The sequence below is a fragment of the Gobio gobio genome, assembly GCF_949357685.1.
Source record: "Gobio gobio genome assembly, chromosome: 16".
Classification (NCBI taxonomy): Eukaryota; Metazoa; Chordata; class Actinopteri; order Cypriniformes; family Gobionidae; genus Gobio; species Gobio gobio.
Genome location: NC_137109.1, coordinates 14,229,845 through 14,374,023, shown reverse-complemented (window position 1 = coordinate 14,374,023; position 144,179 = coordinate 14,229,845). Strand labels below are relative to the sequence as shown.

The 144,179-nt window shown below is 39.3% G+C and overlaps 1 protein-coding gene and 1 long non-coding RNA gene across 5 annotated transcripts; one reads left to right on the top strand and one right to left on the bottom strand.

The window, feature by feature from the left end:
* Nucleotides 1–42,438: 42,438 nt before the first annotated feature.
* On the bottom strand, nucleotides 42,439–76,312 carry wfs1b (Wolfram syndrome 1b (wolframin)). 4 transcript variants are annotated; one of them, XM_079839768.1, is made up of 8 exons: nucleotides 76,143–76,307; nucleotides 74,242–74,490; nucleotides 62,879–62,955; nucleotides 62,659–62,803; nucleotides 62,359–62,532; nucleotides 48,056–48,133; nucleotides 47,796–47,953; nucleotides 42,439–45,317 (listed from the first exon to the last, which is right to left on the bottom strand). In XM_079839768.1, exons 2-8 carry the CDS (start codon nucleotides 74,474–74,476, stop codon nucleotides 43,485–43,487), a joined length of 2,700 nt encoding a protein of 899 aa, XP_079695894.1. In that variant the 5' UTR covers nucleotides 74,477–74,490; nucleotides 76,143–76,307; the 3' UTR covers nucleotides 42,439–43,484. The 4 variants fall into 4 exon arrangements, with proteins under 4 accessions (XP_079695894.1, XP_079695895.1, XP_079695896.1 ...); XM_079839769.1 differs by having other exon boundaries at nucleotides 74,242–74,436; nucleotides 76,143–76,298; XM_079839770.1 differs by lacking the exon at nucleotides 62,879–62,955 and having other exon boundaries at nucleotides 76,143–76,312.
* Nucleotides 76,313–96,447: 20,135 nt separating this feature from the next.
* LOC307139786 lies at nucleotides 96,448–98,683 on the top strand. The gene is made up of 3 exons (XR_013818166.1): nucleotides 96,448–96,486; nucleotides 96,616–96,711; nucleotides 98,550–98,683. It is a non-coding gene; the product is annotated as an uncharacterized lncRNA (long non-coding RNA).
* Nucleotides 98,684–144,179: the final 45,496 nt, after the last annotated feature.

Genomic DNA, 144,179 nt, shown 5'->3' with positions numbered 1-144,179 from the left:
CCTAGCTTCACAACTCGCTTAGTTAATGCAGCAGTTTTGTAGTATGATTTTTTGCTGTCAGCAGAGGGATAGAAGCAGAAAGATGGATGTTGAAATTTTCCCGTATTTTGGGTGAGAAACCCGGGAAATTTCCTTTATTTCCAATGTTCAATGTTAACTTAAGCTATATATATATATATATATATATATATATATATATTCAGATTGTATACTTTACTGTCGTATATATATAAGTCATTATATGTCATGTATACACATTACTGAGGGGTTGAGGTTAATGTTTGGTTTCCTGCATAGAATGAAACATAATGAAGTGTTGTCCTTATCTGTCATTTTTTTATTGTAAAGTGTTAATTTATTATTGCTGCTGTTTTTTCCAGTTTTAAGACAAATGAACAAATGCGTAATGTATGTTCATTTATGTCTCCTCAGGTCTTGCACTCTCAACGCATCAATGTTCTGCATATCAGTTAAGTGGTTTAACCCACTGGACCACCATCTCCAAACCATCTCTAAATTTAATCTCCCTTATTTAACACACCTTATTCAGATCATCAGCTCATTAGGAAAAAGCTTCATCAACTGAACTAAGTGTGTCCGATAAGAGAAACACAAAATGTGCAGAGTGGTGGGTCTCCAGGACCAGGATTGGAAACCACTGGCCTAGTCAACCTTTTTAAATACATACAATTCTGGGGCGTTTTGTGGAACAGTGGCTGTGAATGCTCAGACACATTTTTGGATATTTCTGGCACTGCAAAAAATTTAAATAAGTTTTCTGTAGTGTCACATTTAACAAATGTGGGATAGAATATCAAAACAAATATGAAATAAACACCTAAAATTGCCTTCCCAGATGAGTCAAAAGTCAGGTCTCCATGGCAAACTTGTTTGAAGTCCTCCAGAGCCTTCTGATTGATTCGTTCATTGTGGTGGTGTAAAGCAGTGGCGGCTCCAGAGATTTTCTGTTGCAGATGCTATGGGGATGCTCAACACTTAAGAGAAGGTGCTTTGAATTTTGTGGCGTCATTATGGCATTATGGAGTCGCATTGGACCACCCTGGTATAAATTAATGCGTACACGCCCGCATTAACTATATTCGTTCCGCAACTATATATATATATATATATATATATATATATATATATAATTATAATAGGCCTAAGTATTCAACGCAAGGGCTATAGATACAACATACATAAGCCTGCCAATGTAAACCTCTGAAAATATTATTTCACACAATTATGTCACAGTCGAGCCCTGAATACAACGGAGCAGCAACAGACACACGCTTCGGCCTAAAATGCTCAGATCACGAAATCACACAGCCAGTTACCAACACACTAGTCTGACCTAGGGTTGCCACCTTTAGTGTGGCCAAATAAGGGACACCCATTCATTTATTTCTAAAGAACTCTTTAGAGCCTATTTGGTGCACTTTAAAGGGATAGTTCACCCAAAATGAAAATTCTGTCATAATTGACTCGCCCTCATGATGTCCAAACCTGTATGAGTTTCTTTGTTCTGCTGAACACAAAAGAAGATATTTAGAAGAAAGTTTGTACCCAGGCTGCTTTGCGGGCACCATTGACTTCCATAGTAATCTTCCTGTGTGTTCAACATAACAAAGAAATGTATACATGTTTGGAACAACTTGAGGGTGAGTAAATGATGACAGAATTTTAATTTTTGGGTGAACTGTCCCTTTAAGCAGCCATTCTGAACCAGTAATCACTTTTTTGAATTTCAAAAATGTTTATTTTTTTATTTATTTACTTAAATTATGACTATATTATCATGTAATTATTTGTCCGATGCGAACCCGGAGCCATGTCGAGATCCAAACTACAGAATCTCACAAAAGTGTGCGGAGAGGACCAACCTGCCGCCACACAAATATCCTCCAAAAGAGCCCCTCTAAAAAGTGCTTGAGAGGAAGCCACACCTCTGGTAGAATGCGCTCTAATATCAAGAGATGAAGGTAAACCACGCACCTCATAAGCTAAGGAAATAGTCACCTCTGTCACCCAATGGGAAACCCTTTGCTTCGAAGCGGCAAGCCCGCGGCGGCCAGCACCGAAGCACACCAACAGCTGGTTAGATTTCCTCCACCCGTCAGAACGGTCAACATAACACTTCAACGCTCGAACTGGGCAGAGCAAATGAAGTTTCTCGTCCTCCTCCGAGCCAAACGGAGGGGGGTGAAAGGAGTGAAGAGTAATAACCTGAGAGCGAAATGACGTGGACAAAACTTTGGGCACATAACCCGGCCTAGGTCTTAAGGTAACCTTGACTAGGCCAGGGGCAAAATCCATACAGGTCCCGTTAACAGAGAGAGCCTGTAGATTGCCCACTCGTTTCAAAGAAGACAGAGCTAACAAAAGAGCAACTTTGAGAGTCAGAATTCGCTCAGGAGCTGACTCCAAAGGCTCAAATGGAGCCAAAGTTAGCCCTTCAAGGACCACGGAGAGGTCCCAAGAGGGAATACCAGGGGAGCGTGCTGGTCTCAGGCGCCTAACCCCTCCCATGAAAGATGAAACCAGTCTATGCTTGCCTAGAGGGATTTCGTCCGACTCCCTACCGGCAGCTATAGCTGCGACATAGACCCGAAGGGTGGTGGCCGCTGCCCCAGCAGCAAACTTCTCCTGCAGGAACTCCAGAACTGAACCAACCGGGCAGTTAACTGGATCTGCTACATGAGTCGAGCACCACGACTCAAAGACCCTCCACTTGGAGGAATAGAGCTTCCTTGTGGAGGGGGCTCTCGCATTAGCAATGATCTCCTGAACGTCCGCAGACAGACCAGCGTTTAGTGTCGTTGGCCCTTGATGGGCCATACCCACAACTTCCAAATCTCCGGGTGAGGGTGCCAAATCCTGCCCTGAAGTTGTGTCAAAAGGTCCTTCCTGACCGGTATCTCCCATGGGGAGGAGTCCAGGAGGAGAACCATCTCCGAGAACCAAGTCTGGGATGGCCAGTGTGGAGCCACCAGCAGGAGGCTGGCCCCACTCTCCCTTACTCTGTACAGAACTGCCGGAATCAGCTTGATGGGCGGGAACGCATAGAATTTCAGATTGGGCCATTGATGCGCGAACGCATCTATCACCAACGGGGCCGGAGAGCTCAGAGAAAACCAGAGCCGACACTGGGACGACTCCTTCGAGGCAAAGAGGTCCACTTCCGCTTTCCCGAACATCTCCCAAATCTGTGACACAGCTTGAGGGTTCAGCATCCATTCCCCCAACCGGAGCTTCTGTCTCGACAGATAATCTGCAGCGAGGTTTAAGACTCCGGGTACATGGACTGCTCTCAGGGACAAAAACTTGTCCTGAGACCACAGGAGGAGTCGGCGCGCATGCCTGTCCAGGGTGCGCGACCGTGATCCTCCCTGGCGATTTACGTGAGACACCACTGCCATGTTGTCGGTCCTGACAATGACATGATGCCCCCTGAGTGAGGGGAGAAAATGCTGAAGGACCAGGGATACCGCTCTCAACTCCAGGCAATTTATGTGCCAGGAGAGAACTTCCCCCTCCCAGATCCCCATAGCTGGTCTGCCCTCGAATACCGCACCCCAGCCGGTAAGAGAGGCGTCCGTCGTAACCATTTGGCGACGGAAAACAGCCCCCATCTTGACCCCTTTCTGAAGAAAAAGAGGGTCTCGCCACATTGATAGGGCACGAAAGCAGCCGCGTGACACCTTCAATAGGCGAAGGGCCGATCCTGTTGACCGAGCCCCTGAGCGTTTCATCCACCAGAGGAAGGGCCTCATATGGAGCAGTCCCAGGGGAAGCACCGGGGAAGCTGCGGCCATGAGACCCAGGAGCCTGCGACACGTACCCACAGAAACATGATGGCCTAGCCTGAAGCGGACCAAGCATGTTGTGATACTGGAAATACGAGCAGGGGCCAAACGGGCCTGCATCGGAACGGAATCCAGACGAACACCTAAGAAGGTGGTCTGCTGAGCCGGAGTAAGAACGCTCTTGTCGGTGTTCACTCTCAAGCCAAGAGATTGAACGTGTCGAAGAACGACATCTCTGTGATGACAGGCTAACTCCCTGGAGTGGGCCAGAATGAGCCAGTTGTCCAGGTAATTGAGAATACGGATGCCCTGGAGCCTCAGCGGGGCCAGAGCAGCATCCATACACTTTGTGAACGTCCTTGGTGCCAGGGCAAGGCCGAAGGGAAGGACTTTGTATTGATAAGCCTTCCCTTTGAAGGCGAACCTGAGAAAATTCCTGTGTCGTCTGACAACCTGAATATGGAAGTAAGCATCTCTCAGGTCTATAGTGACAAACCAGTCCTCCGCACGTATCTGAGACAAGATAGTCTTTAGCTTTAGCATCTTGAACTTCCCTTTGTAGAGGGTGAAGTTCAGGCGGCGGAGGTCCAGGATGGGACGCAGACCGCCGTCTTTCTTCGGAACAAGGAAATAAGAAGCCTGAAGAAGCCACATTTCTCCTCTGTCTTTAGTAAAAGAAGACGGGGAATTATGTGTCGTGACGTGCTTTTTAAGTGCCAAATGGTTACAGTATACTGTTACAGCAGCTTTTTGATGTGTCTTTGACACGTTTTGACAAGAGTTAACGTTACCTAGCTAACGTTAGCTGGTGCATGTTATGTAAATTTTCAGACAATGAAGAGAAAGTCCACAGACATCTCTTCTTATTTTAAGAAGAAAAGTACAGAAGGAGGAGTGAAAGAGATGGCAGGGGAGCAAGAGAGGCTTAGTAATAGTGAGGATGAGGAGGAGGAGGTGGATGGAGGAGAGGAACAGACAGAGCAGCATGACAAGGATACACAGCCAGCATTAGTGACAGAACATAATGACGAGGAAAAACAGACAGCAGCAGCCCAGGGACAGTCAGCACCATTGGTCACAGAAGCGTGGCAGGACACGGCAAAAGCAGGTGTTAGACGTGTTCCTGGACCAACAGGTGAAGTAACGATCACGTGGCCCTAATAATGAAATTGATGGCTAGCCTAGATAGTAACATCATCTGGAGAAATGTATGTTTTGTTTAGTGTGTTTCCATTAAAATACAAATCATGACATAATCACTTAAAGCGTTTTGATTCATGTTTATTAGTAGTTGAGTTTTATTAGTCTGAATAGAAATGCCTATAGGTCATTATTACAGCTATGATTGATAATTACGAGAGGGGCTTATTATTAGGGCCCAAGCCCAAAGGGCGCAGAGCCCTATTGTTCTTCCTCAGATTATTAGGGCCCAAGCCCTGAAAGGGCGCAGAGCCCTATTGTTCTTCCTCAGATTATTAGGGCCCAAGCCCAAAGGGCGCAGAGCCCTATTGTTCTTCCTCAGATTATTAGGGCCCAAGCCCTGAAAGGGCGCAGAGCCCTATTGTTCTTCCTCAGATTATTCTTTGTTTTTTTTATTTTTTTTTTCGACTTCTCGGGTACTTTTGGGGCACTTAACATGCTCGAAAACTCTTGAAACTTCGCACGGGCGTCGGAATGCGCGGCCATCAGAGCCGGGCTGAAGCTGGTACCCGGGCGTGGCAGGGGGGCTCGACAGCGCCCCCTAAAGTGGGGTCTGAAAACTTGGTCCATATATCAAACACACTTGCACGTACATGTATGAAACTCGGTACACATATAGATCTCATCAGGCCGAACAACTTTCGTGCTCTAAGTTATGCGTCAGCCCTACAGGAAGTGAGCTATTATGGGTTGTTCGGAAAACGCATGCTCTGGAATTTAATATACTCCTCCGAGGCCATTGTTTCGATCATTGCCAAACTCGGTCAGCATGAAGAGAACATATCCAGGATGCTAAATTGCGAGCGGATTTTTGATATCTCAAATGGTTTGGCCGTGGCGAAGCAACGAATTTATGGCGAGAAAAGGGAAACAGGAAGTGTGTTATAACTTGTGCAAACATTGACTGGTTTGGATGACTGACTGATTGACTGGTTTAATAATGTCTTTGGCTGTTTTTGAGACTCTTAGCATGCTTGAAATTGCATGAAACTTAACACACACATCAGAGATGTTAGTCAGTACACATGGGCAAAGCCTCAGAAACGGGTGGGGATGAGGGGCTCTATAGCGCCACCTTTTGACAAAAGTGAAGGGCGTCGTTTCATCTACAATCACCAAACTCAGTATATATATTGACCTCATCGAGCCGGACAACTTTCTAATTTACAGTCATTAGCTTCGACCAACAGGAAGTCAGATATTTTGGTTTGAACGTGAATATTGGTATAATTCAGGCTCTGAGTTTTTACGTTCTCCTCGTAGGCGATTTATTCAATCTCCACCAAACTCGGTCAACATGAAACAAAGATACGGAAGATGTTAAAATGCGAACGGATTTTGGATATCTCAAACGGTGTTGCCATGGCGAGGGATTAAATAAGGACAAAAAAGGGGAATGTGTGCTGCCCTTCCCTCAATGAACACACGATGGCAGCATTGTCTTAGTTTTGAAGCAGGATAAAAAAAAACCTTGTTTCTCTCTCTCTCTCTCTCTCTCTCTCTCTGTGTGTGTGTGTGTGTGTGTGTGTGTGTGTGTGTGTGTGTGCTTGTTTATGTGATTTATTAGGGACGAAAATTTGTATAATGACATGGGTATTACACTGTTATTACAACGTAGTGGTTAATGAGGACATTTCATGTGTCCACATAATAAAAATATCTTTAAAAACATACTAAATAATGTATTATTAAAATGTAACCAAGTAGCTTTAAAAATATACTACAAATTACAATGAAAACATGGTTTATGAGAATATTTCCTGTGTCCCATAAATGAAATAGCTTTAAGGGGTTTGTGTGTCTGTGTGTCTGTGTGTGTGTGTGTGTGTGTGTGTGTGTGTGTGTGTGTGTGTGTGTGTGTGTGTGTGTGTGTGTGTGTGTGTGTGTGTGTGTGTGTGTGTGTGTGTGTGTGTGTGTGTGTGTGTGTGTGTGTGTGTGTGTGTGTGTGTGGGCATGTTTTTGTGAAATATCAGGACACAAATGTGTATAATGACATGGGTATGACATAGGTATTACAAAAAGAGGGTGAAATATGAGGACGTTCCCCATGTCCTCACTTTTCAAAATGCTTATAAATCACACAGAACAAGTTTTTTTCACAGAAAGTGAACTGCACAGTCTCCTGTGAGGGCTAGGTTTAGGGGCAGGGGCAGTGTAAGGGGATAGAAAATACGGTTTGTACGGTATAAAAACCATTACGCCTATGGAATGTCCTCACATTTCACAAAAACAAACGTGTGTGTGTGTGTGTGTGTGTGTGTGTGTGTGTGTGTGTGTGGGGGCATGTTTTTGTTAAATATCAGGACACAAATGTGTATAATGACATGGGTATGACATGGGTATTACAAAAAGAGGGTGAAATATGAGGACGTTCCCCATGTCCTCACTTTTCAAAATGCTTATAAATCACAGAATGAGTTTTTTTTTCACAGAAAGTGAACTGCACAGTCTCCTGTGATGGGCTAGGTTTAGGGACAGGGGCAGTGTAAGGGGATAGAAAATACGGTTTGTATGGTATAAAAACCATTACGCCTATGGAATGTCCTCACATTTCACAAAAACAAACGTGTGTGTGTGTGTGTGTGTGTGTGTCCACCAACTGGCAGCAGGAAGTGTGTCACTTTCAAAAATGCTAAATCACTGTCTTGTTTTCACCCGATTTACTTCAAACTTCATCAGTATAATGACAAAACATGGCAGATGTAGACATACGAATGGATTCCTGATATTTTACATACTGTTGCTATGGCAGTGTGTCAAAGTTTAATCATCTTTTGGCTGTTTTTGAGGCTCTTAGCATGCTTGAAATTGCTTGAAACTCAACACACACATCAGAGATGTCAGTCAGTGGAAATGGGCAAAGCCTCAGAAATGGGTGTGTTGGAGGGGTGTTTATTACAACATAATCATGGTTTATGAAGACATTTCATGTGTCCCCGTAAATCAAAATAGCTTTAAAAGCATACTAAACAATGTTTTAATAAAAATGTAAAAATGCAGAATGTTTTCTGTGATGGTAGGTTTAGGGGTAGTGTGTGTGTGTGTGTGTGTGTGTGTGCGATATGTAGGCTTAGGGGTAGTGTAGGGGGATAGAATTTACAGTTTGTACAGTATAAAAACCATTAAGTCTATGGAATGCCCTCCGCCTGTCTTTCCCCTTCCCCCTCTCTATCACTCTCTCTGTGTGTGTGTGTGTGTGTGTGTGTGTGTGTGGAGGGGGGGGGGGGGCTCTCTCTCTCACCCTGTATGTGTGTGTGCCTTTCTCTCAGTCCTTCCCCTCCCCCTCACTCTCACTCTATCATTGTGTGTGTGTGTGTGTGTGTGTGTGTGTGTGTGTGTGTGTGTGTGTGTGTGTGTGTGTGTGTGTGTGTGTGTGTGTGTGTGTGTGTGTGTGTGTGTGTGTGTGTGTGTGTGTGTGTGTGTGTGTGTGTGTGTGTGTGTGTGACTTTCTCTATTTATTTTTTATATTGGACCACACATATTGATTTCAAATATATTCAACATATTTTTTTCAGAGAGTGAAATAAAAAAAACTTTCTCCCACCATTTAGATTTTATTTCTTTTTGTTGTTAAAATCTTGTGAACCTGGTTCAATGTGCAGATTGCCTCTCTCTCAGTCCTTCCCCTCCCCCCTCACTCTCAGGCTCACCCTGGGTGTGTGTGTGTTTGATTGTGTGCGCTTACGTGTGTGTGTGTGGTGTGTGTGTGTGTGTGGGGGGGGGGGGGGGTGTCTCTCTCACCCTGTGAGTTTGTGTGTGTGCCTTTCTCTCTCGGAATGATAATTTACCCCTTTCGTATCATAGACTATCACAAAAAACTATCACTTTAGTGTGAATAAGTAAAAAAGAACTACAAACACCTTGAATTAAATACTGGCCTTCTGGACTTACAAAATTTTGAGCAGGAAAATATAACTTTTATTTATTTTATCCTATGACATTAAAATTTATCTAGATTTAAATTACATCATGGGTGTGGCTTGTGGTGATAGTGGCACCAGCTGCTGCAGTAAATGTGGCATATTCGAGCGATTTAAAAAAATTATCCTGTTTAAATGCATATTGCCTGCCGTGCACAGTTAAACTGATGCCACCGGCGTGGCGGTGCCACCGGCTTGGGCCCGTCATCGCTGCTCGCAGCTTTAATTAGGGCCCAAGCCCTGAAAGGGCGCAGAGCCCTATTGTTCTTCCTCAGATTATTAGGGCCCAAGCCCTGAAAGGGCGCAGAGCCCTATTGTTCTTCCTCAGATTATTCTTTGTTTTTTTTTTTTTTTTTTTTTTTTTTTTTTTTTTCGACTTCTCGGGTACTTTTGGGGCACTTAACATGCTCGAAAACTCTTGAAACTTCGCACAGGCGTCGGAATGCGCGGCCATCAGAGCCGGGCTGAAGCTGGTACCCGGGCGTGGCAGGGGGGCTCGACAGCGCCCCCTTAAGTGGGGTCTGAAAACTTGGTCCATATATCAAACACACTTGCACGTACATGTATGAAACTCGGTACACATATAGACCTCATCGGGCCAAACAACTTTCGTGCTCATAGTTATGCGTCAGCCCAACAGGAAGTGAGCTATAATCGGTTGTTCGGAAAACCCATGCTCTGGAATTTAATATACTCCTCCGAGGCCATTGTTTCGATCATCGCCAAACTCGGTCAGCATGAAGAGAACATATCCAGGATGCTAAATTGCGAGCGGATTTTTGATATCTCAAATGGTGTGGCCGTGGCGAAGCAACGAATTTATGGCGAGAAAAGGGAAACAGGAAGTGTGTTATAACTTGTGCAAACATTGACTGATTTGGATGAAACTTCAGCTGTGTGTTTGTTGTAAGAGGCCGATCACATGGATATGACTTTTGTGAGTCAAAGTTATAGCGCCACCAACTGGCAGCAGGAAGTGTGTCACTTTCAAAAATGCTTTGAATCACCATCTTATTTTCACCCCATTTACTTCAAACTTCATCAGTATAATGTGAAAACATGAGAGATAGAGACGTATGAAATGGATTCCTGAAATTTCAAATACTGTTGCCATGGCAACGTGTCAAAGTTTAATAATCTTTTGGCTGTTCTGAGGCTCTTAGCATGCTTGAAATTGCTTGAAACTGCTTGAAACTCAACACACACATCAGAGATGTCAGTCAGTACACATGGACAAAGCCTCAGAAACGGGCGGGGATGAGGGGCTCTCTAGCGCCACCTTTTGACAAAAGTGAAGGGCTTCGTTTCATCTACAATCACCAAACTCAGTATATATATTGACCTCATCGAGCCGGACAACTTTCTAATTTACAGTCATTAGCTCCGACCAACAGGAAGTCAGATATTTTGGTTTGAAGGTAAATTTTTGGTTAAATCGGGGTCTGAGTTTTTACGTTCTCCTCGTAGGCGTTTTATTCAATCTCCACCAAACTCGGTCAACATGAAACAAAGATACTGAAGATGCTAAAATGTGAACGGATATTGGATATCTCAAACGGTGTTTCCATGGCGAGGGATTAAATAAGGACAAAAAAGGGGAACAGAAATTCTCTGTCTGCTGCTCTCCCCTCAATGAACACAAGATGGCAGCATTGTATTAGTTTTGAAGCAGGATAAAAAAAAAACTTGTTTCTCTCTCTCTCTCTCTCTCTCTCTCTCTCTCTCTTGTTTGTGATTTATGAGGACACAAATTTGTATAATGACATGGGTATTACACTGGTATTACAACGTGTATGTGTGTGTGTTTAAAAACATACTAAAACAATGTTTTATTAAAATGTAACCAAATAGCTTTAAAATAATCATACTATTTTTCAGATCAATATATTTATTTTATTTAATATATTTCTTCTGAATATTTATTCTCTGTCTGCCCTCCCCTCACTAAAGGGTGGCAGTGTTGTGTTATTTTTTAAACTCTCTTTCTGTGTGTGTGTGTGTGTGTGTGTGTGTGTGTGTGTGTGTGTGTGTGTGTGTGTGTGTGTGTGTGTGTGTGTGTGTGTGTGTGTGTGTGTGTGTGTGTGTGTGTGTGTGTGTGTGTGTGTGTGTGTGTGTGTGTGTGTGTGTGTGTGTAGGCCCGTCGCGACAAGGCAGGCAAACCAAGCAATTGCTTGGGGCCTCGAGCTGGCCTGGGGCCCCAAGACAGCGACAGGTTAAGAATAAAATGAAACGACAAACTGTGTGAGCGCCCCATTGATAGTCAATGCAGTAAAGTGCAATGACACTGCTATCGGGATCCCCCTTAAGGGGCCCCTCTCAGAAGTCGCTGACAGCAGCCAGCCAACCACGCGATCTCTGCTGCGGCAAAATACAAAATCTTCGGATTTTAAGCGGAATTTTATGCTTCAGGAAGCCAGAAAAGAAAATAGAGAAAGGAAGAGGAGGATAAGAAAAAACAAGATAGTGGTATGTGATAAATTACACTGGATAAAATAGCTCTACTTGTCTTGTACAAAAAAAGTGTAAGTTTGCAGCAGGTAGGCTAGCAAAAATATGTTTATGTTAGCTATCGTTACCTGCCTGACGGCAAATGCTGCTTGTAACGAACAGTTAGTGCAACTTTTTTTTCGAAAAGACGGAATGACATGAGATTGCTATAGCTTTGTAATAGGTTTTGATGAAAGTGGCATAGCATGCTCTACTAACTATTATTTATGCTATGCATAAATAACCTGGAATAGTTAATATAGCATGCTATATTAACAATTATTATAAACATTATTTAACCAGAAAGAGGCAGAGGAACATGATTTTTTTCATAGCTTATCTTAATGTGCTAGTGTCGGGATATATACGGTAGTAGACAGTTTATGCAAATATGACATTATTTTTATGAGTTACCAATAGATCTTGAACAATTACTTTATTCTGTGGCAATTTTTACACTGTTACATTTTGAAGTACAGTATCAGGACAACCCACATGTTTGACTGGTACTGTTTACATGTTTTACTGGTACTGCCCACGTTTTACTGGTACTGTTTATTAACTATTTAACAAGGTATTATAGTCATCGGTTGCAACTTTATAATAACCATCCAGATAATGTTTATAGACAGTTTACAAAACAACTAGTAACCCTTAAGTATTCCCAAAGTGTTAGGAATATCTGGTCCGTCTATCTATGTAAAAGTAATGTTTATAGATGTTTAAAAAATGGTTACTTAAAGGTTTAAAAAAAAATTAATGATACAGTGGTGTTTTTTGCAAATGTTTTCAAATTTTATGCACAGTATATGCAACAACAGTATTTGCACTGTAAACCTTTTTATTAATATAAAGTGTAGGTGAACTTAAACTGTATGGCTATGCTGGTATGCTGGTATGCTGTGTGTGTGTGTGTGTGTGTGTGTGTGTGTGTGTGTGTGTGTGTGTGTGTGTGTGTGTGTGTGTGTGTGTGTGTGTCAGTGTCCTATCTGTGTGGATGCGTCTCATGTCAGCTAATCAAGGGACACTGACACACACACACACACACACACACACACACACACACACACACACACACACACACTCGACGCATAGATAGACTCGCGTCAGTTTCCTGCTCACATCGAGTTCTCTTTTGCTCTTGAACAAACAATAACACAGAGGATTGTGAGTATTCTCATATTCGAGTCTTAAATTAGTTAAATAACGTCTTAAATGAACTTAAAGAGTTGTGAGGAAATGAGATGCGCGGGACAGCGCGTGAGATCCACGGCTGTTCTTAAAGTGACAGGAGCACTGATGATGCCTGTCATTAATGTTCATCAAAGAACAACGGGAACAGAGAAAATTGTAGCTTTAATGATGATTCATCTATATTTAATTTATTATTTATGCAGTTAAGGAAGGTTTGATAACTATTACATTTCTGTATAACAGGGAAGGCCATGGGTAAATATAACATTTATTATTTTGGTGATTTAGGTAAAATGGTTTAAAAAAAACACAGCAGAACCACAGCGCATCTGATATGACTGGCATAACGCTGGCGAAGTTAGGGACCGTCTGCAAAGTTACATACAACATTGAAACGTGTATAACGTTACCAAACTTCACTAGCATTTAAAGAGAATGACAGTCATAAAACTGACTGTAAAGTGTTCATCTAGGTGTCAGGTATGATGCACACATTTTGATATTTAATAAAATAAACTGTCAAATCATATGGAAATATGGATATGCATTATTTCACTTGGATACTGTTTGGGCTCTAACACAAAATATGCTTGATTTAAATGCATCGTAGCTGAACACTGATGAGAATATTTATTGAGAATATATTTACAGAGATAATATTAGGTATTATATTTACGACAAATTATTATTATTTATGCGTTATGCGTTGCTATTGACGACGGCCATTAAGTAAAGAAATCCCACAGAATCTAGCTTAAAAAAGTGCTTAGAGCTGCTTTAGTTATTTGTTGTTTGTTTAATTTCAAATATAAAACTTGTTGAAATGTTTTAAGTGTGTGCATCTGTTCTTTTTGAACACTTTCATCTTGTTTGAACAAAACCGTGATAATATTGATAACCGTGATAATTTGGGTCACTATAATCGTGATGTTAAATTTCCATACCGTTTCATCCCTACTTTAGTGTGAATAAGTAAAAAAGAACTACAAACACCTTGAATTAAATACTGGCCTTCTGGACTTACAAAATTTTGAGCAGGAAAATATAACTTTTATTTATTTTATCCTATGATATTAAAATTAATCTAGATTTAAATTACATCATGGGTGTGGCTTGTGGTGATAGTGGCACCAGTTGCTGCGGTAAATGTGGCATATTCGAGCGATTCTAAAATATTCTCCTGTTTAAATGCATATTGCCTGCCGTGCACAGTTAAGCTGATGCCACCGGCGTGGCGGTGCCACCGGCTTGGGCCCGTCATCGCTGCTCGCAGCTTTAATTCTTTGTTGGTTTTTTTTTTTTTTTTTTTTTTTTTTTTTTTGACTTCTCGGGTACTTTTGGGGCACTTAACATGCTCGAAAACTCTTGAAACTTCGCACAGGCATCGGAATGCGCGGCCATCAGAGCCGGGCTGAAGCTGGTACCCGGGCGTGGCAGGGGGGCTCGACAGCGCCCCCTTAAGTGGGGTCTGAAAACTTGGTCCATATATCAAACACACTTGCACGTACATGTATGAAACTCGGTACACATATAGACCTCATCGGGCCAAACAACTTTCGTGCTCATAGTTATGCGTCAGCCCAACAGGAAGTGAGCTATAATGGGTTGTTCGGAAAACCCATGCTCTGGAATTTAATATACTCCTCCAAGGCCATTGTTTCGATCATCGCCAAACTCGGTCAGCATGAAGAGAACATATCCAGGATGCTAAATTGCGAGCGGATTTTTGATATCTCAAACGGTTTGGCCGTGGCGAAGCAACGAATTTATGGCGAGAAAAGGGAAACAGGAAGTGTGTTATAACGTCAGCAAACATTGACTGATTTGGATGAAACTTCAGCTGTGTGTTTGTTGTAAGAAGCCGATCACATGGATATGACTTTTGTGAGTCAAAGTTATAGCGCCACCAACTGGCAGCAGGAAGTGTGTCACTTTCAAAAATGCTTTGAATCACCATCTTATTTTCACCCCATTTACTTCAAACTTCATCAGTATAATGTGAAAACATGACAGATAGAGACGTATGAAATGGATTCCTGAAATTTCAAATACTGTTGCCATGGCAACGTGTCAAAGTTTAATAACCTTTTGGCTGTTTTGAGGCTCTTAGCATGCTTGAAATTGCTTGAAACTGCTTGAAACTCAACACACACATCAGAGATGTCAGTCAGTACACATTGGCAAAGCATCAGAAATGGGCGGGGATGAGGGCCTCTCTAGCGCCACCTTTTGACAAAAGTGGGGGGGTTAGTTTTATCTTCAGTCACCAAACTCGGTACATATATTGTTCTCTTCGAGCCGGACAACTTTCTAATTTACAGTCATTAGCTCCGACCAACAGGAAGTCAGATATTTTGGTTTTAAGGTGAATTTTTGGTTAAATCGGGGTCTGAGTTTTTACGTTCTCCTCGTAGGCGATTTATTCAATCTCCACCAAACTCGGTCAACATGAAACAAAGATAAGGAAGATGCTAAAATGTGAACGGATTTTGGATATCTCAAACGGTGTTGCCATGCCGAGGGATTAAATAAGGACAAAAAAGAGGAACAGAAATTGTCTCATATCTTGTAAAATCATATTTTGATTTCAATTAAATTAAGATTGTATGTTTGGCAATTGAACTTAGATTAATTTTAAATGACTATACTATTTTTCAGATGAATATATATATATATTTTATAAATATTTATTTGTATAATGTATTGTGCCTGTGTGTGCCCTCCCCTCAATGAACACAAGATGGCAGCATTGTGTTAGTTTTGAAACAGGATAAAAAAAAAACATTCCATCTCTTCAGGGATTTGTCTGTGTGTGTGTGTGTGTGTGTGTGTGTGTGTGTGTGTGTGTGTGTGTGTGTGTGTGTGTGTGTGTGTGTGTGTGTGTGTGTGTGTGTGTGTGTGTGTGTGTGTGTGTGTGTGTGTGTGTGTGTGTGTGTGTGTGTGTGTGGACTGGTAATCCCTGATGTTGGGTGCTGCCCCTTTAAGGACGTTGTTCCGGTGAGCGCAAGTGATGTGATCGTGCAGGAAGAAGTGCAGGGAAAAACAAACTGAACTTAGAGAACTGAGTGAGAAAGCCATGTTGATCTCAAATGAAGATTTGAACATTTAATAATTCCAGCTAAAACTATTATCTTACATTATATTCCCAGCGTGGTGAGTAGTGTTATGTTGTTTAAGTGTTGTGATGGTTTGTGTATCACTATGAAGATCGCTATTTGCGATTAGCGCCTAAACTCCTATATGTTATATATTTGTTTTGTTTTAGACATTTACAGTTTGTATTGCCTGTAAAATATGTTGCATTTAGTTAAACAAAGTTTAATGCTTAGTACACAAAGCTGATGTTACAATGTTTTAGAAACGTATTTGGTGATGTGAACATTACTAGATAATAATTGTGAATTGTTTTGTGTTTGCAGTTTGACCACACACGCACACACATAAATGTGCACAAATACTCAACTAAAGTACCACCAAACTCGGTCAACATGAAACGGAATGACTATACTATACTTTTTTAAGACCTTCTCAAAATATTTAAAGACCTCATCGGCGATGAGAACTACTGTTGAGCAATAAAATAAAAATATATAATCATAAGCTATAACAAAAATATATATTAAATTAGGTGAGTGGATAGTTAAAAAAATTTGCAATTACAAAAAGTAATTCTTGAAAAAACATCTCTGGACTAATTTTATAAAATCTAAAAATGTTAATGAAAAGGTACAAATTACTTTGTGTTCTTATTAAATACATTTATAAAAAAAAACAATTTATATTTAATTTATATATGAATGTAAATAATTATATGGGCCTACACAAATAATATAACATTTCAAGATTTATAGTTTATTGTAAACGTAATGTGCAGCTCTGTAAAGGGGCAACAAATATATGATAGATACGTGAGAACAAGATTTTTTTTAATCATCTTTAAGTGCACAAAACTATGAAAATATATGAAAGCGTGGCACAATGCGCTTATGCGCATCCCGGGTGCAGAATGATGCGCTTAAAGCAACATGGAGTCAGAGGGCGCAGTGCACCGCGAGTGCACATTAAAAAGTTCACGGCATAAAGAAACGATGAGCGTTGAGCGCACAAATCCTAGTCTACTATGTATATCGGTCGGTTTCTTCACAGTTTTAAATTCCGGTTATTGTGCGTGTGATGCCTTGTGTTGTCACCCGGGTAGGGAGCACAATATCGTTCAGAAACCGCTAGATAAACTCCAGGAAGATAAATTATTTTATCTGCATATCAAGTATTATAACGGGAATATATCATCTTGGAGTGAGCTTTACCGAGCAGCTGACTGACTGTAACCAAACACGACGCGCAGTTTGAATGCTGAACGGAGAATGATGGACAGCTACAGCGGAGGAAAGATTAGATTAGATTAGATTAGATTCAACTTTATTGTCATTACACAAGTACAAGTACAAGGCAACGAAATGCAGTTTAGGTCTAACCAGAAGTGCAATAGCAGCAAGTGCAGGATATACAATGGATGCGTAAGTGCAGGACATGGATATGTACTGAATATATATAAATATGTATAAATAGAGAGACGTTATTACTATAAACAGAACTGAATTTACAGGTGAATATGTACAGTGAATAAATATACAGATGGCTATTACTATAAACAGAATTTACAGGTGAATATGTACTATGAATACAATATACAGATGGCTATTACTATAAACAGAATTTTACAGATAGAGGTATACAATAATATATTAGGCTAATATGAGGAATAGCAGTGGATTAGGGTAGTGCAATAAATTATGGACAGAGCTATCCGGAAAAAAAAGTGTAAAGTGCAGTCAGAAGACATTCAGCTATGGAATGGCTTTAGATGACTTTGTACTAGCAAATCATAAAATACTAATAAAGATTGCTGAAAGATCATGTGACAATATATATTTCTGATGATTATTTAATTACCACGACATGCCTAATCTGAGCAAGTGACTGCCTGTCTTGAGTTTTGTCGACAGACGGAGGTGGCACGAAATGTGACGGAGGCGGCCGCTATGCAGGAAAAACCATAGAAAAACCCTGCGGTCATTGTTTAAACTCATCCTACTCCAACCAGGAGTCCGCAAATTTACATTTCCCCATTTCGGAGTCTGTTTCGCAACGTGTGGAGGGCGACACATCACCTAACTGCGCATTTCGAAAAATACGTGACATCACCCATAGACGGTGTGCGCGCCCGAGCTGATCTCACTGACATATCACTATTCAGACAGGACTAGTTTTCTAAATTATATTTGAGTTACAATTCTCATCACCCAACATCTGTGATTTCAAATATATTCAAAATAATGTTTTCAGAGATTGAAGTAAAAAAACTTTCTCCCACCATTTAGATTTTAGATTTTATTTCTTTTTGTTGTTAAAATCTTGTGAATCTTGTTCAATGTGCAGATTGCCTCTCTCTCAGTCCTTCCCCTCCCCCCTCACTCTCAGGCTCACCCTGGGTGTGTGTGTGTGTGTGTGGGGTCTCTCTCTCACCCTGTGAGTTTGTGTGTGTGCCTTTCTCTCTTGATGATGATAATTTACCCCTTTCATATCATAGACTATCACAAATAACTATCACTTGTGAATAAGTAAAAAAAGAACTATACAAATACCTTGAATTAAATACTGGCCTTCTGGACTTATAACATTTTGAGCAGGAAAAGATAACTTTTCACATATTTGAAAGAGATCTATTTCATCCCATGACATTAAAAATCATCTACATTTAAATGACATCATGGGTGTGGCTTGTGGTGATAGTGGCACCAGCTGCTGCGGTAAATGTGACATATTCGAGCGATTTAAAAAAATTATCCTGTTTAAATGCATATTGCCTGCCGTGCACAGTTATGCTGATGCCACCGGCGTGGCGGTGCCACCGGCTTGGGCCCGTCATCGCTGCTCGCAGCTTTAATTCTTTTTTTTTTTTTTTTTTTTTTTTTCGACTTCTCGGGTACTTTTGGGGCACTTAACATGCTCGAAAACTCTTGAAACTTCGCACAGGCGTCGGAATGCGCGGCCATCAGAGCCGGGCTGAAGCTGGTACCCGGGCGTGGCAGGGGGGCTCGACAGCGCCCCCTTAAGTGGGGTCTGAAAACTTGGTCCATATATCAAACACACTTGCACGTACATGTATGAAACTTGGTACACATTTAGATCTCATCGGGCCGAACAACTTTCGTGCTCATAGTTATGTGTCAGCTCTACAGGAAGTGAGCTATTATGGGTTGTTCGTAAAACGCATGCTCTGGAATTTAATATACTCCTCCGAGGCCATTGTTTCGATCATTGCCAAACTCGGTCAGCATGAAGAGAACATTTCCAGGATGCTAAATTGCGAGCGGATTTTTGATATCTCAAATGGTTTGGCCGTGGCGAAGCAACGAATTTATGGCGAGAAAAGGGAAACAGGAAGTGTGTTATAACTTGTGCAAACATTGACTGGTTTGGATGAAACTTCAGCTGTGTGTTTGTTGTAAGAAGCCGATCACATGGATATGACTTTTGTGAGTCAAAGTTATAGCGCCACCAACTGGCAGCAGGAAGTGTGTCACTTTCAAAAATGCTTTGAATCACCATCTTATTTTGACCCGATTTATTTCAAACTTCATCAGTATAATGTGAAAACATGACAGATAGAGATGTATGAAATGGATTCCTGAAATTTCAAATACTGTTGCCATGGCAACGTGTCAAAGTTTAATAATCTTTTGGCTGTTCTGAGGCTCTTAGCATGCTTGAAATTGCTTGAAACTGCTTGAAACTCAACACACACATCAGAGATGTCAGTCAGTACACATGGACAAAGCCTCAGAAACGGGCGGGGATGAGGGGCTCTCTAGCGCCACCTTTTGACAAAAGTGGGGGGGTTAGTTTTATCTTCAGTCACCAAACTCGGTACATATATTGTTCTCTTCGAGCAGGACAACTTTCTAATTTACAGTCATTAGCTCCGACCAACAGGAAGTCAGATATTTTGGTTTGAAGGTGAATATTTATGTAATTCAGGGTCTGAGTTTTTACGTTCTCCTCGTAGGCGATTTATTCAATCTCCACCAAACTCGGTCAACATGAAACAAAGATACGGAAGATGCTAAAATGCGAACGAATATTGGATATCTCAAACGGTGTTGCCATGGCGAGGGATTAAATAAGGACAAAAAAAGGGGAACAGAAATTGTCTCATATCTTGTAAAATAATATTTTGATTTAAATTAAATTAAGATTGTATGTTTGGTAATTGAACTTAGATTAATTTAAAATGACTGTACTATTTTTCAGATGAATATATATATATATTTTATGAATATTTATTTGTATAATGTATTGTGCCCGTGTGTGCTGCCCTTCCCTCAATGAACACAAGATGGCAGCATTGTGTTAGTTTTGAAGCAGGATTAAAAAAAAACTTGTTTCTCTCTCTCTCTCTCTCTCTCTCTCTCTCTGTGTGTGTGTGTGTGTGTGTGTGTGTGTGTGTGTGTGTGTGTGTGTGTGTGTGTGTGTGTGTGTGTGTGTGTGTGTGTGTGTGTGTGTGTGTGTGTGTGTGTGTGTGTGTGTGTGTGTCAGTGTCCTGTCTGTGTGGATGCGTCTCATGTCAGCTAATCAAGGGACACTGACACACACACACACACACACACACACACACACACACACACACACACTCGACGCATAGATAGACACGCGTTAGTTTCCTGCTCACATCGAGTTCTCTTTTGCTCTTGAACAACCAATAACACAGAGGATTTTGAGTATTCTCATATTAGAGTCTTAAATTAGTTAAATAACGTCTTAAATGAACTTAAAGAGTTGTGAGGAAATGAGATGCGCGGGACAGCGCGTGAGACCCGCGGCTGTTCTTAAAGTGACAGTAGCACTGATGATGCCTGTCATTAATGTTCATCAAAGAACAACGGGAACAGAGAAAATTGTAGCTTTAATGATGATTCATCTATATTTGATTTATTATTTATGCAGTTAAGGAAGGTTTGATAACTATTACATTTCTGTATAACAGGTAAGGCCATGGGTAAATATAACATTTATTATTTTGGGTTTATGTAAAGATTGTTTTAAGTTCACTTAAATTAAAAGTTGTTTTTTAAAGCCTAATAAATGTTGAAATTGGGAGCTTTCAGTTATACTGTAATGTAACGTCATTAATGTTTCATAGAGACTTTAGTATCAGTGATACTGGCCTTCATTCATAAAAAATGACAACACAACACATATTTACAATATGCTGTCTTTAAATTGTTTCTAAATTAATTTGGAGAGTAACTGAAATTATTACAATATCAAAATATTAAAAACTTAAAATATTAAAAACTTGCGATTAATCGCGATTAATTACAGAAAAAATGTGATTAATTAGTTAATTTTTTTGTTAACGATGCCCAGCACTAATATATATATTATAAATATTTCTTTGAATAATCTATTGTGCCTGTGTGTGCTGCCCTTCTCTCAATGAACAAAAGATGGCAGCATTGTGTTAGTTTTGAAACAGGATATAAAAAACATTCCATGTCTTTCTTTCTGCCACTCTCTCTTAGGCTTTCACAAATAACTATCACTTGAAATAAAAAGGTCATGTGCTGTGTTTGCCAAGATCACATATGATGCAGATGTCTTTTAATGAATAATTTACTGATATAATTTAAATGTATTAAAAGTAAATTTCACATGGTTTTCTAAAAGTGGCTGTTTATAATAAACTTCCATAAAATGTAGACACGTATCTTACTCTTACCTGACACTGATATTAAAATCATCTTTGCATTTTACTGTGATTTGGCTCAATTTATAAATTTTTTTATAAAAAAAAATTTATTGGACCACCCATATTGAAATGAAAGCACGCTTTATGGTGCATAAGATTGGTGCACAAACGGTAGCTAAGGTAGGTCAAAAACACATGAAGAGAAATGTTAGGATAATACAACATCAGCATTTGAATGGTATTGTGAACTCATTCCAATTTGACCTTTGACATCATCTGACATGAAATTAATTTAAATTTAATTGATCTCACAGATGTGGCTGTTGTGGTTCGTTGTCATAGCAGCACCAACTGCTGCAGTTAATGTGGTGAATTCAGATGACTTTGACATAGTCCTTTTAGTTTTTCCAATTTTAAATGCCTATTGCCTGCTGTGCACAGTTAAGCTGATGCCACCGGCGTGGCGGTGCCACCGGCTTGGGCCCGTCATCGCTGCTCGCAGCTTTAATTATTATTATTAGGGCCCAAGCCCTGAAAGGGCGCAGAGCCCTATTGTTCTTCCTCTGTTTCTTATTATTAGGGCCCAAGCCCTGAAAGGGCGCAGAGCCCTATTGTTCTTCCTCAGATTATTCTTTGTTTTTTTTTTTTTATTTTTTTTTTTTTTTTTTTTCGACTTCTCGGGTACTTTTGGGGCACTTAACATGCTCGAAAACTCTTGAAACTTCGCACAGGCGTCGGAATGCGCGGCCATCAGAGCCGGGCTGAAGCTGGTACCCGGGCGTGGCAGGGGGGCTCGACAGCGCCCCCTTAAGTGGGGTCTGAAAACTTGGTCCATATATCAAACACACTTGCACGTACATGTATGAAACTCGGTACACATATAGACCTCATCGGGCCAAACAACTTTCGTGCTCATAGTTATGCGTCAGCCCAACAGGAAGTGAGCTATAATCGGTTGTTCGGAAAACCCATGCTCTGGAATTTAATATACTCCTCCGAGGCCATTGTTTCGATCATCGCCAAACTCGGTCAGCATGAAGAGAACATATCCAGGATGCTAAATTGCGAGCGGATTTTTGATATCTCAAACGGTTTGGCCGTGGCGAAGCAACGAATTTATGGCGAGAAAAGGGAAACAGGAAGTGTGTTATAACGTCAGCAAACATTGACTGATTTGGATGAAACTTCAGCTGTGTGTTCGTTGTAAGAGGCCGATCACATGGATATGACTTTTGTGAGTCAAAGTTATAGCGCCACCAACTGGCAGCAGGAAGTGTGTCACTTTCAAAAATGCTTTGAATCACCATCTTATTTTCACCCCATTTACTTCAAACTTCATCAGTATAATGTGAAAACATGACAGATAGAGACGTATGAAATGGATTCCTGAAATTTCAAATACTGTTGCCATGGCAACGTGTCAAAGTTTAATAATCTTTTGGCTGTTTTGAGGCTCTTAGCATGCTTGAAATTGCTTGGAACTGCTTGAAACTCAACACACACATCAGAGATGTCAGTCAGTTCACATTGGCAAAGCATCAGAAATGGGCGGGGATGAGGGCCTCTCTAGCGCCACCTTTTGACAAAAGTGGGGGGGTTAGTTTTATCTTCAGTCACCAAACTCGGTACATATATTGTTCTCTTCGAGCCGGACAACTTTCTAATTTACAGTCATTAGCTCCGACCAACAGGAAGTCAGATATTTTGGTTTTAAGGTGAATTTTTGGTTAAATCGGGGTCTGAGTTTTTACGTTCTCCTCGTAGGCGATTTATTCAATCTCCACCAAACTCGGTCAACATGAAACAAAGATACGGAAGATGCTAAAATGTGAACGGATTTTGGATATCTCAAACGGTGTTGCCATGGCGAGGGATTAAATAAGGACAAAAAAGAGGAACAGAAATTGTCTCATATCTTGTAAAATCATATTTTGATTTCAATTAAATTAAGATTGTATGTTTGGCAATTGAACTTAGATTAATTTTAAATGACTATACTATTTTTCAGATGAATATATATATATATTTTATAAATATTTATTTGTATAATGTATTGTGCCTGTGTGTGCCCTCCCCTCAATGAACACAAGATGGCAGCATTGTGTTAGTTTTGAAACAGGATAAAAAAAAAACATTCCATCTCTTCAGGGATGTGTGTGTGTGTGTGTGTGTGTGTGTGTGTGTGTGTGTGTGTGTGTGTGTGTGTGTGTGTGTGTGTGTGTGTGTGTGTGTGTGTGTGTGTGTGTGTGTGTGTGTGTGTGTGTGTGTGTGTGTGTGTGTGTGTGTGTGTGTGTGTGTGTGGGGGGGGGGACTGGTAATCCCTGATGTTGGGTGCTGCCCCTTTAAGGACGTTGTTCTGGTGAGCGCAAGTGATGTGATCGTGCAGGAAGAAGTGCAGGGAAAAACAAACTGAACTTAGAGAACTGAGTGGATGTGGATATGACTTTTGTGAGTCAAAGTTATAGCGCCACCAACTGGCAGCAGGAAGTGTGTCACTTTCAAAAATGCTTTGAATCACCATCTTATTTTCACACGATTGACTTCAAACTTCATCAGTATAATGTGAAAACATGACAGATAGAGACATATGAATGAATTCCTGATATTTCAAATAATGCTGCCATGGCAACATGTCAAAGTTTAATAATGTTTTTGGCTGTTTGTGTGCCCTCCCCTCTATCACCAAAAGGGGGCAGTGTTGTATTATTTTTGAAACTCCCTTTCTCTCTCTCTGTCTCTCTGTGCTTGCTTATGTGATTTATGAGGACACAAATGTGTATGATGACATGGGTATTGGTATTACAACGTAGTGGTTAATGTGGACATGAACTATGACACTATATCACTACAGGACTCATTTTCTAAATCACATTTGAGTTACAATTCTTATCATCTGACAGCCGTGATTTCATGTACTCATTCAGACAGAACTCTTTTTTTAAAACAGAGTGTGAGTGTGTTTTCTATACATGTGCTTTACAGAAGGTCATGTGCTGTGTTTGCAAAGATCACTTTTGACACATTTGTCTTTAAATTCATTATTTACTGACATAGTTCAAATTTATTTTTTAAAAAAATTCACATTATTTTCTACAAGTGTCTGTTTATACGTGTCTTTTTTTCACAGAAAGTTTTTGTTTGAACGTGAATATTTGTATAATTCAGGGTCTGAGTTTTTACGTTCTCCTCGTAGGTGATTTATTCAATCTCCACCAAACTCGGTCAACGTGAAACGGAAGCTTAACGCATTAAAAATATGTAACGCAAATAACACAGCGTCCGTTTTTATATCCATTTTTGCTTAGCGTTACATGATCACGCTCCTATTCATGTACATGCTTCCAAGCGCGACAAGACACAAGAGAGCGCGCTGTATGCCAGTGTCCTGTCTGTGTGTGTGTTAGTGTCCTGTCTGTGTGTGTGTGTGTGTGTGTGTGTGTGTGTGTGTGTGTGTGTGTGTGTGTGTGTGTGTGTGTCCTGTCTGTGTGTGTGTGTATGTGTATGTGTGTGTGTCAGTGTCCTGTCTGTGTGGATGCGTCTCATGTCAGCTATTCAAGGGACACTGACACACACACACACACACACACACACACACACACACACACACACACACACACACACTCGATGCATAGATAGACTCGCGTCAGTTTCCTGCTCACATCGAGTTCTCTTTTGCCTAGGGTTGCCAACTCTCACGCATTTGGCGTGACACTCACGCTTTCAGGCTCTGTCTCACGCTCTCACGCTGCCCAACTTAATCTCACGCCAAATTGCCAAACCTGCTTTTGATATTAAACAATGTCTAAGCTTTTACATTTTTTAAAGTTTTAATGCGAAATTCAAACAATAAATAGCGTTTTGGCGCTAATATGGCATAACAGTTAAAGCCAGAGTGTTGAAAAACCATACGGAGTTGCGACATGCTCTATCATCTCCCGGCGGCGCGCGCAGTCGTGCTTCACAGAAATCTCAATACTTCTAGCGCTGTGTCAATACATTTGAATGGCTTGATACACAACAGCTCCACTTTACAGGGGTTTGCAGCAAGTTTTGGTAAACAGTACAGCATAGTGTGCATTGATTATTACATCAACCATACAGGATCGTTTTATAATGGAGAGTAATGCAACAATGTTAACATTAATGTTAATGTTTTTTATTGTACTTAGCCTTCAGGTATTCCATACTAATTGGTCATACTCATACTAATTGATGGTCAAATGTGACCATACACCTTAACTATTTTTCAATTAAATAAATGTTCTATATTTTAGTTCAATAATATTTATTGAATATTTTGAGGAGATCTTTTGGTACTAAATACTAGTTGTGCAATATTTATTGTCAATAATGACCACTTAAAATATTTTTCTTCTAATATTTGTATTATTTATATTACAATTAGTATAGTAATAAGGTTAAATTAGAGAATTATTTTTCAAAGAGGCAAATTAGAGTCATTTTGTGGAGTCAGCCTGTCATTAATGTTCATCAAAGAACAACGGGAACAGAGAAAATTGTAGCTTTAATGATGATTCATCTATATTTCATTTATTATTTATACAGTTAAGGAAGGTTTGATAACTATTACATTTCTGTATAACAGGGAAGGCCATGGGTAAATATAACATTTATTATTTTCATTTATTATTTATTTATTCCATTTATTATCATTTATTATTACTATACTCTCCTTGAAGTTTACTTCCCGCTACTTTTTCCCTCTTCCTCCCAACCGCGGCTGCAACTGTCTTCTTCTTCTTCGATAGTAGCCTAAGCCAGTGTTTCCCAACCTTTTTTCAGTCATTTTATCATACGTTACGCTAGGGGTGTAACGGTACAGATTGCTCACGGTTTGGTTTGTATCACGGTTTAAGGTTCACCGTTTCGGTACGGTTCAGTATTTGCTATGTTCAGGGAAAAAAGGACTACTGTCAAATAAAACAAAAGAAAATAATAAGAACAAATCATTTAAAAACAAGCAGCAGCACAAATAAATACTATTGAGCAAAGATACTAATAAAATACACTATGCTTTTCAGGTTTTTCAGGTACGTCTAACATTAGTTTTCAGGTACAGAAATTGATCAAATGTAAAATAACATTGCATATATGACTGTATAAATTAAAGATTAATCCTATTAAACTTACAAACGTTATTCAATCAAGAGCAGTGAGTGATGCCCTTGTCTTTTGTTTGACATTAAACAGACAGCAGTAAAGGCTACTGCCCCTTTAAGACCTCGGATATGCGTCGTCTTTTCTGGACTGTATAAAGCTTACTTAAGCCATATACAGACTATGTCTGCTAGAATACTCATCAATATGTTGACATACTTTTTGCGTGAGTTTGTCCATTCAAGAGCAAGACTTGAAAGAGAACTCAATATTTGCGCGCTGAGAGACGTGTGCGCGCTCTCGGATGAGTGCACGGAAAATTTTCTCACAGTGCGCGCGACTTCTCATTCGCGTCTTCTGGCACTAAACCAGATAGTTGCGTGTTCTGAGTTAACACAATCAGAACGTAAAAATACGGGATATTTTACGGGAAAATACTAAAACGGGAAGACAGCGGGAAAAGAGCTAAAATACGTGAGAAACCCGGAAAAAACGGGAGGGTTGACAGCTATGGTGTGTGTGTGTGTGTGTGTGTGTGTGCGATATGTAGGCTTAGGGGTAGTGTAGGGGGATAGAATGTACAGTTTGTACAGTATACAAACCATTAAGTCTATGGAATGCCATCTGCCTGTCTTTCCCCTTCCCCCTCTCTATCTGTGTGTGTGTGTGTGTGGGGGGGGTCTCTCTCACCCTGTGAGTTTGTGTGTGTGCCTTTCTCTCAGTCCTTCCCCTCCCCCTCACTCTCACTCTATCATTGTGTGTGTGTGTGTGTGTGTGTGTGTGTGTGTGTGTGTGTGTGTGTGTGTGTGTGTGTGTGTGTGTGTGTGTGTGTGTGTGTGACTTTCTCTCTTGATCATAATTTAACCCTTTCATATAGGCTATCACAAATAACTATCACTTGAAATAAAAACGTCATGTGATGTGTTTGCCAAGATCACGTATGATGCACATGTCTTTAAATTAATTATTTACTGATATAATATAAATGTATTAAAACATAAATTTCACATGATTTTATAAAAGTGGCTATTTATAATAAACTTCCATAAAATGTAGACACGCATCTTACTCTTACCTGACACTGATATTAAAATCATCTTTGCAGTTTCTGTGATTTGGCTCCATTTATAAATTTTTTATTTAAAAAAATTTATTGGACCACCCATATTGAAATTAAAGCATGTTTTATGGTGCATAAGATTGGTGCACAAATGGTAGCTAAGGTAGCTCAAAAACACATGAAGAGAAGTGTTAGAATAAAACAACATCAGCATTCGAATGGTATTCTGAACTCATTCCAATTTGACCTTTGACATAATCTGACATGAAATTCATATAAATTTAATTGATCTCATAGATGTGGCTGTTGTGGTTTGTGGTCATAGCAGCACCAACTGCTGCAGTTAATGTGGTGAATTCAGATGACTTTGACATAGTCCTTTTATGTTTTCCCATTTTAAATGCCTATTGCCTGCCGTGCACAGTTAAGCTGATGCCACCGGGGTGGCGGTGCCACCGGCTTGGGCCCGTCATCGCTGCTCGCAGCTTTAATTATTATTATTATTTTATCGACTTCTCTGGCACTTTTGGGGCCCTTACCATGCTCAAAAACTCTTGAAACTTTGCACACACATCGGAATGCGCGGCCATCAGAGCCGGGCTGAAGCTGGTACCCGGGCGTGGCAGGGGGGCTCGACAGCGCCCCCTAAAGTGGTGTCTGAAAACTTGGTCTATATATCAAACACACTTGCACGTACATGTATGAAACTCGGTACACATATAGACCTCATCGGGCCAAACAACTTTCGTGCTCTAAGTTACGTGTCAGCCCAACAGGAAGTGAGCTAATATGGGTTGTTCTGAAAACACATGCTCTGGAATTTAATATACTCCTCCGAGGCCATTGTTTCAATCAGTGCCAAACTCGGTCAGCATGAAGTCAAGACACAGAGGATGCTAAATTGCGAACGGATTTTTGATATCTTATACGGTTTGGCCGTGGCGAAGCAACGAATTTATGGCGAGAAAAGGTAAACAGGAAGTGTGTAATAACTTGTGCAAACATTGACTGATTTGGATGAAACTTCAGCTGTGTGTTCGTTGTAAGAGGCCGATCACATGGATATGACTTTTGTGAGTCAAAGTTATAGCGCCACCAACTGGCAGCAGGAAGTGTGTCACTTTCAAAAATGCTTTGAATCACCATCTTATTTTCACCAGATTGACTTCAAACTTCATCAGTATAATGTGAAAACATGACAGATAGAGACATATGAATGAATTCCTGATATTTCAAATAATGCTGCCATGGCAACATGTCAAAGTTTAATAATGTTTTTGGCTGTTTGTGTGCCCTCCCCTCTATCACCAAAAGGTGGCAGTGTTGTATTATTTTTGAAACTCCCTTTCTCTCTCTCTCTCTCTGTGCTTGCTTATGTGATTTATGAGGACACAAATGTGTATGATGACATGGGTATTGTATTACAACGTAGTGGTTAATGTGGACATGAACTATGACACTATATCAGTACAGGACTCATTTTCTAAATGACATTTGAGTTACAATTCTTTTCACCTGACAGCCGTGATTTCATGTACTCATTCAGACAGAACTCTTTTTTTAAAACAGAGGAGTGTGAGTGTGTTTTCTATACATGTGCTTTACAGAAGGTCATGTGCTGTGTTTGCAAAGATCACTTTTGACACATTTGTCTTTAAATTCATACTGACATAGTTCAAATTTATTTTTAAAAAAAATTCACATTATTTTCTACAAGTGTCTGTTTATAAGTGTCTTTTTTCACAGAAAGTTTTTGTTTAAACGTGAATATTTGTATAATTCAGGGTCTGAGTTTTTACGTTCTCCTCGTAGGTGATTTATTCAATCTCCACCAAACTCGGTCAACGTGAAACGGAAGCTTAACGCATTAAAAATATTTAACGCAAATAACACAGCGTCCGTTTTTATATCCATTTTTGCTTAGCGTTACATGATCACGCTCCTATTCATGTAAATGCTTCCAAGCGCGACAAGACACAAGAGAGCGCGCTGTATGCCAGTGTCCTGTCTGTGTGTGTGTGTGTGTGTGTGTGTCAGTGTCCTGTCTGTGTGTGTGTGTGTGTGTGTGTGTGTGTGTGTGTGTGTCCTGTCTGTGTGGGCATGTTTTCGTGAAATATCAGGACACAAATGTGTATAATGACATGGGTATGACACAGGTATTACAAAAAGAGGGTGAAATATGAGGACGTTCCCCATGTCCTCACTTTTCAAAATGCTTATAAATCATACAGAACAAGGTTTTTTTCACAGAAAGTAAACTGCACAGTCTCCTGTGAGGGCTAGGTTTAGGGGCAGGGGCAGTGTAAGGGGATAGAAAATACGGTTTGTACGGTATAAAAACCATTACGCCTATGGAATGTCCTCACATTTCACAAAAACAAACATGTGTGTGTGTGTGTGTGTCAGTGTCCTGTCTGTGTGGATGCGTCTCATGTCAGCTAATCAAGGGACACTGACACACACACACACACACACACACAAACACACACACACTCGACGCATAGATAGACTCGCGTCAGTTTCCTGCTCACATCGAGTTCTCTTTTGCTGTTGAACAAACAATAACACAGAGGATTTTGAGTATTCTCATATTAGAGTCTTAAATTAGTTAAATAACGTCTTAAATGAACTTTAAAGAGTTGTGAGGAAATGAGATGCGCGGGACCGCGCGTGAGATCCGCGGTTGTTCTTAAAGTGACAGGAGCACTGATGATGCCTGTCATTAATGTTCATCAAAGAACAACGGGAACAGAGAAAATTGTAGCTTTAATGATGATTCATCTATATTTCATTTATTATTTATGCAGTTAAGGAAGGTTTGATAACTATTACATTTCTGTATAACAGGGAAGGCCATGGGTAAATATAACATTTATTATTTTGGGTTTATGTAAAGATTTTTTTAAGTTCACTTAAATTAAAAGTTGTTTTTTAAAGACTAATAAATGTTGAAATTGGGAGCTTTCAGTTATACTGTAATGTAACGTCATTAATGTTTCATAGAGAATTTAGTATCAGTGATACTGGCCTTCATTCATAAAAAATGACAATACAACACATATTTACAATATGCTGTCTTTAAATTGTTTCTAAATTAATTTGGAGAGTAACTGAAATTATTACAATATCAAAATATTACAAACTTAAAATATTAAAAACTTGCGATTAATCGTGATTAATTACAGAAAAAAATGTGATTAATTAGTTAATTTTTTACTTTACAGTCATTAGCTCTGACCAACAGGAAGTCAGATATTTTGGTTTGAACGTGAATATTTGTATAATTCCTCTTAGCATGCTTGAAATTGCTTGAAACTCAACACACACATCAGAGATGTCAGTCAGTGGAAATGGGCAAAGCCTCAGAAATGCGTGTGTTGGAGGGGTGTTTATTACAACATAATCATGGTTTATGAAGACATTTCATGTGTCCCCGTAAATAAAAATAGCTTTAACAGCATACTAAACTATTTTTTAATAAAAAATGTAAAAATGCAGAATGTTTTCTGTGATGGTAGGTTTAGGGGTAGTGTGTGTGTGTGTGTGTGTGTGTGTGTGTGTGTGTGTGTGTGTGTGTGTGTGTGCGCGATATGTAGGCTTAGGGGTAGTGAAGGGGGATAGAATGTACAGTTTTTACAGTATACAAACCATTAAGTCTATGGAATGCCATCTGCCTGTCTTTCCCCTTCCCCCTCTCTATCTGTGTGTGTGTGTGTGTGGGGGGTCTCTCTCTCACCCTGTGAGTTTGTGTGTGTGCCTTTCTCTCAGTCCTTCCCCTCCCCCTCACTCTCACTCTATCATTGTGTGTGTGTGTGTGTGTGTGTGCCTTTCTCTTTTGATCATAATTTAACCCTTTCATATAGGCTATCACAAATAACTATCACTTAAAATAAAAACGTCATGTGATGTGTTTGCCAAGATCACGTATGATGCACATGTCTTTAAATTAATTATTTACTGATATAATATAAATGTATTAAAACATAAATTTCACATGATTTTATAAAAGTGGCTATTTATAATAAACTTCCATAAAATGTAGACACGCATCTTACTCTTACCTGACACTGATATTAAAATCATCTTTGCAGTTTCTGTGATTTGGCTCCATTTATACATTTTTTATTAAAAAAAATTTATTGGACCACCCATATTGAAATGAAAGCATGTTTTATGGTGCATAAGATTGGTGCACAAACGGTAGCTAAGGTAGCTCAAAAACACATGAAGAGAAGTGTTAGAATAAAACAACATCAGCATTCGAATGGTATTCTGAACTCATTCCAATTTGACCTTTGACATAATCTGACATGAAATTCATATAAATTTAATTGATCTCATAGATGTGGCTGTTGTGGTTTGTGGTCATAGCAGCACCAACTGCTGCAGTTAATGTGGTGAATTCAGATGACTTTGACATAGTCCTTTTATGTTTTCCCATTTTAAATGCCTATTGCCTGCCGTGCACAGTTAAACTGATGCCACCGGGGTGGCGGTGCCACCGGCTTGGGCCCGTCATCGCTGCTCGCAGCTTTAATTATTATTATTCTCCCAAATGAATCGCTTTTTTGGGGGCCTAAACACGCTCGAAAACTCACAAAACTTTCAAAACTCGTCCAAATTTGCGAAAATTTACGTCTGTTATGGTATTCAGAATTAGGCGTGGCAAAATGGCTCGACAGCGCCACCTAACGTAGTGCCCCACCCGCTACGTTTCACGTAGAGCTATGAAATTCGGTATACACATGTAACAGCCCAATACCTACAAAAAAGTCTCTACGTGCAAAATCTGAAAACCAACAGGAAGTCAGATATTTTTAATTTTTTGTTGCAAAATGTGCCATTTCCAGACGTTGTACTTTAACGAACTCCTCCTAGAGATTTAATCAGATCAACATCAAATTTGGTCAGTCTAATTTAAAGGCCTTTGCGACGTTAAATTGCGAAGATCTTGAGTTTTCCCTGAAGGGCGTGTCCGTGGCGGTCTCGCCAAATCTGATGTTTCGCCATGAAAAAGGAAGTTGTTGTAACTCGGACATACAATGTCTGATCTGCCACAAACTTCACATGTTTTATTAGAGTCCTTGCCTGAAAACATCAACATGGCAATATTCAGTGACAGTCATAGCGCCACCTGTGGGCAACAGGAAATGGCATGTTTTACGCTGTGATTAACTCCTCATTGAGATGTAACCAGATCAACATCATATTTGGTCAGTCTAATCTAAAGGCCTTGGTGATGTTATATTGTGAAGATCTTGAGTTTTCCCTGAAGGGCGTGTCCGTGGTGGCCTGACAAAGTCTGATGTTTCGCCATGACACAGGAAGCTGTTGTAAGTCAGGCATACAATGTCCGATCTGCCCCAAACTTCACATGTTTGATAAGAGTCCTGGCCTGAAGACATCTACATATGAGTTTCAGAATTAGGCGTGGCAAAATGGCTCCATAGCGCCACCTACAACATTTCAACTAAGTGCCCCTCCCGCTACGTTTCACGTACAGGTATGAAATTCGATAGACACATGTAACAGCCCAATACCTACAAAAAAACTCTTGGTACGAAATCTGAAAACCAACAGGAAGTGAGATATTTTGATTTTTCTTAACTAAATTGTTGCAAATTTTCCCATTTCCAGATGTTGTACTTTAATCAACTCCGCATAGAGATTTGATCAGATCAACATCATATTTGGTCAGTCTAATCTTAAGGCCTTTGCAATGTTAAATTGCGAAGATCTTGAGTTTTCACTGAAGGGCGTGTCCGTGGCGGCCTCAGAAATTTAGTTGTTTCGCCATGAAACAGGACATTGTTGTAACTCGGACATACAATGTCTGATCTGCCCCACACTTCACATGTTTTATTAGAGTCCTTGCCTAAGACATCAACATGCCAATATTCAGTGACAGTCATAGTGCCACCTGTGGGCAACAGGAAATGGCATGTTTTACGCTGTGATTAACTCCTCATTGAGATTTAATCAGATCAACATCATATTTGGTCAGTCTAATCTAAAGGCCTTGGTGATGTTATATTGTGAAGATCTTGAGTTTTCCCTGAAGGGCGTGTCCGAGGCGGCCTGACAAAGTCTGATGTTTCGCCATGACACAGGAAGCTGTTGTAAGTCAGGCATACAATGTCCGATCTGCCCCAAACTTCACATGTTTGATAAGAGTCCTGACCTAAACACATCTACATGCCAATATTCAGTTAGTCATAGTGCCTCCTGCTGGCAACAGGAAATGGCATGCTTTATACTATCATTCATTCCCAGAAACACTTTTAAATATGCCATGAAATCCCAAACATGCTAGTAACACAATAAATCTTGCAACACGTGGATACGTGCTACTGTATGTGATTTACGCCATTAAACAGGAAGTTGTTGTAAATCAGGTATACAATGTCCGATCTGCCTCAAACTTCACGTTTGATAATAGTCCTGACCTGAAAACTCTACATGGCAATATTCAGTTATAGTCGAAGCGCGACCTGCAGGCAGAAAGAAGTGTGGCACATTGAAGTGAGTTTGCCATATTTCTCCTATATTGACCCGCTTAAATGCATGTCGCCCACTATTCACTGTTTTCCTGAGGCCACCGGGTGGCGGTGCATGTGCGAGGGCCCTTTCATCGCTGCTAGCAGCTTTAATTATCATTATTATTTTAATATCAGAATAACTGATTTTGCCTCTTGTTTCATTATAGATATCTCCCAGTCAAGAGCAGAGCAGCCCAAGCAGCCACATCTGAAAATTTTCCCTCGTACCTATCAAGGAGACAGAAGACGATGCTTCTCTAAAGACTGGTACAACACACATAAATGGCTGGAATACTCTCAGAGTAAAGACTCTGCCTACTGTTATGCCTGCCGGCACTTCAGTCTCCCCTCCTCAGGTGATTCAGTATTTACATCTGAAGAGGGGTTCAAACATTGGAAAAAGGCAACCTTCAAAGATGGGGGACTTTTAGGTCATGCCAAATCTGAAGCACATACTAATGCAATGTTAGCATGGGCAGAGTATGAAAAATCCACAGCAAGCACATCCTCTCTCTCAGCCTCCTTAAATGCGGAATACAATAAATTAGTGAAGGAAAATAGGGAGTACATTAAAGTTGTTGGAGAAACCCTGCTTCTCACAGCTACACAGAACATAGCACAGAGCGCACATAAAGAATCAGAAGGTGAGAATAAAGGAAACTTTCTCGCTATTATGGAACTGCTAGCCAAACACAATCCCACAGTCAAAAGAAAAATGACAAGTCAAAGAAATGCAACATATCTTGGGCATGACACACAAAATGAAATAATTGATTGTCTAGCTGAAATGGTCCGCACTTCAGTAACTAGTGAAGTTTCCCAAAGTGAGGCTTTCAGCATTTTGGTTGATGAGACTAAAGACCTAAGCAAAAAGGAACAGATGTCCTTTGTAATAAGATACTATTACAATGGGTCAGTATGTGAGAGCTTCCTTGCCTTTGAGGCCGCACAGCGCCTTGATGCTGCAGCACTTTCACAGAAAATAATTCAAATTTTGCAGAAGCATGGTCTTCACTACAAAAACCACCTTGTAGGGCAAGCATATGACGGAGCCTCAGTCATGAGCGGAAAACACACAGGTGTGCAAGCACGCATAAAATCAGAGGCCCCATTAGCTTTTTATGTGCACTGCAATGCACATTGTTTAAATTTAGTATTAGTTGACAGTGTGAAATGCATCCCTGAAGCTAATTGCTTCTTTTCTCTTTTGCAGAAACTGTATGTTTTTGTGTCAGGGTCATATGTGCACCAAAGATGGCTTGAGGTACAGAGGGAGATGTTTCAGGGGGCCCCAAGAGAGTTACAAAGACTGATAGAGACACGGTGGGCATGTAGGTATAATGCTTGCAAGACGGTGAGAGACAGACTGCCAGCCATCATACGTCTACTAAAAGAAATATCAGAAGAGCAAAATGGTGACAGAGCTGTAGAGGCAAGAGGTTTATTAGCCCAAATAGATCTCAAGTTTGTTAGCCTCCTTGTAACATTCACCAGTGTTCTTGGTGTACAGTCCCCACAACTTGATTTGGGCACAGCTGTCACACTTGTTGACTCTCTTGTTGACACATTGGAGAGTTACAGAGAGGGCTCTCTCTTTAATGACATCTGGGACAATACTTTAACTCTTACTGAGCAATGCAACATCAGTGCCTCACCTTCAGGTCGTCAGGTCAGACCAAGCTCTTTGCTTGAAGGGCATTACTTGTTCACTCCAATAGTTCAAAGACAAGAGAGAACAGAGAAAGAGTCCTTTCGGACAGGTTCATTCATTCCAATTATTGATGTGCTTCTCTCTGAGGTGAAGAGAAGATTTTCTAAAGAAAATTGTGTCATAATGAAAGGGATACAGGCCTTGAATCCGTGCAGTGCCATATTTTGTGAGAAAGATGTAGTGTTTCCATTTGCCTCACAATACAACTGCAGTACTGAGGATCTACAATATGAGATCCCTCAGCTTAAGCGCATTCTTGAGAGGAAGCAAAGTAGTGGTCAGGAAACACCAAAGACATTAATAGAGCTCACTGTCTTTCTGGAGCCATTTAAGGAGGTCTTCCACCAAATGTTTAAACTGTGCAAAATTGCACTTGCACTACCCGTGAGCACTGCATCCTGTGAGCGCAGTTTTTCTAAGCTAAAGTTAATCAAAACTGCCTTGAGAAGTACTATGACTGATGAGCGTTTAAGCAATTTGGGTGTGCTGAGTGTAGAATCAAGAAGGGCTAGGGCCATAAATCTTGATGACTTTGTGGATGTGTTTGCCAAAAAACATAGCAACAGGCGAATAAAGCTATTCTGAAGCCTGGTAATCAGAATCAGAGACTATTGATCCCTGCCTGTTGGGAAGTTCTTTTTTTAACAGTAATAATTATTTTTGGTTTTACATTAAGCAAAGATATAAAGGTTTCTTACACATACTGTATAGCCTGGTAATCAGAATCAGGCTATTGATCCCTGTTGGGAAAGTCCTGTTACATAAAGCAAATATGTGATTGTTTCTGTCCTTGCTTTTATTTGCATCTGCCAGTATCTGCTTTTCCCCAGTAACTGTTTTGTTTGCGGTAAATGTACACCTTATGCCAAATATAATTGCAAAATAAAACAGAATTGTTGTGCAACTCAAAATGTTAACTGTACTGTTATTAGTCTATGCACATTATATAATTAGTAACATTAAATATAACACAATAAACCAAAGTATATTAGTAGGAGTTTCCTTAAGTCTTTCTGATAGTTTTCTACAGGCCGGTTTATTACACCAGTAGAATAAAATTCTGAAATTATGGTTTCTAGTTTTGGTGTGCCAACCCAAGATTTTAAGTGGCCCCATCTGGCCACCCCTATAAAAAATTTCTGGAGGCGCCACTGTGTATTAAAGCAGCACTAGGTAACTTTTGCTCTCGGGCTCCCCCTACAGTTGGGAAACAGTATTGTCCTCTACTACTGTCGTAAACTGTCATCCTGCATCAGGGGATGCATTGCACGTGCATTTGTTGCATGACAGCTATGATAGCCCTGAACACTGCAGGAGGAGTTCACCTGTCTATGGAGTTCACATGCAGGTGTTCTGCTTGCGTCGCGTGTGAAATGTCTTCATCCCAGGTACAGTGGCATATGTTTCAGCATGTCATATGAATATAATTTCATGGGTTTAATTTTTTTTTCAAACGCCAAATGATCGCGATGCTCACGTTTACAAGCCAGCGTCATTATAGTAGTCTAGTCTATTGGATACCGTTTTACAGAATCTATATGATACTTCAATTCAATGTTTGAGTGGTAGGCAATAACCATATATCGTCAATATAATATCAAGCTACCATAGATGAATCTTCAAATTTGAAAAATCGATTTGCATTTTAGCTTGAGGCAAGACAAATAAACAAATATCACAGACATGTTAGGTATTGTAACGAGTAGGAAAATAGTGTGGCCCCTTTAAGAGCGTTCGCCCCGGTTGGAGCACCTGCGTTCTGTCTGTGTGTGTGTGTGTGTGTGTGTGTGTGTGTGTGTGTGTGTGTGTGTGTGTGTGTGTGTGTGTGTGTGTGTGTGTGTGTGTGTGTGTGTGTGTGTGTGTGTGTGTGTGTGTGTGTGTGTGAACACTGCGCCTCGAGCTCCCATGTGTGCGGATTATTTTCTGTCTTCTGTTGCAAACAATCATTTATTTTTGTTTTGTTGGGTAATGCTGTGGACTGAAGTGAAGTTTGTGCCGGACTCTCGTGGGGGTTCCGCGGGGAATAAAGTGCGGGCTATTTGATGTCAATCGCCTCCGTGTTTGCATCGACTCCAGTTGCGTTGAGTGAGCTATCTGTATTTTTCACCCGGACACACGCGTTACAGTATCCTAAAATATGATTTTGTACATCTTATGTATTTACTTGCGAGAATGTAGCCCCTACCAAACTTGTACACGCCGTTTAGACATAGGCTTACATAGGCTAACACTCGCACGTCCGAATTTAAGGAAGTGGGGGTGATGGTGGAAGTGACGTATATGCCGTAAAGCAGTCGAATTTTGTAGTTCTTTTTTTTCTCGGGTTACCCGAAACCCGAAGTTTAAAAGTACGATTAAAAACGATACAGACCCCGTCAGGCTATGGCAGACGTGTCATTCAACCTATTGTAAGTCGATGTATCATCACAAGAGTCTTGAAAATATATTATGAAGGTTGAAAAGTTACCTAGTGCTGCTTTAACCCTGTCCCTTTGAGTGGTTTTGTGACATTGACAACTTCAGTCATTTATATTACCTGGTATATTGTTTTATCAGTGTGATCGTGTTCCTTTGGTGAATTATAGAATGTGATAGTGTGAATTACTTCACATTCTATATTCATCTATATTTTATCTATTTTTTGATTTTCTATTTCTAATTAAATCATTTACATTTTGTTATTCTTACCAGAGTTTTATTCTTTCTATAGCTTTTATAATTACCAGTTTATCTTGGGTGCATATAGAGTTTAATTCTAAGTAACTTTCTAAAAGAACAGTAGCCTATTTCATTGTGACTTCAGAGGGGCCTAACTTCAACATCTGTAGGCATTTGGCTAATGAAGGCCAATTTATACTTCTGCGTATACACATGCAGACGCTAGGAGGCAGTGTCCTCGGACATGTTGGTGTAATCAAGACAAGAGCCGAAGAAGAAGCAGCTTGTTGTGTAGAATGTGTACATTCATGTCGGATTATCAGCAGCAGTGAGAGAGCGGCTTTTCTTGCAGCTTGAGTTGTTGTATCTAATACAAATTAAGCATCTCTAGTTGATTAGTAAAGTTAAATAAGGTGATCTGGCGCTGGAATGCGTTTGTGAAATCAAGCAGAGCTCGTGGCGCTGTTTTCAGTAGCGGTGGCTCGAGCAATCGATTGCTATTGCGGAGACTTCATTCACAGCGGATCTATGTATTTATGAATCGCTGGACTACAAAATATTGTGTTATAGCAGACGTAAGTACGGTGGCCCAGTAGTGCACAACACAACGAAATTTAAAAAGCATACATAAGTTCACAACACAACGAAATAAATCCACAACACAACGAAATCAAGCCACAACACAACGAAATCAAGCCACAACACAAAGAAAAGTCCACAACACAACGGAAATGCTCCCGACCACTGGAATTGGCAGACGCTCCCTTAGCGCCGAGGCAGCGGGTCAAAGCGTTCTCGAGTATAAATATGCAGCTATTATGCACGTAAGTGATTTTTAATTGATATTTCATGTCGATATACAACTGCACACTTAAAACTGATCGTAGTGTTTAAATATTTGTGAGATTGGCGAATCTATATAGAACAAGGCAAGGAAAACTAACTTTACCGCACTCCGAGAGTCCCCTAGTGGTCGGGAGCATTTCTGTTGTGTTGTGGCTATTTCGTTGTGTTGTGGACTTTTCGTTGTGTTGTGGATTTTTCGTTGTGTTGTGGCTTGATTTTGTTGTGTTGTGGATTTTTCTTTGTGTTGTGGCTTGATTTCGTTGTGTTGTGGATTTATTTCGTTGTGTTGTGGACTTTTCGTTGTGTTGTGGATTTTGCTTTGTGTTGTGACTTGATTTCGTTGTGTTGTGACTTGATTTCGTTGTGTTGTGTCTTGATTTCGTTGTGTTATGGTTTCATTCCGTTGTGTTGTGGATTTATTTCGTTGTGTTGTGAACTTATGTATGCTTTTTAAATTTTGTTGTGTTGTGCACTACTGGGCCACCGTACGTAAGGATCATCCCATTTCTTGATACACACACACCAGGGCTCCAGAGTGCGACTAAATGGTCGCATTTTGCGACTAAAATTTGAGAGTGTGCGACTGAATTTTACATCCAGTCGCACATGTGCGACCAGTAAATTTGCCTGCTGTCGGTACTGGAGAAATTAAGAAAATACACTTACTAATTATAATCGATAGACGTTATGTCTGGCAAATTCTATCTTTGCCAGCCGTTTCTATATGAGATTAAACCATTTGTCCGTGATGCATTTTTGCCATTCGCAATCCAGAAGAGAGAGAGAGAGAGAGAGAGAGAGAGAGAGCTAGAGCACGTGGAGCTACAGCGAACACAACACCACAGTCAGCTTAATGAGTGACGATGGCCAAGAGAACTATACAAAAGTTTAGTCTGCTTAAACTTTAGGGATGTGCTGTGATATTAATCTAATTTTATTTTCGATTTTGGCTTCTAAGAATTATAAAAAGATGGTATGAGGTAAAACTATTCCTATAGCCGTGTTTGTCGAGCTCATCCTTCCCTTCGCAGCTGCGCTGTCATTTCTCCTTAAACCTAAACTTAACTCAGAATCAGTGATTGTTGTAAACTGCGGGATGTGTTTGATAATAAAGAGCTATTAAATGCACAAAAATCCGCGCAAGATACGCTGTTTCCAACTTCAAGACGGCTTATATGTGTGTGCTGCGAAATGGACCGATTTGCACTTAATATTTTAGGCTTCGTGTGCGCGTCTAAACCATCAAATAAACAACAAATAGCCGGTGTCAAAATGACCGGATTGGAGAGTAGTTATTTTAACAGTTTATATATTAAATGTGCGTAAATAGTTTGGAGAAATAGGAGAATATGATATTATTAGTTCTACATTCGATCGGTCTTAAAGGGGCAGCGTCTAATAAACCTGCTGACGATTGAGCCATTAATTCGAATCGAACAAAAGGCAAATAGAAAATATTCACATCTCTTGAATTAATAACTTTTATAAGCTTTTATAAGCATTAATCTATCAATTTATACAGTGAAAACTATGCAGTGTTATTTTACATTTCATTACTTTATTAGATTTATTTGTAGGTTTGTTCTTTACTGTAATATTAATGTTAGCAGACCTTCCGAATGACTGCACACTGGTCCATTTACAAATAGATGTTTTATATTTTTGTTCAAACTTTGCGGTTTCTTTTGCTATAGATATTTTACTTTTCAGATTATAAAGCCATGTTAATTATGTTCTTAATTGTGTTTATTTTTTTTATAAAAAAAAAAAAATATTTAAAGTATAATAAAAAGAACCGATAAGAATACTGTTAAAGTACCGGATCGATAAGCAGTATAGGTAAGTAAGAGTAACAATAATAATCTAGTAAGAGTAGTAATACTAGTAGTAGTAGTAATAATAGTAGTAATACCATTAAAACCTTAACGATACCGATCCCTATTAGTAATACAGTGGAAATTAGTAGATTTGGTTAGCATGTTGATTTACGGTGTGCGCCCCTAAAATTTCTGGTTGTGCCCCTAAAATTTTCAGTTGGGGGCCACTGTGCTCCTAGTGAAAAAAGTTAGTCTGGAGCCCTGCACACTCCTATCGCATATTTATTTATTTATTGACCTGAGGCGGGAGAGGTTCTGGCAGACCAATCACAGCGTTTGCGGTCTGCGTAGAATTGACGCGTTGTTACATTTTTGGAGAGGTGCGCGTCAGGTTACGGCGTATCCAACGCGTCTATGCGTATGGTACGCCGTACCTTCTGCGTGCACTCGACGCAGAAGTATAAATTGGCCTTGAATCTGGAGCGCTGTCCTACTTAATTACAGTAAAGACAGGTAGGGGGCGCTTCATGTGTGTGTGTTCATGATATGAATATTTTCAATTTTAAGAAAAAACTTGACATGGTTTTAAACTTTTTAAAATGCTCCAAATGGAGCAGTGACTACAAAGATAAATTTGGTATGCCCACTTCCGGCATGAGACTGTTGGCGTGGCGTTGTTGTCCTCAGACCGTTGTGACGTATGCATGGTTCTGCAGTTAGACTATCTTGTTTGTAGCACAATTAGTTACCGTTTATTGTTACTTTGTTATTCTCGTTATTTTCCTATAGCGACTTATGAATCAGAAATCTCGCACATTCACAAAAAATAGCTTACTTCTACGTTGCAGAATAAGGTGATTAAGGTGGAAAATGAGCTGTGTCCTTTGTCTCATTTCCAAGGCTGCAACCTCCGGAGGTCGCATTTGTAAGCCACGTGTTCAGAAATGTCGGATTTCATAAAAGTAACCATTCCTTGCGAAGCATAAATTGTTCATTATGACTTCAGAATGTAGGCTAATGCCATTTCACTTTACTGATAGCCTCAATGACGTATGCAGCCAACAAATGCAACCTGTGGAAAACGCAGCCTTCCCAACCTTAGAATCGTAAAAGGACAGAAAGGCAAAACCAGGCAGTTTGTGTGTAAATGAAGATAACACAGTGGATATACAGGCATGTGTGGGTGGTTTCTCTTTGGTTGTATAGGAATGATAAGTGATGAGTGCCACTTCATTATTCACTGTTATCTAATGCAGTGGTGGAACATTCACATATAATACCACCAATGAAATTTATAAAAGTGCTGATTATCACACAGGACAAATTCAATCACTATGTACAGCGTTTTAATATTGTGCAATGTAGTGGTCAGACTGTAGGCTTCAATGCAGCCACAAGCCATCAAACATCTGTTCAGCAATGTTTAATGTTTGAAATGTCAACTAATCTCAAACAGATCTTATTAATCGATATATATATGACAATAATAAGTTACCCCAAATTATTTAAAATAAACAGATCTTTCAACCAGTCCAAGAAAAATCTCTATTATACAGATATACAGTATTTTCACAGAAAAGTCACTCATCATTTTCAAAAGTTCAAGTTACCTAAATCTTCAAAAGACAAGTTTGAACCAATCTAAGGCATCAATAATAATAACAACACCAAGACACATATGCACACACCCCAGTAGTAATGCATTATCTTACAAAACATAAACTAAATTAGACATCATATCAAACATTTAAAAGCCCTATAAAATAAATAAAACAGGGGAAAATCAGTGGATGTAACCTCTCACTGCAAAAAAACGAGTTGGTCCAGATGCAAAGACTTTTTAGAAATTTACACATGGCTTTGAATTTCCCCACAAGATTTGTATTCCTTAACATTTGATTCAGTTTTATGAAATAGTTAAGGGCTTGTAGTGGTATGGTATTGTATTGTATTTGATTGCTGTAGCACCAGGTTGTTCAATCCTGCCCCTGTAGAGCCCCTTTCATGCAAAGTTTAGCATCAACCCTGATTAAACACTTGAACCAGCTAATGAAGGTCTTCAGGATTACTTCAATCTTCCAGGCAGGTGTGTTGGAGTTAAACGGAAGGTGGCTCTCCAGGAGCAGGGTTGGACACCACATGCTGTAGCACATACAGCAGTGGTTTTCAATCCTGGTCCTGGGGACCCATAGCACTGCATATGTAGATAGGTCCCCATAACTGAGATTAAAATCACAGATGTACAGAAGGCTCTTCTCGCATCTTTGATCACCTTCATACATAAAACCTTTTAATAGCGCTTTTATCAAAAGCACTTTATCAAATCTCAACAGTTTCATTTTCTAACACTGAAGCGTATGCCAATATCCACTAGCTTCACACAGATACTCCTGTAGTAGCTACAGCAATGTCTACCTCAGCCGAAAGCAGAGGGTGGAAAAGGAAATTGAAGGCGAAAGCAAAGGCATTTCGGGCATTAACCCTCCAGTCCTGCTCGATCTTGACCTGTCGTCGTATTGGTATAAGCGGGGAGGCACATGTCTTGCAGTGCAAGGCTTTGAGTTCAAACACTGGCCATTTGCTGCCCAGTCTACCTTCAAGTACGGTGCTGAACTCCACCACACTGCCTGAACTGAGTGCCAGTAGGACATGTCTGAATTCGCTACTAGCCCGAAGCACAATGTCTTTGGTGGCATCATCGAAATCTTGTGCCCCATTGCGCCCCTTCTGTGGCATCCCCACGGTCACTTCAAACTTGTAGTGGTCAAAACGTTTGACATGGCACTTATGCTTTGCAAGCGCCTTGAGCTGACACAACGGTTCAGCGGGTCCCAGCTGGGTCTCGTCACAGGTAGGGTACTCCTCGCCATATAGACATCTGACCCAGTCTGCTATAAAGACTGGGAGAAGGTTGATGACAGCTTGTGCTCCATTCTCGATCTCAGTGACACGAACGTACTTAAACCGACCCTCCCACGTCACCCGGTGTCCCTCCAAGTGGCTGCAGAGGATCTGGGTGTGTGCCATGTTACGCTCCTTCCAGGCACGAGGGCCACACAGGTCACTGTACTCCTGCCAAGTCAGGGTGGAGTTGTATACCTTCATCCCCTCAGAACGGTACACGTAGAACCAGCTGAAGAGCACCAGAGCTGAAATCCACACAAGGATCAACTTGACCACGCTGCTACGCCGCATAAAGCGCAGCACTGCCCAGGGCGACACGCTAAAACGTGTCCACCAGCGTAGCAAGACAGGAAGCACGCAAACACACATTGTTACAACCATTTTGGTCAGTTCCAGGGCAAGGAACCACTGCACCAGCTGGACCAGCATTACGGCTGCTAGAGCCAGCGAAAGCACCGGCAAAGCGAAGAAGAAAAGGAGGTAGCCCACAGCTGTGCGCATTAGCCCCAATGCGGTAGACTCTTGCAACAGCATGACGGACAGTTCACACCAGATGAAGCACACCAGGTAGGGCAGCAGCACACAGTAGATGCCACGTGCACCACCTGCTGTGGCCATACGAGTACACAGATAAAGAAGGTAGAGATACAGAAAACAAGGCACACCCACATGCAGTACCAACCAGTCGCCTAGGTGCATGTTGAACCAAACGCCACCAACTATACGACCCACCCAGCCTCCCAGCAACAGATTCATGAATGCAGAAATGGCAGAGGCAACCTGGGAGAGCAGAGCAAGTTTGGCATGCTGCTGCGCTGCTGGTCGCAAGCTTAAGTAGCTGCTCACAGTGAAGAAGACTGCAACCATAGCCAGTTCAGAACATGGCAACCAGGACTTGTCTGCCATTGGAGATGAAAGGATGAGGAAAAGTGAAGAAAGGAGGAAGCAGAAGTATGGCTCAAGGTGGTTCCATGTGAAGTTTGACTCTGCCTGCTCAAGGTCTATCCCTGGCTCAAAATGAGACAACATGGCTGTCAACGCTCGAAAGTTCTCCCATGCCTTGCTGTTTTGAAAGACTCTGAGAGTACAGATTACCATTGACACAAAAGAGAGGTAGAATATAATGAGAGGAATGACAAGGACAAAGAAATCCAGGGTTAGGTTGGAGATGATGAAGAAGAAGATGAGGGTATTGACGTGATGAGTAGGTATGAGGGCACTAATCCACTGCATGCCCGCACGGGACGCCCAGTCAATCAACACCTCTTTCACCTCCAACACTGCATGAAGTGGAAACTTCAAAACCTGTAAGTATGAAGAAAATTAATTTAGTCAAAAATAATATGTAGTACAGTATTGGCTGTGTCTCAAAACATGGTGAGCTGCTAGTAGGATGCCAATTTTCAAGAATACTCGTTAAAGGGATAGTTCACCAAAAATGTTAATGCTTTTGTTCATCTTCAAAACACAAACAAAGATATTTTTATTATTCTCTCATAATTTTTGCCTATCCAAAGAAAATCCTTGTTTTCAACCGGCAAGCCCTTTTGAGATTTCGTTGACCATATTTGATGTAAGCACTGATCAACATACAACATACATGATTTAACATACAGAGCATGTGAATAAACCATAAAGCAACGTGTCACTTCAGTAGACCTGGATTAAAACATTCAATTCATATGGTTTACTTTTACAATGTATTTAACCACTTTTTGATGCTTGAAAATTTAGTGCTACATTGACTTAATGATTGACTAAATGATGAGAGAAATAAAATATTAGTGATACTCCAATCAGGATTTTTGCAGCCGATACAAATACCGTTTGAGTCTGGAACAACCATAACGACTTATGGTCTGTGGACTTAAATGCCTGTGGCTGCTGCCTGCACGTGTCCGTTAAGTTCATGAGACCATACCGTGTCCCATTTGCCATTTTAGGTGTCAGAAGGGTGCTTGTAGTGGTTAGTTGAGTTAACTTTAAATCACGTGAAATCGTTAAAAATGCCTTCAGGGTGTAATGGGTTAAAAGTGACAGCCAACAGAGAGCTTACATATCACTTATATAAAGATTGAATGATCTGGATCAGGACCGGTATCAGCCTATCATGATGATGATGATTCCACGCCTTTTAATGATTTCACGTGATTTAAAGTTAACTCAACTAACCACTACAAGCACCCTTCTGACACCTAAAATGGCAAATGGGACACCCTATGGTCTCATGGACTTACCGGACACGTGCAGGGAGCAGCCATTTTAAGTCCACAGACAATAAGTGTGCCATTTGGGACGTTAGAAAACACTGTTCATGATCGGATCTCAGAAGTTCGATAGCTTTAGCCATGCAGCATGTCATGTCACGCTGTGAGGATTTTCTCAAGATCTACACATAATGTTATGTTGTGTGTGGGCTAATTTGAATTGAGACAAACCACTCTAAATAAAGATGTTATTTACTGGTTTACTAATGATTAGCAAAGTTACAAAGCAGAACGTGGTGCAAAAGCCTCATCTGTATCCCGTTTACATTTTTCATTGGCAACTTTTTACGGGTTTACCTCATCAAATTGCGATCGATACGTAAAATCAGCCAAATTTAGTGAATCCCATTCGAGTCATAGAATGTAAAATCAGCCAATCTTGATCTGCAACCAATCGATCAGAGCATCCCTATTAAAAATATCTTAATTTGTGTTTCGAAGATGAACGGAAGCGTTTGAGTTTTGAACAACATGAGGTTGAGTAAATAATGACATAATTTTCATTTTTAGATGAACTATCCCATTAAAACTGACAAACAATTACTCATTACATTAATTCCGCAGAACAGAGAACTCCAAATATCATGTACATGTGGCCTACTTTTAGGTAAGAACATGTACAGAAAATAGAGATAAGACTCTTCATTACAACTTCATATTGTACGTTAACTTATAATCTGTAGTGTACATAACCATTATTTATAGAAAACACTCTTAAATATGCTGAATGTAAGCATAACAGCTAGTGTTTGAAATAGGTACTGCAGTCCAAATTCAAAATATTGTTTGCCCCGCCCCCTCCGATGCTCACGTGGGTTGCCAGTTTGAGGACACGGAACAGGAACGAGCGCAATTTACAATGGAAGGAGAGGAAACTTAAGTTTCCGTAAGTTGACGGAAACTTAATGTTTAACGTAAGTTGATGAGTTGATAATCCGCATTTAATGTGCTTTTTTAGATTTTTAGATGGATGCCGAGGCTTTTTAGGTCGGGTAAAGTCTGTGATCTCTGCCCAAGTTTGTTTGCTGGCTAACATGGCTGCAATATGCTGTGTTTTCCGCCAACTGGCAACCTGTGGTGTTAATATACTATTGGGCAAATTGGCAATGTGCGTTATTGACACGGAACACACATTTCAAAGTAAAATAACTGGCAGTAGCATTGTTTTTCAGAGAAACGAGTATGTGAAATCAGCATGTTTCCTAAATATCTGCAAACATACTATGGTATTTTTATGCTTTAGTACAGTAAAAAAAACTTACATACAGCACTGATGATGTTGAACATGCCAAATGTGTGCATTATCACAGACATTAAATTAAATGTGGTGCAAATTCAAGTGTTTTTGATGATTGTATAAGCAGCTTTTTCTTTCTATTTGAAGGTTTATCATTTTACCCAGTGCATACGTGTTTTATATTGTATGTTCTTATTCACGTATCAGCACATTAGCCAACATCCTGTGTGTAATTGCCCATGAAGAGCATCTCAGAATTATTAGAAATAATAATAACACCTTCTGATGCAAAGGCAGTTCATCTGGGTTCTTTACTGGCCCTTCATGATCATCATCATCATCATCCTCTGCTGCTTCCATGGCAGGTGTTGGTGAAATACCCTCAGCATATTGTTTAGTATTCTCAACAAACTCTTCTACACCTACATAGTCAGCCCCTGCCAAAGCAAAAATACACAGATTCAGGTTATTATATTCATATTACCACATATGTAAGAGTCTAAAACACAATGATAGGAAAGATAACACAATGAATTCACCATCTCTTGTGACCAAACTCTCCAAAACTTTTCTTTGTTTCTGTGCTGGGCTTGAGAGAGGGCTGCTGGGAGCACCATCTAGAGGAGGAGCAGGACACACAACATATGTTCTAAAGATAGTTATAGTCGACCCTGTTGATTTATGGAAAATAACTGCATGAAGATTCTTAATTTGTTAATTTGGAGTGCCACAGAAAAACAATAACAGCATACAGGTTGAGAATAGTGTTGGGCAGTAATGCATTACTTAGTAACGCGTTAATTTGATTTATTTTTTAGTAACAGAGTAATTTAACGTGTTATAATTTTCAAAATAGTAATTAGAGTATAGTTCCAAGCCCCGGGGCCTCATTTATAAACGTTGCGTACGCACAAAAGAAGGCGTACGCCACTCTCTACGCAATAATTGGTATTTATAAAAGCAAACTTGACGGGAAAATGTGCGGTCCTTCACGCAAGCTCTGACCCAGGCGTACGCACAAAAACGGGTGAAATGAGAAATGGCGACACCATCGGCAGATGGAAGAAACACATGAAAGTGTGTGAAACTGTAGACCGTTGAGTAAAAGAAATGGCAATACTGCCTCTCATAAATAACTTGAAGACTTCACAAAGCAAGTATTACAATTAACAGCCTACACGAACACCCGTTTGATCGATCTGCAGTGTAAAACAAACAAAATCAAACGAAAATTACAACAGAAATGCAACAAAAAAAAAAGTGAAATATGTTCTGCAACAATATTGGCATGTTATGCAATTCATCCTCATAAATAATATGGTAAACAGAACGAAATAATGTACAAAACTGATATTCTCGTCAATGTGTCCATCTGGCGGAGCAGATATAGATGCAATTAGATAGACAGATAGATAGATAATTAGGGAGATATATAGATAAATAGATAGATAGATGTATTAATTGTCCACTGGGGAAAGTTGTTTTCATAGTAAATTTCAAATCAGCTACGGAATCATGGTATTCATGCAAATGCCTTATGTTATTTTATCGAAAATAAAACAAACTAATGACGTATATGTCTCAACCATTCAGAAAGCTGCAAGAAATTACATTTGCACTGAACTATTTCCCATTTCCACGTAGATAATAGGGATAGGGATTAATAGGGATTCCCCAATAATTGCCGCCAGTCTCTCATCAAGAGGGGTCCGCTCTGGTGTCCCCTTTCCCCCACCCGTGGCAGACACACTCTGGCGATGGAGCGCTATAGACGCTTTTTTGCCTCCACTTTGATGTCCGACCATTTCTTTTTTTTTTTTCGGCCACGGTCCGAGGTTGTGAGGCTACAGCATTTACGGCGTCTGCAAACTTTTGCACCTCAAGTGCCTTTTTGGCATTAGTAATGCCCACACTGTCCCCTCGAAAAAATATTTTTCTCCTCTTTTCCACCTCGCCAACGATAATTTCTACTTCACATTGAGGGAAGTTACGTTTTTTTGATTTCCTCTCTGTATTTGCCATGATTTCGCAATCGATGAATATTAACTTGTGGGCTTTTCACGGACTATTTATGGGCAACTATGGGCGTGACATGAAGCCGCAAAAGCTGCCCTACATTTAGAATTGATTGTGATTTATTAAGGGAAAACTGCGTAGGATGTGCGTGCGCACGGTTTTATAAATCCGAATATTTCTGTGCGTACGCACGTCCTATGTTTCATCCGTACGCCACTTCTGACGCAAATCCTACGCAAAGTTTTATAAATGAGGCCCCAGGTCACTATATGTTACAGCTGCGTTACATCGTTGTCAACAGAATGCAGTGTTTTATCATCTAGAACAGGGTTCTCCAAACTACGGCCCGCGGGCCGAATACGGCCCGCCCCCACATTTGGACCGGCCCTCTGAACAATGACAGAGACATGTAATTTAAAATATTTTAATCTTATCATATCTGTATTTGATAATAAAGGTTGGCTTTCAAACAAAAAAAAAAATCTTAGTTGTTAACTATTACATATCCTTAACTGTCATAATTATTAATGTAGCTTAATTATTTGTTAGATTAACCCACCAATAGAATGGTACATTCAACATAAATTTCCATCGTGATCGAGCGGGTGCACGCGAGCCAGCAAAAAAACAAAACAAAACAAAACCTCCTCAAAGAGACAACAAGATGGCCAAACGGTTGGGAAAGAGAAAAGTTGATTCAGAATGCAGGGTATTTAACCAAAAGTGGACAAGTGATTATTTTTTTGTTCAATGCAAAGAAATGGCGGTTTGTCTCATCTGTCAAGAAATGTCTGGATCCAGTGTTTGACTTCCTGGTTGTCTGTTCCCCGTGTTCACGGAAGACTGGTTGCCCATCCGTGTCCTTCGCTGCCAAGGGAGTAGCCTACTGCCGAGCACCTTGATTAATCTGCTAATGCTCTTATTGGATTATCGCAATAAATACTGTTATTCTAACTCGCATTTGAATCCTCCTTTATTGAACCTGACAATATCCTTTGAAAAGTCTGTACGGTGCACAACAAAATAATAAACTAATCTAGCATTATGATGGATAATAAATACATTTAAAATCATAAAATCTCCACAATAATAATGGTAGTCACTCCGGCCCATGTAATTTGACCGACACGGCCCCCTATTAAAGAAAGGAAAAATTATGTGGCCCTTACAGAAAAAAGTTTGGGGACCCCTGATCTAGAATGTAAAAGAGACAAAGAGTAAAGTCTCAGGTAGTCACACACGCGACGTCATCTACCTGATCCCTACTTTGTCTGGTAAGCACCTGCGAGGCAGGTACTACCAATGAAAACAAACTCAGCATGGAGAGAGAAGTATGCGTTCTGTTTCTGGAAATACAATCATTATTTTGAGTTTATTTCTGTCAAAGGCAAGACCATTATTGTAAGGCTAAATGTGATTAAAACACATTTAAATACAATGTCATGAAATAGTTACGTGTTGCCTATCAACAAACAACACATACCAGCGGTTATGTTCACAAATCACCTTAATTTGAATAGGCAAGCATATGCGTGATTTGGCATGGCAGGCAGCCAGTGCGAATAATAAATAGCCTTACCTAAATGCAGCAAAACAACACTTTCTTCACATTCTGAATGGATTATCGGCTAGAAAGCATGCATAAACACGCTCCCTTTTATAATTACTAAGCTTTCACTCATCTTAATTCATCACAATCTCACGTTCTGCTAATCGATTAAGCGGACTGTACAATGAATAGCTTATTTAGCCTACTTGTCTACACTTTTGTGTTTCAAGTTAAATTCTAATGAGAGAGTGCAGATCTCAGACAAAAACTTTTTGAGTGATGAGGGGATTCTAACTTAAACACATCTGATTGGGTTCAATTGAGCCCTGATTGGGCGCGCTGTGACTCTGTTGCTTCAAGCGCATCATCCTGTGCATGGGATGCGCATACGCGCCACTCTCTATTGGAGCCGTTAGTATTTTAATACCTTTACGCTATGAAAGATTATTAATAGCCTGCCCCATCTATAATATGTTGCTGCCTCATTTAAAAGCTGTGTTATACATTTAAAATAAATGTATTTTAATTTCTTAGTATAGGCCCTAATATCTATAAATATATTTACTTGTTTTTCATGAATGTACAGTGCCCTCCACAATTATTGGCACCCCTGTTTAAGATGTGGTCGTGGACTTCTAAAAATGCTCCTTTTTTTAAAAAAACAACATAGAACCCAAATGCAAAAAAAGAGAAAAATCCAACCTTTCATTTAAGTACATTACTTTGGTGGTAAAAAAAAAAAAAAAATATTCACACATTTAGAAGAAATAAAAACCTTGAAATCATGTGTCCCACAATTATTGGCACCCCAACAATTCCTCTGAAAAATGTAATTGATTTTTTTAAAAATATATTTTTCTGTAGTTGCTAAAGTTGGTCAGGGTATCTAGGAACTTTTAAGTAGTAATTCATGACTTCCTGTTTCCCTAGGGTATAAATATGACATGACACAGAGGCCTAATTCTCTTACCCATTTGTCAACATGGCAAAGACAAGTGAACACACCATTCAAATAAGGCAGATGTGTGTTGACCTTCATAAGTCAGGCAATGGCTACAAGAAAATAGCCACTCGCCTTAACTTGCCCGTATCTACAGTCAGAGGAATCATTAAGAAGTTTAAAACAACTGGAACAGTGACAAACAAAGCTGGAAGAGGTCCCAAGTTTATCTTGCCACAACGCACAGTGAGGAGGATGGTAAGAGAAGCAAAAAAATTCCTAAGCTCACTGTCACAGAATTGCATCAAAGAGTGGCATCAAAAGTCTCCAAAACAACCATCAGACGCTCTCTTCATGCCAACAAGCTGTTTGGGAGGCATGCAAGGAAAAAGCCTTTTCTCACTAACACTCACAAACGTAAACGTCTGGAGTTTGATAAGCGGTACTGGGACTTCAACTGGGATCGTGTGCTTTGGTCAGATGAGACTAAGATTGAGCTTTTTGGCAACAAACACTCTAAGTGGGTCTGGCGTAAAACAAAAGATGAGTATGCCGAAAAGCACCTCATGCCCACTGTGGTGGAGGATCTGTGATGCTGTGGGCCTGTTTCTCTTCCAAAGGCCCTGGGAACCTTGTTAGGGTGCATGGCATTATGAACGCTTTGAACTACCAGGACATTTTAAATAAAAACCTGATGGCCTCTGCCAGAAAGCTGAAGATGGGTCGTCATTGGGTCTTTCAGCAGGATGATCCAAAATATGTGGCAAAATCTACACAAAAATGGTTCAGCAGTCACAAACTCAAGGTCCTCCCATGGCCATCTCAGTCTCCAGACCTCAACCCAATCGAATACCTGTGGGGTGAGCTAAAGAGGAGAGTGCATAAGAGAGGACCCAGGACACTGGATGATCTAGAAAGATTGTGCAAAGAAGAATGGTCAAAGATCCCTCTCTCGGTGTTCTCCAATCTTGTGAAATGTAGAAGGAAGGAGATTGTGAAGGAGGAGAAGTGCTGTCTTGTTGGCAAAAGGGGGTTGTACAAAGTTTTAACATCAAGGGTGCCAATAATTGTGGGACACATGATTTCAAGGTTTTTTTTCTTCTAAATGTTTGGGGGGTTTTTTTACCACCAAAGTAATGTACTTAAATGAAAGGTTGGATTTTTCTCTTTTTTTGCATTTGGGTTCTATGTTGTTTAAAAAAAAAGGAACATTTTTAGAAGTCCACGACCACATCTTAAACAGGGGAGCCAATAATTGTGTAATAATAATTGTTATTTATTTAAAAAACAATTGTGCTTTCAAATCTAAAATAGAATGTAATCAAACTTCTTTAAATAAATAAAATGTAGCAGTGGAAACAAAAAACAATCAAACATACAATAGTAATCTGACAGTTACCAAACATTTTTTACACTACAGATCATTGTTTTGGTATATAATCATATCAATATTAAAAAGTAGCATTACAAATTAACAAATAGTCTTAATTTTCTGCCATATGCAATTTAATAAAAATGATCAGCTAGCTAATAACAACTTTGTTCTGGTTTCACCTCACTCCTGTCTAAATGATTGTAGGCTAGGCCTATTTATTTTACTACACATTGTCAACAGAAATAAGCTGAAATACTGTCGATAATTAAAAATAATTCTTACTACCCACTCTTGCTTAATTGGGTAAGCACTTGTGTTCTCATTTCAGATGCGTTCTGAGTAAATTAATAAACTGATTCATGAGTTCAGTGTTGGACAGATCAGTTGTTCTAACCAGTCGTTAAAATGATTCTGTTCAAATGAGTCATCAGGTCACGAATCGGACATTAGCAGACACGTTGTGTGTGAATCCCGTCTGTAAGAACATCGCGATAGATGTCAACACAAAGAAAACTCTTCATAACTGAATAAAATTTGTCTCCCGTTTATTGAAAGTATGCTTTATGTCAGCTGGTAAGAGAAGAGGCAATGTTTTTTGAGCGCAATTCACAACCAGCGATATTTCAAGGACAAATTTGTCCGAATGTGTCACGTGCAACATGGTTTCGGTCTTCCGACCTTTTGATTTGGATTAATATGTGAAATATGAGAGAGCTAACGCTGATTATTTTGAAGACCCAGAGAGTGTGCGCGGGGGAGGAATTCTCTGATCGGTCTCTCTGTCACTCAGTCACAAGCGCAGCATCTGTTCTACATCGCTCGTAAATCACAATAACTCATCAAATTAGGCTTTGGCGGCCGTCAAAAAATGTTCAATGCAGGAAAAACCCTGACTTTGCAGTAATACCACCTCCCCTCGAAACATTTAAGTTACTTTGCAGACATTGCGAACTAGTTCGCGTGGCAAGCGTGAAATATCTCCTCCACACAGCCGAGTCTCTTCTAGCATGCGACACACGTGAAGCTGACGAATGACGTCGGTTCTGCTGCGACGGAAAAAAACACCTGGATCGGCTTGTGGATCTGTTCATTTTTCCGATCCCCGATCCAGCTATTTTGTCAGTATCGCGGCCGATATCCGATCCTAATATCGGATCGGTGCACCCCTAGTTGAGATAGATCGTTGTTCAGGTTTTGGATGTAGGCCTATGCAGTGAATTACAGTGTATAAGTACAAGTGTGAGTTGATGAAGATTATAGTTAAATGGCTTATTCAGATGTTAATATGGCTAATCATGGAGCTATAGTATTTCACATTTAGGCTTATTGCAAGTGATATTCCACTGATCGTTTTTTGTTTGTTTATTGGATTGTTAATAATTTGAAAAGTCTGTATTATTTACTTATTGTAATTGTTGTTTATCTTTGTACAGACCACACACATACTCATGCATCTATAAAGGCATAAAACGAAAGAACTGTGGTTGACTGAGTTCCTGGGTTCTGACCGACCCACCAGGGCGAGTGTTGCTTATCCAACAGTCCTTTAAGAGAGAAACTAGAATTCCAATTCCAAATCCTACAAATGGTCCTTCGAGCCGGATAACACTTCCCTGGATTAAGATGTCAGCCAATTCTGCACCAGTAAACCCATTGGTTCGCCCAAAGCGCCGTCCAGCCTATCTACAAGATTATGAGGTGGATTTCCCAAGCCTTCATAAATCAGCTTCACCAGTTAATACGAGGGAACAAGCAGTAGAGTCATCTGATGACGATTACTCTTTATCACACATTGGAGTATCTGCTGAAAACCCTAAAGGAGCACACAGTTTAACTGTCTTTTCTACCCCTTCGAGGTTGACTGTGAGGGATGAGCATCGTGATCTCCCAAATCCTCGACAGCAACTCGTTTCCAAATCTTTTCGCCAGTCCATCACCTCAATGTCCGAATCGACAACTACAGTTTGAATCTAATGCAGAGTTTCTTCCCCTTGGTGATGAATGTGATGGATACCAGAGCGATCGATCAGATGCTAGCTCTATAAAGTTGCAAAGGATCTCAGAAGAGAATTCCAGACTCCGTAAAACACAGCAGGCCATTCAAGCTGATCTTAAACGAATCGAAACAGCCAAAGATGAGTTGATCCAGCTTCTAGACAGAGCTTGTAGTTTGCAAAGGCCTTTATCTACTCCTAACACCCAGTCTAATCATCCATCAGCTAAACTCCACCATGCAGTGCATGTGAGTGATGAAGACTGGCCAGCGCCTCCTCCACCCGTCACATATGATGAGCCAGAAATTATGAATCGGCATAATGATAAGCAAAGGCTTCACAGCAGTACAAGGGCTGCACCAATATTCACCCCCCGACTCACTTCAGTGGAGAAGACTGTGGATTCACGCCATCCAAGTCAGTATGATGATCAGCTACGGTGTGGTCAATACCCTGCCCAAATGACAAGTCAACAGCACGTTTACGACCATCCATGGGAATCATCCCAACGTCCTAATCCTGGACATCACAGAATGACATCCTATAATATGTCTCCTCACATGGCATCTACGGATCTGACTGAGAAATATTACAAAGGACCATGCCCCACCATTCCCTTTTTCCGGAATAAAGATCCAAGTGAGTTTGCCCGTTTAAAAATGGCCTTAGACAACCTCTTGCCACCTGATAGTACTGAAATGTTCAAATATCAGGTCCTGGTTGACCATCTAAAATTGGACGATGCTTGTCTAATAGCAGACTCATTCTTGCACTCTCCTACACCTTACAGAGACACCATGATGGCTCTCAATGAACGGTCAGCCCCACCAGGTAGCATTAAAGAGGATTGCTACTATTCTTGATTCTCCTGATATAAGCCGCAACGACCCATCAGCCTTTGAGAAGTTCTCTCTTCAAGTGCAGTCTCTAGTTGGTCTGCTAAAGACATTAGGCCAGGCGGGTAGCATTGAGTTGCAGTGTGGGTCGCATGTTGCACGCCTCCTCAGTAAGCTGCCACCTGAAAGACGGGCTGATTTTCGCCGCCACATGATACATCGGCCTGGAGTAACATTCTCATTGATAGATCTAGCAGACTGGCTGAAATATGAATCTTGGTGCCAAAGCTACGATGATCAGATCGTAAGAGGAGAAAGCAGGCCCAAACGAGAATCTCAGGTAGCTCCACGATCACGCCGAACCACTGCCACTGTACTGACTGGGTCTGGGAACAGTGCTGAGGTAACAACCACTACATATTCTTCTGCTAAGGTGGATGAGAAAGTTAAGAGTAGGCCCTCAGTATATTGTTCTTACTGTCAGAACTCTGAGCATGCATTCAGCCAATGCCCCAGAATTCCAAACCTCACCAAAGAACAGCTCTCAGAGTGGATACGGGCCAATAGGAGATGCTGGCGTTGTGGCCTTGCTCATCAGGCTGCCCACTGTGGTCTAAAGAAACCATGTCCACTTTGCCAGAGAAAGCATCTACGAATTCTCCATGAGGTAAATGAGAGGCCTGTCATAGAGGCATCCAAAACGGAGGCTTGCCTAGTCAGTTCAGCGACACAGACATTTTACCTGAACAAACCAGCCAGCAGTAATAAGGTCTTACTCAAAGTTGTCAGAGTGCTCCTACATCATGGACATTGCACACTGGACACATGTGCAATCCTTGATGATGGCTCTGAGCGTACGATGCTCCTGCCAGAGGCAGTACAGAAGCTTGGCTTGCGAGGGACTCAAGAAAGCTTAGCTCTGAGAACAATCCGTCATGATGTGCAAACCCTTGATGGAGCTTCAGTCTCATTCTACATTTCTCCATACTCTAGTCCAAAGAAGCGGTATCTCATATCAGGAGCCTTTACTGCCCCACAGCTTGATCTTGTTGATCACTCTTATCCAATTCCCAAGCTGCAGAAGCGATACAAACACTTGGTTGGACTGCCGCTGCAGCACTTTGAAAGGGCCAAACCTCTCATCCTTGTTGGTGCAGATCAAACCCACATAATCTCACCAATCGAGCCAGTTAGACTTGGTCCACCTGGGGGTCCAGCTGCAATAAGAACCAAATTAGGATGGACACTCCAGGGCCCTACCAGCCTGTTGGAGCAGAGACTTCAGCCAAAACAGTGTCTCCACATATCCATTCCCCTCAGCAACACAGAATTGTTCAAAAATGTTGAAAGGCTGTGGCAAGTGGATGTTTTGCCATTTCAGAATGAAAAGGAGTGTACAAGATCCAAGCAGGACCAAAAGGCCATTGAGTTGCTGGAAACCAAGACAGTTCGCGTAGAAGTGGATGGTATATGCCGCTATGCAACACCTTTGCTGCGTAAATGTGACATGCCCTATCTTCATGCCACTATGGAAGCTGTCATGCCACGCCTACGAGGTACTGAGAGAAAACTTGTCAGAGACGAGCAACAAGCTGAAGCTTATTCCTCAGAAATCCAGAAGTTGGTTCAGTCTGGAGCTATCAGAAAGCTCAGTCCAGAAGAAAGGGAAAGAGAGGGTGAATCCTGGTTCATTCCTCACCACATGGTGCACCATAATGAAAAGAATCGTGTGGTGTTTGATTGCTCCTTTCAGTTCAATGGCCTCAGTCTAAATGATTCACTCCTTGCTGGCCCCACCTTGGGTTCATCACTCCTTGGAGTCTTACTCAGATTCCGTGAGCATGCAGTGGCCATCAGTGCTGATATCAGGGGTATGTTTCATCAGGTCCGCCTTCTTCCTGAAGATAGACCACTTCTTAGGTTTATCTGGCGTGACTCAAAGGAGAAGGGTTCCCCTGATGTCTTTGAATGGCAAGTTCTGCCGTTCGGGATGACGCTCTAGTTATGAAACTAGAATTCCAATTCCAAATCCTACACATAGACTGTGATTTATTTTTATAATTTGTGACCAGTCACGGAAAGTAGGGACACAAGTCGGTTCTGGGGCATTTTGAGTTATTCTGAAAGTGTAGTCTCCAAGCTTTCCAACGATGTGTAACAGATGGAAATCTGATAATATTTGGAGAAGTTGTGGCCATTTGAAAGTAGGCACTCAAAAAAGCTTAATAGGGAGAAAACGACCTCTAAACATTGTGCAGTTCTCACCTGCTGGGAGTGACAATAGGGCTCATTTACATCTCATTAAGATAAGCCATACCCCCTGTAAAGCTGCATGGTTGCATAGCAACGACAGACCCTACAGGATGCATTGTGTAGCATTAGGACTTTTTGAACAGGATTCTGTGATAACCGTGATCATTTTGGTCACTATAATCATGAAATTAAATTTTCATGCCATTTCATCTCTAGTTATGATCAACTATGATAAACTAAAATCAACTATAATTATGTGTTTTTATAGTATAATATGCAAAGTACAATTTTCTATAAGAAAAAAATGAATCTCTGATTCTGTTCTTTTCTCTGACATTTAAGGGTAACATAGGCCTACAAAGACTCTTTTAGGTCTAAAACAGTTTGTATAGTTGTTAATACAGCGTTCCCACAGCTTGGTTAACTTCAAATTCAAGAATCTTTCAAGGACTTTCCAGGTCCAGCTTTTTTTTTTTTGCGTTTATTTTTGGTCATATGACAGAGGTCTGATATTCTATTTGTCATATTTCTGTTTTGCATAAAACTGAAGAATATTCGGTACATCCTATACTGTATTCTAAAATGATCTGATATTAACGTTTGCATGGATTTTATTGAAAAGAGCTTAGGCTCATGTCATTTTTTTCTGTGAAACGCTGAGGTACCGTATAGTTTTGTGCGCGCGTGAACATCATGGCAACGTACAACACAAAGTACCTCACCTGGGAAACACTTAACGTAACGTGTAAATGCAAGTAACAAACGTAAATCAAGCATAGTCCACAAGGTTTAGGCGAAATAACACATCGGACCGGAGAGAATAATATGGAATTTCTTCCAGAAAACTTCTTGCACAAAATAAATTCAAGCACTTTCAAGGACCTGTATGTATGTATGATTATTTTCAGTCATGTCGTTGTACACAGCCCTCTCTTTCTGCACAAGGGAGAGATGAGCTTGTTCTTTCTTTACTGCTTCAGACTTTCTATCATCTGGGAGGTTTGCACTTCGTATCAGCTGCTCGTTATTGCTTTAGCACTGCCAGCAGAGATCTGTGCGCGGCCAGCCACCAGGGTTGCCAGGTTTTCACAACAAAACCCACACAATTCCTACTCAAAACTAGCCCAATCGCGTTTCAGGGGGGCTTCTCCGGTAAAAATTTGGGGGGTAAAATATGTGTTTTTTTGGCATGGTTGCCTACTAAAATTCGCATTCCCGGGGCTAAATATCACATAATTGGGGTCGCTTCAACCCGCGGACATGAAAAACAGCCCGCGGCAACAGTGTTGAAGTAGCCCAACTGCGGACTTGGCAACACTGAGCCACGCTTCCCTTGGAGGGCGGGGGCAATAACAAAAGAAACAATCTCCGAAACAATCTGCTATAATCTCCGAAAAACAAGCCGATTTCAACCTCAAAGTGTATTCTTTTAAATATACCAATACTGCTATCTCAAACACGGAGAGGCTTCTTCGTGATCTCAACTAACAGATTCTGCAAAAAAGCGAAAATCACCAATTTTGAAAAAAAAACCCGCTTCTTTCTCATTTTGCTCGAAAGTTGTGCTGCCGACTTGTGTCACTGGTCTCCGTGATGGGTCACATTTGTTGTTTTTCTTTATAATTAAGTTGTCTGCAGGGTTTTTCCTACATTGAAAATTTTTTGGCGGCCGCCAAAACAAATTTTTGTCCCGCCAAAGCTTTATTTGATGAGTTATTGTGATTTATGAATGATGTAGAATAGATGCTGCGCTTGTGACTGAGTGTCAGAGAGAACGATCAGAGCTCCTCCCCCGCTCGCACTCTCTCTGTCTTCAAAATAAGCATTCTTAGCTTTCTAATATTTCACATATTACGTTAATCAAAATAAAAAGGTGGGAAGACTGAATCCATGTTGCACGTGGCGCTATCAGACGATGTTTTCCTTTAATTACCGCTGGGTGTGAAATGCGCTCAAAAAACATTGACTGATTCTCTGACCAGCTGACATAAACCATACTTTCAATAAACGGGAAACAAATGCTATCCGGTTATGAAGTGTTTTCTGTGTGTTGACAAATCTTTCGCGATGTTCTAACAGACGGGATTCGCACACAACGCGTCTGCTAATGTCCGATTCGCCACCTAATGACTCCTTTGAACCGAATCATTTTAACGACTGGTTAGAACAACTGATCTGTCCAGCACTGAACTCATGAATCAGTTTAAAGGGGCTATATGCATTTTTCTGAAATTTAAACTCGCGACTGACACCTGTGGCCAAAAAACAGAACTGCTCTTATTTTCTGCTCGCTCTCGCAGCGGTGGTGACGTCACATCCGCAGACAGCGCGGGAAAAGACGACCCGCCAGAAAATAGGAAAAATAGGATACAGGCTTATAGGTGCACCCACTGTGAGCGGACAAGGTGTCAGTATGCTCATCAGGAGATGTTTGAGTCATAAATGGTAAAATAAAAAGGTTATTGTTACGTTTATTTTGGGAGAAAAGTTGCATATAGCCCCTTTAATCATTTACTCTGAACATCTGAAATGAGAACAAAAGTGTGCTTACACAATTTAGCAAGAGTGGGTGTAAGAGTTAGTTTTAATTATCCACAGTCTTTCAGCTTATTTATGTTCATAATGTGTAGTAAAATAAATAGCCTATAAATCACTTAGTTTAGACTGGAGTGAGGTGAACCCAGAACAAAGTTGTTGTTAGCTAGCTGATAATTTTATGAAATTGTATATGGCAGAAAATTAGGCTATTTGTTCATTTCTTTAAAACTACTTTTTAATATTGATATGATTATATACCAAAACAATTATCAGTAAATAGTGTAAAAATGAGGGACAAAAACAAACATCAAGGTATCCCACATGAAAAAATACTATAGTATATTATAGTAAAATTACTATAGTGTTTTTGAACCATACTATAGTAAATATACTACAGTAAATTGTAGTATATTATAGTATTTACTACACTTTGTTAATTTACTGTAGTATATTTACTATAGTACGGTTCAAAAACACTATAGTATTTACTAGAGTAATTTTACTATAATATACTATAGTATTTTTTCATGTGGGATCAAAATAAGATAAGCAAAAGTTACAAACTTTCTTTGAATTTATTTAAAATGTATTGTCAGTATTGCGCTTGCAGATCACGTGGGTAGGGTACTTTTTTACTGTGCGTGTGTGTGTGTGTGTGTGTGTGTGTGTGTGTGTGTGTATGGATGACCATGTCTGTCAGCCACCACCGAAGACCATTTTTGACCCAGGAAAAACCCTGTGTCTGTATTTAGTAGATTGTGTTTAACTTACAAAAGATTGATTATCAGTTCAACACACAGAGGTATAGAAATTCTACATAGATTTAAACAAAACTGCATTGGTATCGGAATCGGCCGATACTCCGAATTTTAAATATCGGATCAGATCGGTTCTGAAAAAATGGTATCGGTGCATCCCTATCACGCAATGAACAAAACTCTGGTGTTTCAGCAATTACTAATCGTAATGCCTCTGATTGGCCATTAGCATTCATAAACTCAACACAGTCGTGTGTGATTGGTTATAGCTGTAAAACGCATAAAAAGTATGATGCAACATGAGCCGATCTAAATTGAATGCAGCAGGCTAAAGAGGTTATTATATTCCGTTTTTTGAGGTTCACTAATTACTAATTACTTTTTAAATAAAGTAATCAGAACAGTAACACGATTACTTTTAAAAGGAGTAATCAGTAATTTAATTACATTTCCAAAGTAACTTGCACAACACTGGTTGAGAACAATAAGAGTAAATAATGACAGAATTTTCATGTTTGGATAAACTATTCCTTCAGCATTATCCAAATTGGTTGATCACAAAGACATATTCCGGATGTTTCACCTGTTTCAGTGTTGAGCTGGCTGACATTTTCCAGAAGTTCAGAGGCAGTGATGTTTTTCTTCCTCTCTGGATTGAGTTTCCAGTACATGAGCAGAGCTGCTTTCCTTACACTGCGCTGAAAACGAGATTCACATGCCAGTGAAGACACCTCCTCTCGGTTCTCTGCTGTGATGCCTGGCACAAACACACAGACACACACTTATCCATTTTAAAGTCAGTCTAAATGTCTAAATCTTAATAAGTATAGAGAAAGGGATCTCATATCTCATACAATCTAGATATCATAAGTATCTGCTTTACCCCTCCTGTCATGCAGGCAATGCTGTAGCAGCTTCACTGCATCTTTTCGTCCATTTTTCGCCGCCTGGAGTAGCCATGTTACCGCGGTGACAGAATTGACTTCTTCGTCTTCTTGCTCGGCTAATCTCAGGTAATATCTACCAATCTGTCCAAAAACAGTGTAAGTTTTCGAATTACTATAACAATGTATAATGTGAGTGTGTTTTTGTGGCATTCAGACCTCTGTCTGTGCTTTGGCATCCCCATTCTTTGCCCTCTGTTTAAGATCATCAATGCTTAGCTCCTCTGGGATTTCCCCTAGAAAATGAAAATAATCCCACACACAAACAGCCTTATACTCACATTGTGATGTCACAACAAATATGTATAGTAAAGCAAACCAGTCCTGTTTGTACTTAAAGGTCCCATGTCATGACCTTTTTTGTTTATGAGGTTTTTTAACATTAAAATGAGTTCCCCTAGCCTGTCTATGGTCCACCAGTGGCTAGGGAAGGTGGATACGGGGCTTTGCCAGCCCAGAGGATTTGAAGAAAATGGATTCCGTTTATTTTTTACATTTAATTCAGTTGCAATGTAAGTAACAGTGTTCATTAATGCCTGATCTGTGATCAGTGATTTCTGATGTGTAGCTAATTATTTAAGTTCACACAGACTTTCTTTCTAAATCGTTTAATACTGTTTAAGCATCAGTGAATCAAGCCAGTGACTAAACCATCAACTTCACATTGTTTCTCTTAGTAGCATGAAACATATCTGTTATTTAAATTGTGATTAAACAACAGAGAGCCATCTCTTTATAATGTTCAAAGCTGTCAATCACACGTCGCAAGTATATCTGCACACTTGCCCTAACTCCCGTTATAATGAATGATGCGGTTATGCTGCACAACGAAGCTCTTACTGTATTCATATCGATATTGTGTTTGTTGTGGTGAAAGCATTTTGTGAAAGAAATCGCGTTGCAAAAAATAGGAGAAATACAGCCAAGTCATTTTGATGTGCCACACTTCCTGTTGCCAGCAGGTGACACTTTGACTATAACTGACTATAACTGGGCAGGCTGGGGCACATTTAAATACATGTAAACAGTGAACCCGTATAAATAGCCCTACACTGGAGGTAATAATACTGTATATTATTGATAAAACAACGTTTTATAATGAGTGAAAAGGAATTCAAAATGAGCAACTTCAAATGTGATATGAAATAACAAATAACTCAACAGTAGTAGAAGCACATGGACTGTGGTAAATGCAATGCAAGCAAGATTTTTTCCATCATAGTTGTATATAGTTTTAAACAAGATGGACCAACATATTTACAACAGTAGAAAGGCTTTTGAGCTCAACAAGAAGCTGTAGCCGTGTTTATTCATATTTAAATTACATTATAAATATATTATTTTTGTTTCCCACAGGATTTTAGACATTTAGACATTTGTCCCTCTAGGCTAGGGGGTGCTCCCCAAAAGAAAATTTTGTTCATTTTAAATTTAAATGCATAAATCTGGTGAATTTTGAGAGCAAAATTAAGTGACTAGATCCATGAAGAAATTGTTTTGTAAAAAATTTTGTACTTTCGTAGTAATTTATTTATTGGTTGCATAGATATGAATGGTGATGGTATAAGGGCATATAAATGATAGTTCATAAATGGTAAAACATGTAGGAGTATGCATTTGAATCATCAAAAATATATAGCAAAAGAAGTTACCTTCGTTGAATTAACTTATTTCTAGAATAATTAGTGGGGGCCTGTAATACATATTTATTATGTGAATATTTAGGCTACTAGGGGTCTAACTGTTCAAATTACTCATGGTTCAGTCTGTATGTGCTATATTCAGGGAAAAAAGAACTACTGTCAAATAAAAATAAAGAAAATAAAAACAAATAATCTAACTATGCAAAAGCACACATAAATACAATCAGAGCAAAGATACTTATGAAATAATCAGTGCTTTTCAGGTTTTTCTAGTAGGTCTAACATTAGTTCTCAGGTACAGAAATTGAATATCAGTAATCAAATGTAAAATAGCATTGCATATTTGACTGTATAAATTAAAGATTGTTATTAAAGTAGGTGGTGCTATGAGCCATTTTGCCACGCCTAATTCTGAAACCCATATCCGGCGTAAATTTTCGCCACTTCTGACGCGTGTGCAAAGTTTCATGAGTTTTCGAGCGTGTGTAGGCCCTTAAAAATGCGATTCATTTGGGAGAAGAATAAAACCCGTAAGTTCCCAACCCGTAAGACCTTCAGAACATAAATTAAGATATTTTTGATGAAATTCGATGAACACTTTCAAGGCCCAGAAAGTATTTTTTAACTATTGTTAAAATAGTCCATGTGACTCCAGTGGTTCAACCTTAATTTAAAGGGGGGGGGGGGACACTCAGTTTCAGTCAGTCTCATGTCAATCTTGAGTACCTATAGAGTAGCATTGCATCCTGCATATCTCCGAAAAGTCTTTATTTTTATTATAATTATAAAAGAAAGATGCGCTGTTCCGAGTCTTTCCGAAAAAAGCCGTGCGGCTGGGGGCGTATCGTGTGGGCGGAGCTAAAGAATGTCGAGCGCGCGCCGCTGTTACTGTGTTGAGTGCGTCTGAAAGCTGTGTCATCCCTAAAAGCGGGGAAAAACTTTATTCAACATAAAAAATGGCTTTTAATCAGATACAGCCATACATCTATGATCCGGAATCAGACCCAGAGGCTGAAGTTGAACAGGAGCAGCAGCAAAAACGACTAGAGCAGGACGTCGACTATGTGGTATAAGTTACACTAACTATATAATATGTTTAGCGGCTTGTGTTATTTAGAACACCATGTCAAGCGCGAGTGTTACAATGTGTGTGTGTGTGTGTGTGTGTGTGTGTGTGTGTGTGTGTGTGTGTGTGTGTGTGTGTGTGTGTGTGTGTGTGTGTTACGCATGGTTTGTGTAGACATGATTTGTAGTAAGCGGACTGGTTTTGCACGTCAGGCTAGTGTTTACATAGAAAGACATGGAATAGTTGCGCATTTGAATGAAGAAGCACGCTTATTTAGTTCAACATATTTCCCCACTCTTTGTGTATTGTTGTTTGGAGTGCTTTTACAATACACAAAAATACACATATAGTGGCCAGCTAAACAAATGTACACACACTATACATCGCATGCTCCATTGATCAATACGTGATCATGTTTGGGCTACTTGATGGGCATAGGCAAAAACGTTGGGACCTTTATCGTTGGGACCACTCCATCCTTCAGTATTAGGCGATCTGAAAATCCGTCGTCGAACTGGGCCTTGTTTATAAAACAATCGGCACCGAAATGCAGGGAACAGACATAAATATTTGCGCAACTCAGTTGCTGATCCGGAAAAGCAAATTCCATCTGTACGAGCCAGCGCTTTGATGGGCGTAGCCTATTGCTTTCACGCTCTCTCTCTCTCTCTCTCTCTCTCTCTCTCTCGCGCGCGCGCACGCTCTTCCGGTAGAATTGCCCGTACGGCCCATACAAGGAAATTCCGCCCTGTTGACGTCAAGCAGACCCATGATCGAAAAAAACTTTCCGAAACTTATGACTAACAGGAAGTACTAATTTTGGCAAAGAAATACTCCCATCAAACGTCCACCTTAGCTTTTGAAACTGTGTCCATGTTTAGCATGGGAATCCAAGTCTTTAACAGTGCAAAAAGATCAGTATGCATGAAACAGCATTTCACCCCCCCTTTAATGAAGCGACGAGAATACCTTTTGTGCACAAAAAACAAACAAAAATAATGCCTTTATTCAACAATTTCTTCACATCAGTGTCAGCATTCTACGTAATTTACGTTGGTCAGCTCCTGCATCAGTATCACACGCATGTGTCGTGGTGTTCACGTGAACAGCTTCGGCCAATGGTAAGCCTGTGTGCTGGATTTTTGTTTGTTTTTTGCACACAAAAAGTTCTCATCATTTCATAACATTAAGGTTGAAACACTGGAAAACACTATTTTAACAATTTAACAGTTTTTACTACCTTTCTGGACCTTGAAAGTGTTAATTAAATAACTGTCTATGGAAGGGTCAGAGAGCTCTCAGAATTTCATCAAAAATATCTTAATTTGTGTTCCGAAGATTAACAAAGGTTTTACGGGGTTTGGAACGACATGAGGGTGAGGAAATAATGACAGAATTTACATTTTTGGGTGAACTAACCCTTTAAACTTATTTCGGTTTGTTGTCCAGGTAACATTTATAATTTTGAAAAATAAAATATACAATATAGTTTAAAGGCCTGTTCACACCGGGACGATTTTCGCGCGCGTTTATCGCCGACGTTTAACGCCTCGTGACTAAACAATGGGCGACAATGTGAGTGTTCACACCGACGCGTAAAACGCCAGGCGTAAAAGCGTCTTTTAAAAAAAACGCCTCGGGTTCGTTTTTTTATTTTGACGGGGCGCGTTAAAAACTGGCCGTCCAATGGGATCAGCGCTTTTGTTCACGTGCCTGGAGCTGCTGAAGTGACAGTAAAACACAACTTCGGTCTTGCACAAAATCGGTCTTGCCGAGCACACATTGATACGAAGAAGAAGTAGTAAGTAGACAAAGAAGAAGATGGGATGCTAATGCTGCTTGCCAGTTAGCAAAAAGTGTGTGAATGGTTTTGCCATAGACATAATATATCTGTGGTTTTGGCAAGCACGTAAATACTGTCTCTCCTCTTCTTCTGTGTGACAAGCGAGTGTCAGAAGCGTACGTGCCGCAGCACCACCTTGTGTACCGGGAGCGCATCTACTGAATGTGCACGTTCACTCGGCGCATCGCCAATGAAAATTGCTTGGGTGTGAACACTCAAGACGCGCTGAAAAACGTCACGAAAAACGCTGGCGATAAGCGCGTGCGATATTCGTCCCGGTGTGTACAGGCCTTAATTCTAATTAAAATTATAATTTGGCTGGTGCGTCACTTCATATTAAGAGCCCCTGTGAAACAGGAAATAATGACTTATCACTTAAGTGTTCCTGATCAAGAAGGTAAACTAAAAATATTAATAAAAAACCTTGTATACGAATGGGTAAATACTTCAGTTCGATTTTTACTTATTCGAATTTGTAGCGGTGCCAATCATTTTGGCACACATTTTTTGGAGAAAAACATATTTATATATATATATATATAAAATGACAATATCCAAAAACTATTTTAATAGTTCTAGATAGCAAAAACAACACTGGTGCATGTGTAACAGAAGATCTGAACTAAGTCTACACAATGACTTAGAGTAGTGAGTAGTGACTGTAAGGTGGAAAATAATCAAAGATATTTGAAATGGAACAAAATCCTCTGCTTTGCTGTTAACTGCCATCGTCGTGATCAAGATATTGAAATTGACTCAACCCCTTCCCCCTTAACGCCATCAGAAGGGCCAGGTTGAGTTAGAAAGACAAAAGAATGATTGGCCGGCTGGCCAACAGGTTTTCGCACCTTTGATACAATGGGGGAAGTTTTGTCTGATTGGTTATTTTCAAATGTCTCACGGGTTGGTCTGATTGGTCAGTTTTACAAGAGTCAGATTAAAATTTGGTGACATCAGGGAAGAGTATAAAAGAGGATTTCATCTGTAGCTCGCTCTCTTTGGATTCTCTGGCTTTCTCTGGAGAGAGCTGTTCTTTAGCTCTCTCCCTCTTTCTTTCTTTCTCTCTCTCTCTCTCTCTCTCTCTCTTTCTCTCTCTATCTCACAGGTAACATTCTAGGCAGAGGCCTACTGAGCATAATTAAAGGTTTATGTTTACATTTATTTGAAACGATTTTAAGTGTAACCATAACTAGAATTTGTGTTTCCTTTTAGAAGAGATTTATGTCTATTATGTAATTGACATTTTACATTTACTTGATTGTTAATAAATTGTTACATTTTGATCCTTTCTGAATTAATCTGTAATTATTAACTATCTCCAATGTGGAACGGTATAATTGCAACAAAGGGTTAAAACGGAACGATCCACTGTATGATTAACTATCAAATATAGATGACCAAACAACCGGTTGGGATTCTCTTCTAAATGCGACAACTTTGATAAATGGAGTCAGATAAAGAATATTATAATCAAATCCATTCTTCCAGCTGAGACACTGAACGCGTAAGGCCTTCACCGCGGTTCGCTACCGATCATTGGAGCGAATTCATGCGGTCTTACAGTTGGTGACCCCGAATACGTGATGTTGCGAGCAGACGAGCAACGTGTTTTCAGCGAAGTATTGGATTTAAAATCAACAAGAGATTTGAGCTTCTCTTTCCTCAGCTGTTCTGTTGATCTTGTGAATGGATTAAAGCGGACCCTCCGACCAGAATGAGTAAGTAAACCTTCTTTGCCTTTTAGAATTGTTGAGGGAAAGTTTTATTTGCAACTCACACATATAGACACATTTCTAGAACGGGTCGGTATGCCCACTATAGATCGGAACCGTAGAAATCCGATATTGTGTAAGAATTAGACGTGAAACATGACTTTTCAGGGAAATAACAGCAGCAGTGTAGATGAGGAAATTATGGCAATTTTAGGCGTACAATTACAAGATCTCCTCGTTCGATTAAGCGATAAAGGATTGAACCTGAAATGGAGTAACACCGAAATTATATCCTGGTATTCTGCTAAGGGCGCACAGCTCAAATCTGAATCAAAATACAAGAAAATCCCCGCTGCAATTGTTTATTTGCTTCGTCGTAACGATCTCAAGACAATGGTCGAGAACGAACGAACGATAGCAAATATCAAAGAAATTGAAAGATTGCGATCTGACGAATTACAAAAGTTAAGATCAAAAGTCGAATCAGTCTCATACGAGCAACTTGAGTGGGCTAGGCAGCGTGAAAATATGGCAACAAAAATTGATCAGTTACAAGGAAAACTTCAAACCGGCAATAATTACATATCTGCTCTCGAAGATTGTTGTGATAATGCAGGATTTCCAGTGGCCGCAGTAAAACAAGCAGCACTGAATGAAACTTTTGAGCTAGCGAAGCCAAATGATAATGATGACAATGATGCTGCGTTAGGATACAGGCCACAGAGAGAAACTCATAACCGAGCTCCTGTGTTAATGCCTGAACATCCAAAACAACGAAGCCTGATAAAGACTCGCACAAAAGCTAACGACACAGCTAAGAAATCTGTTAAGGTCGCCGTGCTTAAAACTATGACTAATGCGAACGACGAAACCACAACGATCAGCCGTCCGTTAACCTGCGAAGAATGTTCTAGACACAAACAAGTCGTTGGAGTAATGCCAAGAAAAGGGCCGTTTCAACCCTACTGGGAAACATTGATGCTACAGGCTACGGTGTATAAGCTAGAAGTTAGAGACGTGTGGCAAATAGCACTTCTCACTCTCCCTGAAGAGCTCAGACCGAAACTAACCGAAGGCATGAAATCTGGCAACATAATCGAACGAGTCCGCAACGAAACAGACGAAGCCATATATGAACGACTAAAACAGGCATTATTAGAAATGAGGGGACCGACACACGCAGATTGGAGCAAAATACTAGAAATCCAACAGGCGAGTGATGAAACATTTGAGACATACGCCGAGCGGTTATGGGTAACTTACAGAGAACACTCAGGATTAGAAAATGCAGATCGAGACCATGACGCGTTATTACAACTTGTGAAAAATAATGCTGGCATCCCAATCCAACGGGCTTTGTCAAATGGCGTCGATCCAGTTAAAAACACATTCCAATCCATAGTAGACTGGGGCTCAAGAATAGAAAATAGATGGAAATCTAAGCTAAATGCTGAAAAGTGCATGACTCCCATAATGCTTAACAGCAATGGGATTAAAAAGCATGTTCACTTCGTAGATGAGGTGACTTGCTCTAATGAATCTGAAGCATTTAGTTCAGAAAATGCACAAGAAAGTGTGTCTATTTTAGCTCTTAAGGGGATGCAGGATGATTTGCAAGCATCCGAGAGTCATGAATATACTGAAACTCCAGGAGAAGGTAGCAGACAACCCAATGGCAAAAAGAACAGGTTTTGCAGATCCTGTCAGAAAATCGGACATGTCGATGGAAAATGCTGGTCACTGGGTAACGGGCGACCTCCACCGTATTTTCAGAAAAATAGGAAATTACTTTTTAAAGGCAAAGAAAAGCGCTCATTTGCAGGTAAAACTCTCAGTGAGCTAACTGCAGTGTTCATGCAAGGCCTTCAGCTATTAACTTCACTTGCCAGCGGGCTAGCAGCCTCTTAGCAAGGAGTTTAATAATAAAACATCCAGATTGCAATGATCCTGTTTGTATTTTCAAATTTGTAATTATATAACACATTGTGCGCATTGATTACACATAATAGTTGTTTGTGTTACAAGATACACATAGACTAGTCAAGTTTATTCTTTAAAACACATGATTGCTTTACTGTAAGTGATGAAACACTTAGGATAAAGGTCGTAGATGCTGCGCATTCTAGGCCATGTATCTTGTGTAAATTGGAATAACTTTAATACTGGAATTGTACAGCAATTTCAAGTTGCATGTGACAATGTTGAATTTGTTTGTCTCCTATAGTGGAAGCTCTGCTATTTCCCATATAGCTGCAGTAAACCATAAACAGGAACATAGAATTGCCATCTGGCTACAGTGTGAATTACAATTGCATTAACCATGAAAATGTCTTCATCGCAACAGGACTCAATAACTCTGACCTTTGCTATTTCTAATTTGAGCAAGTTATAATACTTTTCATTGGTTCAATTCCCAGTGCCAAAAAGGAGGGGAATTGTGCTGTTAAATGTGGCACAGATAATAGAAAACCAATTCATAGTTAAATGTGGCACAGACAATAGAAAACCAATTCATAACCAATTCATCCTTCACTCAGATTGTGAAGGCTCGACTGCCAGAACAGTGTTAAGTGTTAATACACAGAAACAGCAGCAGCAATTAACTGTGTTTCTCTCTAAATTTGTTTCTCTTTAAATTTGTAATTTGTTTCTATCTCAGGATGACAATTGCAATTCCTTGGAGGACGGACGGCCAAAAGGCCCTCCTCCCCCCTGCATCTCAAAACTGGAGATGTGAGAGATGGGTGCGAATATCTTTATATATATTTGATGGGGTCAATCACACCTCACAATATGTCTACATGACCTCCCAGTGAAAAAACTGGAATTAAATTATGCAACACAGATTGATATTGATTAGATTCCACCCATCTCCAAAACATTAACACAGAACACACCCTACACTCACGACAACATCACCTGGAATAGACCAAATCTATTCAGGCTGAGCACTACACATCATAAACGACAAAGATGACATAGAGTCTAAAAGTGTTACTTCACTAAAGATCTATTGTTCATCTTTTCACACTAACAGATCCAGATAGCTACACTCACACACACACACACACACACACACACACACACACAGTTACCAGGAATACCCATTATTGTATGACTAATCATATTTAGATCTACATTAATTACATTGGAAGATTCCTGAGCAAACACAGTGGTTATTATATATGTATGTTTTCATAAATGTGATTGATTTGTTGTTTTTCTTTTATGGTTTATTGATGAGTACCATCTTTTTTTTAATGTATCAATTGCACTGACTTTTGCTACATTTCCTTCGAGAAATTCAGACCAAAATGCTCAAATTCCACTACCACCGAAATAGTGGAAAGTTACATGAACTTTGAGTTTGATTTCCGAGTCTTGGTTACACTGAATATTTTGCTAATACTCCTCATGAAAAGGGGGACTTAAAAATCAACAATGATATGTTTTGTTATAATGCATTTTATTTCAATGTTCCCAGAAACAATGTACGAGCTTGTGGAATCTTCTTTTTATTCTCAAACCCTGACCACTTTATTAAGTATTTCGATTTAAGGGCTTATTGCCGGAGACCATTTTGATATGACCACATCAGACTTCTGACCAATGAAAAATGCCATGTATGCTTTTGTTCTTTGTTGTGCTTAATCACAGAATACCTGCAGCAAAAGTTCGCTCCTGTGTCCTGCCTCAAAAAGATTGACTGTTCTTGAGGTGTGAAGTATTCAATGGACGTTTTGCATATCAATGATGAAGTTCTCATGCAGGGCTACAAGGACAACAAAGGCTGAAAACTGATCAGCTGCTTTTGCAACAAGTCTGGACGAGAAGTCTGAAGAATAACATCTACACACAACAGAAAGCATATCTTTGTGGACAATGCCACCTTTGGACTCAATGGTTGTGGCCAATGGTGCCAAACGGGGAACTGTAAGGTGGAAAATAATCAAAGATATTTGAAATGGAACAAAATCCTCTGCTTTGCTGTTAACTGCCATCGTTGTGATCAAGATATTGAAATTGACTCAACCCCTTCCCCCTTAACGCCATCAGAAGGGCCAGGTTGAGTTAGAAAGACAAAAGAATGATTGGCCGGCTGGCCAACAGGTTTTCGCACCTTTGATACAATGGGGGAAGTTTTGTCTGATTGGTTATTTTCAAATGTCTCACGGGTTGGTCTGATTGGTCAGTTTTACAAGAGTCAGATTTGAATTTGGTGACATCAGGGAAGAGTATAAAAGAGGATTTCATCTGTAGCTCGCTCTCTTTGGATTCTCTGGCTTTCTCTGGAGAGAGCTGTTCTTTAGCTCTCTCCCTCTTTCTTTCTTTCTCTCTCTCTCTCTCTCTCTCTCTCTATCTCACAGGTAACATTCTAGGCAGAGGCCTACTGAGCATAATTAAAGGTTTATGTTTACATTTATTTGAAACGATTTTAAGTGTAACCATAACTAGAATTTGTGTTTCCTTTTAGAAGAGATTTATGTCTATTATGTAATTGACATTTTACATTTACTTGATTGTTAATAAATTGTTACATTTTGATCCTTTCTGAATTAATCTGTAATTATTAACTATCTCCAATGTGGAACGGTATAATTGCAACAAAGGGTTAAAACGGAACGATCAACTGTATGATTAACTATCAAATATAGATGACCAAACAACCGGTTGGGATTCTCTTCTAAATGCAACAACTTTGATAAATGGAGTCAGATAAAGAATATTATAATCAAATCCATTCTTCCAGCTGAGACACTGAACGCGTGCGGCCTTCACCGCGGTTCGCTACCGATCCTTGGAGCGAATTCATGCGGTCTTACATGACATAGGAACTTGTGGAAATACAAGCATGGGAGTCTTGAGACATCTGACTTTCCTTGACTGGGTAAAATAATAATCAATGACAGCATTTATGCACATTTTATCTTGGTTACTCTTATGGATTAGCACTGTTACGACTACACAATCTTAAGGCAATTTTTACTATTTTACGTTTTGGCGAACTGTGTTTTTGTTTGATCTCATTTGTACGTTTTTGTATGATCTGCTTATGTCCCAGTTATGGGTATGGTTATGGGTGGACCGTCATGCTTACTTTTTTCTAATAATCATATGTTTTTGTATGATTCACATTGTAAACATTTATACAAAATCGCCACCTCATCAAATAGTTGTTTTCCCATGAGATCGGGTTGGTTACGAGCGTGAACTGTGTGCTAAACAGGAACTGTGTGTTAAACGGAGTGAATCTGTACCCTGTGGAGGAAAAGATGATTGTCCAGGAAAGGCAGTGTGGCAACTGCTGGCTGCATTCAGCTGGGATCGACCTGTCTGTGAGGCAAGGTGTGGGGGTGGATTCATTGCTGAAGGGGAGGAGCTAGGCTTTGAAGAAGAGGACACTGGATGAATGGTATGCCCTGACGCAGAGAACGCTGTGGGAACAGATGATGCTGGGGATGACAGAGGAGATTCAAGTAGAGAAGCGTCCATTTCTAAGCCCTGAACTAAGGCAAAAAAGAAGAAAAAATAATAATAATGGAGAGTACAAAACAAATGGCTGCAACATTTTTGATTTCTATTTTTCATGAAATATCCTACTTACACAGCTTATCCTGCCTTATGGAAAATCATATATTAAAACATAATATAAAGTAATATGTAATGAAAAAATATACAAATTAGGCCTATAATTTTAGTGAGTACATTTCTTAGTATTGGTATTAGTGATTTATTAGTAAGTGAGTATATTTTAAAGGGATAGTTCACCCAAAAATGAAAATTAGCCCATGATTTACTCACTCTAAAGTCATCCTAGGTGTATATGACATTCTTCATTCAGACGAAGTTATATTAAAAAATGTCCTGGCTGTTCCAAGCTTTTTAATGGCAGTGAAGGGCTGTTTAGTTTTGAAGTCCATAAAAGTGCACCTATCCATCATAAAAGTAATCCGGCTCTGGGGAGTTAATAAAGGCGTTCTGAAGCGAAGCGATGCTTTGTGTAAGAAAAATATCCATAATTAAAACTTAACCAACTGTAATCTCTAAATTCTGCTAACTGGCGTACGCAGGTTCAGGAGAGACTGGCGTTCCAACGTATATGACGTAGGATGAAGGCGTAGGGTAAGTCCTGGTGACAAACGCGGAAGTGCAGAGGATAGAGCAAAACACCTGGTTCTTGCGAAAACTAGCATATTCTCACCGGAATGTCCTACTACATCATACACTGGTACGCCATTCTCTCATGAATGCGCGTAGCCTACGACAGTTAGCGGAAGTTAGAGATTACAGTTTGTAAAGTTTTAAATATGGATTTTTTTCTCACACAACAGACTTCAGTGCTTCACTTTCAACAGACCTTTATTAACCATCTGGAGCCGTGTGGATATCATTTATGATGGATGGAGGCACTTGTATAGACTTCAAAACAGAAAAAGCCATTCACTGCTATTATAAAGCTTGGAAGAGCCAGGACATTTTTGTATTTGTCTGAAAGAAGAATGTCAAATAGACCTAGGATGACTTGAGGATGAGTAAATTATGGGACAATTTTAATTTTTGGGTGAACTATCCCTTTAAGAGTGATAGATATTACTTAAAAACAAATAGTACATTTAAAATATACCATGGTAACCACAGATTCCACCATAGAACCATACACTTACGATTATCCTTACTATAAAAATGTGTGCAGTGTCATCATAAAAACAACAAAACGACAACAACAACAAAAAAGACAATGAAAGATTCTTAAGGAGTCCCCATGTTCATTTATTACACTTTTACAGTAGTTGAAATAATTACTTTAGTATTACATGAAAACGAAAGAAAGCTATTGTTACCATGGTAAAAGTTTTGCAATGGGTGTATTTGCATTAGTTAGAGAAGCAAATGAGTCTGAGCTGTCATTCTGTCATTGCTCACCCGTGTCACCTTCAATGCTGACCGGCAGAACAGAAAGTAAAGTTACAGTCAAACAAACACACATGCATGTGTGTTAAACCGCGTCAAACACTGACAGACAAACGCCGGGGAGCAAACAGAAACACACCCGAACATCTTCAAACGCTCAAACTCTGTATTTCTACATGTCTGTTCACATACATACATAAATGAAAGTACAGCGTCAGTGACATTTCTGTCGCTTTATTTCTCTTACCTGAGCTCCTCCATCAGTTCATCATGAGCATGTGTGAGCTGTCAGCACAAGCCTGCAGTTACTTAAGTCTGTTCTGACACTAGACGCGGTGTAAATAAAACGTGATGATCAGAGGCCCGCCATGCTGCTCAGTAAATAAACCCTCCCTCACAGACTGACTCCACCAGAATGTTGACATTGTCCTATTCAAGTTCCTGTTGCTGCATCCCTCGATTTTCAAAATAAAAGACTTAAAGGGTTAGTTCACCCAAAAATGAAAATTCTGTCATTAATTACTTACCCTCATGTCGTTCGACACCCGTAATGGTGCGTTCACACCGGACGCGATTCGCGCGAGTGATTTACATGTTAAGTCAATGCAGAGACGCGAATGGCATTCTGCTGCGCGATTCGCGCGAATGACGCGAATTGAGCGTTTTGAATTCTCACATTGAAAAATCTGAACTTTGGCGAATATATTCGCGCCGCGTTAACCAATCAGGAGCTTGCTCTAGTAGTGACAACAATGAGGAGAAAATCTGTATTAGGGATGCACCGATCCACATTTTTTCACTTCCGATCCGATCCCGATACCTGAATTTGGATATCGGCCGATCCCGATACTATTCCGATACCAGAGCTGTGTTTGCTTTAATATTATTATTATCATTATTGTTGATTTTATATGATGCTGACATAAACTCCACTCAACAGGCAAGTATGATATGAACATAATAGTGACCCAAATTATCACGGTTATCAATTTATATTTGAAAATCAACAAACAAAAAATAAATCAGGCAGCTCTAAGCACTTTTTTTAAGCTAGATTCTGTGGGATTTCCTTCCTTATAATGGCCGTCGTCAATGGCAACGCATAATGCATAAATCTCTAATATTATATCTGTAAATATATTCTCAAGCAGAATTCTCATCAGTGTTCTATCAACTATGACACATTTAAATCTAGCATATTTTGTGTAAGAGCCCATACAGTATTCTAGTGAAATAAAGCATATATTTTCATATGATTTGACAGTTTATTTGATTAAATATAAAAAATCAAAAAGGTGTGCATCATACCTAACACCTAGATGAACACTTTACAGTCAGTTTTATGACTAAGTCATTCTCTTCAAATGCCATTTAAGTTAGAAACGTGTATACCGGTAGCCTACCAATGTTGTATGTAACTTAAGAGACGGTCCCTAGATTCGCGAACGTCAAGCCAACCTAATGCCAGTCATTTCAGATGCGCTGTGGTTCTGCTGTGTTTTGTTTGAAACTATTTTCGGTGCTGAAATATAACAAAAACTGTCAATCACTGTATGATGAATGAATCTCCTGCGTACATCGCACGTTTATCTCTGCTTTGAGCAGGCACGTGCAGGGGGGGGGGGGGGGGCTTTGGGTGCTCGAGCCCCTGCCCTTTTTCAAAATGAATCAAAAGTGCCCCTCTCAGACAAATATCAATGATAATATTGTGGTCAATAAAACTAAATAAATGTGATTATTATAACATGACAATGCATACAATAGTAACGAACGGCTCAAAAGTCGGACAATTTCTGTTGAGGCGTTGCCTTAACGCGTTGCTATGGGTTGCGTGCGTTTTGATTGACAGCTGATTTTCCACTGTTCGGAAGCGGCTCTCGAGCCAAATATGGTCCTTTCAGAGAGTGTGTGGCCTCACGGGAAAAAAGTAAACCAATATTTTTTTTTTCATCCATAATCAGAGCTAATGTGTTGATTTAATTACAAAGCTATATATGAGCTATTTATTTTAAAGTATTACACAATTCACCAATGCCCGTTTGTCATGCATAGGCTATACACCAACCAATCGTGATCTGGCAAAGCAAGTTCAAATTCCATTGGGCGATGTGAAGCGGTAATTTTTTTTCTGTTCTTATTCATAAATCGGCTGAAAATTACATGGACAGACGAACTTACGTTTGTGGAACAATTTCCTGCGGTTTGGCTCATTTTATAAATTGCATCACTGACAAAATGGATTTTAACAGACAACAAACAAATCCCTGCACAAAACCACAGCAGCAAAAGTCGCATTAATGGTAAGTAGTGTTAAATTCACTTGTGTTTATGTAACGTTAGCCTATATTGATACACCGTTTACTATTTCATGAAACTATCAAAGTTAACAAAACCCAAGTGCCACCGGCACCTACAGGCCTATTATGTGAAGTGTGGCGAAATGGTTACATGAAAGGACTTTATTATATTACCATTTTTGAATATTATGCAGCATTATGAAATAAGTCTCTTATGTTCATCAAGCCTGCATTTATTTGATAAAAAACAGCAATATTGCGAAATATATTAAATAATGTTTTTCTATTTTAAAATAATTTAAAATATAATTTATTCCTGTGATCACAGCTGTATTTTCAGCATCATTACTCCACTCTTCAGTGTCACATGATCATTCAGAAATCATTCTAATATGAGGATTTAATGTCAATGATGGAAACTGTGATACTCTTTTAAAGATTCTTTGATTAATAAAAAGTTAAAAAGAACACAATGTAATAATATTTCACAATATTGGGCTACTGTTTTTTCTGTATTTTTGATTAAATAAATGCGATTAAATAAATGCTTGATGAGCGTAAGGATATATATATATATATATATATATATATATATATATATATATATATATATATATATATATATATATATGTAAGTAAATATATGTAAGTATATATATATATATATATATATATATATATATATATATATATATATATATATATATATATATATATATATATATATATATATATTTACATATTGCCCCTTTTTTTACATTTGAGCCCCTGCCCCAGACGAACTCTCTGCACGGCCCTGGCTTTGAGTGTAATTTCAGCGAGAGTGAGAGCGGCGCGCGCTCTGAACAAAACTACGCTAATCTGAACGCCTCTGATTATTATATTCATAAACTCAATATAAACACGTTTGATTGGTTATAATGAGCAACGCGATTATAACAGATGGCTTTTGAGAAGACCATAATAATTAAAAGTTAAAAGTGGCTGGTGTGAGTGTTACACAGCCGAAATACACACGCAGATGGCGATTGTCAATGTCAAGCCCTGATTATTATCTCTTAAGTCACCCTAGTCTTGTCTGCTTTTGTAAATGTTTGATTGCGTTCGTTGTGTTGTACGACGCGAGGAAGCTTCCACCTCTCTGAATTACGGTTTTGCAAACATTGTCTTGCTCTGCGGTGTTTCCAGTGTGAAGTATTTCCACACAGCTGACATGTTGGCTAGCCACAATGCTGCTCAATGCTATCCTGCTGCAAACTGCGGAATGGATTTCCTGAGTGGGGCGTGTCTCATAACTCCGTTCAGGAAATCCATTCCATAGTTTGCAGCCAGCTAGCAGACAAGCCGGCGGGAATCACTTTTGGAAAGCGCAGACGTGGCTCATGGGTATCGGATTTCTCCGCAGGTTGGATCGGGAAAATCCGATACGTGAATTAAGCTGGTATCGGTCCCGATACCGATACTGGATCGGATCGGCCCCATCCCTAATCTGTATATTAATATCTGGTTCAGACAATATGATTATCACTGTGATAACATTAAATGACATGAAACACAACCCATGCAGTCTCTTTTTGTTAAATGCAAGTTTATGTATGATCAATAATACAAAAGTGTAAGTAAAAGGTATAATAAGCTATACATGAAATAAAGCAAACAATTCAGTCAAACATTCAAAGTCAGTGCTAGTAGGCTAACGTTACAACTGTAACGTACAGTTATAGCCTAAAAATAAAAAATTATCAAGCATGGCATTATCAAGATGCATGTTTACTAAATTCAAGCATTAAATTAAATTAAATTCAAATTTATTTGTATAGCGCTTTTCATAGTGTAACCCGCACAAGGTTACTGGAGTGCAATACCCTGTTCTGCCTGTGGGTGGCGCATACATCCTTTTTCTAAATAAAACAAACTCACCTTTCCTCCAGGTGCAGACGCTGTTAGAAAGCATCAAGGACTGGTTGAAAGTTGTGAGAGAGAGAGAGTTAAGCCGCATGACTTTGCGAGTTCTTCAAGATACCTCCGATTGGTTTTTTGAGAGGGATAGATCATCTGAGTCTGACCTTGGTGGTCAGTGGCGAGCCAACCGCAGAAGTCAGTGAACGGACCAAGAGCCTGGTGTGGCCAGCCGTGGCATCTTTGGGAACCATCATCATCCTGTGCCTCATTTGAAACACAGATAAGAACACACGTAAACCTACCCGGGTAGTGAAACAAACATACATACTACAAGGAACACACACACACCACAAACTTTCATGAAGTCTTTCTTTATTTGAGATTGTTTATTTTGGTTTTGTTATTGTGCGCCTGTGCACCCAGGAAGCCGGCTTAGGTAGGCAGGGATTGTAAATAACTGTCTTTAATTTTGTATAATACATTTCCAAAAAACGTACCTGTTTTGTGTTATCTGTTTTCTGCTGACCTTTTACTATTTCAGGCTCCGTAGTCGTACCTAGAGCTTTTGGTATTAGTCCAGCTTTAATTATAGCTAATTCAAGTAGTTATCGGTTTAAATTAACCTGAGACGTGGGTTACAAGTGGCGAGCCAGCCAGGAGCCTGGTTATGTGTTAGCAGTGAACCACATTATAAGTGTGTGGAAACTATTTTCAAGTGCGTAAGCTCTTTGTTATCTCTTTATAGAGCACTCTTTACTAAAGATGGAGTTCATAACAAGCTCAGGCATCAAAGTCCCCAATGCAGTAATGGTGAGTGGTTTGCTTGAATCACCAGAAGATGAGGAGATTGTAGACTTCCTTAAGAATTATGGCTCCATGAGACTTGTCCCAGTTACTGACGAGGAGCTTTTTGCCCAGTTCATGAATACTCTTCAGGATCCTGGTGAAAAGGCCTCTACTTACCTCTGCCGCCTTCAAGCTGCCCTGAACCTTGCTGTTAAGAGAGGAGGAGCTGCTGTTGGAGAAGCAGATAGACACATTCTCAAACAGTTTTGTCGCGGGTGTTGGGACAACCCCTTGCTCTCTGACCTCAACCTCGAAGAAAAGAAAAGTCACCCACCAGCATTTTCAGAGCTCTTGTTATTAATCCGCACTGAGGAGGATAGGCAGGCAGCTAAAGCCACACGTATGAACACTCTAAAACCGGATAAGTTGAGTTTACTTCAAAAATTTGAGGAAAGTGGTTGCCCTAAAAAATTTAAGTAATGATTACTTGATAAACTTGAGGTAAATTTATTTAAAGATATTAGTCGTTCTATAACCATTTTAAGTTGAATAGACTAAATACTTTAATTTTAAGTAATACCGCTGTTTAATTACTTCACTTATCGTTCTTACTTAAACCGTTTAAGTTTTGTCAACTTAATTCTATCTGGGATCTGAGGAAGTGTACTCCCAGAGTGCATTGTGGCATGAATAAATTAATTGCTTCGTTTGACTATTTTTGCCTTTATTTTACTATTTGTCTTTTGTCAGTATAACCCCAATAATGACATATATACATATATCAAGTACATATACATATATATACATATACATATACATATATATATATATATATATATATATATATATATATATATATATATATATATATATATATATATATATATATATATATATATATATATATATATATATATATATATATATATATATATATATATATATATATATATATATATATATATATATATATATATATATATATATATACACATATATATGTATATACATATATATATATATATATATACACATATATATGTATATACATATATATACATATACATATACATATATATATATATATATATATATATATATATATATATATATATATATATATATATATATATATATATATATATATATATATATTACTTCCCTTGTTTTGAAATCAATTTCTTGTTGCATTGCTGCATTAATAGGAAGTGAATTACTATAATATGAATGAAGTTCCAAGTTTCCAACCAAAGGGAACACTAATCACAATTATGGTGAGAAGAAGTGGAGGAAATGAGTGATAAGTCTAGAAAAAATTGCCCCGCCTCAAAAACACTTTGCCCGTCCGCCCGTCCACCCGCTTGTTTTTTTGCTTTGGCAAAATGGTACTCAAACCAGTCAAGTAATGTTTACTTGAGTTTTCTAAGTAACGAAGGCATAGCATGCAAATAGTTCAGATTACTTACTTGTTTTAAGTAAGGTCAACAAATTATTGGACATTAAGTAATATATATAATTATTATTATTAACAATGTTAACAAATAAAAATAACTGTCACATTGACAAACATTAACATTCTGATCGGATTCCAATAAAGAAACGAAACGAAAGAAAATAATCTGAATTTTAAAACGATTCCAAGAAGGAACCGGTTCTCCATGCCCAATACTAAAAATGTCGCATACCAAACACTCTAGAGCGCTCTTTAGTTCCTACTAAATTGTAACATGGCGTGCCTTTTTACTTGCCCATTTATCTAGTATTGATGGTCGTTGCAAAAACTGTCATGCAGGGGTGCGTTTCCCGTACAACGATGCAACTCGCTGGTTTAACTACCATAGTACGATGCATCTTTAAAGAAATCAACTAGCTAGTCACTACTGTTTCCCGAAACCATGGTACCTGTGTCGCAAAACCATGGTTTGAACCACATTGGTTGGAGCTGTCGTTCTTCTTCGATCTAATGGCGGACTGGTGCTATGAGCACATATCGCCACCTGCTGTAAATTTGTTTTTTTTTTCTCTTTTCGACTGCGCTTTCTTAGTGACGATGTGGAGTAATTACGTTAACAACTCAACATTCATTCTTTGCACAATGAAATATAAACATATATAAACACAATGTTGTCTTCTCTGATCCCAAAAATCTATAACTATTAATTTCACAATTTCATATTTATTAATTTCTTATTGAATATTGATAGATCAGCACAATTAAAATGAAAATAAATTATGGGTTTTACTGTTGATCAATGATCACTGTGATTGTTATATTGTGTACACCTGTTGCATATTTTGCTTAAGATCATCAGCTATTTAAGTCCCCTTGCCATACAGCTATGTGTTCATATGACCTATATGAAAATGACGCGAAAACCACAATTTTCAAAAAATTAAGTTACAGTTCTTTTGGAGGAGGTGGAGAATAAAAAAACAGCTATTTTCAAAGCTGAAAAATTGTGTAACAAATGCTGATAAAAAAAAAAAAATCCTGGGCAGAAATCACCCAAAAAATAAATGCTTCTGCCTATTCCTTTTCAGACTTTATGTTGATTTATGTCATCATTTGTTAAATGTTTAAATGTCAGAATAAAATAAATCTGAATCTGCCTACGTTTCCTTAGCGCTAAGCACTGCATGTGTTGCGTAGGCCTATATGTGTAATGCTACAGTACAGATACAATTTAATATTTAAGGGAAAACCCTTTTTGTAAAATATTGTTATATGACAATTTGTCTTTGGGAATTTAACAAAGCCACTTGCACACTCGTTTCTTCGCACAAACGAAACCAAGACTGCGTCCCAACCAGCATAAATAATCCTTTCGGAGGGCACTTCGAAGGGAGAATAAATGCGATCGTCACGCTATTATATCGTTTGAAATAATTTGTAATGAAGAAAGCAAATTGTGTTAAACCTAGGCACCTCGACTTTAAGTCATCCAAATGACTTAAAGTAGATGGTGAAACCTTCGAAAGAAATAGGCTATAGGGTCGATAGCTCTAAATAGAACACATCCCAGCTGCTGCGAAATCAATGACGTCGACACGACAAACTAACAAGGAACTATACTTCTAACCACAGGTTAGTTCCAACCACACAAGTTTGCGATGCAGTTTGCGAACGTTCGTTGGAACGATGGTTTCGGGAAACACCAAATCGTTGAACTGGGGTGCGTTTCCCGTACAACGATGCAACTCGCTGGTTTAACTACCATAGCACGATGCATCTTTAAAGAAATCAACTAGCTAGTCACTACTGTTTCCCGAAACCATGGTACCTGTGTCGCAAAACCATGGTTTGAACCACATTGGTTGGAGCTGTCGTTATGACGTTCTTCTTCTTCTTCTTAGATCTAATGGCGGACTAGTGCTATGAGCACATATCGCCACCTGCTGTAAATTTGGTTCTTTTCTCTTTTCGACTGCGCTTTCTTAGTGACGATGTGGAGTAATTACGTTAACAACTCAACATTCATTCTTTGAACAATAAAATATAAACATATATAGGCTAAACACAATGTTGTCTTCTCTGATCCCAAAAATCTATAACTATTAATTTCACAATTTCATATTTATTAATTTCTTATTGAATATTGATAGATCAGCACAATTAAAATTAAAATAAATGATGGGTTTTACTGTTGATCAATGATCACTGTGATTGTTATACTATTGTGTACACCTGTTGCATATTTTGCTTAAGATCATTAGCCTACCTATTTAAGTCCCCTTGCCATACAGCTATGTGTTCATATGACCTATATGAAAATGACGCGAAAACCACAATTTTCAAAAAATGAAGTTACAGTTCTTTTGGAGGAGGTGGAGAATAAAAAAAACAGCTATTTTCAAAGCTGAAAAATTGTGTAACAAATGCTGATTAAAAAAAAAATCCTGGGCATGAAATCACCCAAAAAATAAATGCTTCTGCCTATTCCTTTTCAGACTCTATGTTGATTTATGTCATCATTTGTTAAATGTTTAACTTTAAATGTCAGAATAAAATAAATCTGAATCTGCCTACGTTTCCTTAGCGCTAAGCACTGCATGTGTTGCGGGTGTAATGCTACAGTACAGATACAATTTAATATTTAAGGGTAAACCCCTTTTTGTAAAATATTGTTATATGACAATTTGTCTTTGGGAATTTAACAAAGCTACTCACTTGCACACTCGTTTCTTCGCACAAACGAAACCAAGACTGCGTCCCAACCAGCATAAATAATCCTATCGGAGGGCACTTCGAAGGGAGAATAAATGCGATCGTCACGCTATTATATCGTTTCAAATAATTTGTAATGAAGAAAGCAAATTGTGTAAAACCTAGGCACCTCGACTTTAAGTCATCCAAATGACTTAAAGTGGATGGTGAAACCTTCGAAAGAAATAGGCTATAGGGTCGATAGCTCTGAATAGAACACATCCCAGCTGCTGCGAAATCAATGACGTCGACACGACAAACTAACAAGGAACTATACTTCTAACCACAGGTCAAGAGCTGTCGTTCCAACCACACAAGTTTGCGATGCAATTTGCGAACGTTCGTTGGAACGATGGTTTCGGGAAACACCAAATCGTTGAACTATGCTGATATAACGACGGAACTTGCGACCATAGATGGCCAACGATGCTTTCGGGAAACGCACCCCTGATCGGCTGAGAATGGGAACCGATGATGGTGAATTTAAATTTTACTATAACTGTAATCATAGGCGCGAGCGAGATGATTGACAGGAAGATAGCGGAGGCACAAGCGCAAGATCAATTTTGTTAATAACAGAAAACACAAACCACAAATTGAGGGTTTCCCACATGGGGAATTTCCAAATATCTTTTATTTATTTGTTATAATTCGGGTATAGCTATTTTATGTCATCCGTCTTATTCGTTTTTTTAACAAAAGTTCCATAAACGCTTAAAAAAGTTTTTTTATTGTACCATTTTATTGCTGTTGTATTTTCATTAAAAATAGGGTAATAACGAAAAAAAAAACATTCGTTTGAAAGTAATTCAAGAGGAAATTATGAGGTAAGCAATATCATACGAGCAAGAGTGCTATTTTCCAGAGTACTAGCCTATACCAGCACGATTGCAAAATGCGATATTAATTTTATACAACAGTTCAATAAACAACAAGTTGTCATTTTTTTCAGTTTTGCTCTATTTTTCCAACAAAAATAGATTCAAACAAAGTATGGGTTTCGTTCTCGCATAATTCACCGTTTTTGAACAGTCGGTTAGAACAATTATAGTTGAATGATTCTAGAATCATTACGCCGCCAAATATACTGGCAGTTTTATAGTTTCATAGGCCTGGAATAAATAAATTTTCCCAACATATTCATATTTCTATAATTAAAATATTATATTTACAACATAAATTTAAAAATCTCATTGCATTATTCAGGCAATTGTAATTACAGTGTAAGAGGATTTTGATAAATAGTAAGATGGATTTTGTTGAGCCTTATTTAATTTAATTCTTATAACAGCCATAGTGTTTCGTGGTAAATAGTGTAATTACTAAAAAGATGGTCAACAATATGTAACTTTACTTTATAAGAGGTGTGCCCTAAAAAGTGAGCATGCAATTTTGAGAACACCAAGGAAAGGGCACGTTCTTTAGTCTGTTTGGATACTTAAAACACAAGTTTGCACTGCCTGTTTGGTTGACCTGTTTAGCCTTCACATTACAACATGCGTGGGCCTACCATATAAGCGCGCGTTCTTAACGAAAACGCCCGTTTTCCATGACCCCAAAGCGCACGTTAAGAGCACGTTTTTGTGGTAAACCATGCGTCAAAGACGCGCGTTTTGCTGTCAAATCGCCAGCGCCCCCGCCAGGCGCGCCCACTCGCGATATTCCATTATTATCCAAAATTCTATTACGGAATCTTATGAGGGCGCCTACTATAGCCTGTTAGTCCTCTAAAATGTTATATAATATTGAGGAAATACAGAAATGATTTAGAAACGCACAACAGCAGCTACATATAGAAAATACAAATATATATATAGGCTATATTACCATCGCTTTGGCTGCGCCCCTATGCGCCGCATATAGCGCATACCCACTTTGTGCACCACTTATGTTCATGTTGTGGTGAATTACAACCAATTTAACATGTTTTGAACATTTAAGACATTATCTTTTACCTGGACTCTAAAGCCCTAAGAGCCAATGCACATTTTTTTCTTTCTTCCTTTTTTCTCTTGATCTCACCTTAATTTTCTTTAATTTCATTCAACATTTTCTTCAACATTAAATAACGTGGAGAACAAGTCATTCTGAGCCAACATGCTTAGTTTCATGTTTATAGTTTACCCATTTAACCAAATAAGAGGTTACAAAACTATATGCTGACGCATTGCTGCCACATTCATATTATTTTCCCACTCAATTATGTCATAATGAGATATGTCGTTTTAACGTAATGACATAACAACATATATTTTCTCCTAACAAGGACATATGTAGGCTATATGTTGTATAGTGATGTGTACAAAATATGCATTTATCCACATTAGAGAATTTATATAACCTATGTGCCTTTGTCGCACTGTTGCACCGTCTTTATTTAAAAAATGTATTGTTTATTAAACGTTTATAAAAGTTTTTAATTTCAAAAGCATTTCTAAATTCAGTTCATATTTCCAACAAACGAAAATCCAAGCCAAAATAACGAAGTGGTAAAGAAAAATTATGTTATTGAAATATTGTAAAGTGCTCACATGAACACGAAAAACAATATGCAAAATCAAAATTGAATAGCTCCGTATAACGGATTGTGAAAAGTGCGTGCAACCTTCATTAGGGTTAGTAAAATAACGAAATTATAGTTAAGTAAAAAAAAAAAAAAAGTATGTAAAGAGATATAGTAAAATAAAAATTGCTTAAAAGTGCACAACTCTTCTTAAGTGGAAGAAAGCTACGTACTTCCCCCTCACGTGCAACCTATTGGAAAGTGCAGATGTCAGTAGTTGGGTTAGTAAAATAATGAAATCATAGTTTTTAAGTAGAAAATAATATTTTTGTAAAGAGATATAGTAAAATAAAAATAGCTTTTTATTTTAAAGGGTGCTCACATGCAACCGGAAAGTGCAGATGAGTCATTAGTTGGGTTTTTAAAATAACGAAATTATAGTTTTTAAGAAGAAAAAAAATATTTATGTAAAGATATGGTAAAATAAAAATTGCTTAAAAGTGACCAACTCTTCTTGAGTGGAAGAAAGCTATGGAAAGGGCAGTTGAGTCATAATTTGTTTTATAAAAATAACAAAATTAAGTAGAAATAATATGTAATATGTAAAGAGGTATAGTAAAATATATCCTTCAACATCCCAACATCAACATTGTGAACTAGCACCCATTGTATGGTCAACTGTGTAAAGTACAATTCTTACCATCCTCAAAAGTAAAAGCTCAGAATGACACATTACAGAATGTTATGTTTATAGATAATTACTGAATTTATGGGTCAATCTTTAAAGTTGTTAATAATTGTGAAAATAAAATAAAATAATTTGCACATAGCCCTTAATCACCAGGAGAAAGTGAGTGATTTAAAAAAAAAAAACTTTTTTATTATGCTTGTAAACAGTAGATGACATCAACGATTTACAACGTCCAATGCACAATATGCATCAATAGGCTTAATATATTCAATGTCATCAGAACACATAGGAAAGTAAAATAAAAAAAGTTAACAATGGTTTATAATAAATAAAGGAGGGATAAGAAAATCTAGAAAAAACAAGGATAAGATAGCCTACTTTATTGTGGTGGCAATTAGGCTATTTCTCAACGACGTTAGTCTCACGCGTCTGTTGTGGCCCTCTCAGCGAAGTTCCATAGTTGTGGCGATGTACTTCTCAGCGACGTTGGTGTCACGCGTCTGTTGTGGCGACGTATACGGAACGCCAAAAGGTTAAAAACACGCCAATAACCAAACGCCTGGTTTATAGAAATCGCCGTTATTTGCGGCGTTTTAGACGAAAGTACGGCGCAAAATACGGCGTTCTGTAGTACAAGCGCTTCAGTCTGTCAAAGACGGCGTAAAAAGCGTTCTATAATATTCAAACCAGCTCCTCCTTTTACGACACAACCCAGCCCCATTAAAGGGTTAGTTCACCCAAAAATGAAAATTCTGTCATTAATTACTCACCCTTATGTCGTTCGAGACCCGTAAGACCTCCGTTCATATTCGGAACACAAATGAAGATATTTTTGTTGAAAGCTGATGCTGAGAAAGGCTTCAGTTAGGCCTCCATTGGCATTCAGTACATTAATACTCCCAAGACCGATAAAAGGCACTTAAAATGTCATTACAAAGTCCATCTCACCACAGTGACTCTACAATAATCTTACGATGCGACGACAATAGTTTTTGTGCGCAAAAAAAAATCAAAAGAACACCTTTATCCAGCTTGTTATTGCCTTCCGCGTGTGCCTCCACGACGCATGCGCGAGAAAATGACGTAGCGCCGGGGCTCGGGATTCCATGAAATGCGCACTCTAACCCCATTTTGAGAACTACGCCGAGACCTAAAGCACGATCAATGTAGAATCCAACAGCTGAGATACGCGCGTCTTCCTCTGATTGTAAACAAATCACTTCTGGGTCATCTGTCCGAACGCCGGATCTGCGTCATATTCTCGCGCATGCGTCGTGGAGACACACACGGAAGGCAGTAACAAGTTGGAAAAAGGTGTTATTTTGATTTTTTTGCGCACAAAAACTATTGTCGTCGCATAGTAAGATTATTGTAGAGTCACTGTGGTGAGATGGACTTTGTAACGATGTTTTGAGTGCCTTTTATCCGTCTTGGGAGTATAAGTGTACTGAATGCCAATGGAGGCCTTTCTCAGCCATCAGCTTTCAACAAAAATATCTTCATTTGTGTTCCGAATATGAACGGAGGTCTTACGGGTCTCGAACGACGTGAGGGTGAGTAATTAATGACAGAATTTTCATTTTTGGGTGAACTAACCCTTTAAAAGGCGGTAAGACCTGTGTAGTAGAATGTCGATCCACCTCAAGAGTCCTGTCTTTTAAAGGTCCCATGGCATGAAATTTTCATTTTATGAAGTTTTTCAACATTAATATGAGTTCCCCTAGCCTGAAAATTGTCCCCAAGAGGATAGAAATGTTGATCGGTGTAAACCCGAGTTCTGGTTGTCTTTCTCTGCCTTTGAGAAAATGACAGGCCAGACTAGCCAAACCTGAAGTCTCCTGGTTTGACGTCCAAGCAGGAACGGTTACCTCCCTTTCCTCCGCCCAGAGAATCTGGCACGCCCATGCAAGCGCTGGAGAGATCATTGCTTGTGAACGAGTGAACGCTGGCAGTTTCTCAGTGTTTGGATGTACAAATGAAAACAGAAGTCTTTTTTCAGTTCCTTCTGATCTGTGATCAGTGATTTCTGATGTGTAGCTAATTATTTATTATTCGTGCACACGCAGCGGCTTCTCTCTCTCCCGACAGAACAGTGTTTTCGTGTTTTCTATCTTGTGAGTCAGTGTTTTTGTATGTCCTCGTCGCGTCTATCTGTTCTACAATGTGCATACAGTCGTTTCTGCTCAACATCAGCAGACTCACACCTTTAGAGATAAACCTCCGAGGCTCGGGCTGCACTGGCCGCCCGGTCGGCCTTCAACATCCCCGACCCCCAGTACTGCATCTGGCCCACAGCGAGGGCACCAAACGCGGTGCGAGATTAAGCAGAAGGGGGTAAGCGTGAGGGTATCTGGGCTAGGCTAGCCAGCTATTCCCACAATAAACTGGATTACATTCGATTACTGCTGTTGTGTCTTTGTTTGCGCTGTGTACTTAATGCGCGTCACTGACGCTTTCCATATGATAGGAACATATCTAAAAACAATGCTATTATCAACACTTACTCGTAACTGTTCATCTCGACAGCTGTAATGGTACTTTGCATGTGTTACAAAGTTGGTAATAATGATGAAGACGGACTCGGTGTGACTGGGACTTGTGTTTATTCAGAACTCTCAGATACAAACACAATAAACTTGCGCTGACTGACAGTGCTCTCATAACACAGTAGTTACTATAAATAACTTTGTTAGCAATCGCTGAGCTCAGTCTCTGTTACATTAGTGATGTCCGGTTGGCGAACAATCTTTCTTTTGAACCGGTTCTTTTTAGTGAACCGAATCAGTTCACCAAATCGGACTGAATGTTCTAAACGGTTCGCGTCTCCAGTCAGCGCTGATCCATAATTTACTAAAGTTACTAACTTTCTGACATGAGTGACAGCCCCTCCGACTAGAAATAGGCTAATAACCTGAAGTATATACTGTAACTAAAACAGTTCACTGAACTGAGACTGACAGAACTGATGTGAAGTGAACTCCGGACCATCCATCTCTCTGGCAGCAGCTTGTGCCTGCTCCTGCCTCATAGACCACGCCTCCTCCGCTCATATCAAATGCAAAGATGTCAGCCAATCACAACAGTGGCCGTTTTAACTGAAGTCTCACAGCAGACACGCCTCTTGGAACAGGGCATTCAGCCACAGGGCAAACAGCAGTATAGAAAAAAATGCCTTTTATTTCTAAATTATGACATTTTATGATGTAAAAATCATACTAACAATATAAGTACACCTCAGGAAACATTATAAAATAATAGAAAAATGCCATGCCATGGGACCTTTAACGCTATTGCGATTATTTGGACTTTCATCATGTGATATTTGTATTTTTTCATTGGGCATATGTGTATGCGCCTTTTCCTTAAACATATTCAAAAGTACAACTATTTTATAATCTGTTGTCTAGGTTATTGTTTGTGAAAACCACAGAGATATAATTTGAGGTTTGTTCACGAGGCAGTGACAGGAGTTCAAGTCTGAGGTCCGAACATCTCTCTCTCTCTCTCTCTCTCTCTCTCTCTCTCTCTCTCTCTCTCTCTCTCTCTCTCTTTTCGATTGTTTTGTATTATTCTTTTGGGTTTTTTACATATTTGCAACTGTATGTTGCTGACAACTGGTTAACTGACAGGAAATTTATCCATAATGCTTTTTAACAGGCGACCTTGCGTATGCTTTAATAGCCTACACGTAATAGCTAAACCTATATCTTATTGTTGTGCATGTATAATGGCTTTGGTCGGGTTTATTGTTGATTTAAAAAAAAAAATCCCACACAAACGAGTTTGTTTTCGCCTACTTGCAAACCTTGAGCATATGTTTCTGACGAACAAAACGGTAATGTATATTTACATTCCCCCTGCTTTGTTCTTAACCTGATTAATTAATTTCTCTCTTACATCGAGCAATACTGCTGAATAAATAAATATAAACACATTATTGGTCACAGCAAATACACAATGATTGTCTCCATCCTGTAGCCTATTTCCCGATATTAGGCTGTTGTTCTTTGTGTGAAAGTGTGTACAATTTCTAGCAGGGCGGCGCGGGCATTTTCAGTTCAATCATAAGAATAATCAATACTGTCAAACATCCAGAGACAATTCCTAGACCATGGCGCTATATGTTTTTTGTTTTTTTTTCATCAATAGCCTCATTTCATCAATCTTCTTCTTTTTTAATAATTTTATAATAAGCACATTTTTTACATTTAGCCAAACAACGTGTTGTAGTCATTAGGCCTAAAGAAAATGTATTTATTTTCATATCTATGCTTAGCCTATGACTATTATAAAGATTTTTTTATTTTATTTAATCTATGTTAATTATGGAAAGTGAACTGCACGAGTAAGATCATGTGCAATATGTCGGGAGACATGGAGTGGGTCACACATGATTTTTACCATTTTGTTTAGTGTAAAGACTTTCTTTAAAGTGAATTTCATTTTGGAAAAAAATATATCTTAATATTGATACATTTTTCATCAACCAATTGCCTGGAATAAATAAATAAGAAGCAAGAAGACAAGGCGCCGGCGGGATGACTTGCATTAAAGTGAACTGGAGCACACAGAAAATATTTGCTTAACATGAGAAATATAGCCCTATAGTAGTTGTCACAGGGTGTTTTGGTGATGGTTCATGTTCATTGTTCTTGGTTCTGTTTTCAGTTTATGTTCATGGTTATGTTTGAGTTTGTCATGTTCACAGTCTTGTCGTGCACTTCCTAGTCTTGTCATGTGACTCCCATGCCCTCATGTGATCTTGTGTCTTGTCCTGTCAACAGGCTTGTTCGACTTCACCCAGCGATGCGCAGACCGATCGGCGGCTGACTTGAAGCAGTGCATGCCGGTTAGAACTTTTGTCCGACTTGAGGCAGCGCCGACGCCACGTGACAGTGACGTATGTCAACAAAGTGCCGCGAGAGCGATTCGAGAGCAGCCGGCGATTACAGCCGGTGCAGTTTCTCCAAAGCAGCTGCTCGAGGCTGCAGGGGCTCTGATGACGACACAGCCGTTCCACGATTGGCCAGACTCACTGCATGACAGCGATCACGTGTGTTTCGTGTTTATTCTAAAACCTTCAGCTCCACTAATGCGCACAAATCTGTTTTTTATAACAGTAAAACCTCCTTTCATGTAGTCGCGATGTTATATTGTCATGTTTATCAAAATATAACTGATTAAAAACATGGACCCCACTTCATTGATAGTGTAGGCTTATATGTTGAACTTTATTCTTGTAAAAACACACGCTGTATTAAGCAGTGCATAAAGTATAACATGACAATAATGTCTCTGAAACATCTGTGTATTGCCAAATATTGCATTTATTTCACTTCAGCTGATAAAGTATGCAAACACAGCGCGAGCGTCACTGCGGGAAGCAGAAAGTGTCCGACTTCACGTCTGTGTTTGCAGCTCCTCCCCGCCTGCACGCGGCTACTCTCGCCGATCAGTTGCATCCAGCCGCAGCCGATGTCGAACACACCTATTGGTTCATTGTCTCATCACTGTTCACAGGTGTCACTTGTCTTGTCATTAGTGTGTGTGTATTTAAGCCCTCATGTTTGCCATGTGTCTTTGTCAAGTATTGAATGTTGTAACCCGCTGTTGGTGAGTTTCGTTATTGTCAAGTCAAGTCAAGTCAAGTCAAGTCAAGTCAAGTCAAGTCAAGTCAAGTCAAGTCAAGTCAAGTCAAGTCAAGTCAAGTCAAGTCAAGTCTTTGTTTTATGTTTGGATCTAGTCAAGTCAATTTTAATATATTTTTATGATCCTCTGTTCTGTTGTGACCATAATGCAGTTTAAAAATAAACTTGTTTGTTTTATCACGTTATTTTAGAGAGGCCGAGGGATCATGAATAACTACAAATAACTAATGTAAATCTATATGCGTTTCTGTGTTATATAGCCTATATATATCAGACGAACTTGACAAACTTGCTTACCATGTCATCAAATCAAATTATCCAATTCTCAAATATGTGTAAGTGAGTGTGTTTTACCATTTAAAAACCTTCATAATTTATCTTGATTTTGATCTGAGATGGGCGCGTTGCGGTTCAGAGAGTCCTGTCAGTCGGATTCGTATGAATTTATCAGTTTCTCCCGAAACACATGCAAGTAAGTGACCGGTGAACTGGGAGAAGAATAGAGTAAACGTTTTAGTTACTTACACTATGTGTATCTGTCTGATATGAATAAAACGTCGGCAAATTATTTTTGAATGGATTGTTATTGCTGCTTCTAGTGACACCAGTGTGTAGGCCTATTTTAACTCTAAATGTATTGTTTTACTAGTAGGCCTACTTATGTGCATTTAAATATTTGAAACCTAAAATAAACATTATGTGGTTGAAAACAATGCATGATATGTCAAGTCACCTTTTATTTAGCGTTTTTTTACAACATGGATTGCTTCAAATCTTTATAATCGGAAATAGGCTACATTTTGCTTTAGAAGAAAAGCTAAAGTAGTTTTTATTATTATTATTATTATTATTATTATCAAGCACTGAGCGAGTGCTTTTATTATCAAGCACTGAGGCCCTAGCCTGGCCCGTGTCCGACAGCTTATCAAAATTTTCAGCCTGAGTCCGACTGAAGCCCGTGTTTTTTTTCTTCTTCTATTTTTTATCCTCCCTATTAGGCCTACACTGTTAGCAACTGATGTAATTTTTACAATAAATTTTACAACAACGTATTGTATTCACGGTTTTCCTGTAAATGCAAATGCATGACGGGAAATTTTTGGTCAGTCCTGTAATATTATTGTAACTACACTGTAGAAGCGTTCTTTTACAGCAACCGCATAGCATTGTGGGATCGCTGCTGTTTGAATTTCGAAATTTACGCGGCCAGCCGGCCAATGGTACCAGCAGTATTCAACCATTTTTGGAAGAAGGAACATCTCAGGTATGTAACATGACATTTATTTTATAAGTCTATGGATATATTAATACCGGTGATCTGAGTGAGTGCTGTTTGTTTAGTTTGGTCAATTTCCGCGACATTAGCGTTAGGTCCCTTTACTAAAATTAGCTCGCCTCGACTCGCTCGCTCCCGGTAGAAACCTCCTGAACTAACTTCACCGTTAGTTAAGTTGGATAGAGTAAGACGCGAACTTCACCGCTGCCCTGAACGGTCAACACCGAAGGAATCATATAAGTTACTAACGTAGACAAACTCAGCAGCAGCTGTAACACCGCCGCGGGAGTAAATTAGCTGCACATCGGCTCCTAGCTGGATTAACGTTATTTCAGACACGGATTTGTTGTAAATTATATCAGAACCAGAGCCGTTGATCTGAACGTCATCTCATCGGCTCGCCTTGTTACCTCGACGGGTACAGTCACAGTTACCTTACAGCCACAAGGCACGAGATTTTCACAATGGAAAAGCAAACATGGGGAATACAGTTGAGGCAAGCTGAACTAGTAACTAATGGAAAACCACCACAATGACGATAGCTCAAAAAATGTTAGCATCATTAACATTGGCCCACTAGACTAACGTTAGACTGTAAAAATAAACATTAGTAGCCCGGTCAGCTTCCTTAGCTCAGGTTATTATTGCATTGATTACCAGTCAGGCTATTGTAACGTTATTATGACTTCTGTTTTGCTGTCTTGTAATTGACAACAGGTGTGGGTGAAGTCTTGGATGTCTATTAAGTAAATAATGGCAGCAAGACCATCTACATTAAGGCTCATGTGAGTATAACTTGCAAATACACACACACACACACACACACACACACACACACACACACACACACACACACACTTACTTTGGCTCGTTCTCTCTTCCAACAGTTATTTTGTAAATTGTTTGTGCAATACCATTGTGTTGATAATATAGTCTTCACACAGACTATCTATTCAAAATTATTCTAATATTCCATAGACAGTCTGAACCGTTATAGGGAGTTGACTGGCTAACATCCTTTAACTGTTTTAGATGGTGTAGCATACATACAGTATATTACAAATATTTGCCTCTTTTTTTTCTGTGTTGAGTGGACCATTTTCTTTGTCTCAAATTATATATGGCTGCCTGGCATACTGTATGAAATATTAAAATAATAGTAATTGGAATTTGCTGTGTAATTTACCTTTTGTAATGTTTACATTTTTATTCCCTAGCCCAATGCCACAGCTGCTGATATCCAGAGAGAGACCCTACCCAGTACACCTTGCTTAATTGTGCAAGGTATATTCTTCCCTTTTTTGTTTAATAGCACTGTGCTGGAATTCTGCATGCCAACATCGCCACTTGTGTGTGTTTATGTCGTGCAGTTTTCTAGTGCTCTTTTAGTTATCATATTATAATGCATTTCAGGAGAGACACTATGCGGACAAGTGGATGATGTCCATGGAACGACATCAACTTGCAGTATCCTAAAGAGGCCTCAAGAACTCTTGAATTTGTCCAAAGGTATGTTTAAACTGTTTACACACTAATAAAGAAAATAGATCTATCATTCTCATATGGAAAGTCCCATTAATCACTTCCTTTTTGTCCAGTATTATTAGGCTCTATGATATACTATATGCATTGATGTCAATAGACAGGTTTCCATCCAACTCATTTGCTCATTAAGTGCATTCGTACAAATTTGGCACACTCAAAAAAAAAACATTCTAATTAGAGAGCATTTCCATCAGCTCTGTTATCTCAACGAAATATCGAGTCAATCCACATAAAAGTTTTTATTCACATTAGAATATTTTATGTGCATTTTTTTCCAGTCAGGATTTCTTTTTCAAATGTACATTAAAAAAGTTGGATGGAGACCCAGCTATTGCCATAGTCTGACGGACAGCAGTTTAACATTACGACTTTCATTAATTAATTAATGTCAAATTTGGTGAAGTATGGTTAAGGTATTTAGCAGACGCTTTTGTCCAAAGCGACATACAGTAGATGCATACATACAATGACATATATTGAAGAAAAACAATGTAAAAGCCAATGTAATTCTAAATGTTAAGTTGTTAAAGGGGTAGTTCACCCAAAAAAATTTAATCCTGTCATTAATTCCTCTTTAAAACCCGTAAGACCTTCGTTCATCTTCAGAACACAAATGAAGATATTTCTGATGAAAACCGAGAGCTCTCTGACCCCTGCATAGACAGCAATGTAACGAACACTTTCAAGGGCCAGAAAGGAAATAAAGACGTCGTTAAAATAGTCCATGTGACTCCAGTGGTTTAACCTTAATGTTATTAAGCCACGAAAATACTTTGTGTGCGCAATAAAACAAAAAAAATTACTTAATTCAACAATTTCTTCTACCCTGTGTCAGACTCTTACGCTGTTCACATATTGCAAACAGTGCAGCGTTTTCAGAACGCTGGCTTACCATTGGCCGACACTGTTCACGTGAGCACCACGACGCATGTGCACAAGTCGTTCTGCCGTAGAACTAGGAAGTCTAACACAGATGAGAAGAAATTGTTCAATAAAGTCATTTTGTTTGTTTTTTGCGCCTAAAAATAATTATCGTCGCTTCGTAAAATTAAGGTTGAACTACTGGAGTCACATGGACTATTTTAACGACGTCTTTATTTCCTTTCTGGCCCTTGAAAGTGTTCGTTACATTGCTGTCTATGAAGGGGTGAGAGAGCTCTCGGTTTTCATCAGAAATATCTTCATTTGTGTTCTGAAGATGAACGAAGGTCTTATGGGTTTGGAACGACATGAGGAATTAATGACAGGATTTACATTTTTGGGTGAACTAACCCTTTAACAACTTAACATTTAGAATTACATTGGCTTTTACAATGTTTTTCTTCAATATATGTCATTGTATGTATGCAGCATCTACTGTATATTGTGTCGCTTTGGACAAAAGCATCTGCTAAATACCTTAACCATACTTTACGACTTTCATTAATTAATTAATGTCAAATTTTGTGATGTTAAACTGCTGTCTGTCAGACTCTTCTGTTTAAATAAATGTCCTGCAGGGGAATGAATACCAACTCTAGATAGAACAGACACTTAACGACAATAGCTGGGTCTCCATCCAACTTTTTAATGTACATTTTAACCATTTGAAAAAGAAATCCTGACTGGAAACTGTTCAAATTCACATAAAATATTCTAATGTGAAGTTGTTGTAATATATAAATTGTTAATGTTAAATACATCAAGGTAGTTTTCTTCTATGAGCAAGTAGGAATTAGGTAACTTTTTATTTTTTTACACTGTATTCATCAACAGATATGAAAACGTGAAACTTTTTTTTTTTTTCTCTCTCTCTCTCCCAGGCGGACAGCAAAGCAGAGAAGAGACACAGGCTCAACACAACTGTCTGCACCCTCTTAAGAACTCCTGGACTTTTGAGTTGATGGGCTAGTAGTGGTGTGAGCCTTTACAGTAAACCCCCCACATCCCCCCTGATGATGGGCTCTCTGGACATCTGGAAATGAGCTGGATTCTCCCGTGAGACTGTAATTTTTGTATGAAAAAAAAAAAAGTGGATACTTTTATAAGTGTGTAATGTGTTGTTGCATAGTGTGTTAATAAAACAAAGAAAAGAGGCCATTGTATTGTTGTTAATTGCGGAAGACAGAAAATTACAGTATTTTATTGTAATATTTACAAATAACAGGAATATTTCATTGTAATTCTGTCCTGTAAAATTACAGGAAATTCCTGGCAACTGAGTTGCAGTAAATTTACAGGAAATTATAATAAATTACAGCATTTTACTGTAATAATCACAGTAGTATTGCTGTATAAATACAGTACTTTATTGTATTAAAAAAACAGGAAAAATACTGTATCTTACTTGCTGTAAATTTACGGCAACTAGTTGCCAGGAATTTCCTGTAAAATTACAACAAATTTTTAACAGTGTACACATTGTTGCAGCCATTAAAATAGTTCAGTTTTGTTTTTAATGTAAAAGTAGTTATATTTCGTTTCGTTTCTTTATTAAGTGAAAAATGTTTGAAGCATTTTTTGTTGTAATTAAATTTTTTTTTTTTTTAAGTAACCGCGGCCAGCAGCCGACAGTGAGTTTAACCACATGTTTGATCAATTTAGCCTCTCAAATCAACACTGGACTTGTCTCTTTCTTAAAAATCCATAGATATAAAACATTTCAAGCATCACAATGTTAATTTAAACATTTAGCCTAAAAAGGCATTTTTTTACAAGCTGAGGCAGGCTGCTTGCAACAGCGCTCACAAACAAAACGGGCTGATCGAGAAAAAAAAAAAAAAACACACACACAAAAACATGCTGGGCTGCGTTTCCCAAAAGCATCGTAAGCCTAAGTTGATCGTAAAAACGATCGTACGAGTGATCTTAATATTAAGGTCTGTTTCCCAAAAGCATCGTAACTTAAGTAGCACTTGAAAATGATCGTAGATCTACGAGTGCTCTGGAGTAATCACAAAGCTCTAAGTATCATAAGAGGACATAGTTATGAGGTCACCTACAGGACAACCGGCAGATTACACCTTTAACTTAATTCAAGTGCATTGTGATAATACTATAAGGTTTTGATTGTACTTTATTGTACACTTTTTTTTATTATTTTTTTTATTTTAATATTCTCATTATTATCAATGTTGATAAAAAAAACAGTTCTGCTGCTTAATATTTTTGTGGAAACAGACTTTATGATCACTGGATTTTATTATTATTTTTTTATGAGGGCATGTAACAAACTAAAAAATTATAAATACACATCTGAATTAAATGAGGATATTTATTTCGTCTTTTTGAAATGTATAGCCTATTGTCGTGTTTTTTTTTGTTTTTTTTGTTCAGCCATTTTGTCAGTGCCTCAGCCTGTAGGTAGTTGCTTTATATAGGCTAGCCTAGACGTGTTTTGATTGCTAATCCACATCAGATGACAATTATTAGGTGAAACGTTCCGAGGAAACGATTCGATATAAGGTTATATTTCAGCACTTCCCAAATGGACAGCGACTCTTAAGTAGCACTTAGAGCGTGTTCTCGCGCGTTCATGTTAAGTACATTTTTGGGAAACACACGTGGAATTGCTGCGAGTGATCATAACTTTGCTCGTATAACACGCTCTTTAGAGCTAAGATACATCGTTATTGGGAAACCCGGCCCTGTTTGTCTTACCTTACAACTCTCTACAAAATGAATATAAATCCAATCTTCAATTACCGGCCTGAGCTATATGCACATTTAACGGAGTTCACGTCACTGAAAGCAACAGATCAGCTGCATTATATATCAGCTCATTTCAAGATCAAAGACCGCGATATGAGTTGAGCGACACTGGTAAGGGCATTTAGTCTCATTCGTTTTAATGACAATGACTGTGTTTTTGTGTTTGATTGTGTGTTTTGTATCTCATCTCAGGTGCACCGAAATAAAAATCCCACATGTGGGACCGCTCAAAAGGGTAATAAAGATGGGCTCAAAAATGACCACATTTCCTCCCATTTGTCGCGCCCCACCTGTCACGTCTCTATATTCCCCATGCACCAGTGGGGCGCGCCCCACACTTTGAGTAACGCTGGCCTATAGAAAGCTTGAAATGAGGCTGGCACAAGGCTACTGCGGAGATGAGTCATCCGACGCCGATTCAGAAAACAGTTGATCGATAAACAGTTAAAATGTCCCCTCTTATTTTGACAATTTCATAATCATTACTTTTGCCTGTTCTTTGTGGCAAGCTTTATGTGTGCGCTTGAATATAGCCTATGGTTTAGTATTCTTTAGTAGCCATTAAATTAATATAATTGTGATAGCTAGTCGACTAATGGACAAATTAACAAGTAGCCTACACTGTAAAAAATGATTTTATGGCTAAGTAAATGAAACAGGAAAAATCATGCATATTTTGCTTATAATAATTTTGTAAATGTGAAAATGATAGAATATTAAGTAAAATCTAAACATGTACTCTATTTTTACTTGTAAATATTACTCATCCAACAGACAAGTAAATATCACTTGTGACTCTCTGGCATATTTACACGAATTAATAAAGTACTTGAAGCTATTTTAAAAAAAATCAAGTAAAATTTACGTCTTCCTGAAGCAAGGAATCTGCGCATGCGCGGAAAGAAAACCCGTGATCATCGAGGGCTTATCTCCAATCTGCACTGCAATCCAGACCTGGGCTGCAATCCAGACCTGGGCTGCGTTCAGCCCCGACAAAACGTTGCAAAACGTTTTTTAAACGGTAACGGTGCTGCGTTGAACACCCTGTTCTGTTGACGCAAGAGTTGTAACTATGGCAGCCGAGAAGGCCATTCTTTGTGTTCTTTTTGTGGAATTTTCGGAGCCTGATGAAATCGATATAAATACGTGTTTAATACTGCAAAATACATGCAATCACTGCCCTTGCCGTCCAGAATAAAAGACAACATCCCAATCCCATTTAATGAACCTTTTTCATCTCCTGGTAATCAATTCTAACTTAAATCATTTTATTTCTAGTTCTTACTTTTTTAATAGCTTGTATTTTCTTTCTCACTTTATGTCAAGCAATTGCCATATATGAAATTTGGTATATAAATAAACTTGCCTTGCAATTAAGCTAAAGATATAAATAAATACATCATCATGATATATATATATATATATATATATATATATATATATATATATATATATATATATATATATATATATATATATATATATATATAAAACTCTTACGACAATCATGTCTTCTAATACCAGCGGACACATTAAACAACTTTACTTCCATTGTGTGAGCTGTCTCTTTAAAACTGCGTGGTTTATATACATTTTGCCGCTGATTGGGCTGACATTTTTGACACACCCACCAAACGAGATCAAACGCATCTCAAACCCGTTGCACACCGTTGCACACCGTTTCCAGGAAACATGACGTTCAACCGGAAACCGTAGCAAAACGTTGCGCACCGGTTTGAGCTTTGAACGTGCCCCTGTACTCGAGTCTCGACAGGTAAGCAATAAACTGCATTATATTTTCGATTTTTAGATTTAATTTATTCAGTAAATGTAATTTAATTCAATGATTGTGTTGTCATCACCTAATTCTGTACATTTGAAAAGTTTTGAGTGTTCTAAAAGATGAGGTAACTTAGCTTCGTAAAACGTTGGCAATGAACGTTAGTTTTTTTTTTTTGTCTTCAAGTTTAAGTTACAAAAATACGCCTAAAACACTTTAATACTTAACTGTTATCTTTAATATGTGATATTTTGTGTGCATTGGTTCGTTATGGAGGGTAAACATATGTTGCCGCCATGAATTGACAATGTAAGGAGGTTTTTGTTCCCTCGTTTTAAGAAATGCACGATTCATTCCCCCATCCCCTAATTAATGTACTAAATTGTGCATGCATAGTGTTTAAAAACAGTTCTCTTCTTTTAATAAATCGTGGCCACTTTGTAAATTACAATAACTATTTAAATCAAAACGCTTGAACACATAAGTACAATTTGGACACAGTTTAGTAAATCGAGGGAACAAATTCTAAATTCGTGGTCAGGAGCATTAATGTGAGGAAATGGCGACGAGAACTTCGTACAGTCATGCAGGATTTTTTTGTATATGTCTTATCTGATTTGGTACGTTGGATAATATGACGTTTCGTTGTTGAGTTCTTTTGATCACTTTTTTTTAAACACGCTTTGCGTGATCTCATTATGGGCGACAGGCTAAACAGTTAAAATAATAATAATAAAATATAAATGTAAAACTCACAGATGCCCCCCAGGGTTTTTTATTTATTTATTTTTATGTTAGAGACGTTTCAGCAGTGTTTCAAATAGTTTTAATTTCGTCAGACGAGACGAGACGAAATATGTTCGTCAACGACCTTTTTTCCATGACTGACGAGACTGTACCAATGTCCAAAAACGCATTATTATTGATGAAAAAAGACGAGACTATACATTGAATAGACAACAGCTTCACTATACAGCTAAACAGTGTCAGTACAGCATAGTGTGCATTGATTATTACGTCAACCACATTTACAGTATAGTTTTATTATGGAGAGTGATTGAGATGACACCATGTTAACATTAGTCACACTCACTCATACTCATCAAATGTGACCATACACCTGCATTATTTTTCAATTAAATGTTATATATTGTAGTTCCATAATATTTATTGAACATTTCGTGGAGATCTTTTGGTAGTAAAAACTATTTGTGCAATAATTATGGTCCAGCACTTAACATATTTTTCTTATAATATTTTTTTATTATTTATATTACTATTAGTGTGGTGATTAAGGTTAAAATAGAGAATACCAATGCAATGAGGCAAATTTAGAGTCATTTTGTGGCTGGAAATATAATATTATATTTCTTTAAATAGGAAATTTTAAAACAATAATTTACATCCTAATATGTTTAATGATACTTATATAAGCACACACAAGTGAATATTAATGGATGCAAGTTAATATAATTTAACCCAAGAAGTTTAAAATAGTGCTTAAAAAGGCAAACTTATTTTTCCTTATATGTACAGTAGGCAATATATGAATTGATACTGACCGATACTGATTGAAGTAGCTGTATGAACCAGTTAAACATTCTGTTATGTATATTTGTGTATTGACTGTTATAATTTTGTGTATCATCATTAACAAATGCCACTCGACCACATCCATTCCTCCACACACATTGTCTTCTATCTGTCCATCCATCTTTATGTCTATTTTGGTTTCTGAAACCATTTAAACATCTTTTTAAAAATGTTAATTTTCATACTATTTTAAAATTTTCAGAAAAGGTTGAAAGTGACTGTTCTGTTTTTTTTTTAGTATTGATTATTAGAAATAAATCTCTTCCCAGGGACACACTGTTGAGAAAAGACGAGATGTTGTGATCCGCAGTCTCATTGACTATCTTGGAGAAGTGGAGGAGAATCTTTTCAAAGACTGCAATGTAAGTCCCAGACATGTTATGCTAAACATTTATATGTAATCTGCCACACAAGACATTTAAAGCATTAGCAAATGAAAAATTCATATTTATAGGGATAGTACATCCAAAAAATACAGTAAATATTTACAGTTAAAACCTTTGCCCTCAAGTTTGTGACATGGGGTCAGTGTCAGTGTCTGGTCGCCTTACCTTTTGATTTTCAATTTTTAATGAAGTATGTTATGGCTTCTTAAAGGGTTATTTCACCACAAAATTAAAATTCTGTAAGTAATTACTTACCCCCTATGTCACTGAAACCTGTAAGACTTTTGTTCATCTTCAGGAACACAAATGAAGAACTTTTTGATGACAGAATGATGTCAGATTTCCTACCATAGACTGCCTTCACAACTGAAACTTTGAAGCTTCTAAAAGTTCATAAAGACATCGTAAAACTAATCCATATGAATCAAGCAGTTTAGTCCAGATTCTCTGAACAGACTCCATTGCTTTAAATAATTAAAGGACAGATTTAATTTAGGCTTTTAATCGCATGTAAACATTGATCAGCGCACATAAGCAGAACCTCAACCAAACCTGAATGATGCACAAGAAAAAACCTCTTCTTGGAAGCTCAAACGTGCTGGGTAACCAATGAGGTTCATTCTTGTGTATTACACAGTATGTTGGAGCTTCCGGAAGAGTTTTTTTTTTTGTGCGTCATTTCCGTTTGGTTGAGCTTCTGCTTATGTGCGCTGATTAATGTTTCTATGCAATTAAAAGCCTAAATTAAATCTGTTCATCATTTAAAGCGATCAAGTCTATTCAGAAAATTTGGACTAAACTGCTTGATTTATATGGATTAGTTTTCAGTTGTCAATTTCAGTTGCGAAGTTAGTCTATGGAAGGAAATCTGACAGCATTCTTTCATCAATATCAATATCTGAAGATGAACAAAAGTCTTACAGGTTTCAACGAGTTAGTCAGGGTGAGAATGACAGAATTTTAATTTTGTGATAAACTATCTACGGTGGCCCAGTAGTGCAGCCGAAGTAAATTAAACCACAACACAAAGAAATCGTCACAACACAACGAAATCTCCACAACACAACGGAAACAAGCCACAACACAACGAAATAGCCACAACACAACGAAATAGCCACAACACAACGAAATCGCCACAACACAGCGGAAACAAGCCACAACACAATGAAATCGCCACAACACAACGGAAACAAGCCACAACACAACGGAAATGCTGCCGACCACGAGGGGGCTCTAGGAGTGCATTAAAGTTAGTTTTCCTTGCCATTGTTCTATAGATTGTCCAGTCTTACAAAGATATAAACACTACGATCACTTTTAAGTGTGTAACCATTCCGACATGAAATATCAATTCAAAATCACCTACATGCATTATAGCTGCCAGTGATGCGCGGGTCAATGTATAAACAACCCGCACCCGACCGACGTTTTCAACTAACCCGCCCGCAACTCGGACCGCAAAAAAAGAAGAAGAAAATATTGTACCCGACCCGCTTCCTGACCCGCATTTTTTTAAAGTAAATGCTCAGCGTAGCTCATTGGGCCATTGAGAAAATGTTTCAGGCCCTGACGTGGTGCGCTCAGAGGTGCAGCGGCGAGAGCAGGCAGTTCTTGAGGCGGCCCATCATTTTCCATTTCAGCTGTCTAGATGCATATTATTGATGAACACGATGTTTATGTTTCGACCCGGCTTGAAGGTCATCAGCAGGTCAACTGCGAGAAAGCCCTTAAGAGCTAGTTTCACTTTCTTATGCCAGCTGAGTGATAGTTGCTTTTGAATAGAAGCTTCAACTAAATTACATGTTTATTACATAACACTAGACTAGGCCTATATCATACAGCATTCAGAAAAAGAACAGTTTGCGCTCCTAATGGATTGATTTATTCATTTATTTTGTTTCATTTTCTTAACAATTAAGATGCTGCATGTGTTTATCCAGTCTAATCGATGTGTGCGTCTCTCCCCTGACAACAAAAATCCCGCCCCCTCTCAGAAAATACTAAAACTGACTTTTCTGAGCTATATGCGTTTAAAAGTAGCCTATTAAAATGGCACAATGGCATTGCTCAGTTCAACGTGTTGGGAAAGCGAGCATTTTGTCCCGCGTCATTTATTAAAAAGTTAATAACGCTCAACATTCAAAAGGAAAATAAGGATGACCCGACCGACCGCGACCCGAATATCATTAAAAATTATTTTGGATGACTCGTTACCGCGGGTAACCGCGGGTGACCGCAGGCACCCGCTCATTTTGGATCAACCCGCGCATCACTGATAGCTGCATATTTATACTCGAAAACGCTTTTACACAGCGCTTGAGGCCTAAGGGAATGTCTGCCAATTCCACCATGCAGTTGAAACATATAATTTGTATGAATTAAAATAACTTTTAACATTTCAAAACAGACATGTTAAAATTCCACAGCTTTTTTTGTATTCAAAAAAACTGACTCAATAATGCACAACATTGGAACATTTTAACAAAACAAAAAGTCATTTTAATTCATAAAATTATACGTTTCAACCACTTGGTGGAATTGGCGGACGTTCCCTTGGGCATCAAGCGTTGTGACAGCGTGTAAAAACATTCACGAGTATAAATATGCAGCTATAGGTGATTTTGAATTTATATTTCATGTCGATATACAATGGTTACACACTTAAAAGTGATCGTAGTGTTTATATCTTTGTAAGACTGGCCAATCTATAGAACAATGGCAAGGAAAACGAACTTTAATGCACTCCTAGAGCCCCCTCGTGGTCTGGAGCATTTCCGTTGTGTTGTGTCTTGTTTCCGTTGTGTTGTGTCTTGTTTCCGTTGTGTTGTGTCTTGTTTCCGTTGTGGCGATTTTGTTGTGTTGTGGCTTCTTTCCGTTGTGTTGTGGCGATTTCGTTGTGTTGTGGTTTAATTTAGTACGGCTGCACTACTGGGCCACCGTAACTATCCCTTTAAGTAAAAATTTATTTCTCAATTTCCGAATAACTAATTTCCCAATCACTGTATCCCAGTTATTCTCATATTGGTGACATAAGACTTTGTAGGCTGCTTCAGTCTATCATGTGGAAAGATGTAAAATTGTCCTGACCATTTTTTTTTTAAACGTTATTAACATTTTAAATTTGCGTTCCCCCCTTTTCTTCATGGATTGCATTAGGATGGCAATCAAGAAGACTTCATGGAAGAAGTGATGGTGATTCTTGTTCATTCAAACGGAGATGGCGAGCCAGTGATGTCCATTGTGCTGGAAGGAACAAAGGTCCTAACTAAATGTGAAAACACCAGCAAAGCTTGTGCTCTTCTAATGGGATTAATCTATTCTCTCAATCTGCAGTATCCCTCAACACTAAAATACACATTTGAGGTCTTCCAGAAACTTTTTATGGATCTCGATGGACTGAAGCTCTCTCCAAAAGTTTGCTCATTGAAAAACAAGCTTCTTATGTAATACTTTTCCATACTGTGGATGTTCTTCTGCATTTATCTGCTTGTCGACTCGCTTGTGACGGAAGAACTGAACCATTGAGAAAACAGCATTGAGTGTACCCCCTGTGACATATGTTCATTGTGTGTTAACAAGGTTTTGAATTTAAAAGGCTTTCAAAGGTCTCTCTGAGTTTCCTTTTTGAGGTAGTGGGTGGGGGCTTGATTAATACTAAGAAATAATTTGACTGACTTGACATGGTTTCATTCAAAAGCAATTACCTTGTTGACTTGCTGTATCTTTTTTTGTACCCTGTAACATCCAGTACAAATTTCTGAATTTGTATTGCAGGTTTTGTTTCAGTGTTTAGATTTAAAGACTTTTTAAAAAAAAAATGATGTTTTTTTTTAATTAAGGAGCTAACTTAAACCTTAGTGAAGCATTACATCTGTAAATGCTTGTTATTTGTTGTTAATAAATTACTCTTAATTGCACATTGTCACAGTATTATTGTCACATTATAATAGCAACATTTCATTTCATTTAAAATAATTACCAGCACTGCATAAAACAAGTAAAATGTATTAAAAAAATTAGTGATTTAATATAAAATAATTACCAGCACTGCATAAAACAAGTAAAATGTATTAAAAAAATTAGTGATTTAATATAAAATAATTACCAGCACTGCATAAAACAAGTAAAATGTATTAAAAAAATTAGTGATTTAATATAAAATAATTACCAGCACTGCATAAAACAAGTAAAATGTATTTCAAAAATTAGTGATTTAATATAAAATAATTACCAGCACTGCATAAAACAAGTAAAGTGCATTTAAAAGAGCAAATTGTTTTACTTAATTATCTTAATTACATCAAATTTGTAAGTAAAAATTACTCAATACAATTCAACAGGCCAAGTTATATGTACTTATTCACTTTTTTAATTTTACTCAGCTTAGTTGAGTAAATTTACTTAATTTCCTTACGTGTGAAATTTACTTGATAAAAATTCGTGCAAAAACTTGCAAAATAAAAATTGAGTAAATTCTACTTATTGTTTTTTTCAGTGTACTCTGAGGCTACACTGAGCTTGCCACAAAGAACAGGCAAAAGTAGGCTAATGATTATGAAAGTGTCAAAATAGGAGGGGGCATTTTAAATGTTTATTAATAAACTGTTTTCTGAATCGGCGTCGGATGACTCTCATCTCCGCAGTAGCCTTGTGCCAGCCTCATTTCAAGCTTTCTATATGCCTATATTTTTCATTTTAGACAAATCTTCCCGCCGGCGCCTTGTCTTCTTGCTTCTTATTTATTAATTCCAGGCAATTGGTTGATGAAAAAAATTATCAATATTAAGATATATTCTTTTCCAAAACGAAATTCACTTTAAAGAAAGTCTAAACAAAATGGTAAAAATCATGTGTGACCCACTCCATGTCTCCCGACATATTGCATGATCTTACTCGTGCAGTTCACTTTCCATAATTAACATAGATTAAATAAAAAAAAAACTATTATAATAGTCATATTTAAGCATAAATATGAAAATAAATACGTTTTCTTTAGGCCTAATGACTACAACACGTTGCTTGGCTAAATGATAAAAAATGTGCTTTATTATAAAATTATTAAAAAAGAAGAAGATATAGGCTATTGATGAAAAAAAAAAAAAAAAGATATAGCGCCATGGTCTAGGAATTGTCTCTGGATGTTTGACAGTATTGATTATTCTTATGATTGAGCGCCGCGCGCCGCGCCGCCCTGCTAGAAATTGCACACTTTCACACAAAGAACAGCCTAATATCGGGAAATAGGCTACAGGACGGAGACAATCATTGTAATTTGCTGTGACCAATAATGTGTTTATATTTCTTTATTCAGCAGTATTGCTCGATGTAAGAGAGAAATTAATCAGGTTAAGAACAAAGCAGGGGGAATGTAAATATACATTACCGTTTTGTTCGTCAGAAACATATAGGTAGATGCTCATGGTTTGCAAGTAGGCGAAAACAAACTCGTTTGTGTGGGAACATTTTTTTTAATCAACAATAAACCCGACCAAAGCCATTATACATGCACAACAATAAGATATAGGTTTAGCTATTACGTGTAGGCTATAAAGCATACGCCAGGTCGCCTGTTAAAAAGCATTATGATTTCCTGTCAGTTAACCAATTGTCAGCAACATACAGTTGCAAATATGTAAAAAACCCAAAAGAATAATACAAAACAATCGAAAAGGAGAGAGCGAGAGAGAGAGAGAGAGAGAGAGAGAGAGAGAGAGAGAGAGAGAGAGAGAGAGAGAGAGAGAGAGAGAGAGAGAGAGAGAGTAATATGTTCGGACCTCAGACTTGAACTCCTGTCACTGCCTCGTGAACAAACCTCTATGCAAATTATATCTCTATGGTTTTTTCACAAACAATAACCGACACAAAAGATTATAAAATATTTGTACTTTTGAATATGTTTAAGGAAAAGGCGCATACACATATGCCCAATGAAATAATACAAATATCACACGATGAAAGTCCAAATATCAGTCGCAATAGCGTTAAAAGACAGGACTCTTGAGGTGGATCGACATTCTACTACACAGGTCTTACCGCCTAATGGGGCTGGGCTGTGTCGTAAAAGGAGGAGCTGGTTTGAATATTATAGAACATGCCGCTTTTTACGCCGTCTTTGACAGACTGAAGCGCCGTAAATGACGGCGTAATATGGAACGCCAAACGGCGAAATGAACAGCATTTTGGATCGGATGAAAACCGCCGATATTAACGGCGTTTCTGCGGTGAAAACGCCGTCATTTACGCCGCTTGTACTACAGATTGCCGTATTTTGCGCCGTACTTTCGTCTAAAACGCCGCAAATAACGGCGTTTTCTATAAACCAGGCGTTTGGTTATTGGCGTATTTTGAACCTTTTGGCGTTCCATAACATACTTCTCAGCAACGTTGGTGTCACGCGTCTGTTGTGGCGACGTACTTCTCAGCGACGTTGGTGTCACGCGTCTGTTGTGGCGACGTACTTCTCAGCGACGTTGGTGTCACGCGTCTGTTGTGGCGACATACCCCTTCTCTCACGTAAAAGTTCACGACTGTCTACTTCGGTAGGTTATCCGTGGCATTATCCGCTCGCCATACTAGGGGTGGGTTACCTGTATGGATAACTCCCCTCCGTGGGTTACCTGTATGGATAACGCTTCGGTTACTAACGTAACCTCGGTTCCCTAAGATGATGGAACGAGTATTGCGTTTTGCTAAAACGCTTATGGGGGAATTCCTTTCCTCGAGATATTGAAGCAAATTTTTATCCAAAAATACCATGTACACGCAGTGCAGCTGCACAACTCTCAGCAGGAAGCAGCTGCGTGCTGATTGGCTGTGCCGCTGCTACTGCAGCAACCTATGGCGAGACCGCGGGGCGGGACGGACCAATCAGGTCCTTCTAAATTCCCGCCACAAGGGGCAACAGAATTTGCATAGCCAAGGGTATATAAGACCCCGTCTCGCAAGGTTAGTCAGGTTAATCGACTGAAGCGACTCCTGAGCAAGTAAGCAAGCACGGCAAGCAAAACGCAATACGCAAAATCGTTCCCTCATCTTAGGGAACCGAGGTTACGTTAGTAACCGAAGCGTTCCCTTACGAGAGTACTCTCGTATTGCGTTTTGCTAAACGCAATGCAAAACGCAGTGCTTGCTTAACGGTTCTAAAGCCGACGACACTAAACCCAGGCCAACCTAAGTCGGGCCAGGAATAATGAATGGCCAGATAATTCGAGCCGTATAAGGAATGTGCTATGACTTATACAATATTTAACCCAGACCGGACTTTTCGAGCCTTAAGGGGTTAAATCTGTACACAGCAAGAAGCCCAGCCTATAAGGCCGGGACATCTAAATTATAAATCTGATAAAAGTGGACGGGGAGGCCCAGCCTGCCGCCACACAGATATCATTCAGAGAAATGCCAGTAGACCAAGCCCACGAAGAGGCGATGCCTCTAGTAGAATGGGCTTTGATGCCTAAAAGGCAGCTGAGATCTTTAGACTCATAGGCCAGTGAGATAGCATCCACTATCCATCGTGACAAGGTCTGCTTTGTAACCGCGCACCCTCGGGTGCGGCCGCCAAAGCATACAAAGAGCTGTTCAGTTGCCTAAGCAGCGGAACGCTCTATGTATATTCTCAGCGCTCTGACAGGACAGAGCAAATTAGCATCTTCTTCATCTAACAACGATGAAAGTGCTGAAGAGAGAATGACCTGTGCTCTGAACGGAGTTGAAAGCACTTAGATACATATCCATGTCTTGGTTTGAGGACGACTTGGAGTCGTTTGGCCCAAATTCCAGACAAGAGGCGCTCACAGAGAGCACGTGCAGATCACCCACTCGCTTAACTGACGCGATCGCTAACAGAAAAGCGGTCTTTAGTGACAGGAGCTTTAAGCTCACCGAATGCAGAGGCTCAATGCAGAGCTCTTCATGGCATCCAGGACCGTGGACAGGTCCCATATAGGGACTGAAGGGGGGCGAGGTGGGTGAAGCCTTCTAGCCCTTTTAAGGAAGCGAACAATGAGATCGTTCTTTCCTAGTGACAGTCCGTTCACTTGAATGTGATACGCTGCTATAGCAGCCACATAAATTTGAGCGTGGAGGGGGAACGACCCGCGTCCAGAAGCTCTTGTAAAAATGTAAGCACTTCTGACACTTCACAATCATGTGGGGTCAGACTTTGCGCTTTACACCAGTCCGAAAAGACTGACCATTTGCCTGAATAGAGCCGCCTGGTCGCGGGGGCTCTAGCTTCAGTAATAGTATTCAATACATTTTCAGAGAGGTTCTCATGTACCCGATAATGGGCCAGACATGAAGCGCCCATAGATCGGGACGGGGATGCCAGATCTGCCGTTCCGCCTGCATGAGGAGGTCTCTCCTCAGCGGGATCGGCCACGAATCTGTATCTGACATCTAACTCAGTAGTGAGAACCAAGGTTGATTTCTCCAAAGCGGGGCTATTAAAAGCACAGGCCATTTGCTCTCCCTGATCCTCTCTATGACCTGAGGTAACATTGAGATTGGGGGAAAAGCATAAAGAGGAAGGTTGGGCCATTCGTGGGCCAACGCATCCTTGTGCTTGGAGAAATATATTCGGCATTGAGCATAGTCTTGTGAGGCGAAAAGATCCACTTTTGCCTCTCCAAACCTACCCCAATTGTCTGAATTGCATGTGGGTGAAGAGACCACTCTGCAGGGGACACTTTGCCCCTGGACAGCATGTCCGGACCCAAATTCAGAATGCCTGGCACATGAGTCGCTCTCAGCGAGCTCAGATTGTGCTCTGCCCATATTAGGACTTCTTCCGCCATTGTGTGCAGATCGATAGATTTCAGACCGCCTTGGCGATTTATATAGGCTACCACCGACCTGCTGTCCGTTCGGACCAGGGCATGGTGGTGCTTCATGTACGGAAGGAAAGCTCTTAGCGATAGCGTGACCGCTTTCATCTCTAGACAGTTTATGTAAAGGCTCCTCTCCGAGTCTGACCAGAGACCGGAGACTGGCCTGCCCTCGTGAAGGGCTCCCCAACCTAGGTTGGATGCATCTGTCGAGATAACTTTCCACTTCGTAACAGTGCCCAAACTCACGCCCGTCTGGTACCAGACGGGATTTTTCCAAGGAGCCAGAGCCAACACACAGCTGTGGTCTACCTTGATTTGCAATTGGCCCGAGAGCCATGCGTGAGCTGGAACGCGGCGATTCAGCCAGTGCTGTAGGGGGCGCATGTGCAACAGACCTAGTCTGAGAACTGGCGCCGCCGAGGCCATGAGACCCAGCATCCTCTGAAAGTGTTTGAGAGGAGTGAGTGCACCGGACCTGAGGGGAACCGCTCGGTTCTGAACAGAGAGCACGCGCTGTGACGTCAGTCGCGCGCTCATCTGCAGTGAGTCCAATACTGTTCCCAGAAACGAAACGTTCTGTGTGGGAGACAATGAACTCTTTGCCACGTTGATTCTGAGTCCCAAGCATTCTAAATGGTTGAGAAGCCAAGATCTGTGGTTTAATAACTGTATCTCTGACTGAGCTATTATGAGCCAGTCGTCGAGATAATTGAGAATTCTCATTCCCTGAAGCCTCAGCGGGGTTAGCGCCGCTTCCATGCACTTCATAAACGTGCGGGGAGCCAGAGATAGACCAAAAGGTAGCACCTTGTATTGGTATACTTTCCCCTCGAAGGCGAATCTCAAGAATGGCCTGTGATGAGGGGCTATTTGTATGTGGAAATAGGCATCCTCTAGATCCACAGTGAAAAACCAATCTCCCGGGCGAATGTGCGCGAGGATTTGTTTCATTCTCAACATTCTGAACGGGCGCTTATAAGGGCTTTGTTCAGATGTTTGAGATCTAGAATGGCCTGAGACCACCACCCTTCTTTTGGCACAAGGAAGTAGCGACTGTAAAAGCCTGACTCGCTCTGTGAGGAGTGCACGGTTTCCACCGCTCCCTTTATTTAACAGTTTGATATTTCGGTTCGAAGCACGTGACTCATGTCGCTTCTCACCGCTGTCTCTACCACAGTGCGAAAGCACGGTGGTGTGTGAGCGAACTGTAGCGAGTAACCTTGTTATCGAAGCCAAGGGTTGAATTAATTTGTGAGGCGGGTCACTGAGTAACAGGGACCTGTTAGCCCGGTTGCATTGTGCTAGTAGCACTGTGAGAGGCGGCGTGCACTGAATGGTGACGCACGCCTTATTTGGGTCGCCGTGGAAGTGGCGCTTACCAAGGGGATTGTGTTTGTGTACAGAAGAGCACGTTGCTCACGGGCTCGTAGACTGTGGAAATAGTGTTCCCAGCCGCCTGAGTGCAGGGGGCCGGAGAACACAGAATAGCGGCGAACGCTTTAATTGTGTCGCCGGGGAAATGGTGCATTTGTACAGGCGAGCGCGTATGTTTGCGGGCTCGTCGATTGTGGGAATGATGTTTCCAGCCGCCTGAGTGCAGGGAGCTGGGGAACATAGGGAAGTGCTTGAGTGACAACTTTGATGTTGGCACCTGCCTACAGATGAACTCATAACACTGTGTTTGGATAGTGTTACTGTAAAGTGGACGCATTCTTGTGGATTAGTCCACGTGCACGTTAGCGGTAGGGCTAATGGATAGCGCGTGCTCTACAGGCGCGGGTCTGCCTAGCCACTAGAAAAGCTCTGATTCATTGTAAATAATGTGTGGTGGCGCGCACTGTATAATGGGCGCCACTACATTAGAGTAGTTGCGGCATACGCCAGCGAGCGAATTCACAGAGGTAAACGCATAACAGCGTCAATGTGCAACCGAGCATGTTTGACCACAGGCTAGTTATTGCAATATTACATCTCCAGTCACCTGAACTAAGGGAACTGGGAGAATATCAGGTTTATTGAGTGATTTTGTGGCACTGAATTAACAGTGCTTATGCAGGAGTGCACACTATGTAGTGGACACATTACCTACAGTGTTGAACCACTCCAGCCGCCTGAATAGGGGGACTGGGAGAAGTGATATTTGAGGGGAAAAAAGGCGCAAGCTTGGCAGCCATTTTATGACACCGTTATGCTCTAGACGGAGAGCGTGTGTTATGACGCGCTCTAGTCAGCGACGCGCGCTGTGCAGAGAGCGCGTGCTGCCATATAAGGCTGTTTACCTTTGGCAGCAAACGCGCGCTGCAGCGAGAACGGCTGTGACGTAAGCGCGTTCTCGATATATCCAGCAGCCTGAGTTCGCTTGTCTCCTCTAGCATTCTCTGTCCGCGGCATATCAGGGCGGCGGAGCGAGAGAGAAGGAAGAGTGAGGAGAGCTTAGGTTGAGTTCACTCGTGTGCAGAAGTGCATATCTTCTGTCCGCGGCGCTATCCGCGTGGCGGCAGTATAACATTCTCTGTCAGCGGCCATTTTCAGGGCGGCGGAAGTAAGAGAAGAAGGCGAGTGAAGAGCCCGTATGTCCGCGGCGCCATTAGCACGGCGGGGATATAACATTCTCTGTCCACGGCCATTTTAGAGCGGCGGAGGAGAGAGAGGAAGGAGAGTGAAGAGCTCCGTATGTCCGCGGCGTCATCAGCGCGACGGGGATATAACATTCTCTGTCCGCGGCGCATTTCAGCGCGACGGAATGAGAGAAAGGGAGAGCTCCGTATGTCCGCGGCGGGGATTTAACATTCTCCGTCCGCGGCGCTTCTCAGCGCGATGGAACGAGAGAAAGGGAGAGCTCCGTATGTCCGCTGCGCCATAGAGCGGCGGGGATATAACATTCTCTGTCCGCGGCGCATTTCAGCGCGACGGAACGAGAGAAGAGGAGTGCTCCGTCTGTCCGCGGCTTTATTTGAAGCGGCGGAAGACCAATGTTCTCTGTTCGCGGCGTAAACACGCGGCGGACATGAGAGAAGAGAGGTGGAGAGCTAGTAAGCTCTTAGAAGTGGCGTTGGCAGCAACGCACACATCACGTACACACATATACATAGTATAAAGGATATTTTGACGGCGGATGGCACAGCTGGAACAGCAGGCGGCTGAAGGCGGAGACCAGGTTGAAATCCGTCGTCCTCAGGGCTGCAGGGATTCCGCTGGTAGCGTTTCGACGGCGGGCTTCGATCCGGAGCTCAGCGATAGCAGTCGCTGAAGAAGAATTAATCTGACTAACCTTGCGAGATGGGGTCTTATATACCCTTGGCTATGCAAATTCTGTTGCCCCTTGTGGCGGGAATTTAGAAGGACCTGATTGGTCTGTCCCGCCCCGCAGTCTCGCCATAGGTTGCTGCAGTTGCAGCGGCACAGCCAATCAGCACGCAGCTGCTTCCTGCTGAGAGTTGTGCAGCTGCACTGCATGTACATGGTATTTTTGGATAAAAATTTGCTTCAATATCTCGAGGAAAGGAATTCCCCCATAAGAGTACTCTCGTAAGGGAACTCCCCTCCCTGATTAACGTATACCAAATTGAGACGTAGCTCCCTTAGAGGGATTAGCACGCCGCCGCATATGCATTTCAGAAATGCACATATATAGAGCACACAGATTAACTAACTAACTATCTATTATTAATTAATATAATAATTATGGCACAGAAATAAGAATTCATGTTGTTAATGAATAGGGTATATAGAGATGAGCATGGAAGAGAAAACAGTGTCTTCACTTTTTACACATTCATTTCCCACATATAATTGAATGAGGAAATGAAAAACAAAAGAAAACAGCCACAACAGACTAGCATGTTGACTAGAAAATACATTTTGCTCTCCTTTCTTTCTGGCCAGCAAATTTCTCAATGACTCTCTGTTTAAAGTCAGTCATCTCAGTAGTGTCATGACGTTTGCATTGTTCAGTCAGGTATTTGAGGTGTCTTACCCCCGTTGTTGTTGTCCACAAAACTTCAGTACCAACAATTAGTGATGGGCAGACCGAGGCTTCGTGAAGCACTGAAACAGTTGAAGCAAATGTGCCATATTGTTTCGAAGCTTCGAATCAATCTGACACCCGTCTCTACGGCGACATCTAGTGGTCACTTGTATGTATTGATCTGAAATACCTTGACAATGATCCATGTAAAAAACAACAGTTTTTAACATGTCTTGTGGTCGTGAAAAATGAACATTAATAAAATTAATAAAGCCAGAATGTGTCACATTTGTTGCATAATATTTTTATTCAAAAATATGATTTGCTCTGCTGTTGAAGGAGTTCGCTGACTTCTTTTTTTACATATAATTTCTCCAGCCTTTGAAAAATCCTCTCACATGGGACACTTGTTGTCCTCTGCACCCTCCAAAATGCCAGGATGAGCTCCTCAAATGGTGCATGAAGGCTAGCTGCCTATCACAATACACACATCTCACTTTATTTGGTGTTTCCAAATGGAAATGGTCACACCACAGATGTACGGCATCTCTTGTAATGGACAATAACAAAGATAGCTTCCTGATTAACAACATCCTCATGCTGGGAACATTTTATATACACAAATGCAAGTTCTTAAAGGTGAAACCAAGATTTTATTAATTTCATAATGAGTTTAACTCTTATACAAAAGCCCTCAAAGTTATGAAAATGCAATCAGTCTGTTTTCCATTATAGAAGAATATGATCTTCAAATAAAACCCTAGCCCCTTTAATGTTTTTTGTTTCTTTTATTATGATTTGCCTGATATATTTTTCTACCGTACTTTCAAGCACCTGATCTGTATTTTGTAATACAAAAATGTTCTGTTATCGCCATGCTGTTTGTAAATGATTATTTGTTCAGCAATAAAAAAAAAAGTACGGCATCTCTTATTTGGAGCCTCCATTTGTATCTATTCTATTAATATATCTATCTATATATCACAGAACAGGGGCGCCGCTAAGGGGGGGGGGGGGGGGGGGGGGGGGCGGTTTAGGACGATTCTAAGGGCCTACGCACTTTTGGGGCCCCCAGAGATCGGTTTTATTAGTAGGCCTAGTAGTAATGTAATAAAAAAGTATACATTTATTATCTAGCAAAAAGTCTACTATAGGCTACTATACTTAGCCATTAAGAAAATGTATTTAGTTTCATATTTATGTTTAAATATAATTTTTATTTTTTAAATAATTTTTTTATTTAATCTATGTTGATTATGAAAAGTGAACAGCATGAGTAAGAAAGGACACATAAGATGTCGGAAGAGTGGGTCAGAAATTATTTATTATGGCAAATCAGCATCGTCAGCCGAAACTGACACAGAAAACTCTAGAGTTTATTAATAAACAATTAAAATGTCTCCTCGCTATTTTTGACACATTCATAATCATTATTTTGCTGGTTCTTTGTGGCAAGCTTTATGAGTGCGCAATAGGGTAATAGCCTATATTACGCAAGAGCTCATTTGGATATGGTTTAGAATTCTCTCAGTATATATAATTATGTAATTAAATTAATAAAAGTGCTTAGGGGACGAATACCTTAAATGAACAACTACTAGTAGAGTATAGAAAAAACTTTAGTCGGGGACAGCCCTACTTATTTCACATATTTTCGAACCAGCATATCACAAAGGGCCTTCTGGGCTGAGCGAGCAGCACTGAGCGGAAAGAGCGAGCTCGTGTAATACACTCTAAAAAAAAAGGTTCTACATGGCACCAAAAATGGTTCTTGGCTCGTAATCATAGGGGAACCTTTTTTAGTGCTTCAGTAGTTCTTCACCGGTTCTTTGACTAAGGTGCTATAGCACCTCTGAAGAACCACTAAAAAAGGTTCCCCTATTACGAGCCAAGAACCATTTTTGGTGCCATATAGAACCTTTTTTTTTTAGAGTGTAGGTCAGTATTAGATTTTGGATAGCTATATTAGTTTGTATGTTTGATGTGGAATAGGTCGGTATGGGGCCCAACCCCAGCAAACATGCTCCTTTGGGGCTCGTATGGGGCCCTTGCGGGCAGCCCACTGTGGGCCCAGATACCGGCGTGAAATGCGGGGCACGTGTGGGCCCCACACTATGGGACCCAGGTGGGGCCCTAGCGGGACAGCCCACAGTGTGGGCTGACTGTGGGCTGGCCCACATGGGCCCTCACTGGGGCCCATTGTGGGCCCACAGCAAGCCCCTTAGGGGCCCATGTGGGCCCATTGCGGGTTGCCCACTGTGGGCCCAGATACCGGCGTGAAATGCGGGGCACATGTGGGCCCCACGCTATGGGACCCAGGTGGGGCCCTAATGGGACAGCCCACAGTGTGGGCTGACCCACATGGGCCCCCGTTGGGGCCAGTTGTGGGCCCACAGCAAGCTCCTTAGGGGCCCGCGTGGGCCCATTGTGGGTTTCCCACTGTGGGCCCAGATACCGGCGTGAAATGCCAGGCACGTGTGGGGCCATAGTGGGTCAGCCCAAAGTGTGGGCTGACTGTGGGCTGGGCCACACTAAGTAGAGTGGGCCCCAGTTGATGCCATTTGTGGGCCCACAGCAAGCCCACACTTTGGGCAAAGTGTGGGTATTCTGTGGGTACACTGGAAAAAGTGTGGGCATACTGTGGGCAATGCACAGATGTGTCAGAATAGACCTGTAGCCATAACAAACAACAAGATTAGTTTGGTTCTACTTTGCATTTGCCACAATACACACACAATAAATTCACTTGTTGAAAGTAGAACAAATAAATTATAAATCATGTTTCAAATAATTTCATTTATTCAGTCATGTAAAAAAAAAATTATACAATATATTAACATTCAAAAGTTTGGGGTCAGTAAGATTTTTAAAATGCTTTTGAAATAAATCCTTTCTGCTCATCAAGGCTGCACTTATTTGATAAAAAGAAAATACATTAAAGAGTGTAATATTATTGCAACTTAAAATAACTGTTTTCTGTTTTAATATATTTTACAAAGTAACTATTTTTCGAGTAACTATGTAAAAGTCTTTACTGTCACTTTGATCAATTTCATACATCCTTGCAAAAAATTCTCTCTCTCAAAACAATAAAAAAAAAAAATTATAAAACAGAAAAATTAGCAATTATAACCACATCACAACACATTAAGTGGATTATGAATTTTCTAATTAAATATATCAATCCCCTCGGATACCAGTAGATCTTTGCCTCATCTCCAGTCTTCTGGTTCTTCCGCTCCTACCACCATCCCGGTCTCTTGCGTTATGGAGCCATGATTTAACAGGAGTTTCCACTTCAGATGCTCCGGCCTGGCCGCTTTTTGTGCCAGCATCTAAAGTGAAGGGAAAAATAAATAAATAAATGTTAAAATGATTAAAATGTTAACATTAAAAAAACAAAACTTTTTTCTTAAAATAGTTCCTGGTGTTGTTGTTTTTTAATATTAAAAACAAATTTAGGCTGTGTTGTTAAAAAAGAAAGATAAAGAGAGCAAACAAATTGAGGGCATAAAGAACTGAGAACAATATACTAAAATTGTCAACACAATGTAAAGAAATTGTCAACTTAAGCTTGGTACAAACTCCACAAGAACAAATAAATAACTTTTTTCTTTGCTCTTGCGGAGTATGTATCAAGCTTTATACTCACCCTCATGTCATTCCAAACCCACAAGATTTCTTCTGTGGAAGATGATATTTTGAAAATAATAATAAAATGAATTGTCCTTACAATCATTGGATCCCATTTACTTTTTATTGTATTGACAAGACAGTCGAAACATTATTCAAAAAATATATTTTGCATTCCACAGAAAAAAGTAATTAATACAGGTTTGGAAAAACATGAAGAACTATCCCTTTAATTTCTTTATTAAGAATCATTGATGACTTTAACTTGCAGCATGAATACGCAAGTTTTATTAAAATAAATGCAAACACTTAGAATGTGTCTGACAGTCAAATATGTACTTACACAGCAAAAGATGCAGTGACCTGTGCCCGAGTGGCCTTTGGGTTTATTTAGCTGTGGTTGACACACAATCACAAAGGAGAAAAAGAGAGAAGACAACTGAATATTAGTCAAATATTGCATAAATCTATACAAATTAAAACTGAATACATTTTTCAGGGGTTCTCAACTCTGGCTGTCAAAATGCACCATCTTGCAGAGTTTATGTCCAGACCTGATCAATCTCTGCTTGTGACTTTCTATTCACTGAACCAAAAGAGATGGATTAGCTTGTTCAGGTGTGCTGGACCAGGGTTGGTGCTAAAATCTGCAGGACAGTGGTCCACGAGGGTTATGATGTTCTGAGCATGACAATTCAGAGATCCAGACGGAGTACGTTTACATGGACAACAATACTCCGAGATTAACCTGATTAAGACAATACTCTGATTAAGAAGCTAACATGTAAACAGCTATTTCTAATTACCTTAATCCGGTTAAAGTCATACTCGAAGTAAACGCAAATCGAATTAAGATATGTGGAGTATATCTATTGTAGTCGCATTATAGACATGTGCACACCTTAATCACACTTTTAACGTCGTGTAGGAGTTTTCGACGCATTTTGTGACAGGACACACACACACAAGGCACGCGCAGAGGGGAGGGGCTTTGGGGGCTCGAGCCCCTGCCCTTTTTAAAAATTAATCAAAAGTGCCCCTCTCAATAATCATCAATAATATTGTGGCCAATAAAACAGAATTTGAATTATAATTAATATAACAACGCGTACAAAACAGTTACAAAGCGTTCAAATATCAGAAAATTCCCGTTTATCTTTCATGTATATCTGTCAGTCTGAAATGGCATGACGTGTTGCTATGGTGCGTGTGCTCATTCTGACACTGCCTCCTCTATATTATTTTATTTTTGTTGTAATTATTCTGCTCATTGTAAAATACAATAAGTTTGTATCTGTAATCCCATATTCATAATTGTGACCAAATTGTCTGCTTACAACAGTGGTCGGGATTTTGAAACCTTTTTCATCATTAATTAAAGCTATTATTCCAAATGCAGGCTGAGGGGCAGTCAAGAGGGGCAGTGTCTCTTAAAAAAAAAAAACACTGAAAGAGACATATAATATTATATATAACATTACAAAAAAAAAAATATATATATAGGCCTATATATATATATATATATATATATATATATATATATATATATATATATATATATATATATATATATATATATATATATATATATATATATGTATATATATGTGTATATATATATGTATATATATGTGTATATATATATGTATATATATGTGTATATATATATGTATATATATGTGTATATATATGTGTATATATATATGTATATATATGTGTATATATATATGTATATATATGTGTATATATATATGTATATATATATATATATATATATATATATATATATATATATATATATATATATATATATATATATATATATATATATATATATATATATATGTATATATATATATATATATATATATATGTATATATATATATGTATATATATGTCACTTACAACAGTGGGTCCAGTCCTGGTCATGGAGGACCAACACCTGCAGAGTTTAGCTCCAACCTGCCTGTAGTTTCTGCTGGTCCTGAAGACCTTGATCAACCGGCTCAGGTCTGCTTAACTGGGACTGGAGCTCAATTCTGCAGTCAGGACTAGATGGCAATAAATACTGGAAAGAGAGAGGACAAACAACATTTAATGGTATAAATCCAGTTTAAAACTTTTATTCATAAATATGTACAACAACATCTGAGAATGTACGACACCACTGTACTGATAAATACAGTATGTTATTAAGCAATATGTTTATGAAAATACAGTTATATGGTGCAAAGAAAGTTTGTCATCTATGACAAAAACTTGTCAACTAGAAGAATACTTACAGAGCAGAACCAGAATCTGATTACACACAAGGAAAAGAGAGAAAACAAACAAGAATTCATATCTCAGTCCAATATTGCTCTGTAGCCTACTTACGTGCTGATGAACTGTATTCGGGAGAAATTATTACATTAATATTTACCGCGAATATTTCATGGTCTAAATGTTTTATTTGCGCTAAAGTTGTATCTTTTCATAATTAATTAAATATTACAGACAGCTGATTTCATTTGACAGTTATCAATCATGTTTTCGGATAATAAGGCCAATGAGTCCTCTCTCCACTCTTTCACTCTCTCTCCCCGTGCACGCGCCAGCTTGTGTGTGTGTGTGAGACACAAAGCGTAACGTTACAAAGTAATAATTGTACAATCTGTTATTTTTAGGTCATGTTAACATGATAGCAATATGACCGTAGCTTTATAAAAAATACAAATCACATGTAACGTTAGGCTATGTAAATATATGGTTTGCCGTCTGAACTGTCAGGGCGCAGTGTTTGTCTATTAATTATGGCATAATCATATGTAACAAGGTTTAATAAGAGTGTGTAACTTGTGTATTGTATTTACGCTACATGAATCCTCATTTACGTCGCTTTTTAAATCTTTAAAACACAAACATGACTGACTCAGCCCCCTGGCCATATGACTAACGTTAGCTCGTTTGTAGTTCGCTAAAATAGCAACTGTAAAACACAAATAAATCAAATTAACACCAAAATGGACGTAAAACAAATAGTAATAGTATATACAAATATAAAATTCATCAGTGATGTTTTTATTATAATAAAAAATAAAATTAAAATAATGTATATAAAAATATAAATGTAAAAATATAACAAATAATGTTATAAATAACCACTGATGAATGCCAACAATAATAATGAACAAATCAGTGAATGATTAACCATTTGCATTGTTTTATTGTGACAAATATGTTTCTTTAATTTAATTTAATTAATTTAATTTAAATATTATTTAATAAATACAGTAAAAAAATGAATCATGGACTTCATAGAAAGTTTTGCATTACAAGATACAATTTATAGTATTATAATAATTTAGTGTTATTTATGAATGTATTAATATAAGTGCTGTGATTTATTGAAATCTAATGGTCTAATGGAGTTTAAACTACTGTAATATGGTCCCTCTGACTTTATCAGTCTGTCTGGGAACAGCTGCAATGGAGGGTTCCCTTATGGTGGCCCCACAGTGGAAAACTACTGGTTGCCCACAGTAAACCCTCATTGGGGCTCAAAAGTGCAAAACTGCAATGGGCCCCGCATGGGCTAACCCACAGGGGACCCGTGTGGGTTTTCTGTGGGCAAGCACAGGGGGTTGCCCACACTAAACCCTCATTGGGGACCAAATGGGCAAATCCACTATGGGCCCCGCAAGGGCTAACCAACTAGGGGCCTGTGTGGGTTTTCTGTGGGCAAGCCCACTGTGGGTTGCCCACACTAAACCCTCATTGGGGCCCAAACGGGCAAATACACTCTGGGCCCCACAAGGGCTAAACCACTGGGGGCCCGTATGGGTTTTCTGTGGGCAAGCCCACAGGGGGGTTGCCCAAACTAAACCCTCATTGGGGACCAAATGGGCAAATCCACTATGGGCCCCGCAAGGGCTAAACCACTGGGGGCCCGTATGGGTTTTCTGTGGGCAAGCCCACAGTGGGTTGCCCACACTAAACCCTCATTGGGGCCCAAACGGGCAAATCCACTCTGGGCCCCGCAAGGGTTAACCCACTGGGGGCCCGTGGGGGTTTTCTGTGGGCAAGCCCACAGTGGGTTGCCCACACTAAACCTTCATTGGGGCCCAAACGGGCAAATCCGCTGTGGGCCCCCCATGGGCTAACCCACTGGGGGCCGGTGGGGGTTTTCTGTGGGCACGCCCAACTGTGGGCTTGCCCACAGTAATCCCACATGGGCCCCCAAAGGGTTTGCCCTTGCCCACACTGTCCCACAGAAAACCCACACTTACCCACAGTGAGCCCACACTTGCGTATTTGCTCGGACCTCATATTCTTTCATAGGGCCCAAAATTGCTAGCGGCGCCCCTGCGAGTGCATGTTGCAAAGTCATATTAAAGAACCCTTCGGAACGCCATACAGACGTAGTAAAATTTACTCAATTTCTCACATACGCCGTCGCCACGTCGCAGTAGGTATTCGTTCCTACTTCGCCGCCGGTCTGTCGTCGTCTCTATCAATCCCATTCAAAAATAGACACGGGCTGCGTTCGAAACCGCATACTCATTGAGTAGGTAGGCCTACTCATTTTCAATAAGTACTTACTTAACGAGCTCTAAAAGAGTAGGTACTATGCCTGATCTCGTTAAGTATGAATGCGATCCGCACTTTATGCGCCATGATGACGTTATCATGTGACCTACGACGTTATCTCAAGCGCAACAACTTGAAAGACGAGTGACAGGTTTAATTCATCGATCTATAAATATCTTAATATTGATTAAACTTGCTAATTTTGTGAGCTTGTTGAAGAAACAGCTGCCCATTTATTTTGTGAAATTAACCCTACTAATCTGGGGTGCGTTTCCCGTACAACGATGCAACTCGCTGGTTTAACTACCATATAGTACGATGCATCTTTAAAGAAATCAACTAGCTAGTCACTGTTTCCCGAAACCATGGTACCTGTGTCGCAAAACCATGGTTTGAACCACATTGGTTGGAGCTGTCGTTATGACATTCTTCTTCTTCTTCTTCGATCTAATGGCGGACTGGTGCTATGAGCACATATCGCCACCTGCTGTAAATTTGTTTTTTTTTTCTCTTTTCGACTGCGCTTTCTTAGTGACGATGTGGAGTAATTACGTTAACGACTCAACATTCATTCTTTGCACAATGAAATATAAACATATATAAACACAATGTTGTCTTCTCTGATCCCAAAAATCTATAACTATTAATTTCACAATTTCATATTTATTAATTTCTTATTGAATATTGATAGATCAGCACAATTAAAATGAAAATAAATTATGGGTTTTACTGTTGATCAATGATCACTGTGATTGTTATACTATTGTGTACACCTGTTGCATATTTTGCTTAAGATCATCAGCTATTTAAGTCCCCTTGCCATACAGCTATGTGTTCATATTGTCAGGGTTCTGTCACTTCTGTCTAGTTTATTCATGGTTTTGTGACAGAGCCCTGACACTCCTGTATTGTTTGTCTTGTCTTGTGTGAGCGCGCAGCTTTGAGCATGCTCAAGCTGCGTGCTCTTCTGTCCTTGTGTTTTGTGTGCGGGCGTGGTGTTCGGATCCCAGCACTTCGGTCTAGTTTGGGTTTCAGTTTTGTGTTGGGATTCGGACATTCATGCTCCGCGTGTTTGTTTTGTCATGTGAGCGTGTGCTCTTCTGTCTGTGTTGTGTTCTGTGTAGCACACGGTTCATGTTTACATCGGCCGTGTGCTTTCATGTTTTGTCTTATGTTGTGTAGCACGTGGTTGGTGTTTTTCACTGGCTACGTGCTACGTCATGTTGTCATGTTTTGTGTGAACATGCAGCTGGTGAGTTCTCATTAGCTGCATGTTCATGTCATGTTTGGTGTGAGCACATGTCTTGTTAAGTGTTTCTTTGTGCCATGTGCTCGTGTCCATTGTCTAACCCCGCCCACCTTGTTTCCTGATTATTGGTTAATTTGCCCCACCTGTCTTCCCTCGTTACCCTCCTTTGTTTGTTCCCTATTTAATCTCCTTGTGTTTGCAGTCCAGTGCTGAATCGTCGTCGTATGTACCTCCTGTTTCCCTGCTCCCTTCAAGTCAAGCCAAGCCTAGTCAAGTCTGTTTTTCCCCCTCGGGGTAGTTTGTTTTGTCTTGTTTTTTGTTTTATTTTTATCATTAAAAGCCCATTTTCACCTGCATCATTGAGTCCTCGCTCCTTTCCTTTCACCAACCCTGACAGAACGATTCAGCCTAAATGAGGACTCAGCAGAAGAAGGGCTCACCCCATCCACCAGCCTCCACTGTCTCCAGCCCTCTCTACCAGCGCATGCTCCAGTTCAGGGCCTTGAGCTCCCTTCACCAAGAGGGGGCTGATCTAAGAAGGTTTGCCCTGGAATTCAGCAGCGCTGCTGAGGGTCTGGGGTTCAACGACGCTGCTCTCAAGGACCTTTTCAACTACGCCCTTGATGAGCCCCGTGACTGGTGGGTTATGAGAGCGCTGGATCACCTGACATTTGGGGAATTTGTGGAGTTTCTCTTTCACCAGGTGACTAAGCCAGCCATTGATGCTGCAGCTCCTCCAGCGGTGGCTGTCAGCACTGCAGCTCCCCCAGAGGCGGCAGTCAGTGGAAGCCCCAGTCCTCCGATGACCCGGAAACGGAGTAGGAGGAGGAAAAAGAACCGGCCCGACTCAACTGTCTCCAATCCAGTGGGGGCAACACACCCTGCAGGTTTGCCCATGTTGTGTGTGTCCGCTGCAGGTTTGCAAGAGTTGGCCGAAGACTCTGCAGCATCCACAGAGGCGGCTGTAGACACTGCAGCGCCCCCGGAGGCAGCCGAAGAGGCTGCAGCTTCCCCGGAGGCGGCCGTAGAAGCTGCAGCACCCCCGGAGGCGGCCGTAGAAGCTGCAGCACCCCCAGAGGCGGCCGTAGAAGCTGCAGCACCCCCAGAGGCGTCCGTCAGCACTGCAGTTCCCCCAGAGATGGCCGAAGAGGCTGCAGCTCCCCCGGAGGTGGTAAGCACCCGACCACCGCCTCGTTCTCGGAGGAGGGGGAGGAGGAGGAGGAAGAAGGCTTCCTCCATCCTACATGGCCCAGAGGCCATCCCAGAGCTTGCTGCCGGCCCAGAGGCGCCACCCAGGCGTCTTGCCCTGCCCGAGCCACCCAGGCGTCTTGCCCTGCCCGAGCCACCCAGGCGTCTTGCCCTGCCCGAGCCACCCAGGCGTCTTGCCCTGCCCGAGCCACCCAGGCGTCTTGCCCTGCCCGAGCCACCCAGGCGTCTTGCCCTGCCCGAGCCACCCAGGCGTCTTGCGCTGCCCGCACCACCCATTCGCCTTGCCCTGCCAGCCACAGCCCCTGACCCGAGGCCGGTGAGGTCTCCGGCCCCTGATCAATGTCTGGTATTGACTCTGTCTCCTGTCCTGCATCCGGTCATGCCTCTGGCTCCCGTCCTGATTCCTGTGAGGGGCCCAGTCAGCCTTCCAGACCCGCCAGAGCCCGCCTGGCCCGTCCGTCCGGCACCACCCTGGCCTTCAGCCAGGACTCCTGAACCACTGGTGGCTGCCTGGTCCATCCCTCCAGCACCACCCTGGCCTTCAGCCAGGACTCCTGACCCGCTGGAGCCTGCATGGTCCGTCCCTCCAGCACCACCCTGGTTGTCTGCAGGGGCTCTTGATTGGCCGGAGCCACCCTGGTCTGTCCCTCCAGCTCCGCCCTGGTCTTCTGCTGGGGTTCCAGGCCTGCCTGAGCCTCCCTGGCTCAACCCACCCGTCCCTCCCTGGTCCACGCTGGAGACTCTCTGGACTGTCCTGCTGGCTCTGACTTGGCTCCCCTCCCTCCCTCCCCTCTTTGTCTCTGTGTTTTGATTTTCCTGTCTTGTGTTTCGTCTGTGTATCTGTCGTGTTATCTTGTTCCTGTCTTGTTTTTGGTGTCCCTCGTTAGGGACGCCAGGTGGCGTCCCTTTTGATGGGGGGTAGTGTCAGGGTTCTGTCACTTCTGTCTAGTTTATTCATGGTTTTGTGACAGAGCCCTGACACTCCTGTATTTTGTCTTGTCTTGTGTGAGCGCGCAGCTTTGAGCATGCTCAAGCTGCGTGCTCTTCTGTCCTTGTGTTTTGTGTGCGGGCGTGGTGTTCGGATCCCAGCACTTCGGTCTAGTTTGGGTTTCAGTTTTGTGTTGGGATTCGGACATTCATGCTCCGCGTGTTTGTTTTGTCATGTGAGCGTGTGCTCTTCTGTCTGTGTAGCACACGGTTCATGTTTACATCGGCCGTGTGCTTTCATGTTTTGTCTTATGTTGTGTAGCACGTGGTTGGTGTTTTTCACTGGCTACGTGCTACGTCATGTTGTCATGTTGTCATGTTTTGTGTGAACATGCAGCTGGTGAGTTCTCATTAGCTGCATGTTCATGTCATGTTTGGTGTGAGCACATGTCTTGTTAAGTGTTTCTTTGTGCCATGTGCTCGTGTCCATTGTCTAACCCCGCCCACCTTGTTTCCTGATTATTGGTTAATTTGCCCCACCTGTCTTCCCTCGTTACCCTCCTTTGTTTGTTCCCTATTTAATCTCCTTGTGTTTGCAGTCCAGTGCTGAATCGTCGTCGTATGTACCTCCTGTTTCCCTGCTCCCTTCAAGTCAAGCCAAGCCTAGTCAAGTCTGTTTTTCCCCCTCGGGGTAGTTTGTTTTGTCTTGTTTTGTTTTATTTTTATCATTAAAAGCCCATTTTCACCTGCATCATTGAGTCCTCGCTCCTTTCCTTTCACCAACCCTGACACATATGACCTATATGAAAATGACGCGAAAACCACAATTTTCAAAAAATTAAGTTACAGTTCTTTTGGAGGAGGTGGAGAATAAAAAAACAGCTATTTTCAAAGCTGAAAATTTGTGTAACAAATGCTGATAAAAAAAAAATATCCAGGGCAGAAATCACAAAAAAAAAAAATGCTTCTGCCTATTCCTTTTCAGACTTTATGTTGATTTATGTCATCATTTGTTAAATGTTTAAATGTCAGAATAAAATAAATCTGAATCTGCCAACGTTTCCTTAGCGCTAAGCACTGCATGTGTTGCGTAGGCCTATATGTGTAATGCTACCAGGCACGTGCAGAGGGGGGGGGGCTTTGGGTGCTCGAGCCCCTGCCCTTTTTCAAAATGAATCAAAAGTGCCCCTCTCAGACAAATATCAATGATAATATCGTGGTCAATAAAACTAAATAAATGTAATTATTATAACATGACAATGTATACAATAGTAACGAACGGCTCAAAAGTCGGACAATTTCTGTTGAGGCGTTGCCGTAACGCGTTGCTATGGGTCGCGTGCGTTTTGATTGACAGCTGATTTTCCACGGTTCGGAAGCGGCTCTCGAGCCAAATATGGTCCTTTCAGAGAGTGTGTGGCCTCGCGGGAAAAAAGTAAGCCAATGTTTTTTTTTTCATCCATAATCAGAGCTAATGTGTTGATTTAATTACAAATCTATATATTAGCTATATATTTTAAAGTATTACACAATTCACCAATGCCCGTTTGTCATGTATATACACCAACCAATCGTGATCTGGCAAAGCAAGTTCAAATTCCATTGGGCGATGTGAAACGGTAATTTTCTATTCTTATTCATAAATCGGTTGAAAATTACATGGACAGACGAACTAACGTTTGTGGAACGATTTCCTGCGGTTTGTCTAATTTTATAAATTGCATCACTGACAAAATGGATTTTAACTGACAACAAACAAATCCCTGCACAAAACCACAGCAGCAAACGTCGCATTAATGGTAAGTAGTGTTGAATTCACTTGTATTTATGTATATTGTATTGATACACCGTTTACTATTTCATGAAACTATCAAAGTTAACAAAACCCAAGTGCCACCGGCACCTACAGGCCTATTAAGCGAAGTGTAGGCTGGCGAAATGGTTACATGAAAGGAAAGGACTTATTACCATTTTTTAATATTATGTAGCATTATGAAAGAAGTCTCTTATGTTCATCAAGCCTGCATTTATTTGATTAAAAAAACAGCAATATTGCGAAATATATAAAAAAAATGTTTTTCAATTTTAAAATAATTTAAAATATAGTTTATTCCTGTGATCACAGCTGTATTTTCAGCATCATTACTCCACTCTTCAGTGTCACATGATCCTTCAGAAATCATTCTAATATGAGGATTTAATGTCAATGATGGAAACTGCGATACTCTTTTCAAGATTCTTTGATTAATAAAAAGTTAAAAAGTATATATAATAATATTTCACAATATTAGACTACTGTTTTTTCTGTATTTTTGATTAAATAAATGCAGGCTTGATGAGCATAAGGATATATATATATATAATTTATATATTGCCCCTTTTTTACATTTGAGCCCCTGCCCCTGACGAACTCTCTGCACGGCCCTGAATGCTACAGTACAGATAGGCCTACAATTTAATATTTAAGGGTAAACCCCTTTTTGTAAAATATTGTTATATGACAATTTGTCTTTGGGAATTTAACAAAGCCACTTGCACACTCGTTTCTTCGCACAAACGAAACCAAGACTGCGTCCCAACCAGCATAAATAATCCTTTCGGAGGGCACTTCGAAGGGAGAATAAATGCGATCGTCACGCTATTATATCGTTTGAAATAATTTGTAATGAAGAAAGCAAATTGTGTTAAACCTAGGCACCTCGACTTTAAGTCATTCAAATTACTTAAAGTAGATGGTGAAACCTTCGAAAGAAATAGGCTATAGGGTCGATAGCTCTAAATAGAACACATCCCAGCTGCTGCGAAATCAATGACGTCGACACGACAAACTAACAAGGAACTACTTCTAACCACAGGTCAAGAGCTGTCGTTCCAACCACACAAGTTTGCGATGCAGTTTGCGAACGTTCGTTGGAACGATGGTTTCGGGAAACACCAAATCGTTGAACTATGCTGATAACGACGGAACTTGCAACCATAGTTGGCCAACGATGCTTTCGGGAAACGCACCCCTGACCCAGTTTTATCCTTACCAAAACCCACAATCGTGATCTCTTAAATATGTTGTTAATTTCTTTATTTTATATGCAAAACATTTCATCCACAAGCAAAATTGGCCTAAATCTCCTTTATATTTTCCTTTTTCTTTTTAAATTTAACTCCTGTTTTATCCCTCAAGCTTATGAAATAAAATTTAATTGCATTATGATGAATTATTCAAAGATATCTAACCTTGTTATTGTTTTTTCTTTGTATATAATGCATGCAAACCCATGATATTTGTTTTATTATTAGGATTGTTAAAGATACAACCATGTAATTATAAAATAAAAGATAGGCCTATGAGTGACAGGTGCAGTAACAGCTCAAAGCATCAATAACCTGTGCGGTTTCCCTCAGAGTCTGCAACGAGGACCTCTTTCAGCTGCTCGAAGATCTCACCTTGGGAGAACACTGTTGATTTTATACTCTTAAAATGTAAGTTATCACTATTCAAAATTAAGATTACCCCAGAATGAATTGCATTGCTAGCCCACTAAAACACTTACAATAATAATAATAACAAATGCTGACCAATACTTAATTATATTACTTTTTTTTTTTTTTTACTGAAAATTATATTGTTTTAGTAAAACAAGCAAAATGCAACTTGTTGTCATATGACATATGATGCATGAATACACACTAGACAAATGCAGCCGATGTGAATACCAATTTTCAGTCAAGCAATGAATAAATGCATGAGTTAATAAAATATTTTATTTACTGACAACAATAGGAAACATGAATTAATGAGTAAAAGAATGAATAAAAGTAAATATCACAAATGAATAAGTCACCATGAAACAAAGCTTTATTCAAACGTATTGTTCTAACAAACCATCACACATTTACAAACGGTGAACCCCACATCCCCATCTTAACACAGCTTGATGAAGCAGTTGACCACCGTGAACACCTTCGCCTGTCCTAGCCGTCCCTCATGTCCCTCCTGTCCCTTCTGAACCCCACAACCTTGAAGCAAGAGTGGAGAACATGTGCGGGACAATCTGACTGCTGATGTCTGCTCCAAACATCTGTTTGCCTACTCTCCATCAGCATGACTACTTAAAACGTTTTACAATTCATGTTGTCAGCATCCCATTTCTTGCCATATTTGATTTAATATTGTTACAATTACATGCTATTTGTATTGTAGCTTTATGACTTTTGTGGTGTAGTGGGCTAAACACTGAACTGATAAGCAGAAGGTTTCTGCTTGGATCTCCGCAGCCGTCACCACCAGTGTCCTTGAGCAAGGCTCAACCACAGAAGCTCTGCAGCAAATGCACAGACATCAAGAATCAGAAAAGTGCTGAAATAACTCTGTTTGTAATTAAAATAAAATACAACTTAAGATTTAAATGTATGTTTTATTCATTTCTGTAGTATACTCAAAGCCTTTGATGACAGCCTTCCTTCATCACCCTCTCTCCAGTCTCCACCAGATAAACACACACGTGCTCTTCTGCCCCTGTAACATCAGACAACATTCATGTTACCTGTATCTTAAACAACACCTTGATAAAAGCATAAAAGTTTATGTGCTCAATAGCCTGTTGAGGTAGTTGCTGATGTGTTAATGATCCTCAATTCATCAACAGTATATGGACAAATAAAAAAGATAACTTATGTTTAGTTACTTTATGTAGATCTATTAACATTACTGACGTTCATGTAAAGTAAGCAGTGTTGACCACAGTGAACTCTACATTATAGCACACACACATCACTCTGATCAGATGTCTATTTCATGCTGTGATGTCATCTGCAATACTTATCGAAAATGTTCCTGTCAGATGTTAAATAAACATTTAGTAAGCATCTTTATCTTTAAGTATATCGTTTATGTAAATCCACTTTGGAGACGTGTGTGTGTGTGTGTGTGTGTGTGTGTGTGTGTGTGTGTGTGTGTGTGTGTGTGTGTGTGTGTGTGTGTGTGTGTGTGTGTGTGTGTGTGTGTGTGTGTGTGTGTTACTGGAGCTCATACATAATAAAACGTGTTTTTACAGCCCAAAAACTACACTATACTGTCTGTCGTCTTTACACTTTCAACAATTCAACAGTTTAACGTTACTCTACAGTAGTCCAACAAATGCGATTTTAACACAAGGAACCGTGATTTTGGTTTGTAATACTCACATTTGATTCGCTTTTCTCCGCCTGACGTATCCTTTCCTGTGGCCTCATGCGAATGCAGGGATAGTATCCGACGATGGGTGCTTCACAATCTGGGCGGAATCAGTAGGCCATCCGGGAACTTCTCGCCTACTCTTTTATGATTACTGAGGTTTCGAACATACTTCTCCTTTCACGTACTGTTTTCGCCTAGTAGGTAAGTAGGCATATTCGAACGCAACATTAGTATACGCACGTCCGAATCTCGCGAGAAATAGTCGAAAACCCTGGTAGTTCTTGCCTACTCTTTTATGAATACTATGGATTCGGACATACTATTCTCTCGCCTACTGCTTTTTACATAGGCTACTATATAGTAGGGAAGTATGCGGTTTCGAACGCAGCCACGGACTGACGGCGACGGAAGGGTAGACTGCTCCTTCTCCTTCTTCTGGGAAGTTTGTGAAATGTCACTTTTCGCTCGCCATAAGGGGGCCCCCTAGTGGCAGCGGGGCTCTAAGCAGCCGCTTAGTTCGCTTATAGGGAAAGCCGGCTCTGATCTTATGGAATGTAGGCTATACGCCAAAATGAGTTTTGGTACGCCGTTTTTTGCGTGCATATGATACGCACTTTATGGCGTATCATAAAATAAAAAATAAAATTGTACAGTAGCCTATAACGTCAGGTTTGCCGATGTGCGTTTTATTTATGGTGTTTATTTATTTTTGTCCATTGTGCGCCGATCGGTTCCCTGCTGATATTCTGGGGTAGCTACAATATATTTATAGCCAATAGGCTAGCAGGAGCACGGGAAGTGGAGGTGCTGCAAATTTGAGTTAATTTACATCGTTTTTAGCATTTAGTAATTTATTTGTACATAATATTTATATGTTGAATTATGTTTTTAAAACAGACATGAGGTCATATTGTGACAGTTGCGGTATAGAGAATGCATTGAGTGGTAATATTTCCTCCAGAGTGAGAGCGCCTTTCTGAAGATTCCGTTCTTTAAAGCTCATTGTGTAATGCTGGTTCTTCCCCTAGTTCATTTAAGCCATTGTTCATGCAGCGCTGGCACCTCCATGCCATTGTCTGCTATATTTGCTTATTATTGATTAAATCCTCGAAATTGGTTGACAAAACATTGATTCAAATTAAGATACAATTTATACAAAACAAAACTTAACGAAACTTAAAGTGGTCGAAATCATTTTTGACCCCCACGTCTTCTTACTTATATCATAATCATATTTCATAATCAACATAGGCTAAATTAAATGAAAAAAAATAACATTATAATATTTAAACTAGTGCTGGGAATCGATTAAAAAAATTAACTAATTAATCACATTTTATTCTATTTTTTTAATAATTTAATATTTAAATTTTGTAATATTTTGATATTGTAATAATTTCAGTTACTCTCCAAATTAATGTAGAAACAATTTAAAGACAGCTTATTTTAAATATGTGTTGTAATGGCATCTTTTTATGAATGAAGGCCAGTATCACTGATACTAATGTCTCTATGAAACATTAAAGACGTTACATTACAGTATAACTGAAAGCTCCCAATTTCAACATTTATTAGGCTTTAAAAAAACAACTTTTAATTTAAGTGAACTTACTAAAACAATCTTTACATAAACCATTATAATAAATGTTATTTTTACCTGTGGCCTTCCCTGTTAGACATATACAGAAATCTTTCTTAACTACATAAATAATAAATCAAATTTAGATTAATCATCATTAAAGCTACAATTTTCTCTGTTCCCGTTGTTCAGGCATCATCAGTGCTCCTGTCACTTTAAGAACGGCCGCTGACGAACATCGTGGATCTCATTTCCTCACACCTCTTTAAGTTCATTTAAGACGTTATTGAAATAATTTAAGACTCCTAATATGAGAATACTCAAAATTCTCTGTGTTGTTGTTACTGTTTGTTCATGAGCAAAAGATTTTGTGAAATATCAGGACACAAATGTGTATAATGACATGGGTATGACATGGGTATTACAAAAAGAGGGTGAAATATGAGGACGTTCCCCATGTCCTCACTTTTCAAAATGCTTATAAATCACACAGAACAAGTTTTTTTTTCACAGAAAGTAAACTGCACAGTCTCCTGTGATGGGTAGGTTTAGGGGCAGGGGCAGTGTAAGGGGATAGAAAATACGGTTTGTACGGTATAAAAACCATTACGCCTATGGAATGTCCTCACATTTCACAAAAACAAACATTGTGCTTGGAAGCATATACATGAATAGGAGCGTGATCATGTAACGCTAGACAAAAATGGATATAAAAACGGACGCTGCGTTATTTGCATTAAATATTTTTAATGCGTTAAACTGAAAAAATTAATCGCCCGCGTTAATTTGCCCAGCCCTAATTTAAACATATGAAACTAAACAAGTAAAGTAGGCTACAGAGAAATGTCATGTTGGAGGGATTGAGCGCACCTCGTTTTACCAGTGAGCGGTTCATGAGCTCCTTCAGTCACATGCTCTAGGCTAAGGTAGGCAGGTTTTTGGCATTCATTTTTATTTTTTTATTTTCCTGCAGGCTCTTTTATTGTATATGACAGTGTAAACAGTTCAATAACTATTTTAGTTAAAGGTTTAATGTAGGCCAGTCCATTGCATTACGATTGCTCGCGTCAGCAGCGCCTTGCATCGCCCAACAAGGCTTTACAATCAGCGGATGGCGGGCAGGTGTGGCTTTGAACTTAAATAAATTAAAAAATGTATTTTAAGTACTGAAATAAAAGCCCATCCGTGCATCTCCTATAGTGAACGCGTTTCGCGTCAGTACGCACCCAGACGTGATCATGTTCATTTTACTGCTTTAATTGTGAGGAAACCCCCCTAAAACGTCTATCATACAAAAGAATAGAGTCCTAAGAATATATTCATAACAATACAATAATGTATTTCCTTGCAGATAGTGATATAGGTTACACTCGTAGCTCAACAGCGGCTGGCTGAACTGCGGCATTGAGTCGCATGAGTCGCATTGGAGTGACGTAATTTCCCTCTTAAATTGATTGGCTTGAGGATGAGCTGTCAATCTAGAACTAGTGGACCAATGGTGATGCTAAGACCCGCCCCTAATTTACATGAAACTTGAACTGCAATTTGAAACCGCAAGCACAGAATGTGGAAACAAGAGCAAAGGAGAAAAGAGCAAGGACATGCAAAAAATGAAAATAATAGCAGAAAACATGATTTTGTGAGCGATTCAGATAATTTTGAATTCATGATTCAGTTTTGAGCAATATAATTTTAAACTTGTTTAAATATTTGATTTACGCTTATTATTTTTATTTCCGTGACTGTGTTGTTTGTGATTCTGGTTAACTTTTCATAGATTTTTCTGTTTTCTGCGTTATATTTTCACATTTGTTTTTAAAATTTTGATGCATGCTTATTATTTTTTTATGCATGACTGCAATAAATTTGGCGGGATTCTGATCCTATACAAGAGTCCTCGATCATGAACTTACTTTACATACTCATTGACTTCTGATTCCCATTTCTGGCTGGAGGGTCCACAAAAGTTTTTTTTTTGTGTGTTTTTCTTTACGACAACACCTTAACTGGACAGAAGACCAAATGTGTCCATCTGAAAATATGTCTGGCCAATGATTCAAAAAAAAAGTTTTTACTATATATTCTCAAAGTCTCCTTCTAATGTTAAATCAGCCATACAGTACGTATTTCTAGCACAATAGTCCTTGATCATTCACTTTTCTATACATTCCCATCGACTCCTCATCATATAAACTCAACTATTGAACATTTTTCTGGCCGAAGAGTCCTTAAATATTAAGTTACTATACATACTCATTTAGTCCTTCTTATGTTACATCAAGCCATTGTTACGTCTATGACGTATTGTATGCTGTGTATGTTCCTGTGTGTCCTCTCTGACAGGATTGGCCCAAGGCTTAACGAGTGACCGTCGATGGTTGGACCAGAGATGAGGCCTGGACTATAAATTCCTCCAAGTCTCCCTGGAGGGGTCTCTCACTTTTTGCTCTCGCCTTTTACCTGTTTGCACTCTCTTTGTTACTTGTCATGATTGCTGCTGTGTGTCTCTCTCCTTGATCCTTATTGCTAATGTGTTAGCCTTGGTGTTCAGCTTTAGTGAAAATGCTGTTAAAGTAAGTTACAGAGTGCTGTTAACCATTGTGAGAGCTTTATGTCTTGAACGTCCATGTCCCATGAACTTGTTTGTAAATCACATGTGAAGCTGTTGGGGGTGAGTGCCTTATTTATTTTTGTAGGCCACTTGGCCACCACCCTTTTCTCCTGTTTTGTTGGATAGATAGGGAGGTAGGTTATGTTGTTGTATTTTGGTTTCTTTATTTTTATGCACAGGGAAGTTAGTCCATTAATGGGAAGTTAGAGTGTTGTTTGTTTATTATTTTGGCATTTGCTCACCCCTGATCATTTGCTTCAGTTCTTTTGTTTACGTATTTTGTTTTTGGTTGGTGTTCTCCAATGGCTGCCGCACAAAAGAACTGATCAGAAAGATCTAAGAAACTGAGAAAATAAAATGAGTACTTGAACAGCCATTTTGTGTTGTGTCATTTATGTTGCGGTCCTGACCTAGACCGGGGCCGTAACACCATACAGAAGCCATTACTGACCTACTAAATATATTTCTGGTCCAAGATTCCTTGAATATTAACATTCTATACAAAATGTTTTACTCCTACTGATGTTAAATCTGCCATACAGTAGTTCATATTTGACCCACTGAACATATCTCTGGCCCAAGAGTTCTTAAACATTAACTTACTATACATACTCAATTAACTACCCTTCTGATTTCCATTACTAGCCAAAAGTTTCACAAAAGGTTTTTTTAAGGTTTTGTTTTTTTTGCTCATGTTATCGCTGTACAGGAAGTCCATATTTGATCTACTGAACGTGTTTTTGGCCCAAGAGTCCTTAAACACTAACTTACTATACATACTCATTGACTTCCCTTCTGATTCCAATTAGTAGCTAAATGGTCTACAAAAGGTTTCAATTTGTTTTTGTTTTTTTTGTGTGTTTTTTTTTTGGGGGGGGGGGGGGGGGGGTTACATGTTATGGCATTACAGAAGTCCATATTTGACCTATTGAAAATATTTTTGGCCAAAAGGTAAAAAAAAGTCACTAATTGACTTCACTTTAGATTCTAATTATCTAATTATCTTTCCCGCCAGTCCCACTATGCAACATGACTTCACCATCCAGCTAGGTGCATCCCTGATCTCCCCTTCAAAATCAGTCAGAAATCTTGGAGTTACATTTGATGACCAGTTGTCCTTCAGAGATCACATTGCTAAGACAGCTCGCTCTTGCAGGTTTGCGCTCTACATGTTATGGCTGTATTTTTGGCCAAAAGGGGGAAAAAAGTCACTCATTGACTTCACTTATGATTCCAAATAGTAGCGAAAAGGTCCACAAAAGGTTTCAATTATTTTTGTTTATTTATTTATTTCTTTTTTTTTTTTTTTTTACATGTTATGGTGGTGCAGAAGGCCATATTTGACCTACTGAACATGTTTTGGGGCCTAAGAGTCCTTAAACACTTACTTACAATACATGTTCATTGACTTCCCTTCTTATTCCCATTACTAGCCAAAATTTCCACAAAAGGTTTAAAAAATTTGTTTTATATGTACAGAATTCCATAATTGACCTACTGAACATATTTTTGACCCAAAGGTCAAAAAAGTCCCTCATTGACTTCCCTTCTTATTCCAATTAGTAGCTAAATGGTCTACAAAAGGTTTTGATTTTTATTTTTTTTACATGTTACGGCTGTACAGATGTCCATATTTGACCTACTGAACATGTTTTTGGCCTAAGAGTCCTTAAACACTAACTTACTATACATACTCATTGACTTCTGATTACTAGCCAATAGTTCCACAAAACATTATTTAATGTTTTTCTTTTTTACATGTTATGGCTGTACAGAAGTCCATAATTGACCAACTGAAAAAGAAATTTGGCCTAAAGGTCAAAAAAGTCACTCATTGACTTATCTTATGATTCCAGATAGTAGCTAAAAGGTCCACAAAAGGTTTTAATTGTTTTATTTTTTTTATGTATTTTTTCTTTACTGTTATGGCTGTACAGAAGTCCATATTTGACCTACTGAACATGTTTTGGGCCTAAGAGTCCTTAAAAACTAACTTACTATACATACTCATTGACTTCCCTTCTTATTCCCACTATTGGCCAAAACTTCCATAAAAGGTTTTTAAAAAATTGTTTTACATGTTATGGCTGTACAGAAGTCCATATTTGACCTGCTAAACATATTTTTGGCCTAAGAGTCCTTAAACATTAACTTACTATACATACTTGTTGACTTCCCTTCTGAATCCAATTACAAGCCAAAAGCTCCACAAAAGGTTTAAAAAATGTATTTTACATGTTATGGCTGTACAGAAGTCCACATTTGAACTACTGAACATATTTTTGGCCCAAAGGTCAAAAAGGTCAATCATTGACTTCCCTTCAGATTCAGTTAGTAGCTAAAAGGTCCACAAAAGGTTTTAATTGTTTTTTTGTTTTTTACATGTTATGGCTGTACAAGAAGTCCATATTTGACCAACTGAACATATTGTTGGCCCAAGAGTCCTTAAACACTAACTTACTATTCATGCTCATTGACTTCATTTCTTATTCCCATACTAGCCAAGTTCCACAAAAGGTTTAAAAAAAATTGTTTTACATGTTTTGGCTGAACAGAAATCCATAATGTACCTACTAAGCATATTTTTGGCCCAAAGGTCAAAAACGTCACTCATTGACTTCTCTTATGATTCCAGATAGTAGCTAAAAGGTAAAAGTTTTTTTTTTTACATGTTATGGCTGTACAGAAGTCCATATTTGACCTACTGAACATGTTTTGGGCTTAAGAGTCCTTAAAAACTACATACTCATTGACTTCCCTTCTTATTCCCACTATTAGCCAAAACTTCCACAAAAGGTTTTTAAAAATTTGTTTTACATGTTATGGCTGTACAGAAGTCCATATTTGGCCTACTGAACATATTTTTGGCCTAAGAGTCCTTAAACATTAACTTACTATACATACTTGTTGACTTCCCTTCTGAATCCAATTACAAGCCAAAAGCTCCACAAAAGGTTTAAAAAATGTATTTTATATGTTATGGCTCCATATATATAAGTCCATATTTGACCTACTGAACATGTTTTTGGCCCAAAGGTAAAAAAAGTCAATAATTGACTTCGCTTCAGATTCCAATTAGTAGCTAAAAGGTCCACAAAAAGTTTTAATTGTTGTTTTTGTTTTTGTTGTTGTTTATTTTTTACATGTTATGGCTGTACAAGAAGTCCATTTTTGACCTACTGAACACATTTTTTGGCCCAAGAGTCCTTAAACACTAACTTACTATACATGCTCATTGACTTCCCTTCTTATTCCCATACTAGCCAAAAGTTCCTCAAAAGGTTTACATTTTTTTTTACATGTTATGGCTGTACAGAAGTCCATAATATACCTACTGAACATATTTTTGGCCCAAAGGTCAAAAAAGTCCCTCATTGACTTCCCTTCTGATTCCAATTAGAAGCTAAATGGTCTACAAAAGGTTTAAAAGATTTGTTTTATGTGTTATGGCTGTACCGAAGTCCATATTTGAACTACTTAACATATTTTTGGCCTAAGAGTCCTTAAACATTAACTTACTATACATACTTGTTGACTTCCCTTCTGAAGCCAATTACAAGCCAAAAGTTCCACAAAAGGTTTTATGTATAAATATATATATATATATATTTACATGTTATGGCTGTACAGAAGTCAATATTTGACTTACTGAGCATATTTTGGCCCACGAGTCCATAAACACTAGCTAACTACACATGCTCATTGACTTCCCTTCTTATTCCCATTACTAGCCAAAACTTCCACAAAAGGTTTTAAAAATTTGTTTTACATGTTATGGCTGTACATAAGTCCATATTTGACCTACTGAACATATTTTTGGCCCAAGAGTCCTTAAACACTAACTTACTATACATACTCATTGACTTCATTTCTTATTCCCATACTAGCCAAAATTTCCACAAAAGGTTTAAAAAATTTGTTTTATATGTACAGAAGTCCATAATGTACCTATTGAACATATTTTTCGCCCAAAGGTAAAAAAAAGCCCCTCATTGACTTCCCTTCTGATTCCAATTAGTAGCTAAATGGTCTACAAAAGGTTTTAATTTGTATTATTTTTTTTATTTTTATTTTTTATTTTTTTACATGTTATAGCTGTACATAAGTCCATATTTGACCTACTGAACATATTTGTGGCCCAAAGGTAAAAAAAGTCAATAATTGACTTCGCTTCAGATTCCAATTAGTAGCTAAAAGGTCCACAAAAAGTTTTAATTGTTGTTTTTGTTTTTGTTGTTGTTTATTTTTTACATGTTATGGCTGTACAAGAAGTCCATATTTGACCTACTGAACACATTTTTTGGCCCAAGAGTCCTTAAACACTAACTTACTATACATGCTCATTGACTTCCCTTCTTATTCCCATACTAGCCAAAAGTTCCTCAAAAGGTTTACATTTTTTTTACATGTTATGGCTGTACAGAAGTCCACATTTGAACTACTGAACATATTTTTGGCCCAAAGGTCAAAAAGGTCAATCATTGACTTCCCTTCAGATTCAGTTAGTAGCTAAAAGGTCCACAAAAGGTTTTAATTGTTTTTTTTGTTTTTTACATGTTATGGCTGTACAAGAAGTCCATATTTGACCAACTGAACATATTTTTGGCCCAAGAGTCCTTAAACACTAACTTACTATTCATGCTCATTGACTTCATTTCTTATTCCCATACTAGCCAAGTTCCACAAAAGGTTTAAAAAAAATTGTTTTACATGTTTTGGCTGAACAGAAATCCATAATGTACCTACTAAGCATATTTTTGGCCCAAAGGTCAAAAACGTCACTCATTGACTTCTCTTATGATTCCAGATAGTAGCTAAAAGGTAAAAGGTTTTTTTTTTTACATGTTATGGCTGTACAGAAGTCCATATTTGACCTACTGAACATGTTTTGGGCTTAAGAGTCCTTAAAAACTACATACTCATTGACTTCCCTTCTTATTCCCACTATTAGCCAAAACTTCCACAAAAGGTTTTTAAAAATTTGTTTTACATGTTATGGCTGTACAGAAGTCCATATTTGGCCTACTGAACATATTTTTGGCCTAAGAGTCCTTAAACATTAACTTACTATACATACTTGTTGACTTCCCTTCTGAATCCAATTACAAGCCAAAAGCTCCACAAAAGGTTTAAAAAATGTATTTTATATGTTATGGCTGTACATAAGTCCATATTTGACCTACTGAACATGTTTTTGGCCCAAAGGTAAAAAAAGTCAATAATTGACTTCGCTTCAGATTCCAATTAGTAGCTAAAAGGTCCACAAAAAGTTTTAATTGTTGTTTTTGTTTTTGTTGTTGTTTATTTTTTACATGTTATGGCTGTACAAGAAGTCCATTTTTGACCTACTGAACACATTTTTTGGCCCAAGAGTCCTTAAACACTAACTTACTATACATGCTCATTGACTTCCCTTCTTATTCCCATACTAGCCAAAAGTTCCTCAAAAGGTTTACATTTTTTTTACATGTTATGGCTGTACAGAAGTCCATAATATACCTACTGAACATATTTTTGGCCCAAAGGTCAAAAAAGTCCCTCATTGACTTCCCTTCTGATTCCAATTAGAAGCTAAATGGTCTACAAAAGGTTTAAAAGATTTGTTTTATGTGTTATGGCTGTACCGAAGTCCATATTTGAACTACTTAACATATTTTTGGCCTAAGAGTCCTTAAACATTAACTTACTCTACATACTTGTTGACTTCCCTTCTGAAGCCAATTACAAGCCAAAAGTTCCACAAAAGGTTTTATGTATAAATATATATATATATATATATTTACATGTTATGGCTGTACAGAAGTCAATATTTGACTTACTGAGCATATTTTGGCCCACGAGTCCATAAACACTAGCTAACTACACATGCTCATTGACTTCCCTTCTTATTCCCATTACTAGCCAAAACTTCCACAAAAGGTTTTAAAAATTTGTTTTACATGTTATGGCTGTACATAAGTCCATATTTGACCTACTGAACATATTTTTGGCCCAAGAGTCCTTAAACACTAACTTACTATACATACTCATTGACTTCATTTTTTATTCCCATACTAGCCACAATTTCCACAAAAGGTTTAAAAAATTTGTTTTATATGTACAGAAGTCCATAATGTACCTACTGAACATATTTTTCGCCCAAAGGTAAAAAAAAGCCCCTCATTGACTTCCCTTCTGATTCCAATTAGTAGCTAAATGGTCTACAAAAGGTTTTAATTTGTATTATTTTTATTTTTT

Bases quoted from the DNA above. Each gene is read 5' to 3' on its own strand.
- wfs1b (XM_079839768.1), bottom strand. From the start codon at position 74,476: ATGGACGCTTCTCTACTTGAATCTCCTCTGTCATCCCCAGCATCATCT. The intron at 62,956-74,241 runs GTACAGATTCAC...TTCATTTTCTAG, and splicing joins ATCATCTTTTCCTCCACAGG to GGGAAATCCCAGAGGAGCTA. The intron at 48,134-62,358 runs GTGAAACATCCG...CTCCTCCTCTAG, and splicing joins CCAGCTCAACACTGAAACAG to ATGGTGCTCCCAGCAGCCCT.